The sequence below is a fragment of the Aquarana catesbeiana genome, linkage group LG06 (assembly GCF_042186555.1).
Source record: "Aquarana catesbeiana isolate 2022-GZ linkage group LG06, ASM4218655v1, whole genome shotgun sequence".
Lineage (NCBI taxonomy): Eukaryota > Metazoa > Chordata > Amphibia > Anura > Ranidae > Aquarana > Aquarana catesbeiana.
This window is the reverse complement of record NC_133329.1, coordinates 8,910,119-9,054,297: the sequence shown is the minus strand read 5'-3', so window position 1 is coordinate 9,054,297 and position 144,179 is coordinate 8,910,119. Positions and strand designations below refer to the sequence as shown.

At 42.5% G+C, this 144,179-nt stretch overlaps 1 protein-coding gene and 2 long non-coding RNA genes across 4 annotated transcripts; 1 reads left to right on the top strand and 2 right to left on the bottom strand.

The window, feature by feature from the left end:
- Window positions 1-26,714: 26,714 nt before the first annotated feature.
- Window positions 26,715-28,230, bottom strand: LOC141148152 (uncharacterized). 2 transcript variants are annotated; one of them, XR_012245172.1, is made up of 4 exons: window positions 28,034-28,230; window positions 27,772-27,928; window positions 27,490-27,610; window positions 26,715-26,986 (listed from the first exon to the last, which is right to left on the bottom strand). It is a non-coding gene; the product is annotated as an uncharacterized lncRNA (long non-coding RNA). The 2 variants fall into 2 exon arrangements; XR_012245171.1 differs by having other exon boundaries at window positions 27,490-27,928.
- Window positions 28,231-29,813: 1,583 nt separating this feature from the next.
- Window positions 29,814-31,006, top strand: LOC141148153 (uncharacterized). Its single transcript, XR_012245173.1, has 3 exons — window positions 29,814-29,840; window positions 29,946-30,102; window positions 30,820-31,006. It is a non-coding gene; the product is annotated as an uncharacterized lncRNA (long non-coding RNA).
- A 30,103-nt stretch (window positions 31,007-61,109) lies between these two features.
- On the bottom strand, window positions 61,110-141,512 carry LOC141147839 (uromodulin-like). The gene is made up of 19 exons (XM_073635004.1): window positions 141,428-141,512; window positions 133,969-133,998; window positions 131,649-131,792; window positions 127,860-128,125; window positions 127,668-127,781; window positions 117,914-118,091; window positions 115,174-115,344; window positions 112,249-112,263; window positions 109,512-110,333; window positions 109,263-109,394; window positions 105,780-105,982; window positions 100,887-101,041; window positions 99,569-99,817; window positions 97,658-97,820; window positions 94,425-94,503; window positions 88,932-88,952; window positions 86,094-86,114; window positions 62,403-62,519; window positions 61,110-61,198 (listed from the first exon to the last, which is right to left on the bottom strand). The coding sequence occupies exons 1-19, from the start codon at window positions 141,510-141,512 to the stop codon at window positions 61,110-61,112; spliced, it is 3,054 nt and encodes a 1,017-aa protein (XP_073491105.1).
- Window positions 141,513-144,179: the final 2,667 nt, after the last annotated feature.

The following is a 144,179-nucleotide window of genomic DNA, read 5'->3' as shown; positions in this document are numbered from 1 at the left end:
TAACCGGAATATCCATCTCTGCTCTTTCTGTAACAGAGACTTGTTCCAGTCGCCACCTCTGGTTGGAATATGCATTCTACAAAGGGCCACAAAAGTGACTCTTGGAACCCTGTAGTTGTGTGTGGAAATTATATGTCTCCCAATAGGGAGATACGGGTTCCCCACCTGTATGCTGTATACATGTTGGGAAATGCGTTTCCAAAATTCCTGTCTGGTCTTCCCCACGTAATAAGCACCACATTCGCATTCCATCAGATATACCACTCCACGTGTATGGCAGTTCACAAATTGTGTGGGTGTACATGTGCTTCCGTTAGGAAGGACAAAAGTTTTGTCCCTCCTAATGAATGAACAGTAGGAGCAGTGTCCGCAGGGGAAGGACCCCACTGTGGAACGATGTTTCAACCTCCTATTCTCATTGGTGTATTCGCTCTGGACGAGCTTTTCCCGTAGTGACGTGGCTCTTTTGTATGTTATAGTAGGTTGTTCTTGAACAAATGCGCGTAGTTTTGGATCGTCCGTCAGGATGCTCCAATGACGCTTTAAGATTTTTTTGATGGCTGTGTGTTGTCGAGAGTAGCGCATAATGATCCGGGTGAGATTACCCTCAGGACTCTTGGAGGGCTTAGATCTAAAAAGCAGCTGAAATCTAGATTGTCCTATAGCTTGATTATATGCTTTTTTCAGGCAAGATCGGCTATAGCCCCTGGCTAGCAGTCGGATCTGAAGTCCCTTGGCTTCTTTTTTAAAGAGAGCATCATTCGAACAATTGCGACGAAGGCGCAAATATTGTCCGTAGGGGATTGAGTTCTTGAGTTGTGTTGGATGAAAGCTACCCGAGAACCGTATTGCCAGCGGTTGTCTTTCGGAATAGAGTGCTGGATAAGTTTCTTTCAGCAGTGACGAAAATGGAGACATCTAGGAAGGTGACGCTGTGGAAATCATGGGTCATAGTGAATCTTAGGTTACGATCGTTTACATTGATCCGATTGAAAAATTCAATTAGTTTGATCTCGGGTCCCTCCCATACGACGAAAACGTCGTCAATATACCTCAGCCATTTTGTTATATGGCTGGTGTATACGACAAGGTCCTCGTCCTCGGAGAGAGACTTCTCCTACTCCCCCAGGTACAGGTTGGCATAGGAGGGGGCGCAACAGGTCCCCATAGCCACACCCTGTACCTGGAGGTAGTGGGAGTTATTAAAACAGAAATGATTGTGGTGCAGTATATAATGCAGACCGTTCAAGATAAAACTGATCAATGCTGGATCGTACTGAGAGTACTGTTGTAGGGCCCTTTGCACAGCAGCCAAACCCCGAAAATGGGGAATGCTGCTGTTCCCTGCTCAACCATGAATCCACGCTCTATTATAATTAAATTGCTTTTAAAAAGTCCCTTTGGGGGAACTAACTGATCCCTCGTTCTCAATTTTGTTTTCAGCATTACCGTTACCCCATTTTGGGTGTAGTGCATGCCATTCGCTGCCTGTGTGTTCCCCCCCCCCCCCGAGGGGGGTAATATATGCGTGACTCCTTGCAAGGCATACCTGGTCGATTGCCCGCTCTCCGGGGAGCTGGTCTGGCATTGGGGAGACGGATGGCATAGGAGGGATTGCATCACTGGGAACATTCTGAAACATTGGGAACTCTGTGACGGGTAACTATACAAGTCATGCATATATGCTGTGCTGTATGTACATGAGTTTGCCACTGTTGATCATTTACGCCATGCCTGACACATGCTTCCACTCCAACAGCTGACATTTATCCTCTGAAGATGACCCAGTGAGGGTCGAAACACGTCAGGATTCCATTTTCCATGATCTTGCTCTGTCTAATATACTGTACTGTACATTGTTCCCAATTACAGGCATTGTCCGCTGTGATTTTTATATTGTACTCCAGTTCGTGTGCTGACTCAAATGTCAGAACTCATCTGTTTTATACCATTTTCTGTATTAATAAAATTAACTTTTTGACTATCTATAGTCTTTTTCATTGGCTGCTTTAAAGCCCCGTTAGGGGGTTTCTCACAGTATTTTTTTATAGATTTTTTCAACCTTATTTTTACTGAGGACATGCTTGCATCAATTGTGGCCCAGTGCAACCTAAAACCCCAACAATTCATAGCAAGTAACCCAATGTCCTATTATGTCTATCCCTACGAGTGGAGAGCTCTAACAGTGGAGGAGTTTAAAAAAAATTTCGGCCTTACATTCTGTATGGGACTAACCAAAAAAATGTATTACGTTCATATTGGTCTACCCTCCCCATGAACCACATGCCCATCTTTTCCTCAGTAATGCCCAGACCTAGGTATCTCATGATTATGAGATTCCTACACTACAATGATAATACCCAGTGCCCTTCCAGATAATGACCCAAATTTTGACAAGTTTTATAAAATTCGGCCACTACTAAATTATTTTTCTGAAATTTTCCCCCAGTTGTTTACCCCAGACCAACACATATGTTTGGATGAGTCCCAAATTTTCTGGCAGGCTGGGCATAAAACAATTTATTCCCACCAAAAGGGCCCACTATGGGATGAAGCTTTATAAGTTGTGCGACCGAGCCACAGGGTATACCTATGCCTTCATGGTATACGAAGGGAAGGACACCCAGCTACATCCCCCTAATTGCCCAGACTACATCGGATCAAGCGGGAAAGTCATTTGGGAACTCATAAACCCACTCCTTGAGAAAGACTACCATTTTTATGTGGACAACTTTTATACTAGTTTGCCCCTGCTCAGCAACCTTCACAGAAAGAACACTCCAGCATGTGGCACCATAAGGAAGAACCGGAAGGGCTTTCCTCAAAACCTCGTCAACAAGAAGCTAAGAAGAGGGGAGATGGCGAGTTTACGGAATGAGGAAATTCTGGCTGTGAAGTGGAGGGACAGAAGAGATGTCTACATGCTTTCATCAATCCACAACAATACATTCATTGAGCTCACCAGGAGGAATGGCCCAATACAAAAACCAACATGTATCCACAAATACAATATGTTCACGGGGGGTGTTGACTTCAACGACCAAATGCTCGAACCCTACCTTGCCACAAGACGAACATACCAGTGGTATAAAAAAGTTTAAATTTATTTGTTTGATTTGGCCATATACAACAGCTGCGTTATATATCACAAATCCACTGAAAGCCCCATATCCTTCCTTGGCTACCAGGAGGAAATCACCACTGCCCTTGTATTCCCAAATGGCCCAACAGAAACCATTCGAACCGATGTGATTAGCAGACTCTCCGAACGCCACTTTCCCAAAAAAAAAAAACCCCAGACCAACAGGCCAAAAACGTCATAAAAAATGCTGGGTGTGCACCAGAGGAGGAGTTAGAAGAGACACCACTTTTTATTGTCCCCAATGTTCTTCCCAACCAGGCCTCTGCATAGTTGACTGTTTCTGCCGTTACCATACTTCAGTAAATTATTAGTGAAGTATGGTAAACATAACTCTCACTTCCTGCCATTTACCTTCATACCCCTTATGCCTCTATTTGCTCTGTAACTGACCCTGGCTTGTTATTCGACCACGCTTCTGCCTACCGATTCTGTTCATACCTCTGCCTGATCTGGAACTGACCCTGGCTTGTTATTCAACCATGCTTCTGCCTACTGATTCTGTACATACCTCTGCCTGATCTGTAACTGACCCTGGACTGTTTGACCATCCCTTTTGCCTGCCTCTTGGACTGATTTTGTACCCTGCCACTGGACTAGTGGGATTCATAACACAGGGGTCTCACATATGTGAGGGGCTCCAGAATTGTTTTTCTGGATAAAGAAAAATTTTTTTTTTGTTTTCTCATTCCTAGATTAGGGTCTGGAGACTCGGAGGCTTCAAAGAGATTTGGGTGGGAGAAGCCTCTACCCCTATCCCCATTCTGTCTTGAATGAGGCCCTACTTCTGCCTGCGGCCTGTAGGACTTAGGCCATCATGCTTCTGCCTGTCGCATGAACTGACCACACCACATGTTCCTGCCTACTACCAGGACCAATATTTTGGCACTGCTGACAATCTCTGCCTGCACTGAACCTGGACTGCATATGGACAGTATCCCTGCCTGCTGCCTGTACTGACTATGGACAGTATTCCTGCCTGTTGCCTGGACAATTGCGTTGGCTTTTGCTGACCAAGTTCCTGCCTGCTGCCTGGACCAGTGCTATTCTCCTGTGGACAACTGTGCTACTAAAACCACAGGTAATCTTTTGTTTACCCTTTGCTCAGCAGAATGTATTTTGTAATTCTTTGTATGTGTATTCTATGTGTCCCTGGAACACCAGACAGTGTTCCTTGTATGTGGCCAGGCTGTGTAAAAGTCTCACACATTTGTATCGCCATACTCAGGAGGAGTAGCAGAATGTATTTTGGGGTGTAATTTTTGCTATGTACATGCTATGTGTTGGAAAATTTCTTATAAATGGACAACTTTGTGTAAAAAAAATGCGTTTTCATTTTTTTTCCACATTTTCCAAAAACTTCTGGAAAAAAATGAACCATTCAAAAGACTCATTATGCTTCATAGGTTATACGTTGGGGTGTTACATTTCCAAAATGGGATAATTTTGTGGGCGTTTCCATTGTCCTGGTGCGCCAGGGCCTTCAAAAGTGTAATAGGTGGTTGAGAAATGAGATGTGCAATTTATGCTCCTAGAATGCCTGAAGGTGCTATTTCAATGTTGGGCCTCTGTATGTGGCCAGGCTGTGTAAAAGTCTCACACATGTGGCATCGCCATACTCAGGAGGAGTAGCAGAATGTATTTTGGGGTGTAATTTTTTGCTATGTACATGCTATGTGTTGAAAATATCTTATAAATGGACATCTTTGTGTAAAAAAAATGCATTTTCATTTTTTTCTACATTTTCCAAAAACTTCTGAAACAAAATGAACCATTCAAAAGACTCATTATGCCTCATAGATTATACGTTGGGGTGTTAGCTTTCCAAAATGGGGGTGTTTCCATTGTTCTGGTGCTCCAGGGCCTTCAAAAGTGTAATAGGTAGTCGACAAGTTAGATGTGTTATTTATGCTCCTAGAACACCTGATGGTGCTCCCTGCATGTTGGGCCTCTTTATGTGGTTAGGCTGTGAAAAAGTCCCACACATGTGGTATCGCCAAACTTAGGAGGAGTAGCAGAATGTATTTTGGGGCGTCATTTGTGGTATACACATGCCATGTGAGAGAAATAACCTATTACAATGACAATTATGTGAGAAAAAAAATCTTCATTTTGCAAAGAATTGTGGGAAAAAATAACAACACCAAAAACTTCACCATGCATCTTCTAAATAACTTGTAATGTCTACTTTTAAAAAAAGGGGTCATTTGGGGGGTATTTGTACTTTCCTGGCGTGTTCGGGTCACAAGAAATGGGATAGGCCACCAGTACATCAGGTGTGATCATTTTTTTATGATTTGCACCACAACTTGTAGACTCTATAACTTTCACACAAACCAAATAATATCCACTAATTTGGGTTATTTTTACCAAAGATATGTAGCAGTATAAATTGTGGCCAAAATTTATGAAGAAAAATTAATAATTTGCAAAATTTTATCACAGAAACTAAGAAAAATTAGTTTTTTTTCAAAATGTTCGGTCTTTTTTCATTTATAACGCAAAAAATAAAAAACCCAGAGGTGATCAAATCCCACCAAAAGAAAGCTCTATTTGTATGAAAAAAGGGCAAAATATGCATTAATTCATTTGGGTACAGTATTACATGACTGAGCAATTGTCATTCAAAGTGTTAAAGCACTGAAAGCTGAAAATTGGTCTGTCACGAGGGGGGGTTTTAAGTGCGAAGTTGTCAAGTGGTTAAAGTAATTGTAAAGTCAGAAGGTGCATTCTATGCATTAAGGTAACAAGCCTTCTATGTGCAGCAGCCCCCCTCAGTCCCCCTCATACTTACCTGAGCCCCATCTCGGTCCAACGATGTCCACAAGTCACTCGGCCATCTGGGGCTCTCCCTCCTGATTGGCTGAGACACAGCAGTGGCGCCATTGGCTCCCGCTGCTGTCAATCAAAGTCAGTTAGCCTATCAGGATAGAGAGGGGGTGGGGCTGAACCACAGCTCTGTGTCTGAATGGACACACAGATACCAGCTCAGCTCGGGTGCCCCCATAGCAATCTGCTTGCTGAGGGGGCACCCAACAGGAGGGAGGGGCCAGGAGCAGAAAAGAGGGGCCTGAGAAGAGGAGGATCGGGGCTGCCCTGTGCAAATCCATTGAACAGAGCAGGTAAGTTTAACATGTTTGGTATTTATGAGACTTTTCAATCAGTTTAAGTAAAGACTCATTTGGTTTACTGTGTCCATGAACTATATCTACTACTATGGAAATGTCTGAACCCAGGGTGTCAGGTGTCAGGAAACTTGCAAAGGTCAGGGCAACCATTGGGGTACAGCATCTTTAAGCGGCCCTCACGGGGGTAGTGATATACAGTATACAGTGTTTATACAGTATATTGGTATTGAAATAATTCCTCATTCTTTTAAACATTTTATTACTCAAATCCTTTTAGCAGCTACTATAGACTCATTATTGTGAGGCATTGAAAAACTGCTGAGATAAAACTGCTGAGAAAACTACTGATATACCTCTGTGTTCAGAAGTGATCACAATAGGGAAAACTGATCGTATCTATGAACGTATTTTAGCCTCCAGCAGGAGGAAACCTCTCTGTATTACCTGCTTGGCTGCATTGAATTACTTGCTATGAAAACATATTTGGTTCAGTGAGCTCAGCCGGCCCTCATGAATTTCATGAATGTTACATACATATCTTTATCTCTTTATCTGTATTATTCGAAAGTAAAAGTATTTTTTCTATCTGCCTGCTTTCCATACTTTAAGCGCAATGTACAGTGCCTTGAAAAAGTATTCATACCCAAAGTGGCACATAATTGTGAAGTGGAAGGAAAATGATAAATTATACAGATAAATATGTGAAAAGTGTGGGGGCATTTGTATAGCGCCCCCCCCAAGTCAATACTTTGTAGAATCTCCTTTCTCTACAATTACTAGATAGTCCTTAAGACACAGTAAATGTCTCTTGGTGGTTTATCTTCAGGTGGCTTGGGATGGAGAGCTCTATGGATCCTGTCACACAAGAAAGCACAAGCAAAAAACCCAGGGAAAGGGGAAGAAAGGTTGGAGAGAAAACCCAAAAGGGTTTAAAAAGGATTCTTCCAAGAGGAACAACCGGATAATAAAAGGATTGAATAGAATTCTTTATTGAAAAAACAATTCCACCCACAATAAATACAGATAAATACCACAATACCTCCACCACACAATCTAAAATAATGATAACGTTATCATAGAACAGATGCTCACCACGAACAGCATCCCTCATTCATTCATACATTCTCCCACTAGTGATTGGCTGACAATTGAAACCTATAGGAAAATTAAACAAGTAATTGGCTACTATAAAAATAAGCACGCTAAAAAGTTAGTCTTCAGTAATTGAAAGCAGCCTCAATTTATGAACCAGTTGGTTCAAACCTGCCTTGATACAGTGGGGGGGAGCAGACGAAAAAACACACAGAAGACTTGAAGGGCAGTCCTGAATAGTGAAAGAAATTTCCTGATAATAGTAGGAATGTGAAAACCAAAATAGCACACTGCATCAACACTGTTGAATAAGTCAGCTTTATAGAGGCAAACAGATGAATTGAGGAGTAAATTCCCTTCTCTTACCCAAGACCGTGTGAGTAGGCATTGGTGGAAGCTTACTTCATTTGATGGCTTCTACACACACTCCTTTGTACATGGGTGAGTAGTGTAACTATTATCCATAGAATGGAATCACATTGAGGATAATTCCATTGCTGTATCAAAGCAATATCAGCATTAGAGACTTATTGATCCATCCAATGGTAGTCACAATCTTCACCGGAACTGGACCGCTCAGCTCACAGTACAGAGGCACACACGCCAGCCGGTCAGCGCTGAAATCAAAGCCCATGTAATTGGGCTCCAGGCGGAAGCTTAGTTCACATCAGCGGTACGCCAACAACCAGCTGTGTGAGGGCTTAGTAGTCCTATTCAAGTTTCTAAGTCTCTATAAAGATAGCTGATTAGAAAACAAGTTCATTACCAGGGGCTGAGAATCAACTCATCCATAGGGAGTGCTGACAGTTTAGCTGCAGTCGTTAGTATAGATCCATACAGCCATCCGTGTTCACATGAAATCATCTGTTCCCGGGGCAGGAGTAGTGGGAGGGGGGGATGACAGCTCCATGGTGGGATCACTAGTGGGAGAATGTATGAGTGAATGAGGGATGCTGTTCGTGGTGAGCATCTGTTCTATGATAACGTTATCATTATTTTAGATTGTGTGGTGGAGGTATTGTGGTATTTATCTATATTTATTGTGGGTGGAATTGTTTTTTTCAATAAAGAATTCTATTTAATCCTTTCATTACCTGGGTGTTCCTCTTTGAAGAATCCTTTTTAAACCCTTTTGGGTTTTCTTTCCAACCTTTCTTCCCCCTTTCCCGGGTTTTTTTCATATATTTACATTGATTCAGAGGAACCTGCCTTAACTGCCATACTATTTTATTTTTGGTTACAGGCATTGGGTTTACTGTCCCTGGATGGTTGTAGTTTTAATATATTACTTTTGTTAGATATTGTTTCACTCCCCCCCACTGTGACAACTTCATTAGACTGTGTCCCCCTGACTACAAATCCGTTTTTTCTATATCACCAGTGATTCCTGCCTCAGGGACTAAAACGGTCTTTGTACCGTTGGGAGTACATCAGTAACTGACTCAGTCTCACTCTCAGGTTATTGCGTCTGTTTCTGTTATCTAAATCTTCCAAGTGGGCCTGGAGCTGAGATACAGAATCTGTGAGGGACTCATGGTCCCTGCGGAGATCAATGTATGCCAGCTGAAGCTCATAGTGTTTCTTTTCCAGGAGATCTGTTCTGCCCCCTAAAGCTGCCAGCTGCTGCAAAGTGCTGGTGGATTTAAAAAGTTCTGTCTGGAACCTATCTGCTAGTTTGGAGTACATAGCCACTAAGATATCTTCTAAGTCAGCTTCTGTGAGCTGGACCGGGTACTTACTTTCACCTGATGTGTGTACAGGAGAGGCTGCAGGGCTGTGCGCTATGGCCTGTGCATGCGGTGACCTGGTCTGCTCCCGGACCCGGAGAAGTTAGTTGGTTAAGGACCTTTGTGCTGATTTCCTGCAACAGGACCTGGATGTCGGCATGCACCAGTCATTCCCCAAGGTGTGCGGGTGTCAGAAAGAACAAAATCATGGCTTAATAGCCCCAGGGAAGGTGTGGAAGTCCCCACTGTGCTCGGAGCTCTGAACACTAGTGACCGTCTGGCTTTGCGCCACGCATGCGCCCCCCACATACCCTTTTATGGCCTATAACTTGCATATAAGCATTCAAAATGGGGACTTTTGAGTAATCAAGTTTGGGTCCCATAGACTTCAATGAGGTTTGCCATTCGGGTTAGAACTTTCCCACTGTTTGGGAGTTCTGCTGCGAACCGAATAGGGGGTGTCAGGCCAATCTCTACTATAGACCTTAATTGATTCATACTTGCTGCCCTATTGTTCTACAGAGGACTAAATTAACAGTTTACTTATTCTTCAATAAAGAGAGAATAACCATAGCCTTCATCTTCATTAAAATGATTTTCTGTTAATGCTAATAACTGCCAAACCTTAAAGTGATTGTAAAGTCAGAAGGTGCATTCTATGCATTAAGATAAAAAGCCTTCTGTGTGCAGCAGCCCCCCTCAGCCCCCCTAATACTTAACTGAGCCCCATCTCGGTCCAGCGATGTCCACAAGTCACTCGGCCATCTCTCCTTCCTGATTGGCTGAGACACAGCAGCGGCGCCATTGGCTCCCGCTGCTGTCAATCAAAGTCAGTTAGCCAATCAGGAGAGAGAGGGGGTGGGGCTGAACCACAGCTCTGTGTCTGAATGGACACACGGATACCAGCTCAGCTCGGGTGCCCCCATAGCAAGCTGCTTCCTGAGGGGGCACTCAACAGGAGGGAGGGGCCAGGAGCAGAAAAGAGGGGCCTGAGAAGAGGAGGATCAGGGCTGCCCTGTACAAATCCACTGAACAGAGAAGGTAAGTATAACATGTCTGGTATTTATGAGACTTTTCAATCAGTTTAAGGAAATCATTTGGCTTACTGTGTCCTAGTCTGTGTCCATGGACTATATCTACTACTTCTGAAATGTCTGAACCCAAAGTGTCAGAGGTGTCAGGAAACTTGCAAAGGTCAGGGCAACCATTGGGGTACAGCATCTTTAAGCGGCCCTCATGGGGTAGTGATATACAGTATACAGTATTTATACAGTATATTGGTATTGAAATCATTCCTCATTCTTTCAATCATTTTATTACTCACATTCTTTTAGCAGCTACTATAGACTCATTATTGTGAGGCATTGAAAAACTGCTGAGATAAAACTGCTGAGAAAACTACTGATATACCTCTGTGTTCAGAAGTGATCACAATAGGGAAAACTGATTGTATCTATGAACGTATTTTAGCCTCCAGCGGAAGGAAACTTCTCTCTGTATTACCTGCTTGGCTTCATTGAATTACTTGCTATGAAAACATATTTGGTTCAGTGAGCTCAGCCAGCCCTCATGAATGTCATGAATGTTACATACATATCTTTATCTGTTTATCTGTATTATTCGAAAGTAAAATAGTTTTTTCTATCTGCCTGCTTTCCATACCTTAAGTGCAATGTACAGCACCTTGAAAAAGAAAGTATTTATACCCCCCCCCCTCCCCCCGAAATGTTACACATTTTGTTATGTTAGAATGTAAAATGTAAATGTATTTAATTGGGATTTTATGTGATAGACCAACACAAAGTAGCACATAATTGTGAAGTGGAAGGAAAATGATAAATGATACAAATAAATATGTGAAAAGTGTGTGGGGGGGGCATTTGTAGAATACAATACTTTGTAGAACCTCCTTTCTCTGCATTACAGCTGCAAGTCTTTTTGGAGGTGTCTCTACCAGCTTTGCACATCTAGAGAGGACATTTCTGCCCATCTTTGTAAAATATCTCAAGCTCTGTCAGATTGGATGGAGAGCGTCTGTGAACAGCAATTTTCAAGTCTTGCCACAGATTCTCAATGTGATTTAGGTCTGGACTGTGACTGGGTCATTCTAACACATGAATATGCTTTGATCTAAACCATTCCATTGTAGCTCTGGCTGTATGTTTCGGGTCGTTGTCCTGCTGAAAGGTGAACCTCCGCCCCAGTCTCAAGTCTTTTGTAGACTCTAACAGGTTTTCTCCTAAGATTGTCCTGTATTTGGCTCCATCCATCTTCCCATCAACTCTGACCAGCTTCTCTGTCCCTGCTGAAAAAAAGCATCCCCCCCCACATGATGCTGCCACCACCATGTTTCACGGTGGGGATGGTGTGTTCAGGGGGATGTGCAGTGTTAGTTTTCCGCCACACATAGCGTTTTGCTTTTAGGCCAAAAAGTTATGTTTTGGTCTCATCTGACCATAGCACCTTCTTCCACAGGTTTGCTGTGTCCCCCACATGGCTTCTCACAAACTTCAAACGGGACTTCTTATGGATTTCTTTCAACAATGGCTTTCTTCTTGCCACTCTTCCATAAAAGCCAGATTTGTGGAGTGCACAACTAAAATTCTGGCCATTACTAAGGTTCCATTACTGATATCATGAGGAGAAAAAAAAAAAGCCGATCACTGGCGGCTGTCAGAGGGACATCGGTCCTGATCAAGGAGAACAGCCACGGAGTCATCTGTGCCTATCATTGCCACCTGCCAGTGCCACCTACCAGTACACAACAGTGCCACCTACCAGTGCCCACCAGCCCCACCTACCAGTGCCCACAGTGTCACCTATCACTGCTCCCAGTACACCTATCAGTGCCTCATTGCCAGTGCTGCCTATCAGTGCCACCTACCAGTGCCCATCAGTGCTACCTATCAGTGACACCTATCAGTGCACTTCAGTGCCCATCAGAGCCACCCATCAGTGCCACCCATGAGGGCCCATCAGTGCCACCTTATCTGTGTCTATCAGTGCAGCCCATCAGTGCCCAACAGTGCAGCCTATCAGTGCCTATCAGTGCCCATCAGTACAGCCACATCAGCGCATATCAATGAAGGAGAAAAATTACCTGTTTGCAAAATTTTATAACAAACTATGAAACATTTTTTTTCTGTCTTATTTTGTTTGTTTAGCAAAAAATAAACAAAAACCTAGTGGTTATTACATACCACCAAAAGAAAACTTTATTTGTGTAAAAAAAAATGATAAAAATGTCATATGTGTACAATGTTGCATGACCGCACAATTGTCATTGAAAGTGTGACAGCGCTGAAAGCTGAAAATTGGTCTGGGCAGGAAAGGGGTGAAAGGGCCCAGGTAAGCAAGTGGTTATATATACTGTATATACCCAAATGTTTTGCCTTTCATTTCTATTTTAAACTGAATGGGTTGTTTTACAAGGTGATCATTTACAATCACTTTAATGAATGTAGAATTGTCTTGAAGAAAATTATAAATAAGATAAATACCTCATACTTATAGAATTGCCATGCTCATCTATGGATAGTTTTCTGTAAATGAGAATTATGAAGGTGGCAATGCATTATCTGAAAATATCTACCGTATTCTTGATCGGGAATTTATATTCTCCTTACAAAGTAGCGAATGACTTAAAGAGGTTATGGGAATATAAATCAGCCAAATATCTGACTCCCTTTGCAAGCCAGATTTGAAGATTGATATCTGGAATAACAATTTAATAAATGGTGAAGGGTATTGGAGGAGAAGTTGGGTGGATCCCCTTGTTGAAAGTGTTGAAAAGCTTCAATCAAAGCAGATATCATAGGGGAGAGAAGGAAGACTTTAGGACTTTCCCTATTTTATGCTAAGTAACCCATTATATAAAGCTCCACCTGGGACTTGTAGTGATTCTATTTACCCTATAAATATTGAGGCGACTAAGGAAACCAAGCTTTAAGCTGCACTAATAATGTGTCATAGTAGTAGTCCGTTATGTGTACATAACCTACGCCTCTAAAACCTAAGAAATTTAAGGATTACTCATTTTAACATAACCTACTCCACCTACCAATCTGTGTCTGATCAGCTTAATATGCATAGTTAGTTAGTTAATTCGTAAAGTTGAAAAAGACACACGTCCATCTAGTTCAACCAAAAAAAGTAATAAATACAATCCCATATACACAATCCTTCCCCCACAGTTGATCCAGAGAAAAGTGAAAAACTCCAGCAAAGTATGATCCAATTTGCTACAACAGGGGAAAAATTCCTTCCTGATCCCCCCGAGAGGCAATCGGATTTTCCCTGGATCAACTTTTCCTATAAATGTCGGTACCCAGTTATATTCTGTACATTTAGGAAAGAATCCAGGCATTTTTTAAAGCAATCTACTGAACTGGCCAGAACCACCTCTGGAGTCTATTCCACAATTTTTACAGCTCTTACTGTGAAGAAACCTATTTGGAGATGAAATCTTTTTTTCCTCTAGGCGTAAAGCGTGTCCCCTTGTCCTCTGTGATGACCTTAAAGTGAATAACTCAACACCAAGACTCCTCAATTTCAATCATTTCAATTTCAAAAACTCAACACCCAAACTCCTCAATTTCCAGCCCTGCCACACATAGTGTCCTAGTATTGATTGCAAGGTTTTGAAATATGAGGAAGATACTGGGATAGGTAATGATTCCAATAAGTAAAACAGTTGAGGTAGCTTAAGCATTTTAAATGTAGCTAGTCTTCCCGACCAAGAGAGCATAATTCCTCATAAACGCCTAAAATCATTGTGTAAGGGAATATAATTTACCCGAAACAAGGTAGTCACAGATTGGGTCAGTTTTACTCCTAAATATGTTATGGCTTTCTCAGCCCAAACATAAGAGTAATGTGCCTGTAAAATATGTTTGGTAGAGAGGGGCAGTCCCAAATCGGAGGTATATGATTTTGTCTTGTTTACTTCATAGTATGGTACATGTTGTATGAGTAAAACCTGGATAGTGTTCGTTGTACCACAGCCAGGGTAAAATCGGGGCATATTACAGTTTTTCTCCATTGTTTTGGCTCATTTCTTGAAACAGAAATGACATTCTCAAAACAACATGGACAAATCTCCAAACCACTTGGCAATTGTTCACAACTTAATTGAATTTCTCATTCATTTCATCAAAATTGCAAATGGCTCAGTGCATGTCTCAATGTCTCAGTACATCTTTCAAATGATTAAGTACAAGTAGCCTACATTTAGCACAATTTCCAAGTGAATAGATTTTGTTGATCTAAACTGATTGTCAATTCTCAGTCTAATGGTTGTTCTCTCCAAAACGTGTCAGCGTCATTTCATTGTTTAAGTCATCACATGCACAATAGTCTGTTCAATTGTCAAAATTATTCAGGAACATAATACCATGAATACCATATATGAATCTCTTGGAACATTTGATAAAATGATTACAGCAATTGACAGTCAGGTGCAACTAGAACTTGACTAACAAAGGAGGAGTCGGAGTTGGTCTCAGATGACCAATCAAACAGTATGTTTAGTTACCTGATAGGTGTTGTCTATGATTGTAAATGCTGCCAAACATGTATATATAGAGCTTGACCATGCAGGACCAGTACAATTTCTGAACATGGAGGCACCTGGCCAAGTAAATAAACAAGGGAAACTGCCTGCTCGAGGAAGAAGAAGAGGAAGAAGAGTAAGGGTAAGTGGTGGTGGAATAGGGGGAAGAGGCAGAGGAGCACAAAGACACTATGCTGTCCCTGATGAAATTCGGGCCACAATTATAGATCATGTCATCAACCAAGGACACACAATGGCGGAGGCAGGTCGCCGAGTGCAGTCTAATGTGCCTAGCTCTACAGTCTTCTCTATCATCCAAACCTTTCGCAGTGAAAACAGGTATCTAGTCAGTCAATAATGGAATTATGGAATTATATAATGTATAGGACAGGACACTGTGCATATAGCAACAAATATGTTTATTTACATATTCATTTAGTGTGTGTGTGTGTGTGTGTGATAGGCCTACAGTATTACAGTATCTTACCTCAGTGGGATGTTACGTATGATACTAACAATGACAAGAAAAATATTGTAGAAAATAAACTATGGAACAGTATGGAATAGTTCATTTTTTACAATATTGATGATACAGTTTACATTAGTATTCCAGTCACTGTGCAGTGATGCATTGGAATTGTGGTAAAGTTACTGTAAGTAAAACAACAATACGATTACATTGGTAACTCATTCTGTACGGAATACATAGGTTTAAATTACGAATGGAGTGTTGTCCTTTGAATTCTATGTCTAGGATTGGACAACAACCTGGCACGGGTGGCCGAGGAAAACTTCTCAATGAACAACAAGAACAAGAGATCTGTAACATGGTGTTGGCAAATAATGCCATCACATTGAGACAAATCCGCACTGCAAGACAATGCCATATTCCAAAATGTCATCTCTATAAGCATCTCCACAATAGCCCGCATATTGAAGAAGCATCAGATGACAATGAAGTAAATTTACAGGGTACCATTTGAGAGGAAGTCTGACAGAGTGAAAGAGCTGCGGTACCAGTATGTACATGTACAGTAAGTCAGTCACTGGTTGTCCATCAAGATAAGCAGTGGTTTCCAAAATGTATTGGTTTCAGTACCCACTTTACCTGATTTCTGAATCTAGGTAATCCAGGTATGAAAGTATTTGATTTACATATCTGATTTATAAACATTTTGTCTAAAAACTGCAGCTTACTGTATGATGCAATTATCATTATAATCCTTATTTTGAAGAATATAACATACAATACAGTAAGAAAAAGGGTCAAAGAGCTGCAATTACAGTAGTGCCTCCCATGTAAATCTATCTAATACTGTGGGTTTTACTGTAACAGTTCAGTAAGTCTACTCATTGATAATTTTTCCCCTCCCCTTTCTGTCAAATACTCCCTGTAGTACCTCTGCATAGGGTACATGTACCCCAGGTTTGGAACCACTGGAATACTGGCCAGTAATATATTGAACTTGTGTAGAACATTCCTATGTAACTGTCTGTAACTGTAGTGTATGACTCTTCTGTATGACTGATTTGATGTTTTCTTTTTTTTACTCTGTTGTAGAGAATGTTGGCATTGGAAGGAAATGAGACCTCTCACATACTCGTGTATGTGGATGAGGCTGCCTTCAACCTGGCCAAGGGCCGAAGACGTGGCCGAAATTTTATTGGCCACAGGGCCACGGTGGATGTCCCAGGCCAGCGGGGGGGCAATATAACTATGTGTGCTGCCATTTCTGAGAATGGTGTGGCCACTAGGGATGAGCTTCGAGTTCGAGTCGAACTCATGTTCGACTCGAACATTAGCTGTTCGCAAGTTCGCCGAACACCGAACAATTTGGGGTGTTCGCGGCAAATTCGAATGCCGCGGAACACCCTTTAGAAGTCTATGGGAGAAATCAAAAGTGCTAATTTTAAAGGCTTATATGCAAGTTATTGTCATAAAAAGTGTTTGGGGACCCGGGTCCTGCCCCAGGGGACATGTATCAATGCAAAAAAAAGTTTTAAAAACGGCTGTTTTTTCAGGAGCAGTGATTTTAATAATGCTTAAAGTCAAACAATAAAAGTGTAATATCCCTTTAAATTTCGTACCTGGGGGGTGTCTATAGTATGCCTGTAAAGGGGCGCATGTTTCCCGTGTTTAGAACAGTCTGACAGCAAAATGACATTTGGAAGGAAAAAACACATTTAAAACTACCCGCGGCTATTGCATTGCTGACAATACACATAGAAGTTCATTGATAAAAACGGCATGGGAATTCCCCAAAGGGAAACCCCGAACCAAAATTAAAAAAAAAAAATGACGTGGGGGGGTCCCCCTAAATTCCATACCAGGCCCTTCAGGTCTGGTATGGATATTAAGGGGAACCCCGGCCAAAATTAAAAAAAAAAAATTACGTGGGGTTCCCCCTAAATTCCATACCAGACCCTTCAGGTCTGGTATGGATTTAAGGGGAACCCCGCGCCAAAAAAAAAAAAAAAAAACGGCGTGGGGTTCCCCCAAAAATCCATACCTGACCCTTATCCGAGCACGCAACCTGGCAGGCCGCAGGAAAAGAGGGGGGGACGAGAGTGCGCCCCCCCCGCCTCCTGAACCGTACCAGGCCACATGCCCTCAACATTGGGAGGGTGCTTTGGGGTAGCCCCCAAAACACCTTGTCCCCATGTTGATGAGGACAAGGGCCTCATCCCCACAACCGTGGCCGGTGGTTGTGGGGGTCTGCGGGCGGGGGGCTTATCGGAATCTGGAAGCCCCCTTTAACAAGGGGACCCCCAGATCCCGGCCCCCCCCCTGTGTGAAATGGTAAGGGGGTACTTACCCCTACCATTTCACTAAAAAACTGTCAAAATAGTTAAAAATGACAAGAGACAGTTTTTGACAATTCCTTTATTTAAATGCTTCTTCTATCTTCCTTCATCTTCTTCTTCTTCTGGTTCTTCTGGCTCTTCTGGTTCTTCCTCCGGCGTTCTCGTCCAGCATCTTCTCCGCGGCGTCTTCTATCTTCTTCTCCTCGGGCCGCTCCGCACCCATGGCATGAGGGGAGGCTCCCGCTCTTCTCTTCATCTTCTTCTTCATCCTCTTCATCTTCTCTTCTTTTCTTCTGCGGGCCGCTCCGCATCCATGCATGGAGGGAGGCTCCCGCTGTGTGACGGCGTCTCCTCGTCTGACGGTTCTTAAATAATGGGGGGCGGGGCCACCCGGTGACCCCGCCCCCTCTGACGCACGGGACATGACGGGACTTCCCTGTGGCATTCCCCGTGACGTCACAGGGAAGTCCCGTCAAGTCACCGTGCGTCAGAGGGGGTGGGGTCACCGGGTGGCCCCGCCCCCCGTTATTTAAGAACCGTCAGACGAGGAGACGCCGTCACACAGCGGGAGCCTCCCTTCATGCATGGATGCGGAGCAGCCCGGAGAAGAAAAGAAGAGAAGATGAAGATGAAGAAGATGAAGAAGATGAAGAAGAGAAGAGGATGAAGAAGAAGATGAAGAGAAGAGCGGGAGCCTCCCCTCATGCCATGGGTGCGGAGCGGCCCGAGGAGAAGAAGATAGAAGACGCCGCGGAGAAGATGCTGGACGAGAACGCCGGAGGAAGAACCAGAAGAGTCAGAAGAACCAGAAGAAGAAGAAGATGAAGGAAGATAGAAGAAGCATTTACAGTTTTTCTCCATTGTTTTGGCTCATTTCTTGAAACAGAAATGACATTCTCAAAACAAAATGGACAAATCTCCAAACCACTTGGCAATTGTTCACAACTGAATTGAATTTCTCATTCATTTCATCAAAATTGCAAATGTCTCAGTACATGTCTCAATGTCTCAGTACATGTCTCAATGTCTCAGTACATCTTTCAAATGATTAAGTACAAGTAGCCTACATTTAGCACAATTTCCAAGTGAATAGATCTTGTTGATCTAAACTGATTGTCAATTCTCAGTCTAATGGATGTTCTTTCCAAAACATGTCAGCATCATTTCATTGTTTAAGTCATCACATGCACAATAGTCTGTTCAATTGTCAAAATTATTCAGGAACATAATACCATGAATACCATATTTGAATCTCTTGGAACATTTGATAAAATGATTACAGCAATTGACAGTCGGGTGCAACTAGAACTTGACTAACGAAGGATGAGTTGTAGTTAGTCTCAGATGACCAATCAAACAGTATGTTTAGTTACCTGACAGGTGCTGTCCATGATTGTGAATGCTGCCAAACATGTATATATAGAGCTTGACCATGCAGGACCAGTACAATTTCTGAACATGGAGGCACCTGGCCAAGTAAATGAACAAGGGAAACTGCCTGCTCGAGGAAGAGGAAGAAGAAGAGGAAGAGGAGTAAGGGTGAGTGGCGGTGGAATAGGGGGAAGAGGAAGAGGAGCACGAAGACACCATGCTGTCCCTGATGAAATTCGGGCCACAATTATAGACCATGTCATCAACCATGGCCTCACAATGGCGGAGGCAGGTCGCCGAGTGCAGCCTAATGTGCCTCGCTCTACAGTCTCCTCTATCATCCAAACCTTTCGCAGGGAAAACAGGTATGTAGTCAGTCAATGATGGAATTATATAATGTATAGGACAGGACACTGTGCATAGAGCAACAAATATGTTTATTTACTCATTTACGTATTCATTTAGTGTGTGTGTGTGTGTGTGTGATAGGCCTACAGTATTACAGTATATTACCTCAGTGGGATGTTACGTATGATACTAACAATGACAAGAAAAATATTGTAGAAAATAAACTATGGAATAGTATGGAATAGTTTATTTTCTACAATATTGATGATACAGTTTACAGTAGTATTCCAGTCACTGTGCAGTGATGCATTAGAATTGTGGTAAAGTTACTGTAAGTAAAACAACAATACGATTACATTGGTAACTCATTCTGTATGGAATACATAAGGTATAAATTACGAATGAAGTGTTGTCCTTTGAATTCTATGTCTAGGATTGGACGACAACCTGGCACGGGTGGCCAAAGAAAACTTCTCAATGAACAACAAGAACAAGAGATCTGTAACATGGTGCTTGCAAATAATGCCATCATATTGAGACAGATCCGCACTGAAATCCTACAAGACAATTCCATATTCCAAAATGTCAACTCTCCACAATAGCCCGCATATTGAAGAAGCATCAGATGGCAATGAAGCAAATTTACAGGGTACCGTTTGAGAGGAACTCTGACAGAGTATAAGAGGTGCGGTACCAGTATGTACATGTAAGTCAGTCACTGGTTGTCCATCAAGATAACCTTTTTACAATTACCGTAAGCAGTGGTTCCCGAAATGTATTGGTTTCAGTACCCACTTTACCTGATTTCTGAATCTAGGTAATCCAGGTATGAAAGTATTTGATTTACGTATCTGATTTATAAACATTTTGCCTAAAAACTGCAGCTTACTGTATGATGCAATTATCATTATAATCCTTATTTTGAAGAATATAACATACAATACAGTAAGAAAAAGGGTCAAAGAGCTGCAATTACAGTAGTGCCTCCCATGCAAATCTATCTAATACTGTGGGTTTTACTGTGACATTTCAGTAAGTCTACTCTTTGATAATTTTTACCCTCCCCTTTCTGTTAATGTAAATACCCCCTGTAGTACCTCTTCTTAGGGTACATGTACCCCAGGTTTGGAACCACTGGAATACTGGCCAGTAGTATATTGAACTTGTGTAGAACATAGAACATTCCTATTAGGGTTGTCCTGATACCACTCTTTTAGGACCGAGTACAAGTACCGATACTTTTTTTCAAGTACTCGCCGATACCGATACTTTTTTTTTTATTCTTTATTGCAATATGTGTTTTTTTTATTTTATTTTTTTTATCAGCCCTGTTGGGGGGCTTTGGTGAGATATCATGGGTCTTACGTAACAGACCTCTGATATCTCCCCCTTGAGACAGAGAAAGAGACCAAGGATAGAGATTCCCCAGTCCCTTTCTCTGCAGCCTCAGCTGCACTGAGAATGAATGGAGAGAAGACAGCGGCTCCTCTCCATTCATAAACTGACACATCGTAATCACAGGAGATTACAATGTTTCATCTATGTGAATGGACAGAGTCAGCTGACTCTGTCCATTCACAAAGGAAGGAGGAGGGGGACGGCGGAACGGAGGGGGACAACGGAGGGGGACAGAGAAGGAGAGGGGAACGGAGGGGACAGCGGAGAGGCACAGCAGAACAGAGGGGACAGCGGAGGGGGACAGAGAAGGAGAGGGGAACGGCGGAATGGAGGGGGACAGCAGAGAGGCACAGCAGAACGGAGGGGACAGAGAAGGAGAGGGGGATAGCAGAACGGAGGGGACAGCGGAGGGGGACAGAGAAGGAGAGGGGAAAGGCGGAATGGAGGGGGACAGCCAGGGGCGTATGGAGGGGGTGGCTAGGGGGGGCTGAAGCCCCGAACGTGACCCCAAAAAGCCAGAGTCTATGGAATGCTGCATTCCATTGTCAGCCCCAAGCGCCGGCGCCGGGACCGATCTGATTGTGAGTGCGGGCCGAAAGTGGCCGAAAGTAGCCGAGTCCCTGAGTGCCATAGCGGCCGAAAGTAGCCGAGTAAGTCCCCGAGTGCCATAGCGGCCGAGTGCGGCCGAAAGTGGCAGAGTGCCGCAGCTCCCGCCTTCTGGAGCGGGACGTGTGACGTGACGTCCATCTTAGCCTGCAGGCTCCAGAAGGCAGGAACGCTACATTCCCGCTCGGGCAGGAGGCTTTCCTCTCCTCCTCGGCTCCTCTCTGACGGTGACAAGTGACTGACTGCCTGCTGTGACCGCACACCACGGCTGAGGTAGGTCAGACACGCAATGTGTGTATAGTGGTCAGTGTATATAGGTCAGGCAGGTCAGTGTATACAGGTCAGGCAGGTCAGTGTATGTAGGTCAGAGTATACAGGTCAGTGTATACAGGTCAGTGTATACAGGTCAGTGTATATAGGTCTGTGTATATAGGTCAGGCAGGTCAGTGTATGTAGGTCAGTGTATGTAGGTCAGTGTCAGGCAGGTGTGTTTACTGGTCAGCATTGATAGGCACTGGTAAGTCACACAACCCCACCACGCAGCCCAAAAAAAAGCCGCGCCCCCCCCCCCGGTTTTTGGACTTCGGGCTGAAGCCCCTGGTCTTTTTGCCACCTAGCAATGCCCCTGGGGACAGCGGAGGGGGACAGAGGAACGGAGGGGACATGGAGGAGGATGCAGTGACAGAGGTGACCGATCACCGCTGTATGTCACTAAAGCCGCTGAAAGCCGCTGGGGGAGAATCTTGTAACTCCCCCACGCGCCGATCACAGCTGACTTCCAGGTATCGGCGGAAGCATCGGGAGCATTTGCCCGTGTACAAGTACTTGTACTAGTATCGGGACAACCCTAATTCCTATGTAACTGTCTGTAACTGTAGTATACGACTCTTCTGTATGACTGATTTGATGTTTTCTTTTTTTACTCTATTGTAGAGAATAATGGCATTGGAAGGAAACGAGACCTCTCACATACTCGTATATGTGGATGAGGCTGGCTTCAACCTGGCCAAGGGCCGAAGACGTGGCCGTAATTTTATTGGCCACCGGGCCACGGTGGATGTCCCAGGCCAGCGAGGGGGCAATATAACTATGTGTGCTGCCATTTCTGAGAATGGTGTGGCCACTCACATCCCCAGTCTTGGCCCATACAATACACAGAAGCTCCTCATCTTCTTGGACCGCCTTCATTTGGATTTGATCCCTGAAAATGAGAGAGGTCTCATAGGGCCTCACCTACCACAATATATAATTGTATGGGACAATGTGAATTTCCACAGTGGCCTGCTTATCAGGGCCTGGTTCACTGCTCATCCAAGGATGGATATGGTGTTCCTACCACCTTACTCTCCTTTCCTCAATCCTATTGAGGAGTTTTTCTCTGCTTGGAGGTGGAGAGTGTATGAGCATCGGGCTCAAAATCAGAGGTCTCTGCTCCATGCAATGGATGCTGCCTGTGAGGATATTACAGGAGATCAGTGTAGGGGATGGTTGCGACATGCACGCCATTTCTTCCCTCGTTGCATCGCAAGGGAGGATATACGCTGCGATGTTGACGAGAATCTGTGGCCAGACAGACAGCAGCGTGTGGATGGGCAGGAGGGTGAGGACGGTGGCCAGTGAAGAGATGTTACGGTAGTTGTGAAACTCCAGCTTTATTTACAGCATTGTAGGCTAAATGTAATTTTCCTTGTTTTTTGTTTGTGTTTATATTTTTGTATATTACTGTATAATAAATTTTCTTTTTACTCTAATGTATGGACTTACTGTAACTTTGTGTGTAAATGATAATGGTTACAATACTGTAAAGTGATTTTTCCTTGGCAGTATGAGTGCAATCTGTGATGTCAAACCTTGGAGGCTACTCTTACCCTAAAATCTTTTCTTTTTTTTCAGTTTTATACACAATTGTATTCAGTTAGCTAGACAAAAACTGTAATCATTGTCAATGAAGGACTGGGCTAAGACTGAAAGGTGGACATGAGGAATATTGAGGGATATTGAGGGATGAGGGATATTTCAATGGTCCTCTGCCTTAGGCTAGGTTCACACTGCTGCGGTGCGGGAACGCAGCAAATTTACTGCGGGTTCCCGCATCGCACCAACTCGCATGGCAGTTTACACTGCCATATGCGAACTGCTGGGGAGTGTCATACAATGTTAACGACACCCCAGGTTCAGCTCGCATATCGCACTGCGAACTGACAATTCGGACATGTATCGGATCGCATAGGTGTGAACACCCATGCGATCCGATTCTGGTCCGAACAAAAAAAAGGGTCCTGTGCGAGTTTGGACCGAATGCGGTGCGATATCAGCCATACTATCTGTATGGCTGATATCGCACAGCACAGACATCGCATGTGATGTGAACAGCAGTGCACTGCAAATCACATACGATGTCTGCCACCGCAGCAGTGTGAACCCAGCCTTAGAGACAAAACATCTAAACATTTTGACTTGCAGTGCTTACACAATGCCAAAGGGACGAAGCATTTTGGGGGCACTGACTATTTGAATGAGAAAGAAATTTATTTTTGACACATGAGTGAACTGTTTTGGGAAAGATATGAGCTTTTGAAGGTGAACCATGGTGTTGTGCTGAACCATCCAGGTTATTTTGGCAAAAGCACCAAGAGAGTGGAGAACGTCTGGTCTGTTTCAAGAAATGAGCCAAAGCAATTGAGAAGAATCTTTGCCATTTTGGTAGCACTGACTCTTTATATGGGAAAGGAATATGGTTTTGAAACATGAGTGAACAGTTTTGGGAGAGATATGAGCTTTTGCACGTGAGTTAAAGTGTTGTGCTGAACTGTAAGACTGTTTTGCCAAATGAACTTAGAGTTTTGAGAATGTCATTTCTGTTTCAAGAAATGAGCCAAAACAATGGAGAAAAACTGTAAATAAAGGAATTGTCAAAAACTGTCTCTTGTCATTTTTAACTATTTTGACAGTTTTTTAGTGAAATGGTAGGGGTAAGTACCCCCTTACCATTTCACACAGGGGAGGGGCCGGGATCTGGGGGTCCCCTTGTTAAAGGGGGCTTCCAGATTCCGATAAGCCCCCCGCCCGCAGACCCCCTCAACCACCGGCCACGGTTGTGGGGATGAGGCCCTTGTCCTCATCAACATGGGGACAAGGTGTTTTGGGGGGCTACCCCAAAGCACCCTCCCAATGTTGAGGGCATGTGGCCTGGTACGGTTCAGGAGGGGGGGGGGCGCACTCTCGTCCCCCCCTCTTTTCCTGCGGCCTGCCAGGTTGCGTGCTCGGATAAGGGTCTGGTATGGATTTTTGGGGGAACCCCACGCCGTTTTTTTTTTTTTTTGGCGCGGGGTTCCCCTTAAAATCCATACCAGACCTGAAGGGTCTGGTATGGAATTTAGGGGGAACCCCACCTCATTTTTTTTTTTAATTTTGGCCGGGGTTCCCCTTAATATCCATACCAGACCTGAAGGGCCTGGTATGGAATTTAGGGGGACCCCCCCACGTCATTTTTTTTTTTTTTAATTTTGGTTCGGGGTTTCCCTAGGGGGAATTCCCATGCCGTTTTTATCAATGAACTTCTATGTGTATTGTCGGCAATGCAATAGCCGCGGGTAGTTTTAAATGTGTTTTTTCCTTCCAAATGTAATTTTGCTGTCAGACTGTTCTAAACACAGGAAACATGCGCCCCTTTACAGGCATACTATAGACACCCCCCAGGTACGAAATTTAAAGGGATATTACACTTTTATTGTTTGACTTTAAGCATTATTAAAATCACTGCTCCTGAAAAAACGGCCGTTTTTAAAACTTTTTTTTGCATTGATCCATGTCCCCTGGGGCAGGACCCAGGTCCCCAAACACTTTTTATGACAATAACTTGCATATAAGCCTTTAAAATTAGCACTTTTGATTATTCATGTTCGTGTCCCATAGACTTTAACGGTGTTCGCGTGTTCGAGCAAACTTTTTTCCTGTTCGCATGTTCTGGTGCGAACCGAACAGGGGGGTGTTCGGCTCATCCCTAGTGGCCACTCACATCCCCAGTCTTGGCCCATACAATACACAGAAGCTCCTCATCTTCTTGGACCGCCTTCATTTGGATTTGATCCCTGAAAATAAGAGAGGTCTCATAGGGCCTCACCTACCACAATATATAATTGTATGGGACTATGTGAATTTCCACAGTGGCCTGCTTATCAGGGCCTGGTTCACTGCTCATCCAAGGATGGATATGGTGCTCCTACCACCTTACTCTCCTTTCCTCAACCCTATTGAGGAGTTTTTCTCCGCTTGGAGGTGGAGTGTGTATGAGCATCGGGCTCAAGATCAGAGGTCTCTGCTCCATGCAATGGATGCTGCCTGTGAGGATATTACAGGAGATCAGTGTAGGGGATGGTTGCGACATGCATGCCGTTTCTTCCCTCGTTGCATCGCAAGGGAGGATATACGCTGCGATGTTGATGAGAATCTGTGGCCAGACAGACAGCAGCGTGTGGATGGGCAGGAGGGTGAGGACGGTGGCCAGTGAAGAGATGTTACAGTAGTTGTGAAACTTCAGCTTTATTTACAGCATTGTAGGCTAAATGTAATTTTCCTTGTTTTATGTTTGTGTGTTTATATTTCCGTATATTATGCTGTATACATTTTCTTTTTACTCTGATGTATGGAAGTTACTTTGTGTGTGAATGATAATGGTTACAATACTGTAAAGTAATTTTTCCTTGGCGGTATGAGTGCAATGTGTGATGTCAAACCTTGGAGGCTACTCTTACCCTAAAGTCTTTTCTTTTTTTTCAGTTTTATACACAATTGTATTCGGTTAGCTAGACAAAAACTGTACAGTAACCATTGTCAATGAAGGACTGGGCTAAGACTGAAGGGTGGACATGAGGGATATTTCAATGTTCCTCTGCCTTAGAGACAAAACATCTAAACATTTTGACTTGCAGTGCTTACACAATGCCAAAGGGACGAAGCATTTTGGGGGCACTGACTATATGAATGAGAAAGAAATTTATTTTTGACACATGAGTGAACTGTTTTGGGAAAGATATGAGCTTTTGAAGGTGAACCATGGTGTTGTGCTGAACCATCCAGGTTATTTTGGCAAAAGCACCAAGAGAGTTGAGAACGTCTGGTCTGTTTCAAGAAATGAGCCAAAGCAATTGAGAAGAATCTTTGCCATTTTGGTAGCACTGACTCTTTATATGGGAAAGGAATATGGTTTTGAAACATGAGTGAACAGTTTTGGGAGAGATGTGAGCTTTTGCACATGAGTTATAGTGTTGTGCTGAACTGTAAGACTGTTTTGCCAAATGAACTTAGAGTTTTGAGAATGTCATTTCTGTTTCAAGAAATGAGCCAAAACAATGGAGAAAAACTGTAAGGTACAACCATTATAACGAAAGATTGAAGGGTTATTAGATCTCATCACAGGATGGTCTGTGGAGGTCTCATATGTAGAGCAGTGCCAACATCCTATTTTAAGTCTTAGAAAAAAGGGGGAAGGGGGGGGGGGGGGTTTAATTACCCAGGAGAACGAAACAGATGGACTTTGTAGGCACCAATCATAAAAATCAATGTAAACTTTTATTTATACACAAATTTAAAAAGAATCACAAAAACGTAAACATCTTTTTAAAAAACGCAGTACATTGCGGAAATTGGTATTAAATGTCACTACATAAATGTATGAGAACGGATCGGGGAATAGCCCCTATACCAGAGGGAGGGATAAACCCCTTCCGTTCCCATTGAATAACCTCAAACTGATATAGCTCGGTATGGCTCTACATGTTTCGCAAATTTGAATGCTTCTTCAGGAGCTTGTTTGGGTTACCTGTAATGGGAAATAGAAAAGGACATACACCAAAAAACAAAAACATACAGTAGCATATTAATATTATTTTTGCATAAAGACTTTTCAAAAGTGCGTCTCAATCAGAACCACTAAGTACCGTGAGGAAGCGATCCCAAAAGGCCCAAGATTCAACACGCATATGGTGACCTGTGATAACATACGGGGACGTGTCTGGTAAAGAGATTTATGTCACCAGTAGACTCAAGGGGGGTAGTGAGCTAGAGAATCCCAACTGTCCAAAAAAAGGGGGGGGGGTAAAAATAACCAATGTACATCTGTGGTAAAACCAGAACATTCATATGTAGAGGAGAGCATAAGGCACAGCTAGATGGGGGGTGGGGGTCAGGGAGGGAGAGAAAGAGAGAGGGACAAGGGGGGGGGGGGGAGGGGAAGAAAAAAGGGGGGGGGGGGGGGGAGAGAGAAAGGAGAAACCAAACAGGGGGGGAATAGACAGAGGAACTGGGATATAGAAAGTAATGTACCAGCCAGAGTAACTGAATCCGTCTTCAGATCAGGTAGAGGTTATGGATAATTGAGAAGCCATGCATTCAGAGACACAGCCTCCAATAACCAAGGTGCATAAGGTAATCCAGAGACTGTAATCTAAAGATGTAGATAATATCTAATTAGCCAATATTGAGACCAGCTCCTTATAGTGTGCCGTTATACCAATAAATCAAATGGCATAAACAGATCCTCATATACATGCTGAGTACAGGTATGCCTATAGGGTTAAATAATTGCACATGAAGGGCTGCTCCTACCTTGTAGGGTAAGACAGGTGAGCAGGTCTTGTAAACAGCATCAATCAGCTACTTGCTTGTAAACCTGGCACAAAATAGATCTTGACTGACATGGCTGCAATAGAGCTCTGATCCTATCCCAGCAAGGAGCTATCTAATAAGCTCCCAGGACTGCCATCTAAATTAGGGAGTGAGAGAAACATCAGGTTTCATCTAGTTGCACAAACAGAGTACAGCTACAGAGCATTTAGTTTAGATTTGTATAAATCCAGCATACTCTTACCAGACAGCTTGTGTTGTTAAACAGGTAGCATCCAGGCATCAGAGCGCCCTGGAGGGTAGTGGCGTGGTATGAGGCTGTTGCTGACAGCCTTAAATACACGTCCCAATCAGGTGTGTAAGACAAGCATCACCTGATTCGGCCAAAAGGAGCTGCACACTCTCACATCCCATCGCACATGCTCAGTGGTCAGATAGGCCTCTGTCATGGACAACGATGTGAGGAGGAAGAGCAGTCCTATAGGTAATAGATCTATAAGCTCCCCCTAGTGGTTCCTCCTAGATACAGCGTATGGAGCGCTGTAAAGGCTGGGACCAACAGATGGAAAGTCTGGAGATATCAATGCACACATCATGGAGTGTGCATTGTAAATCCAGGGGGAGAGGAGTAGATCTACACCAAACGTCACAGACACCATCCCCCAAAGAGTAAGGGGAGGGCAGAATGCGGCTTACCGGCCGCACATGAGATCCAGACACCGGCAAGTTGATAGGGACCGGGGTCAGCTTACCTCAGTACTTGTAACTGGCCTGAGACGCAAGGCCAGTATACATGGTTAAAATGTTCGTTACCATGAAGGGAATTACTCCATTCATGGTGGTACAACTTACAAATGCATACTAATAGTTAATGCTGATAGAAGAATTACAATACGCATATACATTTTGCAAATAACAGTGTGATTACAAGTTTGCGATTTCCTGCGATTAAACAGTATTTAAACTCGGTAAAACCACTAATATCCATACACAACACTAGCAAGGACTATAGTAGACTGTGTTTAGCTGCAGGCATTAGTGGCCAGGCATTAACGAAGTACAATCCTATAAATCCTTCCTTGGATAAAAATTTAAGGTTGACCTATATGACAACCAACTAAGGCCGAATGATTCATAGCAATTAGGTAACACGTAGTTTACCATAGTCTATAGTCCCTAGAAATTTGCACTATCAATCCACTGGCCCCTCCCTCTTCAGGACAGGAGATCCCCCTGTCCACTGCTCCGCCCATCACGGGCACTTCTGCAGCTAAACACAGTCTACTATAGTCCTTGCTAGTGTTGTGTATGGATATTAGTGGTTTTACCGAGTTTAAATACTGTTTAATCGCAGGAAATCGCAAACTTGTAATCACACTGTTATTTGCAAAATGTATATGCGTATTGTAAATTCTTCTATCAGCATTAACTATTAGTATGCATTTGTAAGTTGTACCACCATGAATGGAGTAATTCCCTTCATGGTAACGAACATTTTAACCATGTATACTGGCCTTGCGTCTCAGGCCAGTTACAAGTACTGAGGTAAGCTGACCCCGGTCCCTATCAACTTGCCGGTGTCTGGATCTCATGTGCGGCCGGTAAGCCGCATTCTGCCCTCCCTTACTCTTTGGGGGATGGTGTCTGCGGCGTTTGGTGTAGATCTACTCCTCTCCCCCTGGATTTACAATGCACACTCCATGATGTGTGCATTGATATCTCCAGACTTTCCATCTGTTGGTCCCAGCCTTTACAGCGCTCCATACGCTGTATCTAGGAGGAACCACTAGGGGGAGCTTATAGATCTATTACCTATAGGACTGCTCTTCCTCCTCACATCGTTGTCCATGACAGAGGCCTATCTGACCACTGAGCATGTGCGATGGGATGTGAGAGTGTGCAGCTCCTTTTGGCCGAATCAGGTGATGCTTGTCTTACACACCTGATTGGGACGTGTATTTAGGCTGTCAGCAACAGCCTCATACCACGCCACTACCCTCCAGGGCGCTCTGATGCCTGGATGCTACCTGTTTAACAACACAAGCTGTCTGGTAAGAGTATGCTGGATTTATACAAATCTAAACTAAATGCTCTGTAGCTGTACTCTGTTTGTGCAACTAGATGAAACCTGATGTTTCTCTCACTCCCTAATTTAGATGGCAGTCCTGGGAGCTTATTAGATAGCTCCTTGCTGGGATAGGATCAGAGCTCTATTGCAGCCATGTCAGTCAAGATCTATTTTGTGCCAGGTTTACAAGCAAGTAGCTGATTGATGCTGTTTACAAGACCTGCTCACCTGTCTTACCCTACAAGGTAGGAGCAGCCCTTCATGTGCAAATTATTTAACCCTATAGGCATACCTGTACTCAGCATGTATATGAGGATCTGTTTATGCCATTTGATTATTGGTATAACGGCACACTATAAGGAGCTGGTCTCAATATTGGCTAATTAGATATTATCTACATCTTTAGATTACAGTCTCTGATTTCCTTATGCACCTTGGTTATTGGAGGCTGTGTCTCTGAATGCATGGCTTCTCAATATCCATAACCTCTACCTGATCTGAAGACGGATTCAGTTACTCTGGCTGGTACATTACTTTCTATATCCCAGTTCCTCTGTCTATTCCCCCGGTTTGGTTTCTCCTTTCTCTCTCCCCCCCCAGACCCCCCATCTAGCTGTGCCTTATGCTCTCCTCTACATATGAATGTTCTGGTTTTACCACAGATGTACATTGGTTATTTTTACCCCCCCCCCTCCTTTTTTTTGGACAGTTGGGATTCTCTAGCTCACTACCCCCCTTGAGTCTACTGGTGACATAAATCTCTTTACCAGACACGTCCCCGCATGTTATCACAGGTCACCATATGCGTGTTGAATCTTGGGCCTTTTGGGATCGCTTCCTCACGGTACTTAGTGGTTCTGATTGAGACGCACTTTTGAAAAGTCTTTATGCAAAAATAATATTAATATGCTACTGTATGTTTTTGTTTTTTGGTGTATGTCCTTTTCTATTTCCCATTACAGGTAACCCAAACAAGCTCCTGAAGAAGCATTCAAATTTGCGAAACATGTAGAGCCATACCGAGCTATATCAGTTTGAGGTTATTCAATGGGAACGGAAGGGGTTTATCCCTCCCTCTGGTATAGGGGCTATTCCCCGATCCGTTCTCATACATTTATGTAGTGACATTTAATACCAATTTCCGCAATGTACTGCGTTTTTTAAAAAGATGTTTACGTTTTTGATTCTTTTTAAATTTGTGTATAAATAAAAGTTTACATTGATTTTTATGATTGGTGCCTACAAAGTCCATCTGTTTCGTTCTCCTGGGTAATTAAACCCCCCCCCTTCCCCCTTTTTTCTAAAACCATTATAACGAAACCAAGCTTTTTTTTTTTTTTTTTTTTTTTTTTTTTTTTTTAAATTTGTTTGTGCATTTTTTTTGCTCTTTAAAGGATATATAAAGCTTTGTTTTTTTGTTTTTTTTTTTAAACATAAACATGTTATACTTACCACCTCTGTGCAGTTGGTTTTGCAAAGAGTGAGCTCGATCCTCTGCTTCTGGGGTCCCTCAGCGGTGCTCCTGGCTCCTCCTCTTCTCGAGTGCCCCATTGGAGAGCTGCTCTCCTCGGGCCACTCGTGCAGGCGTGCTCCCATGTCCTGCTGCTGCGTCCATTGACACGGACAGCAGGACTCAGCTCTACCCCCTGGCTCCCACATCATTGGATTTGATTGACAGCAGCGGGAGCCAATGGCTGCTCTGATATCAATCTATTCAATCAGGACCTAAGACACCGGCTGGAGCTGGTGTGCTCGTCCCTGTCGCTGGAAACACTGAGTTCACGTAAATAAAAGGGGGGGGGTGCATGCCTTTGTTATTTTTTTCTTTACATTTTTCAAGTTGCTATTTGGACTTCCTGCTCCCTAAAATAAGATCAACACAATAAACCACAAAAAACAAGAAAAAAAATGGGAAGGACATAATGTTTCAAATTAATTTGTCTTTAATTCAACTTAATGCATGGGCTGCATGTCTGTTCACAAAACTCGTTCTAGCACTTACCGGTAAGGGAGAACGTTGGTGTCAGAATTGGATCTTTGGACCTACTGGAATTTTACCAATGGGCTTCCACAGATGAACAGAGCCCATTGAATAGACTCAGAAGTGGTTAAGTAGGACATTCTTTTACAATGTTCTCACTCGATAGTGAGCACTAGAATGAGTTTTGATTACAAATAACAAAATCCATTAATCACTAGACATGTGCATTCGTTTTCGTCCAAATGCATTTTTGTCCGAATTTAGGGTATTTTCGTTATCGTTTTAACAAACAATAACGAACGTGCAGAATCCGAAAACTGAAAGATCCGACATAAAAAAAGCTTTATTTTAGTTTTCATTGCGACAACAGTTCAATATAGATAGGAGATTCGACATGACGCCGACAATAGCAATCCGTGTCCATCGAACCTGTGGTCAAATGTGCCTAACCTTAGCTCTATTAGTCCGGGATTATTCTACATAGAGAGAAAAGATTCGACATTATAGAGACAATAGCAAAAAAGGTCGAATGTGGCTAACCTAACTCTATTAGTCCAAGCTTATTCGACATAGAGAGAAAAGATTCAACATGAAGATTCAACGAAGCAGTCGCCGCGAGTGGACATTTATGGTAAAATGCTCCGCCCATAGGCTATAGAAGAATTCTAATGTTGGTTGACTAGTAATAATAATTAATAAATATAATTATTACTAGTGTCATGCAACATTAGAATTCTACTATAGCTTGTAGGCGGAACATTCGACTGGAAATGTACGATTGCGGAGTCGTACAGTTTAGCTACTCTGTTGAATCTTCTTAGAACATTCGACAGACACCATAAGCCTTCAATGACAGATTTGACCTTGATTATTTCGGATTTTCAGACAAATGCATTTTTTAACGAAACAAAATAAATTAAAACAAATTTCTGGAGTAACTAAATTTTATTTTTCGGACGAAAACAAAATTCCCAAACTAAATATTGTCTGATAGTGAGTACTACAATGAGTTTTGATTACAAATAACAAAATCCATTAATTACAGCAAAGCCAGCAACAAGAGTGAGAGGGCTGTGTCAACTTAACCCGGCAATTTTACTGATAAACAAAGGGTTGGAAATGGCAGTGGAAACATTGCAAAGATATTGTCTTCAAGTGACAGGAAGTATAGGACCTTATCTACATTATAAGGCCAGTGCACAGAGCAATCGGCTGTTTTTTTTTTTTTTTTTAAAGTTAGTTACTTGTTACAGGTAGTCACTTGTCTTAGCTTCTAGTGTAGTAAGTAGAAACTAAAAAAGCATTTGTCCAACCACTAATTGTGCTAAAAAATCAATTTAATTGACATTTTGAGCTTATTCCTTAGCCGCACTGCCCATAAAGATGTGGGAAATTCCTGGTTCAAACTCAGCTTCCATATTCTGAGTAGGACTTGGGTCTTTTTGTATTGTTCATGTTTAAACAAGCCCTGCTAGGCTAATGGGTTATTATATGCTTTTACATATAAAAATAACAGACCACATATGTGGTGTTTTGAAGCTACATATTTTAAATTCTAAGGATATTTTCATTAAACAACTAAAAAATGGGTGGATAACAACTAAAAAAATAACATGAGCAGATCAGGATAACTTTTGCATAAAAGAAAGTACTCATGGATGGAAATTACTGAGGTTTTTAGCTTAATTTTTAAGGAAAATATTCTAATCCTTGTCTGATGATAACACTTTTAGATGCCCCAAGAAGAATGACCCAACACTCTCTGTGGCAGAAAATGGAGTGTCCCTTAGAGGTCGCTTTTCCCTTCAAGTGTTTAAATTTCTGGGAGGATTCAATCAGATTTATTTACACTGTCAAGTCGGCTTGTGTGACACCTCCAGCAATGTGTGCTCAACTGTGAGTATTGATTGTTAACAAATACTGTATTTTTTTTTTTTTATTTCAAAATAGAAATTTTAGTAAAATGTCTAAATGCAGTGTTGGAACTGGTGCATGTGAACTGTTTCTCTTGAAAAAAAAAGATATTGTTAATCTTGCAGGCGGCACAGTGGTGTAGTGGGTAGCACTCTCACCTAGCGGTATAAAGGGTCACTGATTGGAATCTCAACTATGACACTACCTGCCTGGAGTTTGCATGTTCTCCCTGTGCCTGTGTGGGTTTCCTCCGGGTACTCCGGTTTCCTCCCACACTCCAAAGACATGCTGGTAGGTTAATTGGCTTCTGTCCAAAATTGGCCCTAGTATATGAATGTGAGTTGGGGACCTTGGATTGGGGGCTCCTTGAGAGTAGGGACCAATGTGAGTGTGCGATGTATGTGTGGAGCACTGTGTAAATTGATGGTGCTATATGGGTACCTTAAACAAATAATATATAATAGAGTAGCATCTTAATGAGACACAAGGGGTAGGGACAACTGTATGCACGCACCCACACTCTCTCAGTTTGGACTGGTGTCTTTATTCAACCTTACTAACTAACTAATCTTTTCAGAAAATCTTGTGGTTTAAAAATCCCTGCCAGACTGCACAGCCAGAAATATAACTCCACTGTTACCTGATTCAGCAATACAACCTCCTTTGTCACCAACCTAAAATTTGGACAATGAGTTATCATAGTGATGATGATGGTTAATTATCTAATGAGCAGGCTAGAGATAGAGATGGGACACAGGAGCCTGGAAATCTGAACCAAAAAGTAGGACTGGCGCCCTGTAGATATGTAGTGTGGAAGAAGGGTTGGAATCACAAGGCAGATCAGGATTAATTAAAACATTTTGGTAACAATTCTCTATTTTTATACCAGTAGGCTAATTGGGCTCCACTTATGTTGTCAGTATTTCGTGTTTATTTGTGGTGGGGATACTAAACTGTAAGCTCCTCTGATGCAGATACGTGGACTTAAATGGATGATATTTCAAACTGATAGCTCCAATTAGGGATGAGCTTCGGGTTCGACTCGAACATCGGCTGTTCGATCGTTCGCCGAATTGCGAACGTTATGGGCCGTTCGCGCTAAATTCGTGTGGCGCGTCACGGCCCATAATTCACTGCGGCATCGCAGTGCATTGCTGGCTGATGATTGGCCAAGCATGCACTATGACCCGCATGCTTGGCCAATCACAGCGCTGTCAGTAGAGAGAGCTGTAATTGGCCAAAGCCAGGGTGGCTTTGGCCAATTATGGCTCAGGGGATTTAGTACACACCCCACACTATATAAGGCCGCCTGCACGGCGGCCCTGTGTAGTGTGTGTTCCGGTGTGCTGAGAGAGAGAGAGAGGGAGAGACAGTGTCATTTGATTTGAGTTAGATAGATTAGGCAGAACAGTCAGTCAGTTAGCTGCACTTACAGTGTATTGTGTATATATATGCATCCCAGGTGTTGCATATATATATATATATATATATATATATATATATATATATATATATATATATATATATATATATATATATATATATACTGTATTCAGTTTAGCTAGATCCGTTCCTGTTATCTTCTATCTAGACTATTTACATTTAATGCAGTGCGTCCTGCTCACAGTGTTCAGCTAGATCCGTTCCTGCTATTTACATTTAGTGCAGTGCGTCCTGCTCACAGTGTTCAGCTAGATCCGTTCCTGTTATCTTCTAGACTATTTACATTTAGTGCAGTGCGTCCTGCTCACAGTGTTCAGCTAGATCGGTTCCTGCTATTTACATTTAGTGCAGTGCGTCCTGCTCACAGTGTTCAGCTAGATCCGTTCCTGTTATCTTCTAGACTATTTACATTTAGTGCAGTGCGTCCTGCTCAGTGTTCAGCTAGATCCGTTCCTGCAATTTACATTTAGTGCAGTGCGTCCTGCTCACAGTGTTCAGCTAGATCCGTTCCTGCTATTTACATTTAGTGCAGTGCGTCCTGCTCACAGTGTTCAGCTAGATCCGTTCCTGCTATTTACATTTAGTGCAGTGCGTCCTGCTCACAGTGTTCAGCTAGATCCGTTCCTGCTATTTACATTTAGTGCAGTGCGTCCTGCTCACAGTGTTCAGCTAGATCCGTTCCTGCTATTTACATTTAGTGCAGTGCGTCCTGCTCAGTGTTCAGCTAGATCCGTTCCTGCTATTTACATTTAGTGCAGTGCGTCCTGCGCACAGTGTTCAGCTAGAGCCGTTCCTGCTATTTACATTTAGTGCAGTGCGTCCTGCTCAGTGTTCAGCTAGATCCGTTCCTGCTATTTACATTTAGTGCAGTGCGTCCTGCTCACAGTGTTCAGCTAGATCCGTTCCTGCTATTTACATTTAGTGCAGTGCGTCCTGCTCAGTGTTCAGCTAGATCCGTTCCTGCTATTTACATTTAGTGCAGTGCGTCCTGCGCACAGTGTTCAGCTAGAGCCGTTCCTGCTATTTACATTTAGTGCAGTGCGTCCTGCTCACAGTGTTCAGCTAGATCCGTTCCTGTTATCTTCTAGACTATTTACATTTAGTGCAGTGCGTCCTGCTCACAGTGTTCAGCTAGATCCGTTCCTGTTATCTTCTAGACTATTTACATTTAGTGCAGTGCGTCCTGCTCACAGTGTTCAGCTAGATCCGTTCCTGCTATTTACATTTAGTGCAGTGCGTCCTGCTCACAGTGTTCAGCTAGATCCGTTCCTGTTAAATTCCTACTGACCGGCAGGCTTGTCTGGTTACAGTATATAAAGCTACCTGAAGAAAATTACAGGTGTTCTATTTGATCCTATTAGTACCACGGTCAGGCAGCTAGACTATTTACATTTAGTACAGTGCGTCCTGCTCACAGTGTTCAGCTAGATCCGTTCCTGTTATCTTCCTACTGACAGGCAGGCTTGTCTGGTTACAGTATATAAAGCTACCTGAAGAAAATTACAGGTGTTCTATTTGATCCTATTAGTACCACGGTCAGGCAGCTAGACTATTTACATTTATTACAGTGCGTCCTGCTCACAGTGTTCAGCTAGATCCGTTCCTGTTATCTTCCTACTGACAGGCAGGCTTGTCTGGTTACAGTATATAAAGCTACTTGAAGAAAATTACAGGTGTTCTATCCCAGCTTAGTGCAGCTACAGGCCATTAGTATGTCTGGAAGGCCAAGAAGGAGAGGCAGACAGTCACAAGCCAATAAGAGAGGGCAAGCAGGCTCTGTGTCTAGTGCTGGTCGTGGAGACGGTGCATCCTCATCAGCACGTGGCCATGGGACACGCTTGGCCTTTTTTTCGGCAGCTGGCCATGTTGAGCCGCAACATGCGGAAGACTTGGTCGAGTGGATGACCAAGCCGTCCTCATCCTCCTCATCCTCTCTCACCCATGCCCAGGGTGCTTTGTCTGGCAAAGCAGCGGCCTCTTCCCTCAGCTCAATGTCATCAGTGACTCCTTCCCTAGCTCCACCATGTCCTCATGAGGATTCCCTCGAACTGTTTGACCACAGTGTTGGGTACATGCTCCAGGAGGATGCCCAGCGTTTGGAAGGCTCTGATGACGATACTGAGCTCGATGAAGGCAGTAACATGAGCGCGGACAGAGGGGGTGCCCAATAAGGACAGCAATCTGGCAGTCATGCTCCCCCTGCTGCAGCATACTGCCAGGTTTGCTCCAGTGATGAGGAGGGAGGGGATGATGAGGTCACTGACTCAACGTGGGTGCCTGATAGGAGAGAGGAGGAGGAGGAGGAGGAGGAGGAGGCGGCGGCAGCACATCACCAACGAGGCAGGATGCCCTCCAGGGGCCAGCCTAAGGGCAGCACATTGACTGCATCACACCCCAAAGCTCCACATGTGCAGGGCGCTGCAGTCTCTGCGCGTTATTCAAAAAGTTCTTTGGTGTGGGCCTTTTTTGAGACGAGTGCATCAGATCGCACCGCTGCTATTTGCAACATATGTCTCAAGCGTATCTCGCGTGGCCAAAATATCTCCCGCTTGGGTACCACATGCTTGACCAGACATATGTTGACCTGCCATGCAGTTCGTTGGCAAGCGTATCTAAAAGACCCACACCAAAGAACAAAGAGGATCTCTCCTTGCTCCTCATCAGCTGAGATTTCCAACCCCACTAGACCTTCAGTCCTCTCTGAGACCTGCAGTGAGAGGAATGAAGGTGTAGAATTAGGTGTGTCACAGCCAAGTACTTGTGGGCAATCTGCTTTTGGTACACCGACGTCAGATTGTACCAGGCAAATTTCCCTGCCCCAGCTGCTGCACCGCCGAAAGAAGTTTGCTCCCAGCCATCCACATGCCCAGCGGTTGAATGCTAGCTTGGCAAAATTGCTAGCACTTCAACTGCTGCCTTTTCAGTTGGTAGACTCTGCCCCCTTCCGTGAGTTTGTGGAATGTGCGGTTCCTCAGTGGCAGGTACCCAAACGCCACTTTTTCTCACGGAAGGCGATTCCGGCTCTCTACCGGCATGTGGAAGGCAATGTCCATGCCTCGCTGGACAGGGCGGTCAGCGGTAAGGTGCATATTACCGCTGACTCATGGTCCAGCAGGCATGGACAGGGACGTTACCTAAGTTTCACGGCGCATTGGGTGACTCTGCTGGCAGCTGGGAAGGATGCAGGACAAGGTGCAGTAGTGTTGGAGGTTGTTCCGCCACCACGCCTCCAAAATGCTGATTGTGACACACCTCTCTCCTCCACCCCCTCCTCTTCTTCTTCCTCCATGGCCTCTTCCTCGGAACCAGCGGTGCTCCGTAGGCGTTCAAGGGGCTACGCAAGTACGCAGGCCAAAAGATGCCATGCGGTGCTTGAGCTGGTGTGCTTGGGGGACAGGAGCCACACTGGGGCAGAGGTTCTGTCAGCTCTGCAGGGGCAGGTTCAGAGGTGGTTGATGCCACGCCAACTTAAGGCAGGAATGGTGGTTTGCGACAATGGCACCAACCTCCTCTCTGCCCTCCGACAGGGACAAATGACCCATGTGCCCTGTTTGGCTCACGTCCTTAACTTGGTGGTGCAGCGGTTCTTGGGCAGGTACCCGGGCTTACAGGATGTCCTGAGGCAGGCCAGGAAAGTCTGTGTGCATTTCCGCCGGTCATATAATGCCAGTGCTCGGCTGACGGACCTCCAAAAGGAGTTTAACCTGCCCAAGAACCGCCTAATCTGTGACATGCCCACCAGGTGGAACTCAACGTTGGCCATGCTGCAGCGGCTGCACACGCAGCAGAGGGCCATCAATGAGTACCTGTGCGACTATGGCACCAGGACAGGGTCAGGGGAGCTTGTTTTTTTTTCCCCACGCCAGTGGGCCATGATCAGGGATGCATGCACTGTCCTGTCACCATTCGAGGAGGCCACGAGGATGGTGAGCAGTGACAGTGCATGCATCAGTGACACTGTCCCCCTTGTCCACCTGTTGGAGCACACGCTGCGTGGAATAATGGACAGGGCACTTGAGGCAGAACAGAGGCAGGAAGAGGAGGACTTCCTTAGCTCTCAAGGCCCCCTTTATCCAGACAGTGTTCCTGCGTGCCCGCCGATCACACAGGAAGAGGACGAGGAGGAAGATTGTGTCAGTATGGAGGTGGAGCCTGGCACTCAGCATCAGCAGCAGTCTTTAAGGGATCAGTCCCAAGAAACACATGGACTTGTACGTGGCTGGGAGGAGGTGGCTGCGGACCATGTCGTTCTTAGTGACCCAGAGGACTCCGGACCGAATGCCTCAGCAAACCTACGCTGCATGGCCTCCCTGATCCTGCAAAGCCTGCGTAAGGATCCTCGTATTCGTGGTATCAAGGAGAAGGACCAATACTGGCTGGCAACCCTCCTTGATCCACGTTACAAGGGTAAGGTTGCGGACCTTATCTTGCCATCGCAGAGGGAGCAGAGGATGAAACATCTTCGGGAGGCCTTGCAGAAAGGTCTGTGCAACGCGTTCCCAGAGACTGGGAGGTTACAAACTCCTGTTTCTGGACAACGTGTTGCTGAGGCTTCGGTCAGTCAAAGGAGCGGTGGAGAAGGTGGCCGTCTGACCGATGCGTTCAGACAATTTTTTGGTCCGCAGCCCCAAGGTATGATCGGTTCCAGCAACCATCGCCAGCGTCTGTTTTACATGGTGCAGGAATACCTAGGGGCAAGATCAGACTTGGACACCTTTCCCACCGAAAATCCTCTGGGTTACTGGGTCTTGAGGATGGATCACTGGCCAGAGCTTGCACAGTATGCAATTGAGCTACTGGCCTGTCCTGCATCCAGCGTTCTTTCGGAACGCACATTCAGTGCTGCTGGAGGCGTGGTAACCGATCACAGGGTGCGTCTGTCCACCGACTCGGTCGATCGGCTGACCTTCATAAAAATGAATGAGTCTTGGATCACCACCAGCTACCAAGCACCTGATGCTGATGTAACCGAATAATTTTTTTTGAAATCTCAGATCCCTTCAAAGACTGCCTATGCTGATGCTGAGTGACTATCCCTGAGTAATTATCCTCTTCCTCCTCAATCATCACGCTGATAGCTTGTAAGAACATTTTTGGTTCTGGGCGCCACCACCAGTGCCTAAGGCACAATTTTTCTGCCCCTGTCTAACAGGGGCGTGTAATTACAATTTTTGAAGCAATAATTTGCAGCAGGGCTCGTTCCTGCGTTCCAACTAGAGTGTCTGTGAGGGGTTGCAGTGTTGTGGCACCAGTGCCTAAGGCCTAATTTTTCAGCTCCTGTTCAACAGGGGCATGTAATTACAATTCTTGATCTAATATTTCACAGCAGGGCCCTGTGAGGGCTTACAGTGTTGTGGCCACAGCAACACCTAAGGCCCAAATTTCTGCTGAGTATATAGGGCAGGACCCTACTTTCAAACATCTAACTTACAAACGACTCCTACTTGTAAACGGAAGGAGACAACAGGAAGTGAGATGAAATCTACCCCTAGGAAGGGAAATTCTCTCCTGTAAGAGTTAATATGGGAAAACAAGTTCTCCTTTCCACTGATGCTTTCCAATCCTTGTTCCACAAAAAAACCCAAATTTTCAAAAAACATTTTTCATTGGGACAAAAAAGTGAGGTGAAATCTTCTGAAGAGGAGGAAAGACAGCAAAACAAATGTCACAGGGGTGATAACCCTTCCCTATGTTTTCCAAAAAGCTTAGAAAAGATTTTTTGGCTGGAGCTAAACACGTTAAAAATGTTCAAAATTACAAACAGATTCTACTTAACAACAAACCTACAGTCCCTGTCTTGTTTGCACCGCCTGTATACTGCTGTTCAGAGTATATAGGGCCTGGTGGCCCCACACCTTTCCTTATTTTAATTTGGGTGCGGGGTTCCCCTTAATATCCATACAAGACCCAAAGGGCCTGGTAATGGACTGGGGGGTACCCATGCCGTTTGTCTCACTGATTTTCATCCATATTGCCATGACCCGACATGACATTAAACCCGCAAGCAGTTTTAAATGAGATTTTTTCCTTTAAAAATGACATTTGGTGCAGGGACTGTTCTAAACATGGGAAACACGCGTCACTTTACAGGCATACTATAGACACCCCCCAGGTACGATATTTAAAGGAATATTTCACTTTTTTTTTTTTACTTTAAGCATCATTAAAATCACTGCTCCCGAAAAAACGGCCGTTTTTAAAAGTTTTTTTTGCATTGATACATGTCCCCTGGGGTAGGACCCGGGTCCCCAAACCCTTTTTAGGACAATACCATGCAAATTAGCCTTTAAAATGAGCACTTTTGATTTCGAACGTTCGAGTCCCATAGACGTCAATGGGGTTCTAACGTTCGTGCGAACTTTCGGTCCGTTCGCGGGTTCTGGTGCGAACCGAACCGGGGGGTGTTCGGCTCATCCCTAGCTCCAATGAATTGAGGAGCTTTATATTTACTGTGAAAATGTTTTATATGGAAAAAAAAGTGCACTCTCAACAGTACATCTCTGGATATATTGTCTAGGAGGTAGGATGGTTTGGGCAAGCGATGTATTCTATCGATAATTAGTTCAGAGTCAGGCACTGCTGGCAAAAAAGCTTTTCATGAAGTCATGGGAGTATTGCTGGAGTTGCGCCAGTTGTATGGCCTCAGGCACTCCTTATTTTCACGTTATTTCTGCATGACATTTCTTCTGCTATAAATCTGCTATTTTGACTTTAAGCCAGGTCACTTTGTCAGGTTGGTCATTATGTTGTGGGAAGAGGAAAATTACCCCATCTTTTGTTCAATGTGACCTACTCTGCCACTCAACTCACCCACCTTATTCTTGAAGTTCCTCATCCACTACATAATGTCTGGATGCAGTGAACTACAGGGGGGGCAAGCATGACTTTCAGAGTGGTGTCAGAGGAGCTGGTTGGCAGTGGGGAATGCATTGCGTGTGTCTGCTAACTCCCTTGTATCCTCCAAAGAGTCCTGCCCAGTGCTCACCTTTTTGCTGAGGTTACCAGTCTCCAAGCGGGGTTTGGATTTCGCTGGGCTGCAAGATAAGGGTGTGGAGGCATCTGGTGAGTGTTGTGTGGAGCTCTCCTGCGTAGAGGAGAGAGAGCCATCTGAGGAGGCCCGAGACTGGCCGCCGGAGCCATCTTTGGAAGGGCTCACTGGAGAAAATAAATGCTGGAGATTCTTTAGCTGCATGGATTCTTTTCATTTCTGAGTCATCTCGGGGGATCAAGTGTCACTTTAGCCAGGTGTTGGGGAGTTCAAAGCTTGGTTAGAGCACCTCAATTGAGCTGAAGTCCCGTCACTGGAGCAAAGCTGCAGATCTAAGCATCCACGCCCCCCCACTGAGAGAATGTTTCTGATTGACATAACACCAAGGTTCTCTAGGAAGACAGGGTAATACATTATGTAATTTCTCTTATACCCGGGGTGTATAAACACTTGACCACTTATGTTTGGGTAGCTAAAAGAATATATTTGTTTCTTGCTTTATTACAGCCTCATGCAATTCAATAAACCATTTGTGTTCCAAGTACATTGCAATAATTTTTTTTTTTGTACAGTTGCATGCTCTGAATGGTGGAGGTGAATATCATGACATCATCCACCTGTTTCTCCATCTCAACCAACAAGAGTAAGCCTTGTATTCATTGATCAAAGTATAAGGTTTCTCTTGAATGGAGGAGGATCATTCAGGCTATCTCTCTTCTGTTCATTCAGGCTAACTCTAATTCTGTCAGCAGACAGGACGCCTGTACTGCTGCTGGAAGCTGCACAGCACCACTTACAATACAGGTGCATCTCATAAAATTAGAATACTATCAAAAAGTTAATTTATGTCAGTAATTCAATTCAAAAAGTGAAACATATATTTTATACAGATGTGTTACACACAGAGTGATATAGTTCAAGCATGTATTTCTTTTAATTTTGATGATTATGACTTACAGCTAGTGAAAACCCAAAATTTAGTATCTCAGGAAATTAGAATATTACATAAAGCCATTAAAAAAAGTTTTTAATACAGAAATATTGGCTTGCTGAAAAGTATGTCCATGTACAGTATAGTATGCACTCAATACTTGATCTGGGCTCCTTTTGCATGAATTACTATATCAATGTGGCGTGGCATGGAGGTGATCAGCCTGTGGCACTGCTGAGGTGTTATGGAAGCCCAGGTTGCTTTGATAGCGGCCTTCATCACATCGGCATTGTTGGGCCTGGTGTCTCTCATCTTCCTCCTGACAATACCCTACAGATTTGCTATGGGGTTTAGGTCAGGCAAGTTTGCTGGCCAATCAAGCACAGTGATACCATGATCATGTGACCAGGTATTGGTACTTTTGGCAGTGTGGGCAGGTGCCAAGTCCTGCTGGAAAATGAAATCAGCATCTCCATAAAGTTGGTCAGCAGAGGGAAGCTTGAAGTGCTCTAGAATTTCCTGCTAGAGGGTTGCGCTGAATTTAGACTTGATAAAACACAGTGGGCAAACACCAGCAGATGACATGGCTCCTCAAATCATCGCTGACTGTGGAAAATTCACACTGAACCTCATGCAACTTGGGTTCTCTTTCTCCAGACTCTTGGTTTCCAAATGAAATCCAACATGTGCCAGGTGGCTGCTCTGCTCCTGAAAGCAGGAGGTTACTTGCTCACTACAAGCACCATTCAGGGGACAGTTTGCATTTTTTTAATTGGATGAGGTGGCTATTGTGACCTCTTCATCTTGTCCAATCGTACAACACTTCATCATGCATTCATTAGGAAAGCATAACTTCAAACAGTCTTTTCTTCATTTTTTTGTGGAGTACCAGTACTGTACCAGCCTACAGTAAATTAAAATTTAAGGCTCTTTTTTTCCAAGAAGTTGGAACAATGATCGGTAATGTTATACTTATGATCATAAAATTGTAAACCCTTTACTATGAATAATATAGATTAATATTAAAATAAATAGACCAACAAACATCTCTATTATCTTTTCTATCTTGATGTCCTATTTTTTGATTGCAGTCGTGTTCTTCAAGGAGATCAGCTTCAATTAGCAATAATGATGTGAAAAATATGACCATTGGACCTATTTTTCAGAAAGGTAAGACCCATTCTAAATAAAATAATGTTTTTGGAAATATCTAATGTGTGCTATACAATTAACTGTGTATATCTGGTTCTATTTCTCCTTGAAATATTTTTATAACAATGCTTATGCATTTTCTCCTCTTGTCGTTACAAGACATTCAGATATTTTTCTCACTTTACAGCTCACATATTTATATTATTACATCTTTATTTTTTTTACATTAATACGATTTATTTATAGAAAGACAGGCAACAAGAACTAAAAATAAAAATGGCCTTAAGACCACAAAAAATTGTAAATAGTTGATGTACAGTAGAACTAATTGAATACTATTCTGTTTTTGCTTTTACGTCTCTTCATTTATGTGTAGCAAATTGGGCATATTACATATACTTTATATCAGTTGCTCGTGTAGTTTGATAAGTATTTGAGGCAAATAAAAAAGAAGCAGCGAAAAATATATTAGTATTAACATAATCAGCAGAGAAACAAAAATAAATGTAAAGTAATTTCAAAATTGCAATAAAGTTTGTAAATTTACAGAAAAAAACAAACACATTGTGTAAGATCATACCCAAACCCATACAGTAGCTCTGCTCAAGACTTGCCCTTCTCCTCATACATGGACCATCCGGGTGCTGGCTACCACAGCCCGTCTCCACTAAAGATATGAGAAAATGTCAGCCACACTCCAAACTTAGCTCCTCTTAAGTGACTGCATGCAACATGTCACCACCCCAAAACCAACCTTCCTTGATGCATTTCACCACTCCTGGCCTGCTCAGAAGAATAGAGAACTTCTCCTATCTTGCCAATTATAACATCTAGTGAAGATGAAATGCGTTGGATGGGGCAACAGACTATGACATCATCTCCACCTACATCATTTTGAAGACATGGAGCATGGAGGATGTTGTAGGAAGTTAGGAAAGTAGGAGCAATCTTTAATCACACTGTTGGAGGAGAAAATTGTCTTGCAGTAACTCAACTGGGTGGTGTAAAGAAGTGACCTGGAAGGCTTCCTGGAAATATAGCATTGAATAAGGCTGTATTGGACTCGCTTATTAACTTAAGCGGTCAACGAGTTCTGGTGAATATAATTTGGTGCGGGTACTCAGAAGCACCAAACGTATTTGGAGGAGGTGTTTTATAGTCTCACAGCACATGTTGATGGAAAGAGCACTTACAGTATAAGAACATGGGAATTTAAAAGACTTTATTAAATAGACCCTGTTTGAGGAATGACTTTAATGATTGATTTATCACCAGTTTCTTAGTATCGAAGAACTGAATATGTTTATGGTCACAAAGTTTTATATTATTCACTTTGATTGTTAAAGTGCCTTGAAAAAGTATTCATACCGCTTGACATCTTCCACATTTTGTCATGTTACAACCAAAAACATAATTGTATTTTATTGGGATTTTATGTGATAGACCAACACAAAGTGGCACATAATTGTGAAGTAGAAGGAAAATGATAAATGGTTTTCAAAATGTTTTACAAATAAATATGTGAAATGGCAATACTTTGTAGAACCGCCTTTCACTGCAATTACAGCTGCAAGTCTTTTTGGGGATGTCTCTACCAGCTTTGCACATCTAGAGAGGACATTTTTGCTCATTCTTCTCTGCAAAATATCTCAAGCTCTGTCAGATTGGATGGAGAGCGTCTGTGAACAGCAATCTTCAAGTCTTGCCACAGATTCTCAATGGGATTTAGGTCTGGACTGTGACTGGGCCATTCTAACACATAACTATGCTTTGATCTAAACCATTCCATTGTAGCTCTGGCTGTATTGACTCAGGGGGGTACCATACGAATGCCCCCCACACTTTTCACATATTTATTTGTAAAAATTTGGAAAACCATTTATCATTTTCCATCTACTTCACAATTATGTGCCACTTTGTGTTGGTCTACCACATGAAATCCCAATAAAATACATTTACGTTTTTTGTTGTAACAAAATGTGAAACATATCAAGGGTATATGAATACTTTTTCAAGGCACTTGTATAAACTATTTATGATTTAAAATTGTGGAATATGTTTAATAGGGAGCATATATCTAGGTTTTGAATATTGGTTTATGAATTAGGTGTTTAGTGCAGCACCTATTATTTGATTTATGTTCCAATACACTGATGACCCTATAGGTAAGATGAGGTACACAGTTTTGATGTAAGCAGTCCTATCACTTTAATCTATAAATTAGAATCTTTTAAATGTATTATTATTATTTTATATCATTAAATATATATTAATTAGGATATATAAGTTTTTCATTAGAAAGATAAAGGGGTTGATGTACTAAAGGAAAATAGACAGTGCACTCTGCAAGAGCAGTTGCTCCAGAGATTAGTAAATGAGCAGAAGCTCTGCTGACTTCCATCATCCAATCATGTGCAAGCAAAAAATGCCTTTTTTTTTTTTTTTTTTTTTATTTTCCTTGCATGTGATTGGGTATTCTTTGCAAAGTGAAGCTTCACCTCAATTACTAAGCTTTGGAGCAACTGCACTTTGTAAAGTAGACATGTGCAATTCGTTTCATAACGAATTGAAATTCGGCCGAAATAAATTATAGCGAATATAACAAATGAATTTGACATGATTCAGTAATTCGTTAAAGATCTAATGAAACAAAAGGTCAACTCAATCTTACAGTCCAATCAGCTGATTCATTTTGTGCTGGAGGTCGGATTTCTGTCAAAGTGCATTCCTGAGAACTGAATGAGAAGGGTGTTGTGTTGTATTTGAGCAGAGGAGAAGAGATACTGTCATTGTGTGTGTTAATAGATTCAATAAACAAACGACTTTCCAAACTACGAATCATTATCACAAATATATACATAAATATCGAATTTAAACTAATACAAAATAAATTATAGTGGCTATAACGAATTAATTCGACATTCAGTATAACGAACATCGATGCTCTACAGAAATAACAAATCATTCGAAAACGAATTAACGGAACATAACGAAAAAAACAGAACGAAATTATGTATTTTACGAATGAAAACAAAACGAAACAAAATTTTCCATTGTGCAAGTCTATTGTAAAGTGAAAAGTCTATCTGCCTTTAGTGAATCAACCCCCATAGTGTAACAAATGATCTCTAGGGTCAACACAACCTATATGTATATGTTCGAGATGTGTGCAGACAGGTATCAGATCCTCAGCTTTATGGTAAAATAAACAGACACAGCATCAGCAAAAGCCAAAGTCATGAGCTGTTGCTGCTTGAACATGATCGTTTTTTAAGAGTGAATCTTGAAACAAATCTAAGAGCCGCCCCCCTAATCCATGCATCCGGCCCCTAATCTACATGCAGGTTGGCGGATGCATGGATTTCAATATTTTTAAAATTTTTTTTTGGAAGCCCATACTTAGAGCCTGAGGCTCTAATTGGCTTTAAAAAGGGTGGGCTCGGAGTGCAGAGCCCTGCGCCTCAAGCCCACCCAGTTGTGTGACAATAGCAAATTAATATTTGCTAATGTCTTCCTGTTTCTCCTCCTGGCCAATCAGGAAGCGGATCCTGAGACCCAATTGCTTGAGTCCTAGGACCCGATTGTCCATGAGTCCTAAGTCCTGATTGGCTGGGAGAAGAAGCGACTGCCGGGATTCAGGAGGAGATGTAGGGGGAAGCCGCCAAAGCGTGTGTCAGTTCCGCTTTCAGCTGTCGGGCGGTGGAACGCACGCCTCACCACGCTGCCCCGCGGCTGTTAGCCGGCTATCTGCATAACCTTGTTTTTTAGTTCCAGTTTATGGATTGTATTCTTATTCTTATTTTTATGGATTTTCAATAAAACACCTACCTTTTCATGGATTCACACTATGAAGTGTTTTTTGTTTTCACTTCACACGGATACCTGTCATTGGGATTGATTTCACGCCGGAGCAGGATACAGCACCTTTGAGCGGAGGATCACTTTTCCGGTGTTGCCATCGCAGGACTGTCTGCATATGCCTTTTACCCCTGCAGGGGTTAGGCAGTCCGGTAAGTGTACACACACGAGTGGGGGTGCAGTAAAGGTCGGAACACCAACGGGTGAAAGCTGGGACTACTTTTCTCCTTCACTAGTGGGACACACGCCTAGAACTGTTTTTGCAATATATTTTTTTCCAAAGAATTCAAATATTGACTGTTTTTTAGTTTTTTAACTTTTTTAACTTATTTTTTATGGTGATACACCTTTGAAGAGTTTTGCATTTATTGCTCTCACTGGACTTTGTTTGCACATTTACAGAGGTTCTTCCATACCTTTTATATTTTTTAACCTTTTCAGGTTTCACTTTATGTGTTTTGATCATTGTCTATGCGGATCATCTAATATATTCCACCTACACTAATTTCATTGGATTTGGTTCCCCAAGCACTTGTTTTATATATAGAGATACCTTTAAGATATAGATATCTATGATATATATATTTTTTGTATATGCGATTTTATATGCACTTTAGAACGCTCTGCACTTTCTCTCCATTTCACCTCACAGGTGACTCACTCAGTTTAGTAATTTTTGCACAGTTTTTATTGATACTTATTGTACTAGTATTATACTGTCCCATCAGTGTAAATTGGGGTCAGATTTGTAGATCAGTGTAACTGTTAAAATTGGGGAAGGGGTCTAGCTATCATCAAAGCAAATTTTCTAAAACAGAATGCACAGTATGATCGTCTACTGCCACCAAAATCTCAGCATGATGGTAAATATCAGCAAAGCAACTACAGTCAGAGTTCTCTGTATAACAATAAAATCTTGTATGGCTTAAAACAAGAGCATTTTATTAATATTAAAACGTGAGCCTCTTATTATGTTAACCAATTCCCATCTGGACCAATTCTGGCCCTTTTTGCTACATGTAAAAATTATCATTTTTTTTTTCTAGAAAATTAATCAGAACCCCAAACATTATATATGTTTTTTTAGCAGAGACCCTAGGGAAAAAAATGGCAGTTGTTTCAACTTTTTATGTCACACGGTATTTGTGCAGCAAATTTTTTAAACCCGTTGAAAAAAACAAGTTTCATGAATTAAAAAAAAACCAACAGTAAAGTTATCCCAATTTTTTTGTATAATGTGAAAGATGATGTTATGTCGAGTAAATAGATACCTAACATGTCATGGTTTAAAATTGCGCACACTCGTTGAATGGCATCAAAATGTGGTATTTAAACATCTCCATAGGAGACGTTTTATTTTTTTTACTGGTTACTTGTTTCGAGTTACAGAGGAGATCTTAGGCTGTAAATTGTTGCTTTTAGTTTTCCGCACCCAGCGATACCTCACATTTGAACACCGTTTACATATGTTGTTGTGAATTACATATGTGTTTGCTTCTGTGTGCAAGCATGCAGGGAGGGGGGCGCTTGAATTTTTAATTTTTTTTATTCTTTATTTTACTTTTATTTTTTTTTACTTTTACACTTTCTCTTTAAATTCTTTTTTTTTAATCACTTTTATTTTTACTAAACATCCCTTGTAATATGAATAGTGTGTGACAGGTCCTCTTTATGGAGAGATGTGGGGTCAATAAGACCCCACATCTCTCCTCCAGGTTGGAAAGGCTGAGATCAAAAAAATAAACTCTCTCGGCCTTTCCAGTAGCGTCCTCGGTTTTGTTTACCTCCACCTCTGAGGGTCATAGAAATTACCTGAGGACCATCTGGTCACCAGAAATCTCTATGGTAAATGTCCGGCAGTGACCAATTCATTCTTCGGCTCGCCGATCACAGGGGCGAGCCCGGAGAAGCATCGAAGGGCGGCAGAAGGTGGGGGGACGTCCCCTCCCACCGCCTATAAGAACAATCAAGCCACTGAACAGCCGCTATGATTGTTCTTGCAGTGAAGAGAATTGCTGGCTGCAAAAGATGATATCTGGATGATGTCTGTAGCTGCGCGCATCATACAGATATCCCAACTCAAAGTCCATGACATCATATGACGTACCTTGGGTGAAAAGCGGTTAAAGACTTTTAATGGTATATTTAAAATTTTCACTACGGAGCTGTTATTTTGGCCAACACTTTGACATTACATATAATGTTTTTAGGTGAGGAATAGGATTTGGATTGGCAATATTGTGCTGCAAATAAATGTGTTTTTTTTGTGGAATCTATAGAAAAAAAAACATAAAAAAATGTTTGTCTAAAAATTTCTATAAAAAAAGAAATGTACCTGTAAATAAAAAATATACATTTTGTTCTATAATTTGCCTCATTTAAGTTGACAATAAAATTATGTTTCTGTAAAGCATGACAACATTATTTGCAAACAAATAAAAGGCTTTTTTTTTCACATTTCTTGTTATGAGAAACTGAGAAAAGTAACAAACAAAAAAATGAAAATTAAAAATAGATATTTTTAGTAAAAAAAAAAGAGAGGGGGGTGGAGGGGGGGTTTAATTAGTGCTGATTAGTTTTAACTAAGGGTTAATATGAGGTTGAATCTGAATATTTTTTTACAAATAGAAAAATTAACTTGTAAGAGTTCTTTAAATTAGGTTAAGTCATAGTCTTCTTCAGGGGGACTATGCTTATCTCCAATAGATGGGAGACATCATTGAAACCAGAAACTTTCAAACCATTATTTGATCCATATTGCTCTTTAGATCATTCTAGCCTCCAAATAGCAGAGTCTAATGTGACTGGCTTACAAGGAACCACACTAGCAGCATTCAAAGCGGAAAGGAGAGTTGAAACACTAATGGTGGCCACTACAATAGTGCCACAGTGAGTAGGAGGATTGATCCCTGAAGAAGACTACAACTTTGGTCAAAACGTGTAGGGGTGCATGAATAGAGAAGGAACACCTTATCACAATTCTTGCTTCGAGTATACCTGCCTATTAGGGATGAGCTTCGAGTTCGAGTCGAACTCGTGTTCGACTCGAACATTGGCTGTTCGCAAGTTCACCGAACAGCGAACAATTTGGGGTGTTCGCGGCAAACTCGAATGCCGCGGAACACCCTTTAAAAGTCTATGGGAGAAATCAAAAGTGCTAATTTTAAAGGCTAATATGCAAGTTATTGTCATAAAAAGTGTTTGGGGACCTGGGTCCTGCCCCAGGGGACATGGATCAATGCAAAAAAAAGTTTTAAAAACGGCCGTTTTTTCAGGAGCAGTGATTTTAATAATGCTTAAAGTGAAACAATAAAAGTGTAATATCCCTTTAAATTTCGTACCTGGGGGGTGTCTATAGTATGCCTGTAAAGGGGCGCATGTTTCCCGTGTTTAGAACAGTCTGACAGCAAAATGACATTTCGAAGGGAAAAACCCATTTAAAACTACCCGCGGCTATTGCATTGCCGACAATACACATAGAAGTTCATTGATAAAAACGGCATGGGAATTCCCCACAGGGAAACCCCGAACCAAAATTTAAAAAAAAATGACGTGGGAGTCCCCCCTAAATTCCATACCAGACCCTTCAGGTCTGGTATGGATATTAAGGGGAACCCCGCACCAAAAAAAAAAAAAAACGGTGTGGGGTCCCCCCAAAAATCCATACCAGACCCTTATCCGAGCACGCAACCTGGCAGGCCGCAGGAAAAGAGGGGGGGGCGAAAGTGCGCCCTCCCCCTCCTGAACCGTATCAGGCCACATGCCCTCAACATTGGGAGGGTGCTTTGGGGTAGCCCCCCAAAACACCTTGTCCCCATGTTGATGAGGACAAGGGCCTCATCTCCACAACCCTGGCCGGTGGTTGTGGGGGTCTGCGGGCAGGGGCTTATCGGAATCTGGAAGCCCCCTTTAACAAGGGGACCCCCAGATCCCGGCCCCCCTTGTGTGAAATGGTAAGAGGGTACTATCAGGTCCCACACTTACCAGACAGGTGAGTCCGCTTGGGCAGAGGGTAGGCTCCCTTACGTATCCGATTCGGGGCCCCTGATAGAGTAGACAGGAGGCCACGAATGCGGAGTGGTATGAGGGCCTGTAGTAGGATCCTGGAGCACAATGGTCTGGCAAGCAACCGGTAGGTCTTCAGACTGGGTAGAGCAGATGCTGGGCAGGAACTGATCAGGCTGGTCACACACAGGCAGAGGTCGGCAACGGGCTGGCAGCAGCGGTACAAGAGGGTGAGGCAAAAACAAGGTCAGACAAGCCGGGGTCGGGTTCAGGCAGCAATCAAGGATAGTCCAAGGGGTAGCCGGGTCACAACGGATAAGCACAACAGGGAAACAGGAACTCAGGATGATCACGGACAAGGTACAGAGCTGTTTGATCAGGCAGCACTGGGTCAGCATAGAGGCAAGCCTTAAATAGGCCGATTGGCGCCAAAACGCCGCGCACGTGCGCGCGCCGATTCGCCAAAGCGCGCCGCGCCCCCGCACGCGCCCGAGCGCGCCCCCGACACCGGCGTGCACGCCCACCGAACCGGGTCGCGTCACAAGCAGCGCCCACAGGCGGACGCGCGCTAACGCGAACGCGCGCACGCACGAACGTCCGGACGCCACCCCGCACGCCACGGTCGGCCAGCCCAGACACACCGGTGCCCACAGGGACACGTGCCCCAGCACGGACAGGAACGCGAGCGCCAACACGCCCCGGCGCGCCCCGGCGCCCAACCAGGTAACCTCTCTGACAGTGCCCCCTCCTCAAGGGCAGACTCCGGATGCCCAGCTGGGCCATCTTTGCGGGATGAGAGGTTTTGAAGGATTGAAGGAGATCGTTAGCGTGCAAATTGTTTTCTGGTTCCCACGAATTGTCTTCGGGACCGTAGCCCCTCCACTTCACCAGATATTGTACCTGATTGCGCCTTCTTCTGCAATCAAGAATTGCTTCCACTTCAAACTCCTCTTCGCCATCAACCTTGATCGGTTTGGGTGGACCAATGCAACGACCAGGAAAGAAATTAGGCGTGACCGGTTTTAGGAGAGAAACGTGGAATACTGGATGAATTTTCAGGGAATTGGGGAGGTCCAATTCAAATGCCACATTGTTGATCTTCCTTTTGATCAAGAAAGGACCCAGGTATTTGGGACCCAGTTTCCTGGATGGACAAGCTAGCTTGAGGTTTGCGGTGGACAGCCAGACAGAATTGCCAGGTTCTAGCATAAGTTCTCCTCGCCTCTTTCTGTCGAAGATCCTCTTATAGTCTTCCTGAGCCTTGGTCATGGTTTCCTGTAGCAATTTATTGTTATTGGCGAAAAAATTCAAGGTCTCGGAAACTGCAGGAACAGGGCATTCAGAAAATGCTCCAGGTAAGAAGGATGGGTGGAAACCGTAGTTGGCATAGAACGGAGACTGATTAGTCGCTGAATGTAAAGAGTTATTATAAGAAAACTCTGCGATGGGAAGCAGGGAGGCCCAGTCATCTTGGGAAAAAGCTGAAAAACAGCGGATGTATTGCTCCAAGGTTTGGTTCGTCCTCTCAGTTTGTCCATTGGACTGAGGGTGGTAGGCCGAGGAAAAGGACAACTCGATCTCAAGGGCACCACAAAGGGATCTCCAGAATCTGGAGGTGAACTGGACGCCTCTGTCCGAGACTATATTGATCGGGACTCCATGTAGTCTGACGATCTCTTTGATGAAGATAGCGGCGGTCTCCATGGCTGAGGGGGTGCCCTTCATGGGGAGGAAATGGGCCATTTTAGACAACCTGTCCACTACAACAAAAATGGATGAAAAACCCTCTGATGGTGGAAGCTCCACGATGAAATCCATAGAGATCATGGCCCAAGGTCTCTCTGGAACTGGTAATGGCTTCAGTAGGCCCCATGCTCTTGACCGGCTAGTCTTATTTCTGGCACACGTATCACAGGACTCCACATATGCCTTACAATCCCTGGTAAGATGAGGCCACCAGAAGGAGCGTTGGACAAGGTCAATTGTTTTCCGTGTGCCGAAGTGACCCGCAAGTTTGTGGTCATGGCACAAGCTTAGTACCCGTGCTTTCAGCTCCTCAGGAACCACAATCCTATTCTTGAACCAGAGCAGTCCATCCTTGGCACAGGCTTCAGCAAGTGGGGGCATTCTCGAGGAAGCTCGCCTGATTTGAGAAATTATGTCTTCCTGTAGAACGAGAAAATTTCCAGAAGGAAGAATGGTGTCTGGGGACAGGGTTCTTTCAGAGTCAAGGAACATCCGGGAAAGGGCGTCGGATTTGACATTCTTGGATCCAGGTCTGTACGTGATGTGGAAAATAAATCGCGAAAAAAAAAGTGCCCATCTGGCCTGCCGGGGTTTTAATCTCTTGGCCGTTCTTAGGTACTCTAAGTTCTTATGGTCTGTGTAGACCAAGATGGGATGTGCTGCACCTTCCAGGAGATAACGCCATTCTTCCAGAGCTGCTTTAATGGCCAGAAGTTCCCGATCACCCACATCATAGTTCTTCTCGGACGGAGAGAGCTTACGTGAGAAGAATCCCACTGGATACAGGAGTGCTTTGGCACCCTGTCTCTGAGACAGTACAGCTCCGACTGCAACTTCGGAGGCATCCACCTCCAGGACGAAAGGCAAGGCAGGATTGGGATGTTTAAGAATAGTGGCTAAGGTAAACAACGCTTTGAGTTTTCCAAAGGCCTCTTGTGCTTTAGGGGTCCAGTGGAACCGGCACCCTTGTTTAATAAGTTCCGTAATGGGAGCTATGATTGAAGAAAATCCCCTGATGAACTTTCTGTAGAAATTGGCGAAGCCAATAAAACGTTGTACCCCTTTCTTGTCAGTCGGTGCAGGCCACTCCAGAATGGCGGATACTTTCTGAGGATCCATTTTAATGCCATCAGGAGAGATGATTAAACCCAAGAATTGGATGGATTGGAGCTCAAATTCGCACTTCTCAAGTTTGGCGTAGAGCCCATGCTGTCTTAGCCGGGAGAGTACAGTTCGTACATGTCTGCGGTGCTCCATCAGAGAGGCGGAGAAGACCAGGATATCATCTAGATAAACGATGACGTATAAATCCAGTAAATCATGAAAGACATCATTAACAAAGTGCTGAAATGTTGCCGGTGCGTTGCACAGACCAAAAGGCATGACAAGGTACTCATAATGACCAAATCGGGTACGAAAAGCTGTCTTCCACTCGTCTCCTTCTCTTATACGGATCAGGTTATAGGCTCCACGGAGGTCTAGTTTAGTAAACACGGTAGCAGATCCTAACCTCTGAAACAGCTCAGGAACCAAAGGTAGCGGGTATCTGTTTTTTATGGTAATTTTGTTAAGCTCCCGGTAGTCAATGCAGGGACGTAGGGAATGATCTTTTTTTTCTACGAAGAAGATGCCTGCCCCAGCTGGAGACGTAGAAGGACGAATGAACCCTTTCTTCAGGTTTTCGTCAATGTAAGTCTTCAAGGTGCCCAGCTCCTGCTCAGTTAAGGGAAAGATCCTACCAAAGGGGACTTCGGTACCCGGTAGAAGTTCTATTGGGCAGTCATAGGGTCTATGTGCTGGAAGGGTTTCTGCCCCCTTCTTACTGAACACGTCTAGGAAATCCCGGTAGGGTTCAGGAAGATCTTGGTAGAGTTTAGTTTCAGAGTCCATGCACAGACATTGGGAAGAGGTTGGTGGGGTTCCCCGTAAGCAGTTTTGTCTACAATATTCGGAGGAAAACTGAACCTTGCCCGTAGCCCAGTTGATGCTAGGATTGTGGGCCTGTAGCCAAGGTATCCCTAGGATAATTGGAAAGAGAGGAGAGGAGATGACATCTAGGCGTAATAGTTCCTGATGTTCCGGGCCAATGGTGGCCAAAAGAGGAACCGTTTCTTGGGTGACGGGTCCGGAACGGAGGGTGGAACCGTCTGCTAGAAAGACTGCCAGTCCTTGGGCTTTAGTTTGAGTGGGGATATGGTGAGTTTCAACAAAGGTCCGGTCAATGAATCCACTGCATGCTCCTGAATCAACGATGACCGGTACTGGGATGCTCCTTCCAGGTAACTGCAAGACAATGGAGAGAGTTAAATGGCTACCGGTACTAGGTAGGACAGGTGCACACAATGAGGAAGACGGTAGACACTTACGCCTCTTATTGGGGCATGCTCTTGCAAAATGACCGGGCTCTCCACAGTACAAGCACAGGTTGAGTGTGCGTCTTCGAGTCTTCTCTTCTGGGGTCAGAGAGGGACGGAGCAGTCCCAACTGCATAGGCTCCGAGCCTTCCTGGGCGGAAGCGAATGAGACCAATGGAGCTTGGTGCGGGGCACTAGGGGCCCTGGGCAACATCCAGGTAAGACGTGGATGACCAACTGATCTTTCAGAGCGTCTTTCCCTGAGGCGACGGTCAATTTGGATAGATAAATTGATGAGTTCCTCTAGTGTCTGGGGAACCCCCACTCGTGCCAGCTCGTCCTTTAGAGGGTCAGATAATCCCAGCCGATATTGGTGACGCAAGGCAGCGTCATTCCACTCCGTGTCGGCACTCCAACGCCTAAACTCCACGGCGTAATCTTCAGCCGCTCTGCGACCTTGTTGGAGGGAGTGCAAAGTGGCTTCAGCCGTTGCCGTTAGCTGAGGGTCCTCGTACAGTTGGGACATGGCTAGGAAGAAGTCACTCACGGAATCAAGGGATTGAGCCTTTTGTTTCAGCAGATTGTGGGCCCAGGTTTGAGGTTCACCAGTCAGCAAGGATATGATGAACCCCACTTTAGTAACTTCCAGGGAGAATGTACGGGGTTGCAGGGCAAAATACAGTTCGCAAGCGTTGCGGAACGCTTGGAACTTACTGCGATCTCCTGAAAACTTCTCGGGTGGAGGTACTCTGGGCTCTGGTGGAAGCATCACTACAGAGGGTGCCGAAGCCGAATTGGACGCTGCTCCTGAAGGAGAGGCTGAGAGGGCCTGGACCTGCCCTTCCAATCTAGTGTAGCCTTCTTGCAGACTTTTAACGGCTTGAGTGAGGCCCGCTAGGTGCCTGCACAGTTCATCCATGGGGGAGGCCCCCTGCCCGGACTCAGTCATGGCTGCCTGATACTATCAGGTCCCACACTTACCAGACAGGTGAGTCCGCTTGGGCAGAGGGTAGGCTCCCTTACGTATCCGATTCGGGGCCCCTGATAGAGTAGACAGGAGGCCACGAATGCGGAGTGGTATGAGGGCCTGTAGTAGGATCCTGGAGCACAATGGTCTGGCAAGCAACCGGTAGGTCTTCAGACTGGGTAGAGCAGATGCTGGGCAGGAACTGATCAGGCTGGTCACACACAGGCAGAGGTCGGCAACGGGCTGGCAGCAGCGGTACAAGAGGGTGAGGCAAAAACAAGGTCAGACAAGCCGGGGTCGGGTTCAGGCAGCAATCAAGGATAGTCCAAGGGGTAGCCGGGTCACAACGGATAAGCACAACAGGGAAACAGGAACTCAGGATGATCACGGACAAGGTACAGAGCTGTTTGATCAGGCAGCACTGGGTCAGCATAGAGGCAAGCCTTAAATAGGCCGATTGGCGCCAAAACGCCGCGCACGTGCGCGCGCCGATTCGCCAAAGCGCGCCGCACCCCCGCACGCGCCCGAGCGCGCCCCCGACACCGGCGTGCACGCCCACCGAACCGGGTCGCGTCACAAGCAGCGCCCACAGGCGGACGCGCGCTAACGCGAACGCGCGCACGCACGAACGCCCGGACGCCACCCCGCACGCCACGGTCGGCCAGCCCAGACACACCGGTGCCCACAGGGACACGCGCCCCAGCACGGACAGGAACGCGAGCGCCAACACGCCCCGGCGCCCAACCAGGTAACCTCTCTGACAGGTACTTACCCCTACCATTTCACTAAAAACTGTCAAAAATGTTAAAAATGACGAGACAGTTTTTGACAATTCCTTTATTTAAATGCTTCTTCTTTCTTCCTTCATCTTCTTCTGGTTCTTCTGGATCTTCCTCCGGCGTTCTCATCCAGCATCTCCTCCGCGGCGTCTTCTATCTTCTTCTCCTCGGGCCGCTCCGCACCCATGGCATGGGGGAGGCTCCTGCTCTTCTCTTTATCATCTTCTTCTCTTCTTCATTTTCTTTTTCGGGCCGCTCCGCACCCATGCTGGCATGGAGGGAGGCTCCCGCTGTGTGACAGCGTCTCCTCGTCTGACGGTTATTAAATAATGGGGGGCGGGGCCACCTGGTGACCCTGCCCCCCTCTGACGCACGGTGACCTGACGGGCTTCCCTGTGATGTCACGGGGAATGCCACAGGGAAGTCCCGTCATGTCCTGTGCGTCAGAGGGGGCGGGGTCTCCGGGTGGCCCCGCCCCCCATTATTTAAGAACCGTCAGACGAGGAGAGGCCCTTGTCTTCATCAACATGGGGACAAGGTGTTTTGGGGGGCTACCCCAAAGCACCCTCCCAATGTTGAGGGCATGTGGTCTGGTACGTTTCAGGAGGGGGGGCGCTTTCTCGTCCCCCCCTCTTTTCCTGCGGCCTGCCAGGTTGCGTGCTCGGATAAGGGTCTGGTATGGATTTTTGGGGGGACCCCACGCCGTTTTTTTTTCTTGGCGCGGGGTTCCCCTTAAAATCCATACCAGACCTGAAGGGTCTGGTATGGAATTTAGGGGGAACGCCACCTCATTTTTTTTTTTTTTTAATTTTGGCCGGGGTTCCCCTTAATATCCATACCAGACCTGAAGGGTCTGGTATGGAATTTAGGGGGGACTCCCACGTCATTTTTTTTTAAATTTTGGTTCGGGGTTTCCCTGTGGGGAATTCCCATGCCGTTTTTATCAATGAACTTCTATGTGTATTGTCGCCAATGCAATAGCCGCGGGTAGTTTTAAATGGGTTTTTTCCTTCGAAATGTCATTTTGCTGTCAGACTATTCTAAACACGGGAAACATGCACCCCTTTACAGGTACACTATAGACACCCCCCAGCTATGAAATTTAAAGGGATATTAAACTTTTATTGTTTGACTTTAAGCATTATTAAAATCACCGCTCCTGAAAAAACGGCCGTTTTTAAAACTTTTTTTTGCATTGATCCATGTCCCCTGGGGCAGGACCCAGGTCCCCAAACACTTTTTATGACAATAACTTGCATATAAGCCTTTAAAATTAGCACTTTTGATTTCTCCCATAGACTTTTAAAGGGTGTTCTGCGGCATTCGAATTTGCCGCGAACACCCCAAATTGTTCGCTGTTTGGCGAACTTGCGAACAGCCAATGTTCGAGTCGAACATGAGTTCGACTCGAACTCGAAGCTCATCCTTACTCCTGAACAATGTCAATCTAGGCACAAAAAGGTGGGGGAAGCCCCAAAGGCGTTCTAGAGGGAGGAAGGAAATAAGGCGACCACAGTCTCACCCTCAGTAATAAACTTTAATCAATGAAAATGTCACAAAAATCACACAAATATATAAAAAGCACAGACTACACAGAAAAAAAAAATCTAAGAGACAACGTTGTCGCTTAAAAGCACACACTCCTTACATGCTTACCACTATCTGAAACAGAGGTTTAGGACAGATAAATGTACAGAAAAAAGCCAGGCAGGGTGGAATAGCAGGAAACCACAATGGTGTCAGCCTGGATCAGGCTTTACACAATCAGTCACTGCTCACACCATGGGCCTCTGGCTTGGTAGGTATCTGCTGATGACTCTAAATGATAAGTGACAGACTCCTCTGTCCACAAAAGGCCAGCAGCATCAATGGTGACCAGTTATCCAGATGTAATATGGGTATCACCATGTACCCCTAATGTGAAAGGTACAGTAAGAGGACAGGCAAGGTTATAAAGGCAGGAAACCACAATGGTGTCCGCCTATCACAAGCGATACACAGCAGTGTAGACCTTATGCCTAGAACCTTACCTGTGATTGCTGGTGGGCCATTCACACTGATGTGAGTAAGCTTTACTGGTAGAAAGCAGGCTGGCAGTCTCAGTAATAAACAAGGCACGGTAATGGGCCAGTAGTCACACAGTGTGTTGATAGGGTTAGTCCTCTCAAACAGGGATGACCCTGGTGAGTGGTGAAGTACAGTAACTCCCTGTGGGGGATATCAAACAGCCGTATTTACTCACAGTTCATCTCAGGGGAGCAAGGAAGGTATAGAATCAGTTCCTCTGTGATCTGTGAAAAGTTTTAAAAACTGAATTTTTTTCAGGAGCAGTGATTTTAATAATGCCTAAAGTGTAAACAATAAAAATGAAATATTCCTTTAAATATATAGTGCCTGGGGGGTGTCTATAGTATGCCTGTAAAGTAGCGAATATTTCTCGTGGATAGAACAATACCACAGATTAAAATCACTGCTCCTGAAAAAAATTCAGTTTTTAAAACTTTTTTTTGCATTGATACATGTCCCCTGGGGCAGGACCCGGGTCCCCAAAATTACTTTTTCTCCTTTAGAAATGTCATTTTGCTGTGGTATTGCTCTAAACATGAGAAAAATGCACTACTTTACAGGCATTCTATAGACACCCCCCAGGCACGATATTTAAAGGAATATTTAATTTTTATTATTTCACTTTAAGCATTAAAAAAATCCCTGCTCCGGAAAAAACACGTCCATTTTTAAAACTTTTTTTTGCATGAATACATGTCCCCTGGGGAAGGACCCGGGTCCCCAAACACTTTTTATGGCGATAACTTGCATATAAGCCTTTAAAATTAGCACTTTTGGTTCTTCATGTTAGTGTCCCATAGACTTTAACGGTGTTCCGCGGCTTTCGAATTTGCCGCAAACACTGCATAATGTTCACTGTTAAGCGAACAGGCGAACACCCGATGTTCGAGTCGAACGTAAGTCGGGTTCATCTCTAGTGGCTGCCATCGGCATTCCAGAATTTGAGCGGTCGCAGAGTGTGGGGGAAGTCCACCTGGAAAGGGGAAAGAGTGAAAAGAGGCCAGGCAATATGCCTGGTGCACAACAAGTATGCGGAATGCAGTCTGGAAGGCAGAGTGGGTTGAGTTTCACAGATGGCTGACAGCAGACAGCACCAGAGATGTGGTCACCTCAAGCACTGCGGTGGACTTCTTCAGAGAGAAGAAGTCCACACCACCTAGTGGACAAAATGCATAAATGCATCCTGCCTGCACACACTCCCAGCTCACCACCATACTTGTGATTTCCTCTTCCCCCCTCATCTCTTTTAAGCGACAATGTTGTCTCTTAGATTTTTTATTTTCTGCGTAGTCTGTGTTTTTCATTTATTTGTGTGATTTTTGTGACATTTTCATTGATTAAAGTTTATTACTAAGGGTGAGACTGCGGTTGCCTTATTCCCTTCCTCCCTCTAGAACACTTTGGGGCTTTCCCTACCTTTTTTTGCCTTGTAAAATACCCCCCAAACCATATATTTTCTGAAAGCACATGACCGGTAGAATAAAAAGAAGGTGCTACTGATTTTTAAGGTCCCACAATATTTGCGCAAATGATTATCAAAACAATATTTTTGCTAAAAATCCACTAAAATCTTGATTAGCGGATAAATACACAGCAAATTTTACAAAAGTCCTACTAAATATAAAATCTTAACCTGTATTGAGTTAATAAATAACAAATATTTGTAATTTTTAAATTGTGCCTTTTTGCGAAATGGTGAAAATTGAGCTTTCTCGTACAGCTTTAAGAATTTGTAAAAGAACCCCCAAGCCATATATTTTTTTTGAAAGCACATGACCTGTAGAATAAAATGAAGGTGCTACTGATTTTTTAGGCCCTGCGATTTTTATGCAAATGTTTATCAATCAATATATTCATAAAAAATACACTAAAACCATCATTAGCAGATAAAAACACAGTTAATTTTACAAAATTCCTGCCAAATATGAAAAGTTAACGTGTCTGGAGTTAATAAATAACAAACATTTTAATTTTTTACATTGCACCTTTTTGCAAAATGGTGAAACTCGAACGTACGCAAAAATGTAAATATCCAAAGCTCTCTAAAAATCTGAAGCTTTTATTGTTTCCCTTACAGATTTCAAAATTTGTGAAAAAAACCTAAAACCATATATTTTCTGAAAGCATATGACCTCTAGAATAAAAAGAAGGTGCTACTGATTTTTTTAGACCCCGCTGTATTTGCGCAAATGTTTATTAAAACATTATATTCGGGGGTGTGGTCTCGGCATGGAAGAGTGAGCACACATCTTCCCTGGGCTCCCGGTTAGCGGCCCTTTTTACGGCTTATTCACGCAGAATTACCCTATATTTCTGCTTCTCTGAACTGCTCACACACCCGAGGAAGGGACCCTACAGACCTGTGGTCTCCGGCGCCTGCATGGAGAGGTTTCTAGTGCCGATACAGCCGCCAGCCTCCACGCCGGATCCAGCCAAGATGGTGCCGGCTTCAGCCGCGAGATCAGAACCCAGCTCGCCTGCAGGGGGAGAGGATGGACACGAGCGAGGTAATGACATGCCGCTGTTCTCCCCACCTAGCGACCTCTCTCCCTGCCTTCCCCGCTCACTGTCACTGGCATCACTTGGCAGCCCTGAGGGGGAACACAGCGGCTCCATGCGATGGGCTCCACAGTGCACTCAGTCCTCCCAGCACTCCATGTTGAGCGTACCTCTGCCCCCCACACAGCGGTCATAAGCCACAATGTTTGCCGCTCCACTGGCTCTGCCTCCACATGAACCCTCCACTGTGCTCTGTACAGATCAGGCATTATGGGCTCTCTTGCAAAAGCTACCTACCAGAGATAATTTGGACTTAGTAGCTACCAGAATGGAAATGGTCACTAAAATTTTCTTTCAGCCAAGGTCCAAAACTCTAGTTTGTGCTATGACCTAGAATGTTTGTAGTCACTGTATGTCTATCAAAAATGGAGAAATGTACACTTTCCATAGCATTTTAACAATATTTTTGTCAAGTTTCAGTTACTACATTCTTACATTAGTTGTGCCCATCAGAGTCCCCCTTTCCATCATATGTGCTTATAGCGTGCCCCTTTGCATCATATTTCCCACCAGAGTGCCCCTTTAAAACAGTTCCCCATCAGAATATCCATTTCCATCATTTGTGCCCATCAGAATGCCCCATTACACCATAGGTGCCCACCAAAGTGCCCCATTACACCATAGGTGCCCACCAAAGTGCCCCTTTTCATCATATGTGCTCCTCAGAGTGCCCCTTGACATCATATTTCCCCATCAGAGTGCCCCATTACATCAGGTGTCCCCATGAAAGTGCCCCTTTACATCATATGTGCTTAGCAGAGTGCCCCTTTACACCATATGTGCCCACCAGAATGCGTCTCTACACCATATGTGCCCACCAGAATGCCCCTTTACACCACATGTGCCTACCAGAATGCCCCTTTTCACCATATGTTCCCACCAGAATGCCTCCTTATATCATATGTGCCCATCAGATTACACCATATGTGCTTATCAGAGTGCACCTAAAAACTCCATCCAAGTGAACAGCATACCTGCAAATGTCAAGTAACTAGGCAGGCACAGTACATGGGAGAAGGGAGGAGCTGCAGGTCGCAGTAGCTGGGTGGAGCAACTTGCTACAGGGGGTGGGGTGCACATGTGACATCACTGGTTGCTGGGACACTGGCGATCCCAGCAACTAATGACTGCTGAGCAGCCGGGATCACGTGCTGCAGACTGGTATATATATTTTACATTGTGTCACCTCAAGACCTGCCCTTTGCACCCACATTATTACATTTTAAATATAAATGCACCATTTGATTGTGTTACTTTTCTGCCCTAAAAATATTCTCCCCCTGACCTTGCACCCCATGTAACAGTAAAAGCTACAGCTTATACTTAAGTATTCTCCATGCATCAGTGTCTTAAAGCACAGCCTGAGTTGCTTGCATCAACTGGTTTTGACATATATATATATATATATATATATATATATATATATATATATGTATGTATGTATGTATGTGTGTGTGTATGTATATATATATATATATATATATATATATATATATATATATATATATATATATATATATATATATATATATTTATGGTAGGAGCCCTAAGTCCGATATGGACATAGATAACATTTGTAGTTAACATAAAACTTACCATCGTAAATAGACCTGGAAGTGTGGACTCACCATATGAAATGGACCTGAAAGTGTGCCTTGGTCTGCTGGTCGGTATGCCAAAATAAGGGGGCATACCCTAGTTTAAGAAATGATTATTCTGTAGAGAGAAATTAATGAATGAAATGAATGCCTTGAAATGGGGATGGGAGGGTGGGTATCGCGCACAGGAAACCGACAAGCATCATAGGTGAGCGGGCTGCTTAAATACCCCCCGGGCTCCTCCCATAAATTCAGGCCACCATACTAGCCTTCCTACTTATGGTAGGAGCCCTATGTCCGATATGGACATAGATAACATTTGTAGTTAACATAAAACTTACCATCGGAAATAGACCTGGAAGTGTGGACTTACCATATGAAATGGACCTGAAAGTGTGCCTTGGTCTGCTGGTCGGTATGCCAAAATAAGGGGGCAAAAACATTCAGGTAGGGGTGTAGTTTTATTAGTTTTGGATTTATTTATTTGAGTGAGTTTGGTGAATGCTGGAACGAACATGCAGTGGACATTAAACTGGTGTTGCCAAGATAATTACACCAGCCTGCGCAGGAAGGACATAACAGTGCGATGTGGACCTGGCTTCATTAAGAGGCTCGCCTCGGACCGGATGTCGGTGGCAAAGCCACGGCCTGTCCTGTCCAGATAAGACCCTAGAGTTAAGCGGCTGCCATGACCGGGTGTAGTTTGAAGAGGGAGGTAGTCCGGGTAAACCCGGGGTTTAGGAGTGTCTCTGGGGGCCATGTACTTGTAAACCGATGATGGCCAAAAATTGCCGCGATGCCTGTGGTGGCTGTGGTATCTGTCGCTACTTGGGGTGACAAGGGCGACGTAGGTGGTATAATCATTGATACACCGATTCACATAGTATGGGACCTTCCAACATTGATAGGTCCGCATTCTCAGGAAAGACTGCAGCTACTTCTTAGTACACACCCGTGTATGGGTGGAGTCTTGGGGAACTAACCTGATACGGGTCAGCTTGTCAAGGGGAAGGCTGGCCTGCATGGTGTTCATTAATTCGGCGGAGGTTATTGTAGACCTCGGTTCCGGATTGTTGAGTTTTAGAGACTACAAGCTGAAGGACATAATGGTATTACCAGAGAGTCAAGTGGTGTCTACATAGTACCTGGCTGCCTGTGCCAGAAAAGTGAATTAGTTAGGCCGTAGAAAACCACAGAGGGCCAGGTAGATGGCTGCTTGTATGACTAGACTGGGGAATGTCTGAGGTTTGGACATGTCCCTGAAGATGGCAGTTGTGATGGGCACGCGTTTGCCGTTAGCTATGGGCTGATGCTTCTGGACGCAACGTAGAAAGGATCCTACTGTATGAGCCGTCAACACGGATGACTCTCTGGGGTCCTGTGAGGGCAAGAAATGCTGGATGCTGGCTAGGTATAGCCTGATGGTGTTATGAGGAGCCAGCTGTGTGTGGCAATACGATACCTGGTGCGGGGTGGAACCTGAACTCAACTGACCTAAGCGAGAAATGATACAGAAATTGATGAGTGGCTCGTATGAAGATGCCACTGGAGACAACTGGCCGATTGAGTGTCACTGAAGATTGATGTGTGACTGATTGTGTGCCACTGGAAATGTGTTTGTACTGATTGCAAGAAGTCATGCTAAAATGTGAGCCCTGCAATGATTGCAAGAGTTGTGCTTAAATATGTGCTTGCAACAACTGCCAGGGAGTTGTGTCAATGGAGATGTGTTTGCCGTGACTGCGAGAAGTCCGTATTACTGCATGTGCTTGCACGGACTGCAAGGAGTTATACTTGGATGCGTGTTTGCAACGATTACAAAAGTTGTGTTTGGATGCGTGCTTGCCCTGATTGCAGGAAGTTATGCTTGGGTGTGTCCCTGCAACATTTGCAAGAAGTTGTGACTGGATGCGTGTTTGCAATGATTAGTTATGCTTTGATGCATGCTTGCAACGTTTTGCAAGAAGTTATGCTAAGATGCGTGTCTTGTAATGATTGTAAGATTTGTGCTTGAATGTGTGCTTGCAACAATTGCAAGGGAGTTCCTTTCGCTGGAGATGTGTTTGTAGTGACTGTGAAAAGTTTGTATTGCTGCATATGCTTGCAAGACTGCAAGAGTTAAGCTGGGATGTGTGCTTGCAGTGATTGCAAGAAGTTGTAATTGGATGCATACTTGCAACGATTGCAAGAAGTTATGCTTGAATGCATGCCTGCAATGTTTGCAAGAAGTTTATGATTGGATGCGTGTTTTGCAATGATTGCAAGAAATTGTGCTTGGATGTGTGCTTGCAACGATTGCAAGAAGTTCTGTTTGGATGCATAGTCATGATGGGATGTGTGCTTGCAACAATTGCAAGGAGTTATGTTTCGATGTGTGCTTGCAACGCAATGCAAGAAGTTGTGTTTGGATGCGTATTTGCAACAATTGCAAGAAGTTATACTTGGATGTGCTGTGACTATGAGGGGGTATGGTAGTGAGGCGAAGGTTTCAACAAATTAATCGGGACCATGACTGAGCTTCGAAGGAAGAGGGGGTGTGTCCCCCCCTTTTTTTTTTTTTTTTTTTTTTGACTGACCTAGAGGAAATGACAGATGACAACCGGTGGAGGGTTTGACTACCTGGCTTGAAAGGTAATTTGTAACATGTTTAAGCGACAGGTGCATGGCATTAAATAAATGAGTGAAATGTTTGTGCCATGACAGAGGCACGAATCGGTGTGCCATGACTGCACCAATGAGGCCAAGCCAACTGGGGCTTGCCGGGATGAATCGATGCCTGACGGATGCCCTAAACTTGAATCGGGGCGCGGCATGCGACAACAAAATGAATGAAAAGTTTGCCTTAGGGTGAAATGAATGAAAACGCGACCCAGACTCTGGAGCATGTACTGAAATGAGGCAAAAGAAAATGCTGGTGCATGCCGGAATACATTGGTGCATCACGGATGTGACTGGATTTGAATTGGAGTGCCGTATGTAATAGTGAAATGTTTGCCCTGGCAAAGGCACGAATTGGCTATGCCGCGACTGATAGCTAACCAAGTTCTGATGCAGGTGTTGACTGAGGCCGAAACGTTTTATTTATTTATTTATACTATTTTATTTATATATTATTTTTTTTGTATATATTGTTTGTTTTTTTTGACTGCGACAAATGACGAGTCGGACTATGGAGTACGAATGAAATGAGGCCAAGACAACTGGGGCGCGCCGGGACGAATCGGTGCATCTCGGATGCTACTGGATTCGAATCGGGGCGCGGTTCGTGACAGTGAAATTAGTGAAATGATGAAATGAATGAAGTGATTTGTCATGGTAGAGGCACGTGCCATGACAGAGGCATGAGTCGATCATGTCGCGACTGCAACTGACAACGAACCGGACTCTGGAGCATGTACTGAAATGTGGCCAAAAATACCTGGGGCACGCCGGAACGAATTGTTGAGTCATGGATGTGACTGAATTCGAATCGGATCATGATACATGACAGTGAAATAATTTCCCATGACAGAGGCAGGAATCGGTGAGCCGCAAACTGCGACTGACAACAAACCGGACTCTGGAGCATGTCCAGAAATGAGGCCGGGCCCTGGGGCACGCCGTAACGAATCGCTGCATCGAAGATGCGACTGGATTCGAACCGGAGTGCGGTAAGTGCAGGTGTAACCTTTTGTTTCCATGACAGAGGCGCAAATCGATCATGCCGCTGTAGCGACTGACTGCGAATCGGACTCTGGAGCATGTACTGAAATGTGGCCAATACCTGGGGCACGCCAAGACGAATCGGTGCCTTTCCATGCGACTGAATTCGTAACGGAGCGTGATACGTGGCATGATAACGTGGCATGATGATGACAGAGGTACGAATTGGTGGGTCGAAAGCGTCCGATAATGACTTGACTCTGGAGCATGTACTGAAATGAGGCCGTAACTACTGGGGCACGCCGGAGCGAATCGGTGCATCTTTAGATGCGACTGGATTCAAATCAGAGCGCGGTTTGTGACTGAAATGAAAGTAATGATTCGAAGTGGTTTGAAATGTTAGAAATGTATTTAGAAATGTTCAAAAATGAGAAATGATTGGTATTGAACTGACATGGTTCGATAAGAAATTGCGAATTGTGAATCGCTACGGCTGTTTGCTGACGCCTGGTAATAATTTAGACATGCCTGAAATGAAGCGACGTCTATGTCGCGGTGGTTTTTTCAGATAACGAGAAATGGTAACATAACGATCGTGGGAGTGGTATGCATTGCGGTTACGTTTGTGAAACTGCGAGTGACTCGTAAGTTTGATATCACGGTATAGTGACATGATATCTAACAATGCGACGGGACCCTACCTGCGACAGCCAAGCCAGACGCGCGGTACGAACTACGAATCGGTAACATGGACTTCGAAATTCTCGAGCACGGAAACTTGCGAAAACGAGAACTTGCGAGACAAGAACTAGGAAACCGACATGCACCACAGGTGAGCGGGCTGCTTAAATACCCCCCGGGCTCCTCCCATAAATTCAGGCCACCACACTGGCCTTCCTACATATATATATCACATACATTTGTAGAAAGTGAACTTGAATTGTAGAATTTCCACAGTCTGGCCTAGCATTTAAAATTCCCTTACAGTTTACCTTTTAGTGAAAAGACTAGTTAAAGTCAGAACAAATAGGTTCCCAGTTAGGGATGGGTCATCTGTTTGAGTTGAACATGAGTTTGACTCGAACATTGGCTGTTCGCCCGAACAGCGAACAATTTGGGGTGTTTGCGGCAAATTCGAAAAGCCACAGAACACCCTTTAAAATCCTATGGGAGAAATCTAAAATGCTAATTTTAAAGGTTAATATGCAAGTTATTGTCATAAAAAGTGTTTGGGGACCTGGGTAAAACAAGTTTTAAAAATTCAGTGATTTTAATAATGCCTAAAGTGAAACAATAAAAGTTAAATATTCCTTTAAATTTCGTACCTGGGGGGTGTCTATAGTATGCCTGTAAAGTAGCGCATGTTTCAAATGTTTATAACAGTCTGAGAGCAAAATTACATTTCTAAAGGAAAAAAAAGTCATTTAAAAGTACTATCGCTAGTGACGGCTGTTAATTAACTGTCGGTCCCGACAATACACATAAAAGTAATTGAAAATCATTGAAAAAGTTTTAAAAAATGCATGGGGGTCCCTCAAAATTTCATTACCAGTCCCTTCAGGTCTGGTATGGATATTAAGGGGAACTCCGCACCAAAATAAAAAAATGGCGGGGGATCCCCCCAAAAATCCATACCAGGCCCTTTCTGGTATGGATTTTAAGGGGAACTCCGTGCCAAAATGTAAAAAAAAATGGCGTGGGGTTCCCTCAAAAATCCACACCAGACCCTTATCCGAGCACGCAACCTGGCAGGCCACAGGAAAAGAGGGGGGGGACGAGAGATGGGGAGGATGTCCCCATGTTGATGGGGACAAGGGCCTCTTCCTCACAACCCTTGCCCGGTCGTTGTGGGGGTCTGCGGGCGGGGGGCTTATCAGAATCTGGAAGCCCCCTTTAACAAAGGAGACACCCAGATCCTGCCCCCCATGTGAATTTGTAAGAAAGTGTCAAAATGTTAAAAAACCACAGGAGATGGCTAGGGACAAGTCCTTTATTAAAAATAAAAAAATAAAAAAGAGATTCCAGCGATGTAATCCAATAAATCCATGCTCCTACTCCAGAGATGTAATCCAATTCTCGATCTCCAGCGATGGATCATCTCCAGCGATGGATCATCTCCAGCGACTCCAGCGAGGAACACGCACAAAATCCTGCCTCCTCCGGAGGCACCCATGATGCGGCACTAGCTTGACAGCTCTTATGTAGCTGAGGGCGGGGCCACCCATCACGTGACCCTGTACCTCTCTGACAAGGGGAAACGCCGGGGTTCCCCAGTGACGTGTACAGGTGACCCCGTCCCCCTCTGATGCAATGGGAATAATAATATATATATATATATATATATATATATATATATATATATATATATATATATATATATATATATATATATATATATATATATATATATATGAATAATGATAAGCACCTGAAGGGTCTGGTATGAATTTTGAGGGAGACCCCTACGTCATTTAAAAAAAAAAAATGGAACAGGGTTCTCCCTAATATCCATACCAGACCTGAAGGACCTGGTATGGAATTTGGGGGGACCCCCACGCAGTTTTTTTTTTTTTAATTTGGTTCAGGGTTTCCCTTAAAATTCATACCAGACCAAAGGGCCTGGTAATGGACTGTGGGGGATCCCATGCTGTTTTTTTCAATTACTTTTATCTGTATTTCCAGGAACCGACAATTCATTATAGCCACTAGTAGTTTTAAAAGACTTTTTTCCTTTAGAAATTTCATTTTGCTGTCAGACTGTTCTAAACACGGGAAAAAATGAGCCACTTTACAGGCATACTATAGACGACCCCAGGTACGAAATTTAAAGGAATATTTTACTTTTATTGTTTCACTTTAAGCATTAGTAAAATCACTGCTCCCAAAAAAATGGCATTTTTTTTAAACTTTTATTTGCATTGATACATGGGGCAGGACCCGGGTCCCCAAACACTTTTTATGACAATAACTTGCATACAAGCCTTTAAAATTAGCACTTTTGATTATTCATGTTCCATAGACTTTAACGGTGTTCGTGTGTTCTGCCAAATTTTTTGCCTGCCTGAACCCTCCCTCGGTGTAAGCCCTCCCCCTGGAGCGTACCCGGAAGCTGGAAGCCGCTGGACGACCCGTGATGTCACTCACATCCTTCGTGCGCTCCACGCCGGCCCCAGCTTCTCCCTGATGGCCACAGGAAGAACCACTTGCTGAACAGCTTCCATCTGCAGCCCTACACCGCTGGTACACCTTCCGGACTGGAGCTCGAGGAATCCACAAGGACTGCCCATTTACAGATGAGCCTTTTTATTCATGTTTATCTTGTAAGTGTTACTTTATTATGTGTCAATAAACATTCCCACTAATACTGCACTCAGGTGGCGCTTCCTTTCTTCACCCCCTCTTGCCTACCACAGAGCCAGCTCACAGTTAAAAAAAAAGAGCATATATCCAGAAGCATGGAGGCACGTGTGGAGGAGCGATTTGCTCCTAACATTAGGGGCAGATTGCCCCCATGCTTCGGCATATATTTTTAGGCTCAGATCGTGTTAAAAAATGTTTTATTTTGACTATGTTTTATTGTATTTTCTTTGCAGGTATGGTAAGTCTTACTGTTATACTGTAATGTTACTTTGTTTTATTGTTAACCATCATTTGCTTAGCAGGTACGCCATTCAGCTGCAGCACTGATTTATTTATCTTGACAGCAACAGCGTTTCCTCCCACGATACATAAAGCCGTGACTCCAGCGCTGTAGGAGGTGATTTCACCACTAAGTTAAAAGAAAATGGTGCATGTATGCCCATCATTAGAAGTGGGTAGATGAAGGGAGGTATTCTAATAGTGGGCATACTCACCCACCGATCAATCTATTTTTTTCGTTCAGCCCACATGCTGCATGAAAAAAAGAACATTACAATATATGCCAAACAAGGACCAGCAACGTACTGGTATGTTACTGGACTTTGAGTAGTTATATCAGGATGGTCAGCTTGATATCATTCTTTACAGCCAGCAGTCAGCTTTCATGTAAAAGCAATCCTAGCAGCTAATTAGGCTCTAGACTGCTTTTTCAAGCAGTGGGAGGGAATGTCCCCCTTCCCACCATCTTCCATGGTTTTCTCGGGCTCTTCTGTCCCAATAGGGAACCTGAAAATGAAGCCGATGGTTTCGCCAGCTGACCATAGAGTTGATCAGAGACCAGAACGTCTCCAATCATCTCTATGGCCTAAGAAACCGGAAGCTACAAGTATTTCATGACTTAGGTTTCCTTGGATATAAACAGCGCCATTGGGAAATCGGGAAAGCATTTAATCACACTGATCTTGGTGTGGTCAGATGCTTTGAGGGCAGAGGAGAGATCTAGGGTCTAATAGACCCCAATTTTTTTCAAAAAAGAGTACCTGTCACTACCATTGCTATCATAGGGGATATTTACATCCCCTGAGATAACAATAAAAATAATCAATACGGCCTACAGTACAAAAGATATTTAAAGAATTACAAGTACCATCATCCCCAAATATCATAAACACAGGAATAAGGGGGTGGAGCCGTGGTTGCAGTTGCTGCTATTGTCAACCCCGGTCTCGACCCCCCAAAAAGAGGGAGAGGTGGGACTATTGCGGTACTCGATGCATTGATGAATGTGAAAATGAATTAAGATTGTAGTATAAAAAAATCACTTTTAATAGAAAAATATTTTTTTTTAAAAACATAAGTATACAAAACAATTATGGTTGCAATTACAGACAACAGCACTACATATAAAAATAAAACAAGGAAATACCACCCAATCTAAACAAGTGGATTCCGCAAGGTTGAAGGTGAAAATTGTATGTACAGCTTAATTCTCGACCGGTTTCGCGGTTAACACCGCTTCTTCAGGGGAACCATATCTATAACATGATATGAGATAGCTTTAACATATATAGGTATATGCATAGGGTTATTGCAGCAAGTCATTTGACAAACATATCAAAATATTTCATACAATTCAGATAAAAGTAAAGACAAGCTCACCCACTCAGGCGACTTCCGTGGGCATGCAGGACCCGAAAAGATCCCCCTGCGGCGGACACAGGGGATGACAGGCAGCCTCTGATGAATAGATATTGAATTGAGTGATAATGAATATCACAATGCTGTGATATCGTGAAGAAAAGTGCAGTTTCTATGCGATTTACGACAGACCCAAGGTGATGGTGAGGGGGGGGAAGATGGAGGGGAAAAAAGGGGGGAAAAATGGGAAGGAGACTAGGGAGGAATTGGGGTGGTGAGGAGAGGGGGGAAGGAGGAAAGAGAAGGGGGGGGGAAAGTGGTTCAAGTGGTTAGAAGAGTGGGTGATGTGTGACATAAGCTTCTAAATGTGACAACTTTGTGCAAAAAAAAAAAAAATTTTTCGTTTTCCTGCAACTTGTGGCAAAATATAAAATATTCCATGGACTCAACATGCCTCTCAGCAAATAGCTTGAAGTGTCTACTTTCCAAAATAGGGTCATTTAGGGGGGTTGTGCTATCTTGGCATTTTATGGCCTTCTAAATTGTGATAGGTAGTGAGGAGTGAAATCAGAAATGTACGTCCTTAAAAATCCTGAAGGCGGTGATTGGTTTTCAAGGTCCTGTACACGGCTAGGCTCCATGTGGTATCCCCATACTCAGGAGAAACAGAAAAATTTATTTTGGGGTGTAATTCCACATATAACCATGCCATGTGTGAGAAATATATCATTTAGTGACAACTTTGTGTACATTTTTTTTTTTTTGTCATTTTTCAATCTCAAAAAAATAAAATATTCAGTGGGCTCAACATGTCTCTCAGCAATTTCCTTGGTGTCTCTATTTTTCAAAATGGGGTCATTTGGGGGGAGGGTTGTACTGCCCTGCCATTTTAGCACCTCAAGAAATGAGATAGGCAGTCATAAACTAAAAGCTGCGTAAATTCCAGAAAATGTCCCTTAGTTTGTAGACGCTATAACTTTTGCGCAAACCAATAAATATACGCTTATTGACATTTTTTTTACCAAAGACATGTGGCCAAATACATTTTGGACTGGAAGGTGGTCAGGAAGGTGGCAAATTCTTCCGGGGCTGAAGTGGTTAAACATTAGGGAGTATCTCGCCAAAGAATAATTCCTGTTGCAGAGGATGCCTGAAATTTGACTTGTGGGAAAATTAGAGAGCCAATCACACAACCAGGAAAATACATTGGTGGGGGGTGTTCTATGCACCAACAATATACAGAATGCCTCCAGGTAGCCATTTTACATTGAATTTTACAGAAAATGACAGCGGCTGCAGATTTAAAAGGAAAGGTAATTTTTGATAACATTGATCTACAATATGACGTGTGCAGCGATTGTATATGATATATTATATTTTTTTATTTGGCATATTTTTTGGACACAAAAGTGACCTAAATTTGAAAATTCGTAAATTTGAAAATTCGGATAATTCAGAAATTCGAAAATCCGAAAACCCTAAAATTTGAAAATATGAAATAATAACTAACTAATAATAACAACGTAACTATTACTAACTATTAAATTATAGGTAACACATTAATAATAATAAATAACAATAATTTAAAAAAAAACGTATTATTATTATTATTAATAATATTTATTATTAATTTGTTCCATTCCATTCGTTTAGATGCAGCATTTGTTATTTCAGAAAACTTAACTTGTAACTTCGGATAAATTTGGATTCGTTATGTTCACTAACAGCCAAATTTGAAAGGAAATTCCAATACCTATAATTTATTAGTTAGTATCCTTAACCACTTGTATACATATGTATGTTTGTAAACGGCATGGTAGATAAGTGGTTAAATTAAGCTCACAGCTGCTGCTCCATCTGTAATCTTGGTACCGACTTTAAGAACCCGCAAAGGGATTTTCCCATCAAAGTGACCTGGTGGCTCTAGAGCTGCCCAATCACTTTTTCGGTGCTCTCAAGGGGAACCTATAGTGGTTAGACATGTGCAATTCATTTCATTCCAAATTTGTTTTATAAACAGTTTTGAAATATCTAAATTAACGAAAACCCATTTATCAAATATTTCGTAAGTTTGAATATTTGTAAATTTGAAAATTCGCAAATTCGAATATTCATATATTCGTAAATTCATAAATTTGTCAATTCGGAAATATAAAAATTTGTAAATTTGAAAATTCGAAAATCCGAAAACCCCAATATTTAAAAATCTGAAATAATAACTAACTAATAGTAACAACTTTATTATTACTAACTATTAAATTATAGGTAACAAATGAATAATAAGTAATAATAATAATAATAGAGTTTTATTATTATTATTAATAATTATTCATTTGTTCCATTCCATTTGTTTATATGCGTCATTCGTTATAATTCGTAAGGATAAATTTGTATTCATTACGTTCACTAACAGCCAAATTTGAAAGGAAATAAGGAAATTCCAATACCTATAATTTAATAGTTAGTTACTATTAGTTAGTTATTCTTTCTTATTTTCACATTTTTGAATTTTCAAATTTACTAATTTTTGAATTTACGTATTTACAAATTGTGATCATAAGGAATGACTGGAAAAAAAAAATTGACCCGAAAAATGAAAATAAAAAAACCCAAATGACCAGAAAAACAATAAAGAAAAAAAAAAAAAAAAAATATATATATATATATATATATATATATATATATATATATATATATATATATATATATATATAACAGTGCACATGTCTAGTAGTGGTTCCCAGGGCTCTCCTCTGGGAAAAAAGCTTCACCAATGAAAGCAGGAGGAGCTCAGAGAACATTTGTTCCTGATCTCTCCTGCAACTAATGACCTTGGAAGCAATGCGTATTATATCACTTCTGGGGTCAAAACTGTCAATCCTCGGTTATTGTAGCCAGGAACGCAACTATTAAAACATCATCTGCATTTGAATAGCTGCAATGATGGCAGGGGAGACAGCATCTCACGACCGCACAATTGTCAGGTAAAGTAACGCAGTGCCGTATCGCAAAAAGAATGGCCTGGTCATGAAGGGGGGTAAATCTTCCGCAGGTCTAGTTATTAATGTAACATTCCGTTTGTTCTGCTTGGTTGTTGTCTGGTTACCATAGTGATGTATACTCAGCTATATAACGTCACTCAGATGTTCAAAGCTCTGCCTACTGAGGAAGCCTATCACATGGCGACACGCGTTTAGGGGAGGAATAGAGTTCAGTGACGTGTATCGGAGTTTCGCCTAGTGTGGGTGGTGAGCCAAATTGTGTTACTGTATATTTTACTGTTACTGTTATTTCCTTTTATTCTTGTAAGTGTTACTGTATAGCGGGATTTTGTAATAAATTATCTGTACACAGCACACTATGTTTGTCCTTTCCACTTTACATAGTAGGTGAGGTTGAAAAAAGACACAAGTCTATCAAGTCCAACCTATGTGTGTGATTATGTGTCAGTATTACATTGTATATCCCTGCATGTCGTGGTCATTCAGGTGCTTATCTAATGGCGCGTACACACGATCGGAATTTCGTCCGCAAAAGACCGATTAGAGTTTTTTGTCGGAAAATGCGACCGCGTGTGTGTATGCTCCATCAGACTTTTGCTGGCCAGCAAAAGATTGAGAGCAGGTTCTGAATTTTTCGGTCGAAAAAAGTTCCTATAAATGTGCTCGTCTATAGCAATTCCGATGTGCAAAATTCCTACGCATGCTCGGAAACATTGAACTTCATTTTCTCGGCTCGTTGTAGTGTTGTACGTCACCGCGTTCTTGGCGGTCGTAAGTTCAGAGAACTTTTGTGTGACCGTGTGTATGCAAAGCAAGCTTGAGCGGAATCCCGTCGGAAAAGCCGTCATATCTTTTTCCGACGAGAAGTCCGATCGTGTGTATGCGGCATCATAATTTCTTGAAGCTATCGATGCTCCCCCGCTGAGACCACCACCTGTGGATGGGAACTCCACATCCTTACCGCTCTTAGAGTAAAGAACCCTCTACGTACCGTGCAATTGTCAGTTAAAGTAACGCAGTGCCGTATCGCAAAAAAAAAAAATACATGGTCATGAAGCGGAGTAAATCTTCCAGAGGTCAAGTTATTAATTTATTAATGTAAAGTGTTTATTTATGTAGCATGTATTTAATGGAAACCTGATTGATATAAGGCTTTGCATAGATGTGAGGCATCGGTCGTTACGCGTAGACAATGCCCAGCAGTAATACAGTAGCAGTAATAAAAACCACTAAGAAGCATGTAAAAGGTTTTACTGTTGCTTATATTCTATATATTTATCGCAGATATGAAAATAATGTGATTTACATCTTCTGGAAACTTTACTTAAACTCTTTTTGCTTCGGGCGTGTTTTTGTTTTGTATGACTATAAATAGTGAGTATAATGAAGTGTATATGAAATGTGCTGTGCCATGTGACCAGATACATGTTATGCTCTTCAGTTTTTGTCATGGGACATTATAAAAGGGAGGCATAAAATCTGACTTATGATATCAGAGAACAGAATGTGTTGGGAGCAGTTTGTATAAGTGACACGGAAAGTAGGACTCCATAATGCGAGGACAAAGGTCCCTACCCTTCTTCTTGGCCCTTCTATATACCTCCAATGGATGGACACGTAAGTATTTTTTGGAATATTTAACTAACAACATTTTCCTCTTAACAATTTCTTTATGCATAAATCATGTGTGGGGAAGGGGGTGGGGGGTGAGGATGGGGATGGGGTTGGTACACTCCTTAAAGAAGCAATAACTCCTCATCAGATATTAGGATTTAAAGCAAGGGTCTCCAAACTTTTCAAACAAAGGGCCAGTCTATTGTCCTTCAGACTTTAGGAGGGCCGGATTGTGACTGGTGGAGGTAGAAAAAGTCCCGGACCCAGCATTGGTGAGAATAAATATGGCCTCAGGGATGGTGGTCAGCAGAAGGTGTAGTGCCCCATTATTGGTATTAGGAGGAGTAGTGTCCTATTACTGGTATTAGGAGGAGGAGTGCCCGTTATTGGTATTAGGAGGATTAGTGCCCCATTATTGTTAGTAGGAATAGTGCCCTATTATTGGTATTAGGAGGAGTAGTGCCCCATTATTGGTATTAGGAGGAGTAGTGCCCCATTATAGTTCTTAGTAGGAGTAGTGCCCCATTATTGTTAGTAGGAGTAGTGCTCCATTATTGGTATTAGTAGGAGGAGTATTCCATCATTGGTATCAGTGGAAGAAATGGTGCCCCATTGCTGGTGTCAGTGGGAGGAAAAGTTCCTCATATCATTGGGAGGAATAGTACCCCAAGGGCCGGATAAAGGCTAGAAAAGGGCCACATCTGCTGCTGGTTGGAGGCCCCCTGATCTAGTAAGAATGTAAGTAAGATGTCTTCATAGGGGGCTCCTAACTGTCGATGGTTCTTAGAAAACCACGTCCTGTGTACAGGAGAAGGTGGAAGCCATGAATAGATATGGTGCTGGACTTATTGTGGGACCTTCAGCCTGGCAGCTCTGTGTGGCACTTATAAAGGATGACTGGGGGGATAAAGTGATTTATTCTAACTAGTCTTCATACAATGGAAATGTGAAGTAATTCTCTTCACCAACATTAACAATACATTACCGATACACAGGGCTTTTTTTCTCGGGAAATAGGTGCAGAAACTCATTCATGCCCCCCCACCCCCTTCACACACCATCCAAACCCCATCAAATAGTGGGTGTGGTCAAATTTCACTAATAGTGGGGGGTCTTGACTGGGCCATTAAATACCAGAAGTGTATTATATACAGAGTGTAGAGTTCGGAGGGGTTACACACAGACTGCAGAGTTCGGAGGGGTTACACACAGACTGCAGAGTTCCGAGGGGTCACACACAGACTGCAGAGTTCGGAGGGGTTACACACAGACTGCAGAGTTCGGAGGAGTTACACACAGACTGCAGAGTTCAGAGGAGTTACACACAGACTGCAGAGTTCGGAGGGGTTACACACAGACTGCAGAGTTCGGAGGAGTTACACACAGACTGCAGAGTTCGGAGGAGTTACACACAGACTGCAGAGTTCAGAGGAGTTACACACAGACTGCAGAGTTCGGAGGGGTTACACACAGACTGCAGAGTTTGGAGGGGTTACACACAGACTGCAGAGTTCCAAGGGTTACACACAGACTGCAGAGTTCAGAGGGGTAATACACAGAGTGTAGAGTTCGGAGGGGTTACACACAGACTGCAGAGTTCGGAGGGGTTACACATAGACTGCCGAGTTCGGAGGGGTTACACACAGACTGCAGAGTTCCAAGGGTTACACACAGACTGCAGAGTTCAGAGGGGTAATACACAGAGTGTAGAGTTCGGAGGGGTTACACACAGACTGCAGAGTTCGGAGGGGTTACACACAGACTGCAGAGTTCGGAGGGGTTACACATAGACTGCCGAGTTCGGAGGGGTTACACACAGACTTCAGAGACTTCAGAGTTTGGAGGGGTTATACACAGACTGCAGAGTTCGGAGGGGTTACACACAGACTGCAGAGTTCGGAGGGGTTACACACAGACTGCAGAGTTCCGAGGGGTTACACACAGACTGCAGAGTTCCGAGGGGTTACACACAGACTGCAGAGTTCGGAGGGGTTACACACAGACTGCAGAGTTCGGAGGAGTTACACACAGACTGCAGAGTTCGGAGGAGTTACACACAGACTGCAGAGTTTGGAGGGGTTACACACAGACTGCAGAGTTCCGAGGGGTCACACGCAGACTGCAGGGTTCGGAGGGGTTACACACAGACTGCAGAGTTTGGAGGGGTTACACACAGACTTCAGAGTTCGGGGTTTGCTACCTAAATAGTGCAGAGTTTAGGGGTGCGCTGCATACAGAGTGCAGGTTTCAGCATTCTTCCACAGCTACTTACCTCTGCATCCCCCATCCACATCTCACTTTCACCCCTCTTCAGCTCTTACCTCTGCATGCAACCCCCCTGGACTGCCCCATCTTCTCTCCATCTCCACCATCTTCCACATGTCTTATTTTTGTTGCTGTATTAAGCTGAAGCACCCAGTCAGCTCTAGTACCTCCCCACATACTGTAGTTGGCTCCGCCTCTCTCACTTATGAGGAGATCATCCAATGGTGATGTTGGCATTTGCACTTCACCCTGGGCACCTGCATCTCCCTTGTCCCCATTCCACTTAGTGGGAGGCAATCGGGAGATCTGATCTGTGGCAGCTGTTGGGGAACAAGCTGTAAGCATAGAAGATGGACAGGCATTTGCTGTAGGGGTAATATATTAAAGCGGAGTTCCACCCAAAAATGGAACTTCCGCTGATCGCATTTCCCCCCCCTCCGGTGTCACATTTGGCACCTTTCAGGGGGGAGGGAGAAGCATATACCTGTATAATCCAGGTATTTGCTCCCACTTCTGGGTGTAGATCACCGCAGGCACTGCGGTGATCTACACCATGTCCGGCCCCTCCTCCGTCCCTCCCGCTGTCTTCTGGGAGGCACACAGGTCTCAGAAGACAGCAGGGACCAGTGAGGATGCGCAGCGCGACTTACGCATGTGCAGTAGGGAACCAGGCTGTGAAGCTGCAAGGCTTCACTTCCTGATTCCCTTACCGAAGCTGGCGGCGCCTCCACCCGAGAGCCGAGGGACAGATCGGCTTCGGGTGAGGACATCGCAGACGCCCTGGACAGGCAAGTGTCCATATTTTAAAAGTCAGCAGCTGCAGTATTTGTCTGTCTATTACACAAATAGCGCTTTCTTTTGCTGGTATGTAATCACTGCTAGGTTTTTTTATTTTTTACAAAAAAAAAACAAAAATTTTGAAAAAAAAATAGTTTTTTTTACTTTTTTCTGTCGGTAAATGTTGTAACTAAGTAATTTTTCACCTTCACTGATGTGCGCTGATGAGGCAGCACTGATGGGCACTGATAGGCTGAACTGGTGGGCATTGATGAGGTGGCACTTATGGGCACTGATGAGGTGGCACTGATGAGGTGGCACTAATATGCCACACTTATGGGCACTGATAGGTGGCACTGATATGTGGCATTGATGAGCACTGATAGGCGGCACTAATGGGCACTGTTCGGTGGCACTGATGGGCACTAATAGGCGGCACTGGTGGGCACTGATAGGCGGCAGTGGCGGGTACTGAGAGGCGGCACTGGTGGGCACAGATAGGCGGCATTGATAGGCGGTACAGATGGGCACTGATGGGCATTGATGGGTGGCACTGATGGGCATTGATGGACAGCAGTGATGGGCAATGATGGGCAGCACTGATAGGTGGCACTAATTGCCAGAATTCACTGGCATGGCTAATGGGCACTGATTTGTGGCACTTGTGGGCAGTGTGGCCACTGATTGCTGCCACTGGTGGGCTCTGATCACTGGCATTGGTGGGCACTGTATGCTGGCATGGGGGGGCATAGGTATTTTATTTAGTTAAGGCGCTTTATTTATATATTGTAATCAGGGCACTGATGATCAGTGCCCTGATTACTTCCCTAGCTGTCCCCCTGTCAGGAGATGCCACTGATTGGCTCTCCTCTCCTCGCACTCTATCAGTGTGAGGCGAGGAGAGCCGATTACCGGCATCTCCGTGTTTACATGTGACTGGCTGTGATTGGACACAGCCGACCACATGGTTAAAGAGCCGCGGATTGGTGTCGCACCGTGTCCTAGCAACATGGTGCAGCCACGATCGCCGCAGTGCACGCCCCCACGGCCGCGCAAGAGTGGCCGTTCTGTGCCGCCGTCATAGAACAAGAGCTGCACCGCCCCATTGTCATATGACAGGGGGCAGGCGGCTACTGGTTAATGTGAGATCTGGGGTCAAAAAGACCTCAGATGTCACATTTACACTTAAATGCAATTTTTAAAAAAAATTTAAAAAGGGCCATTATTCCCTCACTCGACTTTACGCCTCAGAGGGGAAAGGATTTGATCATCTCCGCTGCTACTGATGGCTCCAGTAAGCGACAGAGATGACGGGAATGCAGAGGGAAAGGGGTGGGCACCTCTCCCGCCGCTTATAAAATTGATCTTGTGGGTGAAATCCGCCACAGAGACCACTTTTATTGGAAATGGGACCGCCTGCCATTTTTAAATATACCAGGATTATGGCAGCTATCTGTTGCCATAACAACGGTATTCAACTTCAAATTACAGACGTATAACAGTGGCGGGTGGTCCGGAAGTGGTTATTTAGGAGTTAACTCCCTGTGCACACTATAAACATTCCTCTGTCAGCTGCAGCTCTATCATTCACAGATCCATCTGACAGGGAATGCAGGAGATAAGATAGCTACTGTATTACTTGTTTGTTGTTGTTTTGGCTTAGAATGTTACACCGAATGCTCACTGTGATTGGCTGTCAAAGTGATCATTCATAGAGGAAGGCTTCTGACTGGCTCCCAGTCGTAGGATCATCTTTCTACAGACACCAGGTCTCACGCTGTGCACAGGAGCGAGCAGGGGAGATAAGAAACTGCAGGACGTACAGGAGACGCCCTGTGTACAGAGGAGGGGGTTTTATGGATGTTTGTAAGACACCAAAGGTAGGCAACTGGGTAAGTAATGACAAAATGATCCCCGAATAAACATGCTCATAACAGAAATGTGAAAATTGCTCTGGTCCATAAGGGGTAAGCAGGTGTGAGAGACGAAGTGGTTATACATCAGTTATATGAAAGGATCCCATGGTATACCATTGTCAAAAAAAAGGTCAACCAATCACAAATCTATTTAGATGTCATTTATTATATCAGTATCATATTTACTGAAAAGCATTTCTACAATATTTGTTTTTATTCCAAGATAATAATGTTTAGCAATAGTTATGAAATTCACCTAAACAAAAATAATCACATAAAATTACCATCTATATACAGTTCTGAATCATAAGATTCCCCTTAGCCATATACAATCTATCTCCTATTGATCGCACCTATAATTCATACATTGGAGAAACGTCCTACTTTTGGGCAAGTTTTTAGTCTTATAGATGTTTCCAAATTTTTGACCTGCCTTTGTCTTTTTTCCCTTCTTCTGGCTATGCTGGTCAGCAAAATCCTCACACGTTTATCAATGTGTTTGTGTTGAATTTAATCGGTATACCAGGATCTGAGACTGTAGAAATTCTCCCAATATTAACCATCTCGCCAAGACTTTGTCTGCAGTAGAGGACCACGCTTTGCTTTGATTATTTATAGACGCCCTTCCCCAAAATGTACAGTTACACCGATCTATAAATCTGATACCAATTCACACTGATGGGTCAGTATAATATTAGTACAATAGTAACAGGAATACAATGGTAGAGATGAAAAGCTTTGCAGTTGGTACAGCAGTGCCTGAAAGACAAAAAACAAAAATCATAATTTAAAAAAATCCATAAACATTAGATGACAGTCACCCAATCTGTACCCTATTTTCCCAGTAAGACAGTATCAGAGAATGCTGTAGTGAAGCCAGTGGCGGCTGGAGTTTTTTTTTGGGGGGGGGGGCGGCAAACAGTCACCCCCCAGTTGAGTGGCACACAACTACCCCCCCGAGCAGCACACAACAACCCCCCCGAGCGGAACACACCTACCCCCTGAGTGGCGAACAACTACCCCCCCTTCCTGCCATCCATTGTGGTGGATGGCAGGAAGTGCGTAGCGGCTCGGCTCGGCTCTGAGTCTTGTCCTCCATGGTGGCTACCAGCTTCTCCCCTCCTCCTCCTAGGCATCCAATAGGATTGCCTGTCCTTTTAGCCAATCGGGTGACCGGTGTTAAAGCCCACTTCCTGATTGGCTGGGAGGAGGATCAGTGTTACAACAGCGAATATTCATTCGCTGTTGTAACGCACCTGGGTGGGCTCAGAGTGCACTCTCTGTGACCCAAGCCCATCAAGTGCTTCAAAAAAATGACCCCTCCACATTTGAATCCATGCTCCGGTGTCCTGAAAGGGGCTGGACACATGGATAGGGGAGGCGGCCATGCAGCTTGCCCTCTATGCTCCCTCCACCAGTCTGTGATCATACTGCCATTATACGTCCCCTCCTTCTTCACCTCCCACATTCTGCACTACTGCCGGCACCTCTCTCTGAGTTCACAGGAGCTGGAACCCTGAGATTCCACTGAACCACCGGGTTGAGAAACCCTGCCTTAGGATGCTCTTGAGTTAGATTCATTGTAAGAAATATTCTATATACGATCCTTGGGAAGGGGTTTCCTCAGATAAGATATTAGTTTGTCTCATCGGATGAGTAACACTGATCCCTCTATACAGAGGTAGACCTTCATATTTCTGAAATTCCACCTAATTTGTCAGAGTGTTTGTCAGGAGCATGTAGTGCTCCTGCTCCATCACAGCTGCAGGTCTCTTTCCAGCATCCTTGTTTTGGGCTGTGATGCATTCTCTTTGTCAGCTTTTTCACCTGCAAGGTGTTTGATGTAGCTGGTCCCTGGGTGGAGACCAAACCTGATTTAAGCCAGCCAAGCCTGCAGTATCATACTTGTGATATTGTATTTAACACCTGCTCTAAGCTCCCTGTATGTCTGCTAGTTTGGATACCCTTGTTGACAGCCTCGGAATGGATATTGAATATGCTTGGAATTCTGCCTGCCTTTTAACTATGGATTGACCCTGACAAGCCTTAGTGCTCACTTTGATGGTTAAGGTGTTCCTAGCGATGCTGCTCTCCTTTAGAGGGAAAACTCAAAAACACTACAAAGAAAAAAAGAAGGGTGCAAACACCTAGTGCATTACCTTCAACATCAATGAAATTTATTAAATCCACCAATTATATACTCACAGACATGAGAGGATAAAATGCATGTATAACACAAAACTCCAGTGGCAGGGATGTCACACTTCTATGGTGGGAAAGCTGACTCGTTTCAGGAGACAGACTCCCTTCCTCAGAGCTCTGAAGTGAGTTTGTCTCCCAAAACGCGTCAACTTTCCAACCATAGAGGTGTGATATCCCTGTCACTGGAGTTTTGTGTTCTACACACATTTTATCCTCTCATGTTTGTGATTATGACTTTGGCGGTTTTAATAAATTTAATTGGTGTTGAAGGTAATGCACTAGGCGTTTGCGCCCTTTTTTTTTCTTTGTAGTGTTATGGATTGACCCTGACTATTCTGAACCTTGCCTGCCATATACCTGGACTGTCATTGAACTACTCTGCCTGTCTGCCAACCACAAGTACCTGTTTGCCATGCTCAGTTTGCACATGCTCCGTCGTGGTGGCAAGGCATTATAGCATTGGGGCAAACAAATACCAATAGGCCTGCTTGCCTTATAGAAAAGGGGGCTGCTATAGGTGTAGAACACAGAAACTAGCTATAGTGCCTGTCAGTAACGTGCTGGTCATAACGCAGCTGATGCTCAAGGACAGATGCAAATGTGCATGCGCGTGCACAATCCTGCAAGTGCCCATCTTGCCAGGCACAGGCGCACAAATGTGCACATTCACACGCCTGTTCACCACTAATGCTGGCCCCAAGATGGCATACGTAAGTGCAGCAGTCACACTAGCACATTGCTGTCTGATCTGCAGCTGTACCTGTGTTCTTGAACCTGATCCTGCTTACTCCTGTATTAGAACCAGCTTGCCTCTGACTTTGTGTGAATCTCCTACCCTGACCCCGGCCTGTATCTGGACTTTGCCTCTGCCTTCTGCTTACCTGTCTGAACTCGTGTTGCTGATCTCTATCTGTACCTTGATAACTCCTTGTCTGCTGTCTATGCCTGCATCTGACCGTCTGTTACCAACCCTGCTTGTCTTACCATGTATCCTGTGTCTCTTCTGCTCTGCATGCTCCTGCCTGGCTCCTGCTGGAGCTTCTTCTATTGTGGGCCACCAGTCTTCCTGCACCCGCTTTTGCCACTTCCTACTGCTGCTCGCTGCCACCAGCCCTGGATTTGCTGTTTCTGCCAACACCCGCTGTCCAGCTATCCATTCCATCCTGGTGAAGCACCCGCTACACAAAAGACTGTACAGGCATCCATACATCACCGTGCTCTCATGGCCACTGTTACATCATCGGTGGTCTCTGAGCCGGGGCTGTACTATAGGCCTTCCCTCTGCCATCAGGTACATGACAGTGCCTGACCACCTACGTTAGGGAGTTAGCATGACAATGTCTACAAGGAACACACATGCCCCAGAATAGGGACACAGATTATGTATTTAGTCCTTTTTCTCCCAATGTGTTACTCCACCAGCCAGCCAAGTGTAATCCACTTTGAATAAAATAAAATTGGTTATAATATTTACTTACCTCCACCAGAAGAGAGAGCAGCTAGAAACAAAATGCAAAACAAATCAGATTTTCTTCATAGCAAAACTACATTACTCATTACATTTGTTCTATATAATATGAAAAAATTATATCTATATCTATATCTATCTATCTCTATCTATCTCTCTCGATAGATATAGATAGATATAGATAGATATATATATATATAGATATACTGTATATGCAGTGGAGCCTTATATGGCTCTCAAAGCTCCTGTGCTGGGAACTACTAATATCAAGACAAATTCAAATTCATTCTATGTTCTATGTTTCTAAAACTCCATCCACAACTCTGCCCCCAGCTACATCACTAACCTAGTCTCAAAATGCCAACCAAATCGTCTTCTTCATTCCTCCCAAGACCTCCTTTCTAGCTCCCTCATCACCTCCTCCCATACTCGACTCCAGGACTTCTCCCGAGCCTCTCCCATCCTTTGGAATTCCCTATCCCAATCTGTCTGACAATCTCCAATTCTATCCACTTTTAGACGATCCCTGAAAACCCTTCTCTTCAGAGAAGCCTATCCTGCCTCCAACTAAGAACTGTATTTTCCTTTTCTCCATCAGCTCATCCCCTACAGTTATTACCTTTTGTATCACTTGACCCTCCCTCTTAGATTGTAAGCTCTAAGGAGCAGGGCCCTCTGTTTCCCCTTGTATTGAATTGTATTGTAACTGTACTGTTTGCCCTAATGTTGTAAAGCGTTGCACAAACTGTTGGCACTATATATATCCTGTATAATAATAATAATAATAATAATATATAAAAATTAACTCCTTAAGTTATTTTCCCCACATAATTTTCACAGTAACCTGTGAGAAAACATCTACTTAATTTAATTGTATTTTTTTTTCTTTATGTGTGATGTACTATGATTAAATTACAGCTAATTATTACAAAAATTTCAAGCATAAAACTCTAAACGAACATGCTCATTTAGAATATATATTTGCAAAAGCTCAATTCTGGCACTCTAAATTTCTAACTATGGGTCACCCTTGGTGACAAAACCCCAATTGGACGATGAGGGTTTAAGCTGCCCTCATTCTTACTGCTCATTCTTCAAATTCACTCCTTGTGAACTCCTAGTGCTGCCCAACTTTGTTAACTGAACCTAAAACCTCATTTCACTAACCATCAAGCTCTTGTGATCTGGTAATAGTACCATGTGTCAGTACTCCCCACTGGACTATTCCTTTGCATGCACAGTCAAACCTTGGATTGAGAGTAACTTGGTCTGCAAGTGTTTTGCAAGACAAGCTAATTTTGTTTTTAATACATTTTGACTTGATATACAAGCGATGTCTTGATATATAAGTAGCGTCATGTCACAACAGAGCATAAAAAAGAAGAGAGGCGCCCGTACACACAGTTGGATTTTCCGACGGAAAATGTTCGATGGGAGCTTGTTGTCGGAAATTCAGAACGTGTGTGTGCTCCATCGGACATTTTCTATTTGAATTTTTGACACACAAAATTTGAGATCTGGATCTCAAATTTTCCGACAACAAAATCTGTTGTAGTAAATCGTGTGTACAAAATTCCGACGCACAAAGTTCCACACATGCTCAGAATCAAGCACAAGAGCCGCACTGGTTATTGAACTTCACTTTTCTCGGCTCGTCGTACGTGTTGTACGTCACCGTGTTCTAGACGTTTGGAATTTCTGAAAAGATTTGTGTGACCGTGTGTATGCAAGACAAGTTTGAGCCAACATCCGTCGGAAGAAAAAACATGGATTTTGTTGTCAGAAAATCCTATTGTGTGTACAGGGCATAATGTGCAGCAATATGGTTACATTTAATGAAGGAACATTTATTAACTCACATGGATGATAAATAAACCTGACACATCTAAGTATGCAGGCGTCTGGGGAAAGCTGTTCACATAGACCATCCTCTGCACCACCACCGCCACCATTGATGTCATCCCTTCCACACTGTGCTCCATGAGCGCTTGAAGCCTCACTTTCAGATCGCTCTACTGCAAGGTAGTCTTCCCGGTCACAATTGCAGACTGACAGCGGTGAGAGCCGGTGGTGCGGAGGACGGTCTATGTGGACAGCTATACCCGGTTGCCTGCATATTTAGATGTGCCAGATTTGTTTATGAACCATGTGAGTTACTAAATGTTGTATACTAAGATGTGCCTCTTTTAATCATCAACCATAGAGTTGCTACACTCTTCTCTTTTATACTCTGTAGCTCCTGCTGGATTTAGCTTCTAATCCCCTTGTGGAGGCTTCCATTTGTGGATGGACATTTTAGGGTTACACAACCGATCACATTGCTATAATCTTTTTTATATGGACTATAAACTGAAGGACTTATGAATAAATGGTTGTGGAACAAATCATTTGAGTTTCCATTATTTCTTATGGGGAAATTTGCTTTGATATACAAGTGCTTTGGATTACAAGCATGTTTCCGGAATTAATGATGCTCGCAATCCAAAGTTTTACTGTGCTCAGTAAAAATGTGGATTCTATGACTCATATTTGACCCACAGGGGCCCTCGGGCCTCCACTTCTCTCTGCTGTTCCATCTTCCTCATATCTGTTCTCTCTCTGTATTCCTCCCTCTATATCTCCCACGTTCCTCTTCTCATCCTTTCAGACTCTCCCTACAAAACTTGCATCCCTCGTTGTACCATGTATGCTTGCCTCGCATTAAGAGAACATGCAGATTTGTAGCCTCTTTTTGAGTTTCTGGGTACGTTTTACTTTGCAAGCGTATTGTTGGTTTCTACTGTTCTTTTTGTCTACGTATGCAAATTCTTTCAATGATGACCTAATGAACCGAAAATTTCAAGCTTACCTACAGTATACGACTCAGGAACTGAAAGTAAAATAAAGACACAATTATTATTATTATTTTTTTAAATTTTGCTTGTATTTTTATAAATTTAAAGATTTCTTGTAACTATAAAATATATATTTTTTCTTGTCAATTACTTTTAGTTTATCAGAATATACCGTACCAGCTACTAAAATTAAGCCTAGGCATTATGTCCAATTTTCTACAAACAAAGGAAGGGATATAAAAGGAAAAATAGAATAGCACGTCATTACTTCTGCATAAACTTTCAACAAGTTATTTTTTACCTTAGGTCATATTTTATTGACCGTCTTTCTATAAATATGCAGTTCATCACATTTAATGTAAAAATAGAGCAGTTTTCTGAGATAAAATAAGATTGTGGATAACTTGTGGATTAAAAAGGGGGAGAAAAAGGCCTGACTTTCCTGTAGAAGAGCTCCTCACAGGTCAAGGCTGCTAACTCACAGACCTTCCCTGCAGAGGTCATAGGAGCAGCACAGTGGCTAAGTGGTTAACACTTTTGCCTAGCAGCACTAGGGTCGTTGTGTGGAGTTTGCATGTTCTCCATGTGTCTGTGTGGGTTTCCTCTGAGTACTCTGGGTTCTTCCTACACTCCAAAGACATGCTGATAGGTTAATTGTCTCCTGTCTAAATTGGCCCCCATATGCATATGTATGAATGTGAGTTAGGGACCTTAACCACTTGCTGACCAGCCGCCGCAGTTTCACTGTGGCAGAATGGCACGGCTGGGCGAAACAACGTTATGTTACGTCGCTTCATCCTGTGGCTACTAGGGGCGCGCACGCGCTGCCGCTCTCCCCCTGGAGCCGATGCGAGTGCCCGGCGGGCGCGATGACCGCCGGGTTTCCAGCAATCGCTCGTGACACACCGAGAACCAGGATCCCGGTTCTCTGAGGGGAGAAGAGACTAATCGTATATTCTTACAAAGTATAAACAGCAATCTGTCATCTCCCCTAGACAGTCCCATCCCCCTTTCAGTTAGAACACAGAGAGGGAACACAGTTAACCCCTTGATCGCCCCCTAGTTTTAACCCCCTCCCTGCCAGTGACATTTTTACAGTAATCAGTGCATTTTTATAGCACTGATCTCTCTAAAAATGCCAAAGGTCCCGAAAATGTGTCAAAAGTGTCCGATGTGTCCGCCATAATGTCGCAGTCCCGATAAAAATCGCAGATCAAAGCCATTACTAGTAAAAAAAAAATAATAATAATAATAAAAATGTTATAAATCTATCCCCTATTTTGTAAACGCTATAACTTATGCGCAAACTAATCAATATATGCTTATTGCGATTTTTATTACCAAAAATATGTAGAAGAATACATATCAGCCTAAACTGTGAAAAAAATTAGCTTTTTTAAAAAAAAAATTGGGATATTTATTATAGCAAAAAGTACAAAATATTGTGTTTTTTTCAAAATTGTCGGTCTTTTTTTGTTTACAGCACAAAAAATAAAAACCGCAGAGGTGATCAAATACCACCAAAAGAAAGCTCTATTTGTGTGAAAAAAAGGACGTCAATTTTGTTTTGGTGCAACGTCGCACGACCGCGCAATTGTCAGTTAAATGGACGCAGTGCTGAATCGCAAAGAATGGCCTGGTCATTCAGCAGCCAAATATTCCGGGGCTGAAGTGGTTAAATGGTCCGCTCCTTGAAGGTTAGGGGCTTGTGGGAAAGTACAATATATATGTAAAGTGCTGCATAAATTGAGGTTGTTATAAGTACCTGTAATAAATAAATAAATAATAGTGACTATAATGGACACCTTGAGAATGAGGTCAGATCAGGGACTATCCCTAGCAGGTTCTAAGGGTAGCTACTAAAGGGCCAAAAAAGAACCCATGGAGAAACAGTGGAGGGGGGAGATGTGTGTGAGACAACCTGGACAAAAGTGTTACATAGTGAGTAAGACGCTAATGGCCTTTGGCAGGAGGAGTCCCATAAAGTATTTCTTAGTGGAAATTTCCTTGACTTGCACCAACCAAAATAGTATTTCCTGGTGACTGCGAATGTTCACCTGCCGTCTTTTCACGCTGGAGATGTGGATGGTATACAGGGCTGGAATATGCAGTTCTGCCCATGAGAGAATCAAGTTTGCCCTGGAGACCATGCTGAACTGACTGGATCAGTCACTGGTCATGGGTGGGTTGTTGTGATGGTAATGAAACCTCTTGGGGTTTGGGCTGCTGCCTTTTTGGCATGGCCTTATGGTCATTTCCACATGTAGACTTGGAAAAGTAGGAAGAGGGGAGCACCAGGTGTCCAAAAGAATGTGGATTTGAAAGTAGGTTAAAAGGTATTTAATTGTAAGATCAACAAGTACATCAAAGCCACGCTTTTAAAGGACTCCCCCTTCCTCAGGGTTATTGAACAAACATAAGAAAAATACTCAACAAAACAGACATACAATATGAAAGTGAGACATAAAAGCAAAAATTAAAAAATGCATTTACTGTATGTTATCACACTTATAGAGAACCCTAGAAATCATATGTTGAGAGTTAAAGGATCTTGCTGAAAAATAATAATAACCATCATAAAAATAATAATCATAATCATTATGAGTAATAATACTAGTAATTAATAAAACTCAAATTATAATACATATAAAAAAAAGATAAATAAAAAATGATAACAATGAAATTATCAAAGCACGTCAGATCTTAAGGTACATATATACTGTATATATATATATATATATATATATATATATCTACCTCTATATTTCTACCTCTATATTTCAATTAAAGGACTTTTCCCAATTATTCTTTTAGATGTCAACACTAAGAAATACAGTAACTCGCAAAAGTGAGTACACCCCTCACAATTTTGTAAATCTTTTCTTCTATCTTTACATGTGACAACACTGAAGAGATGACACTTTGCTACAATGTAAAGTAGTGAGTGTACAGCTTGTATAACAGTGTAAATTTGCTGTCCCCTCAAAATAACTCAACACACAGCCATTAATGTCTAAACTGCTGGCAACAAAAGTCAGTACACCCCTAATTGAAAATGTCCAAATTGGGCCCAATTAGTAATTTTCCCTCCTTGGTGTCACGTGACACATTAGTGTTACATGGTCTCAGGTGTGAATGGGGAGCAGGTGTGTTAAATTTGGTGTTATCGCTCTCACTCTCTCATACTGGTCACTGGAAGTTCAACATGGCATCTCATGGCAAAGAACTCTCTGAGAATCTGAAAAAAAGAATTCTTGCTCTACATAAAGATGGCCTAGGCTATAAGAAGACTGCAGCACGGTGGTCAAGACCATACAGCTATATAACAGGACAGGTTCCACTCAGAACAGGCCTCGCCATGGTCCACCAAAGAAGTTGAGGTCAAGTGCTCAGCGTCATATCCAGAGGTTGTCTTTGGGAAATAGATGTATGAGTGCTGCCAGCATTGATGCAGAGGTTGTAGGGGTGGGGGGTCAGCCTGTCAGTGATTAGACCATACACCGCGCACTGCATCAAATTGGTCTGCATGGCTGTCATCCCAGAAGGAAGCCTCTTCTAAAGATGATGTACAAGAAAGTCCACAAACAGTTTGCTGAAGACAAGCAGATTAAGAACATGGATTACTGGAACCATGTCCTGTGGTCTGATGAGACCAAGATAAACTTATTTGGTTAAAACTTTGTGGGAACAGTTTGGGGACGGCCTTCTTCCTGTTCCAACATGACTGCGCACCAGTGCACAAAGCAAGGTCCATAAAGACATGGATGACCTACTTTGGGGTACAGGAACTTGACTAGCCTGCACAGAGTCCTGACCTCAACCCAATAGAACACCTTTGGGATGAATTAGAGTGGAGACTGCGAGCCAGGCCTTCTCATCCAACATCAGTTCCTGACCTCACAAATGCGCTTCTGGAAGAATGGTCAAACATTCCCATAGACACACTCCTAAACCTTGTGGACAGCCTTTCCAGAAGAGTTGAAGCTGTTATAGCTGCAGAGGGTGGGCCAACTCAATATTGAACCCTACGGAGTAGGACTGGGATGCCATTACAGTTCATGTGCGTGTAAAGGCAGGCGTTACAATACTTTTAGATACTAAACACATGCAGCGCTAAAAATATGCATTTACACCTAAAACATGTATAGGATCATAATATATCGTGAATAGGTGACCAAATGCTAAGTGCATAACTTATGCCAGTATAGGCAATGAGTGTAGTTAGTGGGCGTATTACAAATAAACAAATTTAGGAGAAAAGTCCATTGGTGTGTGATGAACCATATATTAGTCCACAGAAACTGGGGGTTCGTGGGCATATGTGGTGTCACATCTGCGCGTGGAGCGGAGGCTGGAGCAAATAATGTATAAGGAGGCACTTTACACACAGATCTTCTAAAATTCCAACTCAAAACTGCAAACGATGGGAGTGAATATCCTTACCAGAGGGGATGGACACAGTCACCGTACGGTGGAGTGTCATACAGGCTTGAGGGCTCCAACGATCCCAGGGATATCTGGCTGGGGAAATCCTGGCGGGGAGTCCCATCCGGGGTGGTCGTAGCTGTTCAATGATGTGTGAGTCCACGACCAATCTAGATATCTCTCTCAGATGTGCAGAGAAAAATGGCTAGGGCTCAACGGGGTCCTGGAGGACTCCCAGCAGTAGCAGCTGTCCCCGGCCGTGCACCCAGCACTCAGTGGGAATGGATGGAGGAGAGTCTCTGAGCTCCTCCCTCCTCACATTACACTCAGTGCTGGGAGTGGCCAGGACCCCGTTGAGCCCTAGCCATTTTTCTCTGCACATCTGAGAGAGATATCCAGATTGGTCGTGGACTCACACATCATTGAACAGCTACGATCACCCTGGATGGGACTCCCCGCCAGGATTTCTCCAGCCAGATATCCCTGGGATCGTTGGATCCCTCAAGCCTGTATGACACTCCACCGTACTGTGACTGTGTCCATCCCCTCTGGTAAGGATATTCACTCCCATTGTTTGCAGTTTTGAGTTGGAATTTTAGAAGATCTGAGTGTAAAGTGCCTCATTATACATTATTTGCTCCAGTCTCCGCTCCACGCGCAGATGTGACACCACATATGCCCACGAACCCCCAGTTTCTGTGGACTAATATATGGTTTATCACACACCAATGGACTTTTCTCCTAAATTTGTTTATTTGTAATACGCCCACTAACTACACTCATTGCCTATACTGGCATAAGTTATGCACTTAGCATTTGGTCACTTATTCACGATATATTATGATGCTATACATGTTTAAGATGTAAATGCATATTTTTAGCGCTGCATGTGTTTAGTATCTATTCATTCCTACACTGTCTACCACATTGTTACATGCTGGCAGCCATCACTCGCACTACTTCTTTGTAATAGCGCAATTATTTATTGGTTTTATTTGGTCACAATACTTTTGACAATATAGTGTTTGTATAGGATACATCAGATATTTCCAAAATTATTCTTTATTAGAAATAAGTCTTACCTTTCTGCTTTATAGGTCCAAGAGTCATATTTTTAACATCATTATTGCCCAGGGGAGAAGCTCTCATTGAAGGACAACTCTAAAAAATCAGAAAATGGGTCATCAAACTTTTACCCAAGAAACAATAATAGAGATGTATGTAATCCTAACCAGTTTCATATTATTATAGTGGGACCAGTGGGATGTCCATCATAGGCGCTGCAGGCTCCAGAAGGTGGTACCTGCTATGTCACTCGGCCGCGCTCCGAGTCAAATCGGTCCCCGCTCGGGCTCAGGGCTAATAATACATTTGTGAATGCCTGAGACCCAGGGCTTTTTGGGGGCCCAATCGGGACTCCAGCCCCCCTTAGCCCCCCTCCCGATGCCACTGCTGCAGTGAAAATAAAGTCACCTAAAGTTGTATGACTTTGTGTAAAAAGTGTTAACTGCAACTTATTTAGTTGGTCTGTTCAGCATCAAATATCTAATCTCATCCTCATCTAATGCCGCGTACACACGGTCGGACTTTTCGTCTACAAAAGTCCGACAGCCTGTCCGACATACTTCCGACGTACCTTTGGCGGACTTGCGGCAGACTTTCTTACGAACGGACTTGCCTACACACGACCACACAAAAGTCCGACGGATTCGTACGTGATGACGTACACCGGACTAAAATAAGGAAGTTCATAGCCAGTAGCCAATAGCTGCCCTAGCATGGGTTTTTGTCCGTCGGACTAGCACACAGACGAGCGGATTTCGGGGTCCGTCGTACTTACGACGTAAAGATTTGAAGCATGTTTCAAATCTAAAGTCCGTCGGATTTGAGGCTAAAAAAGTCCGTTGAAAGTCCGGAGAAGCCCACACACGATCGGATTACCAGCCAGCTTTAGTCCGTCAGCGTCCGTTGGACTTTTGTAGACGAAAAGTCCGACCGTGTGTACGCGGCATAACTCCAACTTTTCACCCAAACCCTAAAACTTAAAGAAACTGTATATTCTTTTCTCACAGATGTTCTGGATATCTATCCCTCATTTTAATCATTTGATGTCTAAAAATATGTGATAGTGTTAGATAATAATCTATATTACAGAGAAAAATCCTTTTAATGAACATTACATTCCTCCTGGGCATGAAATTCTACAACACTTTGTAAAAAAAAATGTAATATACTTGGCTCAATACCAAATATAATCCTTCAGTTATTCAAATATGAATGGTCACATTCTGAGGGTTTCTACATCCAAAGGTATGAGAGAAATTCTTAATGTATTTTTGAATCTTCAAAAAGATCATCGATGTTATGTAAATCAGAACATTTTTACAGTGCAATTAAAAGGTATAATTTTATTGGACATATCAGTTAGTTAGTAATGTATATTGTTCAAACCTCTTTTTTAGAGGAGTAAATTAATGCAATAAAAAGCAATATTACCAATTTACAGAATTTTACAAATAGTGAATAACTTACATTTTAAAAAATACATCATGGATCTATTTATTATGAAGGCATTAAATATTTTATAATACACCTAAGTAATAAACATTGCAATAAATTCTAAATTCATTGTAAATGTATTTGCCATTATTTTCTATACATATTTTAAAATGCACGTTTACATTTTTAATAATGTTTAATGTTTTTAGAATTTTATCTTTTGTTTTTGTAACAATTTTTCCATTAGTTTATCAAAGACAATGATTGTATTTGATACAAAAATAATAAACCGACAGAAGATCTTACTCTAACTATTCCTATTATTATTAATATTATTATTATTATTATTATTATTATTATTATTATTATTATTCTATAAAGCTGTTACACAAAATATAATGCTGCTTGAAAAACACTGAGCCAATCCTCTGCATCAGAGGAGCTTACACTTTAATATTCCCAGCACTAAAGTATACACAACACTGACAGTTTAAAGTGTTTGTTACCCTAAAAAAAAATCCTGTTCCTTTAAAGCTTGTTATACAGCACAGTGCTTGTGCTGTATAATTTGCCCCCCCCATATCACCTGAAATGCCTGGCTGATCCTGCCTGCTGCTGACCTCCCCCCTGTAAACTGACCACAGTTTATCATGGCTGCTGAGCCCTGACACCGTGGTCAGTTTACGTGTCTCCGTCATCTGCAACTCTCCTGTCCACCTCTGTCCTCTTTCCCCCTCCTTGCCTGTCAGCTCTGTGTCAGTGCCCCCCACTACTGCTGCTGAGGTAACATTAAAAGTTTTATACCATCCTCTGTGTTTAATAATTCTGTGTGCCCCAGTGTCTGTGTTTCATAAAAATAAGATGTTCTTTACTTATTTTCAGAGTGCCGCTCGGCACTCACGTGACCTGTCGCCTCTCTGCTCTCCCATTCTGACAGCTTCAGCTGGTGGGGCCAAGATTTCCCACTGATATAAGGCGGGAGGGGAGGAGAAGAGAAGAGAGAGGTGGACGGTCACGTGAGCGCGTGGCGCTCTGAAAATATGTTAAGAACATCTTATTTTTATGAAACACATTTTCAGAGCACCACTTGGCGCTCACGTGACCTGTCGCCTCTCTCTTCTCTCCTCCTCCCCTCCCGACTGACATCAGCTGGGGAATCTTGGCCCTGCCCGCCGCAGCTGTCAGACGGGGAGAGCAAAGAGACAAAAGGTCACGTGAACGCCGAGCAGCACTCTGAAAATAGATAAAGTATGGCTTGTTATTTTTATAAAACACAGACACTGGGGCACACAGGATTATTAAACACAGAGGATGGTATAAATTGCATATAGTGGCTTAACAACCACTTTAAGTGGAGCCCATTTAGACTACTGGTATGCACAGTTGGAATAATAAACAGTTTAACCTCCCCAAAAATGGGCAATTCTTTTCAGTCTGTCCTGTGATTTCCACCCTTCTACCACACTACATATCTAGAGGGTGCCGGTCCTACTTTTGAGATTCCCAGGCTCCCGTGTCCCATTTCTATCTCCAGCCAGCTCGTTAGATAATTACCATCAATATCACTATGACAACTCCTTGTCCAATCTGCAGCCAGGTGACAAAGGAGGTTGTATTGCTGAATCAGGTAACAGTGAAGTGATCTCTCTGGCTGTGCAGTGTGGCAGGGGTTTCTAAACCACAAGATTAGCCGAGCAGATTAACAAAATCACTTTTCGAGAGAAACAGTTCACATCGATCTGTTTCAACTTCTGTTGTTCTCCTGAAATCTCAACTTTAATTTACAGGTAAATGCGTTTTAACAATCAATACTCACAGTCGCGCACACTTTGTTGGCGGTGTCACACAAGCCGACCTGACAGTGTAAATAAATCTGATTGTATCCTCCCAGAAATTTGAACACTTGAAGTGAAAAGCGACCTTTAAGGGACACTCCATTTTCTAGCACAGAGATTGTTTGGTCATTCTTGTTGGGACATCTAAAAGTGATATCATCAGACAAGGATTAGAATATTTTCAACCATATCAAGATATAAATGTGATTCATTTCCATTGATTAATACAATATTTCCTCTAGCAGTTTTCCTGATCTACTTATGTCATTTTTGGATTGTTCACCATTGATTAAATTCTAACAAAAATGTTTTTACTTGACAGGCGAGTGCTTGATTGGGTTTGTTGTGCAAACTAGAGGTCCACTCATTACATAACACAATTCGAAGCAAAATATTTTGGACACGTCTTTGTTTTTTTTTAAATATATTTGAATGTTAAAAAAATTTAAAAACAAACAATAAAAGCAAGCAATTTAAAAGAAAATGGAAAAAAAAAGTGCTATTGCAAAAAACCTGTTTAATTTGCTATTTCCCATTGTCTCAAAAAAAATAAAAAAATAAAAAAACAATGAATGAACAATGAGAAAGGTTAAAAAAAAGCCACTTTGAAATCCAATTAAAGTCTTTAAATAGCCGTAAACCACAATAATTTTTTCCTATCCTCACTGACTCCAATGCCTTTCCCCTGTAGGCAAAATTCTGCCAAAAAATCAAAGTGGAAATTTTGGTGAAGTGAAATTGTGCAACTTTGCTTGTGTCTTGGAGGTAAGTATTACAATTTAATTTTCCTCTTCTAGTGTGAAATAACATAATTTTTTCTAAGTAATTAAAGTTTTAAAACAATCATTTTTTTTGGGAGCAGTGATTTTAATTATGCTTAAAGTGCAACAATAAAAATGAAAAATTCCTTTAAATATCGTGACTGGGGGTCTCCTTAATGTGCCTGTTAAGTGGTGCATCTGTAGCATGCATAAAACATGCACACACAGCCAATCACAGATCATGGTAAATGGCCAATCACAGTAAACGGCGAGTCCAATGAGAGATGATCTCAAATGTAAACATATGAGATCATCTCTCATTGATGCTCTCCTTCCTCCCACAGAGACTGTGTGAGGAGGAAGAGTGATATGTAAGTATTCTACAACCGGTTCAAGTGCTAATACATTTCCAAAACAGTGCCATCAGTGTCCATGGTGTCATCATTGTCCAAAGTGCCATCAGTGTCCACAGTGCCCACAGTGCCATCAGTGTCCACAGTGCCATTAGTGTTCACAGTGCCATCAGTGCCCATAGTTTCCACAGTGCCATCAGTGCCCACAGTGTCCACAATGCCATCAGTGTCCACAGAGTCATCAGTGTCAACAGTGCCATCAGTGCCCACAGTGCCATCAGTGTTCACAGTGCCATCAGTGCCCACAGTGTCCACAGTGCCATCAGTGTCCACAGTGTCATCAGTGCCCACAGTGCCATCAGTGCCCACAGTGCCATCAGTGCCCACAGTGCCCACAGTGTCCACAGTGCCATCAGTGTCCACAGTGTCATCAGTGTCCACAGTGCCATCGGTGTCCACAGTGTCATTGGATTTCCAAAGGTGTTGTCTTTTTTCATTTGTTTAACAAAAAAATAAAGGCAGCGGTGATTAAATGCCACCAAAAGAAAGCTATATTTGTGTGAGAAAAATGATAAAAATGTCATATGGGTACAGTGTAGCATGACCGCTCAATTGTCATTCAGTGGCACAAAAAAATAAGAAAATTTGTCTGGGCAGGAAGGGGGTATAAGTGTCCAGTAGGCAACCGGTTAATTGGTAACACAGGGATAATAATAAAATGACAAAGGTTATTATAGTTTAAGAAGAATAATAACAATAACATATGTAATGGACTTACTGGTTGGTTATGATGTTGTATCTGGGGCCGGAGGAGCCATCGGGTGTTGGGGTGGCGTAGCAGTTTTTCATGATGAGCACAAATGGAGATGAACCCGAAGGTCCGGTTACAACGACACCAACGTATAGCATGGAGGAGGAGTTCAGCCACACCTGGGAGGCAGTATATGGGGCGATGTATCTGGAATCTTCAAACAGGCCCATCGTTATTGTGAAATTTGCTCTTCCAGCTACATTGATAGTAGCCGAGCTGTAACAGAATATAGTCATTATTAAATATTAATTAGGAAAATTGTAAAGGCATGATAGGGTTTTAGATTTACTAAACCTGGAACACTCAAAATCTGGTGCAGCTGTTCATGGTAACCAATCAGCTCCTAACTTCAGCTTGTTCAATGAAGCTTTGACAACAAAACCTGGAAGCTGATTTGGTTTCTATGAAGAGCTGCACCAGATTTTGCACTCTCCAGGTTTAGTAAACCAACCATGATGTGTTCATTTTTTGGTCTAAGACAGAGATAGCTGGTTCTTTTGTTTTAGGATGCAAAAATATTTTATGTGCATAACCGCAATATTAGAAAAACACTATTTTGTTAAAGAATTAGCTCAAATCAGATCTCACTTTTACAAGATTTGTAACCAGCATCACTTTGTACTATAAAGAGAATGTATGGTATGAAGATACTGAGATAAGGGACTATTCCTAGTACAATATTTTGTGTATTTTTTGTATTCTATCTAGGGGGGGAAAGGGTTTGGGGTCATGACCAGAACAACCTATTGCTCATGTTACTCAAAGGACCATAAATATGCTGAGCATTATTGGAATTTGTAGAGCCCCTTCATTTCTCAGCTCATCCTTCACGTGGTTGTAGAGGTAAAGCCAGAAGGAATCGAATCTGGGACTTTGAATGAAAGCCATACAAAGTAGTAAAAGGGCAAACCATTCAGAGAGCTCACTGGTTCAAAAAAGCCCAAATGAATGTATTAGGGGTCAGAAAAAAACCTTCCCCTTCATCAGGGCTTCAATTAGAATAAGAGCCTTAAATGGACCTAAAAAAGAGCTTTCCTGTGTGAATCTGCATATGGAAGTATTGGTTTGGGAGCTTTACTGGTCGGCAGTATCTGCATGAGCAATCCAGATCTCGGATGCTCATGCAGATACTGCTGGCCAGGTTCTTATTGCTGAAGCCCTGAGGAAGGGGGTGCATTTCTACAGGACTGGACACCAACTGGACTGTCACAAGATCTGAGCACAATTTTATCTCATTCAGCACCACACCTGTATCTAGGAAAGGTACCAAGGAAAAAACACTCACACTACGTAGGTGCTGATAGCAGTTAGAAGGTTGATCTCCATGTTTAATGGATAAGAGCAATGAAAGTCAATGGGGTACTCGTCTCTTATAATCACTCCGTCAGATTGTGAGGCTAGGTATACAGTATTTGTATATGTGATCTCAGTTCCATCATTCTGAAAAATAACATTTAGAGCAAAAATTATTACAATTCGGGGCAAAAATATTTTCTTTTTTTTGTTTTCTTTTTGTTAAATAGAACAGTACACATGTTATAGTCATGTAGTTGTGTATCCAAATCCTTTTTTCTGCAGCCTCCCACTCAGTTTGAGATTCCATTTAATCAAAATGAGGCACCAAAATTACATTTGTCAGTATATCAATTAAATGACCAATGATTGATTTATTGATCCCTCTCTAATTGTCACTGTTGTATCCTCTACCACAGGGGCCTCCAAACTTTCTAAGCAAGGAGCCAATTCACTGCCCTCCCAACTTTCGGGGGCCAGGCTGTGGCCAGCAGGAATAGGAGTTTGTTTTAGGCATCAGTGGCAGCAAACAGTGTCCTATCTTTGGTATTAGCGGGATAAATAGTGGTCCATTGTTGGTGTCAGTGGCAAGAGTTACACCCCTTTGTTGGCGTCAGTGGGCAGAATAGTGTTTCCTATTAGTGAGATGAAAAGTGCTCCAAGGGCCAGATAGAGACAAGCAAAGGGCCACATTTGCCCCCCCGACCACAGTTTTGAGACCACTGCTCTACCATAGAGATCATTCAGCACCTAGACTGAGTCACCTTTTACTTCTCATTTTAGGTTTCCTGTTCTTCAAGGGAAAATCCAGGGATCAGTTACATTGTTACATCTGCTGACCTCAAAATCTGTTCTAAACATTTGTGATTTACAAATTATTGTATTCCTTCTTTTTGAGAAACTCGTGTTAGGGCATACTCAGCAGCAAGGCCATGACCAGGGGTGTGTCTCGTTTGGAGACTCACTGGATCCATGAGCTCCGCACACTCCACCCACTAGGCATGAACGTTGAAATTGATGTCAACACCTTTATCAACAAAGCCTGAGGTTGACATTATATTTGCCACTTCTACAGATGTTCTCTTTCCTCACTACAAATAATCCTCCACATTGTGGTATTAAGTTTCATTTATTCAATCCGCATACATATTCTTATGTATACTACATTCCTCTTCCCTTTTTGTTTTTTATTCATCTGATTCCAATCACAACACCTTGTATATATGTATGGTTATTTTAATTTTCTTATAAGAATACCATTCTGTTTTATGTTCGCTATACTTACAGATGATATTTTATATACTTGTGATAGTTATATGTCAATTTTATATGTAAACCAGCTCCATGAGTGTGCTATTTGATTGGTGGTCATAACACTCCCACCCCCTTTACAAATTATTTCTTTGTTTTTTCCTATGAAAATTCAGGTTTTTTTCATGTTATTTTATCCCATACCATTATGACATTTTTTGATCTGCACACTTTTTTATTTATTTATATATTTTTACAGCAACACTGGTTTGCACAAATCAAGATTTTCAGATGTCATTGTATCCATACACTGACATTTACTTATTACGTTCATTTCCCCCCACGCACTGATGGCGTTATGGCTTGTCATTTTTTCACATGGTTTTATTGTATATATAGTTCATACTCAGCAGCAAACCTTCTCACCACACATTCAGATCCATCAATTGAGGATTTTCACATTAATATTTAGAATGCAGCCTTTGAGCTGGACAGACAATAGGAAGAAAGGATGATGGTAGGTGAATATCCCAGGGTTTACTTACTTTATCTAAATATGCTATTAGTGGTTTTCTACTGATCACTAGAGGAAGTATGTTGTATATTTTAAACATATCAAGGGTACATACTGACATCACCATGCTTTTTCACTAGGAGGACGGGCTTCCGATTGTATCTGCCGGCCGGCACTGTTTTTACTATTCAAGTTTTCAACCTATTTTGATGTAAGTGCAATACTTCTTTTTTAATAAATTACTAGACTGTATTACGCTATGGTCAGTTTTTTCCTTCTGGGTCATTTGCTGTAAATACGGACACGGACTCTATAGACAGTCACAGGGGGAGATCCACAGCCATCCAGCCTGCCTGTCAGGGTTTCTGATCTGGTCATCAATTGCAAGCTCAAGGCCGTGACTGGGTTATAGCCAAACGCCCTTTGTGCTTGCCATCTGATAAGCAGGTCTTTATTATGGTGGTTGGGCACTCTTTTTTAGTTTGAAGTCACTGCGGTGCCATTAAGAAGAGGATTCATTTTCTTTGATATGGACTACTAATATGTTTTCATTTTTTTTTCGATTGGGAACTTGCAGCTTCTCTTTTTTCTTATTCTATTTATTGTGTTTATCCCACATCAAAAGCTGCTGCTTTCACAAATTTTTGTCATATCAAGAACATCCTTTATTTTAATTAAGGTCTGTCCTTGTTGTCTCTTGTGAATCGTTTACATTAACCACTTAACAACTGGCCCATAGCCAAATGAAGGCTACAGGGTTGTTGTTTAACTCTGGGAGGGCGTTCAGGGACGTCCTCCCAGAATTCCGCTCTTGCGCGGCCCCTGGGGCGCGAACCCGAGAGCATCCGTGACCGCCGGATCCAGAGGACCCGGCGCATCACGGATCTCGGTAAATGAGCGCTAATCGCGGCCGTTTACCATGTGATCACTCTGTCAAATGACGGAGTGATCACATGTAAACAAACCGGTGTCATGTCATGACGCCGGTTCCTCTCCTCCCCTCTCTGTACTGATCAGTACAGAGGGGGAGGGATCGGATGGTAGCAGCGCTGTGGGCTGCATCTGTAGTGCCCACAGTGCTGCACACTGACAACTGCCATCCATCCATCCATGCTCAGCCATTCCTCAATGCTCTGCAATACCCTGCACTACTCTGCAATACCCCACAATACTGTGCAATACTCTGCAATGCCCCACAATACTCTGCAATACCCCACAATACTTTGCAATACCCCACAATACTCTGCAATACTCTGCAATACCCCACAATACTCTGCAATACCCCACAATACTCTGCAATACTCTGCAATGCCCCACAATACTCTGCAATGCCCCACAATACTCTGCAATACCCCACAATACTCTGCAATACTCTGCAATACCCCACAATACTCTGCAATACTCTGCAATACCCCACAATACCCCACAATACTCTGCAATACCCTGCAATACTCTGCAATACCCCACAATACTCTGCCATACCCCGCAATATCCAGCCATACTCTGCAATACTCAGTGATATCCAGCCATCTTCTGCCATACCCAGCCATGCTCAGCCATACTCAGAATTACCCTGCCATACTCTGCCATACTCTGCAATACCCCACAAAACTCTGCAATACTCTGCCATAACCCGCAATACTCTGCCATACCCAGCCATATTCTGCAATACCCCACAATACCCAGCCATACTCTGCAATACTCTGCAATACCCAGCCATACTCTGCAATACTCGGTGATACCCAGCCATACTCTGCCTTTTAATAGGAATAAAAGTGATCAATATGAAAATGTATGTGTTTGTAATATGAAAACATATGAAAACGGTGTTCAAACCACACATGTGAGGTATTGCTGCGATCGGAAGAGCGAGAGCAATAATTTTAACCCTAGACCTCCTCTGTAACTCAAAACATGTAACCAGTAAAAAATTTTAAAGCGTCGCCTATGGGGATTTTTAAGTAGCGAAGTTTGGCACCATTCCACAAGCGTGTGCAATTTTGAAAGATGACATGTTAGGTATATATTTACTCGGTGTAACGTCATCTTTCATATTATGCAAAAACATTGGGCTAACCTTACTGTTTTGTTTTTTTTAAAGCACGAAACTGTTTTTTTTCCAAAAAAAACACGTTTGAAAACACGTTTGAACGCCTGAAGGTGCTCCGTGCATGTTGGGCCTCTGTACGTGGCCACGCTGTGTAAAAGTCTCACACATGTATTTTTGCCATACTCGGGAGTAATAGCAGAATGTGTTTTGGGGTGTAATTTGTTGTATGCATATGCTGTGTGTGAGAAATAACCTGCTAATATGACAATTTTGTAAACAAAAAAAGAAAAAAAAACAACTTGATTTTGCAAAGAATTGTGGGAAAAAATGACAACTTCAAAAAACTCACCATGCATCTTTCTAAATACCTTGGAATGTCTTCTTTCAAAAAAGGGGTCACTTGGGGGGTATTTGTACTTTTCTGGCATGTTAGGGTCTCAAGAAATGAGATAGGCCGTCAGTAATTCAGGTGTGATCAATGTTAAGATATTGGCACCGTAGCTTTTGGACTCTATAACTTTCACAAAGACCAAATAATATCCACCGATTTGCGTTATTTTTACCAAAGATATGTAGCGGTATAAATTTTGGCCAAAATATATGAAGAAAAATTACTAATTTGCAAAATTTTATAACAGAAACGAAGAAAAATGCTTTTTTTTTTACTTACAGATTTTTCGGTCTTTTTTCTTTCATAGCGCAAAAAATAAAGAACCCAGCGGTGATTAAATACCACCAAAAGAAAGCTCTATTTGTGTGACAACAAGGACAAAAATTTCATATAGATGCAGTGTTGCATGACTGAGTAATTGTCATTCAAAATGTGAGAGCACCAAAAGCTGAAAATTGGTCTGGTTATTACGGGGGTTTAAGTGCCCAGTGGTCAAGTGGTTAATATGTGTTTGCATAGCCAAAATATAAAAATTGTGTATTTACTGTACATTATTGTTCTAGTATTTGTCATTTTAGAATCATAAAGCTGTTAAAAAAGTAACATAAAAGTATCTAGTCTCTGTAGCAGGTCAACTATGATATGAAATCAAATAAAGATGTAGTGGTCATCTACGTACCTCAATGGATCCCCCACAACTACCATTTGCTGGCCGTGTGATGAAAGTGATGTAACTTTGATCACTTCTTTCAGTGATTCCTCGGCAGGAATAATCTCTCATATGAAAGGCTGAGGTGCTATATTCCAGCTTCTCCATGAGACATTTGCTGAACCTCACTTCTATATTCCCCAGGCCACAGATGACTTGTGGTATAAGGTCACCTACGAGTAGAAAAGAAGACCATATTGACACTTACATTTCATCATCTTCACACACAAAGAATTGCCTACATTTCTTGACCTCATTTTAATAAATGAGTTTAATGGGGGGTTGGGTTTGTATTAGTTGAAAAATACCCATTGTCTCTACACTGAAGAGGGAGTTAAAATTTATAAGCTACCCTATTCCAGTAGAAAAGTGAGAAATGTAGAATGCCTCTTCAATTCCCATATGTATTTAATGGGAGGGTCATTTTGTATGGAGATTTCCATTAGAAGAACTTGCTTAGAGCCGAAGAACATGCAGGTGGTGCCACTCAGCCATGAGCATAGTAACCAGTAGCTTTGTCGAAAGAAGGGCATTCACATTCCTTATCTTTTACTCTTAACATTATCAATTTGAAATGGGAAAAAAACAAGCTTTCAGACTAAACTGAACTGACTGTGAACTAAGGTATGACTGCTGCTGAGGTGCAGGCATTAGATGTCAAGTACCATTGGTATAGTTGAGCAAGTGGTGTGGCATAGAATTACGAGGGGTTGGATTTTGGTCAAATACTCCATAAATCCAGGGGTTTGAGACCAGTTTGAAGAATACCAACTTCCAACTGGACTCAAACCCCTGGATTTATGGAGTATTTGACCAAAATCCAACCCCTCGTAATTCTATGCCACACAATTTGCTCAACTATAAAATGCCAGTCACTAAGGATTTGACATTTATCAGAAAAATGACTGTGGGTGTGGCTTAGAACAAAGAGTGGGCATGAATTAGTGCTGATTTGGATCGAAAGCAATGTTCTCAGTACAGCCTAAACTTGACATCTAAAGCTGACCATAGACAGTTTGAATCTCAGGCACCAGCTAAGATTGAAATCATCTATGGGCTTTATTGTATCCAAGTTGATCCATAGATAAACTTTGGTAAAAGCATCATGTTGGATTTTTACATGCAATTATTGCCAGCAGGTGTAGCTGCTAGCAATAATAATTATGCTCTCCTAGCCAGGATTGGCTCCCCACCCCCAAGCCTGGAGAAGACAATAGAAAAGCTCCATTGGAGGGATTCTCCCATCAACACTGACTGTGTTGTGACTGTATATCAAGAAGATGAAAAAAACAAGCTAACATAGTGAAGCCATTTAACTCTCCATCTTTATTTAAAAGCAATAAAAAGTACCAGCAAAGAGCGTGCGTGACATCATCAACGTTGACGGTGACAGCATCACGCACCCTCTTTGCCGGTGTTCGTGGCTTTGTTCCTGCACGAGCTGTCAGCTTGCTGGATCTTTGTTATATTGTGTGTACAAATCACCAGAAAGGTACTTTTTATTACAATTAAATACAAAAAGAAATGGATTAGTAATTAAACACAATCCAAAGTGCAGAAGTGATGACAGTTGAAGATTAAACAGAGACCAAGATGGCAGCTTCCTTGACTGAAAACGATACGAGGGTTTATTTCCACTTTTATAAACTCATATAGAATGCAACCAGTCCTTTAAAAATAAAACAACATTGAATATCCAGAAAGCGAGATATGCAATAAAGTTGACTGAAGACATCCACCACCAGGTATAGACACTCAGCGTACGCCTCTTACCAAATGTGTTGGATCGTAGATTATAATGGTCAAATGCGCATGTGATAGGAATTGGGGAGCCAGCATCAAATGGAAATGATTACCACTCAGCAGCGATACCAGATGTATATCAGGAAGATGAAAAAACAAGCTAACATAGTGAAGCCCATTTAATGAAGTAATAAAAAGTACCTTCAGGTGACTTGTAAACACAGCATAGGAAAGATGCAGAAAGCTGATGGCTCGTGCAGGGACAAAGCCACGAACACCGGCAAAGAGCTTGCGTGATGTCGTCACTGTCAGCGTTGATGGCGACAACAGCCCACACACTCTTTGCAGTTACATTTTATTACTTTTAAATAAAGGTGGAGATTTAAATGGGCTTCTCTATGTTAGCTTGTTTTTTCATCTTCCTGATATACATCTGGTATCTCTGCTGAGTGGTAATCGTTTCCATTTGATGCTGACTCCCCAATTCCTATCACATGCCATTTGTCTATTATAATCTATGATCGGTAAGAGGCGTACGCCGAGTGTCTATACCTGGTGGTGGATCTCTTCAGTCAACTTTATTGCACATCGCACTTTCTGGATATTCAATGTAGTTTTATTTTTAAAGGACTGGTTGCATTCTATATGAGTTTAATAAAGTGGACGTAAACCCCCCTATCGTTTTCAGTCTAGGAAGCTGCCATCTTGGCTAGACATGTGCAGAACGAAAAAAATTTGTTTGGTTTCGTTTAGTTTTGAACCGTTATTTGCATAAATTCCTTTAGTTAAATTTGTTTCATTCGTTTAATTCATTTTCAGGATTAGTTTTGTTTATTAGTTTTTCGAGTCGATTTGAAAAGTTTTCAAATCAATTTCGAATACGTTTCAAATTTGAAAGGTTTTCAAATCAATTTCGAATAGTTTTCGAACTCGAAAAGTTTTTGAATTCGAATAGTTTTCCAATTTCCAAAAAAGAATAAAATAGAATAGAAAATAAAGGAACAGAATAGAAAAAAAAATTATATTCTATTCCTTTATTTTCTATTCTATTTTATTCTCTTTGGAAATTGGAAAACTATTCAAATTCGAAAAGTTTTCAAATTTAAAATCTATTCGAAAACTATTCAAAAAGTGTTCGAAAACTATTTGAAAACTATGCAAATTCTAATTTTTAGAATTTAGTTATTTCCGAATAACGAAAATTCTTCCGAATTTTAATTCGGAACAAAACGAACTGCACATGTCTAATCTTGACCTCTGTTTAACCTTTAACCGCCATGATGCTGCACATGTGATCAGCTATGACAGCCGCTATTGGATGGTTTGACAGTTTGTTTGAGAGCTCAACCAATGTGACAGTTATGTGCATGTTGCAATGTAACTGTTTCTTGAAACTGTTTTATCGATGGATTTACTTCAACTTTCAATTGACATGGCATTGCTTGCTTTGCACTTTTGCACTTGGATGGTGTTTAATTACTATTCCATTTGTTTGTTATCTAAGGGATTGATTGCCTGTTTATGTAATTTTATTTTACTTGCAATTATTTGCATTTTTTGCACTTTATAGATGCACATTTTTTCACTTGATATTCAGTAGCACTGCATAATGTTCACTTATTTTATTTTAGAGCCGGTATCACAGTTGACTTAAGTGGCTGCTTGTTTTACATCTTTTTTGACTAGCGTGGATTTCAAGGATTTTATTACCTGCTTGATTTCCCGGTTGTATCCCATTAGTAGTAGATAATGATTTTTTACAGTAACAGCCAGGAACATTGTCCACAATTCTGCATTCCTCATCCGGAGCGCAGTCCACCCCTGAGCAGGTATGATTCGATTCTGGAAGTTGAAGGAACACAAAGAATGTTTTATGAACTAAAATAAAAACACATACAATTCTATAATGGATCATAAATGATTGCAGCTTACTGAATTATGCTTTGTGTCAGTACTGACCTGTACAATAGGCAATATAGCAGCCTGGCGTCTTCTTTAGATGATACACGTAAAATCCTTCTGAACACATTTTAACAGAAATATTGAAGGGATTCGTACAAAGGTCACCAACCAAGTTGTAACACATTGAACGTTTCACAATGCCATCACTGACTGTAGGGTGGGAGCCGTTCATCCAAATGGGGATAGCAGTCCCACAGCTGTATTTTGGTATGTCGTGCTCAGGGATTTGCTGGTCATATTCTCCTTTAAACCGATGCCAACCGGAGAGAGTATAGTCACAATGATACCAAAAATACCCGTAATCAGAATTGTATGTATTAGAAGTACTGCGCCAGGGGTCATTAAGTACGGTGTGGTTGGAGCAAGGGTCAATACAGGAATATGATCCAGTGGACTTAATGCAGTCTTCATTAGAGCCACACTGTGTTCCTTGTTGGCATTCATTGATCTCACAGTGTCTTCCATCTCCGTAATATCCATAGGGACAAGTACAGGTGTAAGATCCATAATAATTTGTACATATAGCTACTGGATCACAGTCATTGAGAGATTTGTCCGCACACTCATCAGTATCAATACAGCCAAATTCTTCTTTATATTCAAATCCGGTGTCACAACCACAGGTGTAAGATCCGACAGTGTTCACACAGGAACTAAAACCATTATAATAACATTTGTTGGTGTAAGAGCCTGCACATTCATTTATATCATTACAAGATGTTCCATCTCCAGCAAATCCCTCTTTACATGTGCACTCCCCGTATCCTCCAAATTCCGAACAAGTGGCATCTGGGTGGCAGTCAGAATCTGAACAATTCCCTAAAAAGAGAAGGAAAAAGATTTTTTTTTTTTTTTTTACAGGTAGTGGGTTTCTATGGTGTAAAAACATAAGAGGGGTTATTTACGCAAGGCAAATCCACTTTGCACTACAAGTGCACTTGGAAGTTCAGTCACTGTAAATCCGAGGGGGACATGCAAGGAATATAAAAAACAGCATTTTAGCTTGCACATGATTGGATGATAAGATCAGCAGAGCTTCCCCTGATTTCAGATCTACACCTCAGATTTACAGCGACTGAACTTCCAAGTGCACTTGTAGTGCAAAGTGGATTTGCCTTTCGTAAATAACCCCCAAGGTGTACTAATTTCCAGACAAACATATTTTAATGGGTTGAGTTTCATAACGGACTTTTTTTGGGCAGGTATAATGAAAGATGTTTCCCCTGACAATCCAAAGCACATTGTGTTCTGTGCGTTTATGCTCAATCGCACCAATCACTCATCAATTCTGTTGCATGGCTAGGCAATTCTAGGCAGAAGCAAATGAGGAAGATGTGAATTAGATATGAGGCAGATTTGAGAGTCATAAGCAACTTCATTCATACATTCCTCAAAAAAATGGCTCTGCATAACACCTGACCCTGACCACTTTCTGACCACTTCCTAACCACTTACAGACCGGAAGATTTCCCCGCTTAACGACCAGGCCATTTTTTGCGATACGGCACTGCATCGCTTTAACTGACAATTGCGTAGTCCTGTGACGCTGTACCCGAACAAAATTGAAGGTTTTTTTTTACAAATAGAGCTTTCTTTTGGTGGTATTTGATCACCTCTGAGGTTTATATCTTTTGCTCTATAAACAAAAAAAGAGCGACAATTTTGAAAAAAAAACTATATTTTTTACTTTTTGCTATAATAAATAAATAAAATAATAATAATAATAATTTATGTATTTTTCTACATATTTTTAGTAAAAAATTGCAATAAGTGTATTTTAAATGTATTGAATGGTTTGCGCAAAAGTTATAGTGTCTACAAAATAGGGGATAGATTTATGACATTTTTAGTATTTTTTTTATTACTATTAATGGCAGCAATCTGGGATTTTTGCGGCAGACGGTTTGGACACTTTTTTTGGGACCACTGACATTTATACAGTGATCAGTGTGATAAAAATGCACTGATTATTGTGTAAATGTCACTGGCAGAGAAGGGGTTAACACTAGGGGTTGATCAAGGGGTTAAACGTGTTCCCTGGGAGGTGTTTCTAACTGTGGGGGGGTGGGGCTGACTAGAGGAGGAGAGAGATCACTGTTCCTAATAACTAGGAACAGCAGATCTTTCTCTCCTCCCCTGTCAGAACGGGGATCTGTCTGTTTATACTGACAGATCCCCATTATGGCCCTATTTCCTGGGATCGCGGGTGGCTGGCGGACATCGTAGCCACCGGCCACGCGCATCGTGTCAACCCACTGTGCAGCAGGTGCGCGCTCCTGCTATGGCTTTGAAAGGAGCCGATGTACAGGTACGGCGATTCACGGGAATGAGCCGACCTGCCACGGTGTAATGACGATGGCTGGTCGGCAAGTGGTCAACTGTGCTTCTGTTTTTGATTAAAAACTTCTTTCAAAACAATTGACCTAAAAAAATTAATGAATCATTTGTACATTTTTGACAGGGTGCGCACATACAGATACAATGCTCCTCAATAAATTTCTCGCTCAATCAGGGTGTTAGGGAAACATCCAAAACCAAAATAGGTATCAACAAGATTTATGTTATTTGGAAGAAAACAAACTACATAGAAGTTGGGTTCTCTCTGGCTCTGGGGTGGTGACCATATGGAGTTTCGGCTATAGTTTGCTGAGGTCTACATGTAACAGAAAGATAATGGTGCTGTAATATATACAAAGGAGGAAATCACAATACTGTTATATGACAGCAGGCTTACCTGACTTGTCCAACCCTGAAAAACATGTAAAAAAAAAAAGAATTAGATTTTAAAAAGAATGTCCCACGTGAAGTGACTTTTTGTGACAAGTATGAGTATATGGTCCTCATTTACACTCTACACACAAAGCATTACTCACGTTCTTCTGTACATAATACTGTACCAGGTGTGGTTAGCATTGCAGCAAACATAGTAAACCATTGTGGGACGGTGTGGGTGCCAATTCACACCATTATTATATTAAGTGTAATAAATGTATTCATCTTCCATAAAACATTGTCACACTTTAAAATATTAGGGCTAGTACAGATGTGTACATCACATAAAAAAGATATATTATATCCCCTACATCTATTTTCCCTCCTATATTCAAACATATGATGTCGGCATATCCCCCCCCCCCCCCCAATTTTGGTATATCAGTAGTGGGGGAAAGAAACTGATTCCTGCTCAATGCGTTTCATGGACTGTATATGCCACTTCCTCCGGTACTGTATGTCTAATTTGCATTACAGCATCAAAATTACCCAGCCATGTTTAACCACTTCAGCCCTGGAAGGATTTAGCCCCCCTTCCTGACCAAGCCATTTTTTGCGATACGAAGAGCATTAATGTCCTGAATCTTCTGCTGAGAAGGAGTTATTTTGACACCATTATCTTACAGAATGAAAAAAAATGTGGATTTATTACTTGGGTTCTTTAATTCCACAGGACTTGAACAATGACGACGTCCGGTGATGAAACGCATGTAAGGCGGGGCTTGGTACACATCGACTCAAACGTCACTTCCGGTCATTTCCGGTTTGCTTCATACGGTCTGTGGAACGCACGCCGTCTAGGCCGCGGAACTGGCCATCTCACAACCCTCTCTTGCTGAGGGGGCAGATTGTTTTTAGCCCCGTTTCCTAAGCTATGATCTTTTTTATTAAATAAACACATCTTAAAAACGGATTTACGCTATGGATGGCCATTTGTGATTGCATGTGGATGCCGGTTTGCACATACTCTGATCGGCGCCAGGAAAATTCATTGTGCTCTGGGGACATCTGGATTGGCCAAGCACTTCATTACACTTCATTAGGGCTTCTGGTGAGTGTACATACTTGAGGGGGAGCACAAGAAGTCACTTCACTTGGATGCACTTGGTCACTTTATTCTATGCTCAAGAAGTCACTTTATTTCTGCACAAGAAGTCACTTTATTTTTGCACAGAAGAATACAAAAAGTCGTCTTTTTTGACATTAGCACAGCAGCACCTTTTATGGAAATATGCATATGGGACATTGAAAGTATTTCCTATATTGCAATATGGACTTGATTTTTTTATAGTGTCATTTATGTTTTATACCTAATTTTTTAAACAGTTTCTCACAGGTTTTGCATTCAATAATTTTACTGGACACTTCACATTGTAATTAAGACTTCACCTTGCTTTAAATCACTTGGAGAAAGGTCTTCTTACCCACCAGAAGCCTTTTTCACTGTGTAGTACATTGCACTTTATATGCATTTGGAATTCACTTCTTTAGTGCAATAGGGTTCCAACTACCCACCCTTGCCTGTTATTCCTTTTGGATTAGAGGGGTCACCATACCATTATTTTTGAGCAGCGCCATTTCCCCGTTCCTATTACGTCTAAAATAATTTTGGAACGAAATATTGTTGTTCTTTTTTGGGGAGGCTGCAGCTACACACATAGATATCCCAAGTGCGGAATTCTTGTTTTATTTATAGATATAAGATATAGTCTGAGTCACTGATTCCAAAATTATACTAAGCATGCTATGATATTGCTCAGCATTTGGAACTGGCAGGGGGGAGGAGCCTCGGAATGGATCAATAACAGCAGCAGTTGTCATAGATGCATACATAGTCATTCATTCCAAAAATTGTACCATATGAAAACTAGCATGCCAATAGACAATAACAGTGTAGAGTGACTGCCAATAGTCACAGGAGCGGGCTCACAAGATGCCTGTGCCTTTAAGAGAACACACTGAAAAAAATCTACTTTTTTAAAATAAATTAGAAAAGGAAACAATAAAATTACCCTTCATTTCCTTCAATGTAGCCAACTGCTGTAAATGACTAATCCTCTAGACCAGTGGTTCTCAACCTGGGGGTCAGGACCCCCTCAGGGGTCGAATGACGATTTGCCAGGGGTCACTGAATCCTGGGCTGTTCCTGAAGCCCGCACCGCTCTCCCAGCATTTTTGCAGCCGCCCAGCTGGGTTGTTCCTGGAGCCCGCGGCCGCCCACTCACCCTCTTCGCCACCCGTTCAGTTCACGGCATGGCTGGGGGGGCAGAGACTAGAGGTCAGCTGACTGGTGAGGAATGTGAAGTGGGAGGGGCTGCAGGAGACCCTATCTCCTGATTTCGGCATAGGTGTCACTGCTGCGAGACACCATAAAGTTGGAGACACAGTAAATAACACTACCTGTGACAAAGAGAAAGAGTGGTACATCCTAAAATGTACCATAAGGGGTTTTAATACTGTACGAGTGGAAGGGACTAAGGGAGCACTAAATATCCATGGGTTAGGGATGCAAATTACTTGTCTTGCCTTGGGTGCTGACAACCCACGCTACAAAAATAATTTTACTGTTAGGGGTCCCCACAACTTGGGAGATTTTATCAAGGGGTCACGGCACTAGAAATGTTGAGAACCACTGCTCTAGACTCTACTCTATCCCACCATTGCCAGCATCACTGGATTGGTCCTGTGGAGGTCACACGGCTCCCAGAAGATATTTGGCAATCTGACCTGTCAAAAAAATACTGAAATCCAGATTTGGATTTTGGCCATCTGAATCCGTGAAATCTGGTCGAAATATAAATCTCAGAAATGTATCTTTTAGACAAGTCATAGGAGAGGGCCTATCAGATTCAGAAGTATTCATATACACTGAGAAAATAGAACTTACCAGTAAATCCTAAAACGTGCACAGAAAGTGTGTGACACCCTCGAGCGTTCAGAATCCAGGATCCCACAGCAGGACTTTTTACCAAATGGGAACTTAGAATACTACTATCATAGGAGGAATAGTAGTAAGTATCACTAAAATATGGATTTTTTGCAAATGTAAATGTGTTTCCTAAAATAATAAAGGGCACATAAATAAATACAATTTCAATACATGTACACATTGATAAAAAGGCTACTAAACACATTTTGGCAAACAATTTTTAGTATAATATTCAAACAAGTTCATTTGCTTCTCTCTGCCAATCCTTTCACTGGCTATCCCTACCCCACTGTATAAAATTCTAAATACTGACCACAACATACAAGGCCATCCACAACATCACCCCCAGCTACATCACCAACCTCATCTGCAGATATTGCCCAAATCATCCTCTTCGCTACTCCCAAGACCTCCTGCTCTCTAGCTCCCTTGTAACCTCCTCCAATGCTCGCCTCCAGGACTTCTCCAGAGCCTCTCCCATCCTCTGGAACTCTCAGCCCCTACCCTGTCCACCATTAGGCGATCTCTGAAAACAAATTTATTCAGGGAGGCCTACCCCACCTCCACCTAAGAACCATACCTGAGCCACCTCAATCAGATCATGTCCTGCAGCTATTACCTTTGGTACCATCCACCCCTTTAGATTGTAAGCTCCATGAGCAGGGCCCTCCTGTTCCATGTAACTGTGCTGTCCCCACTCTACATTGTAAAGCACTGCACAAACTGTTGGCACAATATAAATCCTGTATAATAATAATAATTTGGTTTGGGGGGAGCTGTCCATGAGCATACAGATTCAATTGTTTCACTAGTTAAGGCATTTTAGTTAAAAGCTTCCAGAGATGATGAATATAAAAAAGGTCCAAAAAAAGGTCCAATCCCAACAAATTCTAGAGTTTGTGCAACCTGTATGAATTAATTTCATGCCATCCACAAAATATTACCTCCACAGTAACACCGTTATGGCTACATGCCTTACTTGTGATATTTTAACAATTATAATATGCAGGAGTTGTGATCTTTACATTGTTTGCTGTGTACTAGAAGGGTTTCCGCCAGTTAAGGCCTTTTAACAGAAATGAACATAGAAACTAAAATTATTAATCTGCAAGTAACTGTAGGATAGGATTCTACATATGAAGGTTTTTTATTTATTCTATTTTTTTTCTATTGGTTGACGTAGATGGAATTATGTCTTTTTTCAACCTGACTAATTACATTACATAGTTACATACCCAAGTAACTAAACACTAGCTAGGGCTCATTTTGGATTTCCCAACATTTTGCACCATTTTTGGACACAAGCTGAAAGTTCATCACTAAGACCCTTAGAATGAAGTGGACCCAGGGTCACTAATGCATTAAATTAGGGTTGCACTGATGATACTTTTTTAAGACCGAGTACAAGCACCAATAATTTTTTCAAGCACTCGCCAATACCGATTACCAATACTTTTTTAAAATGTCATGTGACAGTGGCACTAATATGCAGCATGGATGGGCACTGATAGGTGGCACCGATGGATACTGATGAGGTGTGGACTGTGTCAGTAGTTTTTTTTTTTTTACAATTTTATTTTTTACTATTTTTTTTTACAATGCTTTCTTGGGGGAGGAGTGGATGGTGTTAGTGTTTTTTTTGTTTTTGTTTTTTTTTTTAAATTTAACTTTTAAATGTTTATTACAATTCTTTCTTTTTTTATCAGCCCTGTTGGGGGGCTTTGGTGAGATATCAGGGGTCTAAACAGACCCCTGACATCTTCCCTTTGAGACAGAGAAAGGGACCGAGGACACAGATTCCTTAGTTCCTATCTCAGCAGCCTCAGCTGCACTGAATATGAGTGGAGAGGAGACAGAGGCTCCTCTCCATTTATAAACTGTAGCATCGTAAACACAGTTTGAAATGCTGAGTTATGAATGAACCGTCAGTGATTGGTGACTCTGCTCATTCAGAAAGGGAAGGAGCCGGTAAATTACGTATTTACTGGCTCCTTCCTCCACTTTCCATCCTGACAGGTCTGGGATAGGGGGGAGGGGGCGGAGGAGGACATGGAGGACCCGGGGAGCACAGAGGGGGACCCGGAAGAGGACACAGACGGGGACCGGAGGAGAACATGGAGGGGGACTGGAGGAGGACACAGAGAACATGGGGAGTCTGAGGAGGATACAGGGGACAGTCGGGGTGATCGATGAGGCAGTTGGGGCAGTTACAAGCACCTTTCTCCCTTTTATAGCTTTCAATAAAGCATTTGAAAGCTGCAGGGCGGGGGAGGAGAGGAGGAGAAGGGGCTGTCAGCTGCTTTATTGAAAGCCACACAGGGCGATCAGTGATTGTAACTCCCCCACCACCGTACCAATCACCTGAGAGGCTGCCCAGACATCAGATTGGGCTTCAGAGCATTTGCACGAGTACAAGTACTTGTGCAAATGCTCAATATCAGCACCGGTGTCGGTGCAACCCTACATTAAATGTGTTCACATCTCAGGTTTCTGGTGAACCAAGAAGAAAAAAATTCCCATGAACTAGATAGTGTATGAAACCTGCTGACTCACTTTATGTGACATGCTGCAGCAAGGGTGCTTTTTCGATTTCCTCGTAGAAATGGTGAACATCAGCTTTATATTCTTACATTTGCTGGAAGTTATATAAGATATACATTTCAAAATTCTTACTGTAAGTCTACAGTCATGAACGTACCATTTGGATCACTAAAATTAAGAGTGAATGTTTCATCTCCTGTAATCAATAAATATGTAACGGGATTTGTAACATTGAACACGTCAGTATATTTATCAGTGACCTTTGTGTTGACGGTCAGGATGCGCTCAGATGAATTTAGAGGTTTTGACAACAATAATTCCAATGAGTGGAAAAGCTGCCACAGATAAGAGAGAAAGAAAACATATTTAAAAGCAAACAGATAATATTTATAAAGAAATATCTATATGGGCACAAAGCCTTTGTTAACATCATTTATAGTATTTTCTACATACAAACAGACATTATAGTATACCTTAGTACATCAAGGTCTAAATATACAATTGCATTATGATAATTGGTGCCTTGTCCTACAAGAATTAGTCCAGTGGCCACTACTGAAATGTCTCTTGGCTATCCCAGACCTTAGTGTACCATATACTGACCTGGGGACCACCAAGGAGCCCTAAGTTGGGTGTTCCTGTAATATGGAAAGCTCTAAATCCCACAATGCATCATTATAAGACTCTTACAGAACTTCAAGGGATTGATCAAACACCAAACTTATATAGATAAAAGCATCAGTCCCAAGCCTTATCTGCTGTGGTTTAGAAGAAAAACATCAATACATTTATTGGTTATTGGTTAAGTGATAATTTATTCACAAATTTTCCACTGCTTTTGACAGTTCAGAGCTTTGCGCCATTAAAAAAAAATAAATAAACTTGATCGGCCACGTTCAACACAAGTAACGCCTTTGATTTAATCTCTGTTATATGTATGGAACAAATTTATCACAACATACAATGTATCTTAATGCCCAGGGCCACTGACTCCAATATTGGGTAACCCAGGTTTTCCACCAGGAATGCCAGAAGAAAAGTTTTCTATGCTGGCAACTACTACATCCTTCGCCTATTTGTCATTCATGTACGGATAGAGGCTTGAAAACCATGGGTGAGCTTAGTTCCCACTCTCAGCCGAAGGCAGGTGAATGGCTTCAATACTTTCAGCTACGTAATTCTATAAAGGGCTGAATAGTTTAAGTATCTGTAGGGACTTAACTCAGTTTGAGCAGATGTGCTTTTCTGACTCATGCATTATCTAAAATGTACAGTATTTTATTATTTCACACATTTTCAGATCGCCCTTTCTATGTCCAAGACTGGGACAAGAATTAAGTAAAAATCTGTCCCATGAAGCCTGGGACAAGGTGTTCTACTTCACCTTTAAAATAACTTTGTCATCTTATTCACAGGAACGTAAATATAAAATTATGACGACATGGTATCACTGTCCGGTCTTGCAAAAATAAAATGAATCCAGCTATGTCTGACCTATGCTGGAGATGCGGTGAATCGAGAGGCACATTATTACATCTATGGTGATCTTGTCCGAAAATAAAACCATATCGGTCGGCTATATTTAAACTCAGTCATGTGGTCACTGGTAAAAATTGTCAGGAGAATCCCCAGGTAGCGTTTCTCGCTTTAATTCCTGGGTCAATTAAATCAATTAAAAAGGGAATATTTCGATTTTGTTTGATGGCAGGTATAGCTTTAATTCCAAGACATTGGAAATCCCAAATAACACCAACAATACGGGAATGGGTAGTAGAGATGAAACATATAATGCAGATGGAAGAGCTGATGTACAGCAAATAACAACTTCTGGGAAGTCTGGGCCTCGTGGGTTAAGTTGCTGGAGTTTCCTCAGATGTTATCTTTTCTGTAACTGTTGTGATCCTGTCTATTAGATGCTATATTTACTTATTTATTTTTATGGGTTGTTTGTTGTTGTTGTTCGTTTTTTGTTTGGTGTTGTTTGTTTATGTCTTGTTTTTCCCCTCAGTAGGCCGTCAGACATCCATAGGAGACGCGATCGTCCGGTAAGCCGCAGAGATGACCGGAGCATGGCAGGAGCCCGCCACCGATATAAGTGATCTTGCGGTGAATCCGCCGCAGAGACTACTTTTATCTTAAAGAGAAATGCACTGCATTCCTGAAAATACTGGGGTTATAGCAGCGAGCTGCTGCATAACCCCGGCATTTAGCATCAAAATACCGACGTACGGGAACGTCATTTTGCGTGAAGTGGTTAAGCTTAATTATTCTCTTTTCTTTCCATTTTTTCTCTCTGTATTGTTGTTGTACAATGCAATTCTTTTCAATAAAAATATATTAAATACGAAAAAAAACATATTCTCCGTTCATATTTTGCCATTGGCACATGCAACGTGACGCACTGGCATGCCACAACGGCCATATTCAAACACAATTTAAACACATGGTGACAGAGCCAGCCACAATTTTGCCTCTGAATCAACCAGCCAGTGTCCACCAAAACTGGTCAGGCATATCTAGCATCTAACCTCTCTCTTTGTGCTCTGGTGATCCATTTTGGCATGAAATATGCAAACCCAGGAATAAATCTCCTCTTTATGACAACTATGGGCTTACATTCCTACAGACATCTGGATGGATAAGTATTATATGCATGCATGCACCCAATGGAACAACTTTTGACTACTTGGCTATTCAGGTTGTATCCAAGGCCTTGAGGAATTACTTCCAAGGTGGTGATGTAATAGGTGACCTGTAACATTTACCGGTGTGCGGGGCAGGTGTTGTTCATGTTCACATATACACTTTGGCTTATTGAATGGGAAATGCTACTATGTGCTTGTGAAACCAAATGACTTTGCTCAGTTAGTGAACATCTACCGTCCTTTGGACCACATTACCGGTCCAAAGGAGATTTTACTGGTATGAGTTAACCAAAGATGTACAGTATCTTTCACTTACCGGGTACCTTGGAGCATCTGGATTTTTAACCACTTCCTGATAAGGACATCATTATTGGATGGGTGTCATGGATTGATGTCTACATGCATAAGAACTTAGCCAAGTTTATTTCTTAGTTCCATCCATTACCTTTTGCCTGGGATTACCAACCCTTACCCCATTTATATATGTACATATATATGGTTGAGCTATTTTTGCATATAAATTGAAGGGGACTATATAATTTATGTTTACAGTGAGAGAGAGGTGGGTGCATGTTTTTAGGTGTGTATGGTGTGGTTTGGTACCATTCTATATAGTGGGGTCAGTACCATTCTATATAGTGGGGTCCCTCGCGCTATCACAGTGAATCTAATAAATCAATAAATAATTGCAGCTAAATCTAAAGTGTATATAGTACACTACAAGTGGGTATGGGTAAAAAATGATGATCAGTGCAACTACAATCATGAGGTATATATATATATATACAAAAGTGGCCGTGCAAATAGCAACTGTGCAATAATGTGCAAAAATGCAGTAATAAGTGTACAAAATAGACAAATAATGTCCTATGTAATACACCTGTATGTAACAATGTACAATATACAAAAGTAGCCCCCTGATGAAGACACATAGTGTGTCGTAATGCATAGGGATTGACCGGAAGTCTTGCTAACCGGAAGTAATGTAAGAGGCACCTGCAACGCCGTTAATATTACAGATCTGCTGTTTTTATTCTTGATTGTTGTAAGTGCCCATTTGGCTTTTTTATCAATTCAGTTTGTTCATACAATACTGCGCAATGGGAGATTCTTTTTTATCTCTCACATAAACCCGTGGTATGGGAACATCCGTACTATCTTACTGGAAGCCATCATTGAGAACACAGGACTAGGAGAGGCACCATTCACCACCTTTCGATCCCAGGAGCCATATTAATCCATACAAGCTTTACACCATCTATACTATAGGTAAGAGTTTAGAGAACACTAAGTGACATACACAAAGATTGCACATTTGGAGCATTTATACCTGTTGAAGATCCACCTGAAGCAGCATTTGTACTTTTGATTATTTGGGACTTTATTTATATTGATTTTGTCACTTTATTTATTTATTTATACACTTATTCATGGGATATATACAGTACACTGTTGCTTACAGGTGTAATACATAGGACATTATTTGTTCATTTTTTGTACACATTTATTGCAATTTTGCACATTGCACAGTTGCTATTTACATGGCTACTTTTGTATATATATATATATATATATATATATATATATATATATATATATATATATATATATATATATATATATATATATAACTCATGTTCGACTCGAACATCGGCTGTTCGCCAGTTCGCTGAACAGCGAACAATTTGGGGTGTTTGCGGCAAATTCAAAAGCCGTGGAACACCCTTCAAAAGTCTATAGGAGAAATCAAAAGTGCTAATTTTAAAGGCTTATATGCATGGTATTGTCATAAAAAGTGTTTTGGGACCTGGGTCTTGCCCCAGGGGACATGGATCAATGCAAAAAAAAGTTTTAAAAATGGCCATTTTTTCAGGAGCAGTGATTTTAATAATGCTTAAAGTACAACAGTAAAAGTGTAATATCCCTTTAAATTTCATACCTGGGGGGGTGTCTATAGTATGCCTGTAAAGGGGCGCATGTTTCCTGTGTTTAGAACAGTCTGACAGCAAAATGACATTTCAAAAAGTCATTTAAAACTAGTCGTGGCTATTAATAAATTGCCCGTCTGACAATACATATAAAAGTTCATTGATAAAAACGGCATGAGAATTCCCCACATGGGAACCCCGAACCAAAATTTAAAAAAAAATGATGTGGGGGTTCCCCCTAAACTCCATACCAGGCCCTTCAGGTCTGCTATGGATATTAAGGGGAACCCCGGCCAAAATTTTAAAAAAAAATGGCGTGGGGTCCCCCTCAAAATCTATACGCGACCCTTCAGGTCTGGTATGGATTTTAAGGGGAACCCCACGCCAATTAAAAAAAAAAAAATGGCGTGGGGTCTCCCCAAAAATCCATACCAGACCCTTATCCGAGCATGCAACCTGGCAGGCCACAGGAAAAGAGGGGGGATGAGAGAGTGCCCCCCCTCCTGAACCATACCAGGCCACATGCCCTCAACATTGGGAGGGTGCTTTGGGGTAGCCCCCCAAAACACCTTGTCCCCATGTTGATGGGGACAAGGGCCTCATCCCCACAACGCTTGCCCGGTGGTTGTGGGGGTCTGCGGGTGGGGGGGCTTATCAGAATCTGGAAGCCCCCTTTAACAAGGGGACCCCCAGATCCCAGCCCTCCCCCCTGTGTGAAATGGTAAGGGGGTACAAAAGTACCCCTACCATTTCACAAAAAAACTGTCAACAATGTTAAAAATGACAAGAGACAGTTTTTACAATTCCTTTATTTAAATGCTTCTTCTTTCTTCTATCTTCTATCTGCTTTCTTCTATCTTCTATCTTCCTTCAGTTTCTTCCTCCATCTTCTTCTTCTTCTGGTTCTTCTGGTTCTTCCTCCGGTGTTCTCCTCCGGCATCTTCCTCAGCGGCACCGGCGTCTTCTTCCCTTCATCTTCTGGGTTGATCCGCATTTGACTCTCTTTTCCTGCAGCCTGCCAGGTTGCGTGCTCGGATAAGGGTCTGGTATGGATTTTTGGGGGGACCCCACTCCATTTTTTTTTAAATTTTGGCGTGGGGTTTCCCTTAAAATCCATACCAGACCTGAAGGGTCTGGTATAGATTTTGAGGGGGACCCCACGCCATTTAAAAAAAAAAAATTGGCCGGGGTTCCCCTTAATATCCATACCAGACCTGAAGGGCCTGGTATGGAATTTAGGGGGAACCTCCACGTCATTTTTTTAAATTTTGGTTCGGGGTTCCCCTGTGGGGAATTCTCATGCCATTTTTATCAATGAACTTTTATGTGTATTGTCGGACCGGCAATTCATTAATAGCCGCAAGTAGTTTTAAATTACTTTTTTTCCTTTGAAATGTCATTTTGCTGTCAGACTGTTCTAAACACAGGAAACATGCGTCCCTTTACAGGCATACTATAGACACCCCCCAGGTATGAAATTTAAAGGAATATTACACTTTTATTGTTTCACTTTAAGCATTATTAAAATCCCTGCTCCCGAAAAAACGGCCGTTTTTAAAACTTTTTTTTGCATTGATCCATGTCCCCTGGGGCAGGACCCAGGTCCCCAAACACTTTTTATGACAATAACTTGCATATAAGCCTTTAAAATTAGCACTTTTGATTATTCATGTTCGTGTCCCATAGACTTTAAGGGTGTTCGCCTGTTCGAACACATTTTTTGCCTGTTCACATGTTCTGGTGCGAACTGAACAGGGGGGTGTTCGGCTCATCTCTACTCATGATTGTAGTTGCGCTGATCATTATTTTTTACCCATACTCACTTAGTATCATTCTAATTATACACATTTGGAGTTATCCATTTTGGTTTTTAAGTAAATAATAAAATGAGAATCTAACAATGATTTGTGGTACGTATTCTGTTTTCTCCTCTGGTGGTTAAATCAGGCTTTTAAACAGGTTGTAAACCTCCAAAACAAGATTTAAAAATTAAAAAAAAAGCCTATAAGACAAAGGCATAATGAGCTAGTATGCATCGCTTACTAGCTCCTTATGAAATACTTACCTTGGAATGATTCTCTGCAGTGCCGTCTGCACACTGCGCTAACACAGCCAAATCTTTCCCGGAGTTACTTCCAAGTTTGCGGGCTCCGGCAAATTGGCAGGAGCTGCAATAATGTCACTCCCGCACATATGCATGGGTGCCACCGGTCACGGCATGGGTCCTGAAGTAACGTCATATTTAGGAACAAGTTTAGGAGATATTTACAGTACCTACAGGTAAGCCTTACTATAGGTTTACCTGCAGGTCCAATTAAAGAGGAAGACTTTACTTTTACTCCATTTTTGCCTAAATATTATTGAACATCAGGATCACTCCCTGTAAGACGCCAGCCTCTGTAAGACTTTCTGAATGTATTATATGACTGGTGTTACATTTGTTGGAACCTTTTACTTTGAGAAAGTCAATGTTTTCAAAGGACAAATCTCAGATTTTTTGTAACTGAATCAGCACCTTCTGTCTGACACCTCACATTTATCAGAATTACCGTCTTGATTTTCACCTACAATTCCTCATATGTTTAGATCATGGTTGCTCACCATACTCCTATGTACGTACAGGCCCCTTTAACTTCTCTTCCCACAATTCCCTGGGTTCCTGCACACACCCAATTGGGTTGCATGTATAAGAGTAGAGGTTTCTCTGGTTTCCTTCATTGGCAGCTCAGAGAGGCCACACCTGATGAAGCAGAAGTAAGCTTAGTTAAGCTCACTGAGTAAGTGAGCTGCAGCCAGGTGCAAGCCCCTCAGAATAGGTCTGAAGGCAGCAGGGGGGAAGTCTAATAGCTCATATCTTCTTTGGAGGACTCAGCTATTTTAGGAACCCCTTCTCCAATTATTATCAGAGAACTCCAGTTCCAGTGGGGTGCCCTTTGTTTGTGATCTATGGATCCCTCCAGCTGTTCACCTGTGTTACCAGAGCTTCCTTGGTCTTTATTGTAAGGGACGCTGTTTATGAAGATAAGGGCAAGTAGCTGTTTTCGTAAACTATTTTATTAAAGTAGAGATTCTCAGTTAGACTTTATGATTGTTTAGAATGGAGGGTAGGCAAACACTCATCCCCCCTTTCCTGGACAACCATGCCCAGAGTGCCTGGTGTGAATTTTTTTGAAAGACCTCATATTTGCTATTGTTTGCATCAAATCCCCCTTAATTTTTTTTTTTCTTGGGTAAGCCACCTATTTAAAATTTAGAGACTCAAAGGGTACAATGTTTAAAAAAGAAAATAAAATGTTTAAATTGCTTGTAAATTACATACCTTGCCAGTGTCTTAAAAGAAAGTGAATTGCAATACAGACTATTGTGTTTACATCTTGAAGTGCCCATCTTCACTAATGTATGTAGGCAAGATGATTGTCCCTTCAAATGACAGTTCCCACCCCCTTGTTTACCCTTTCCTCCCCCTTCCTATTCTCCCCTTACCCCCTCCATTTTAATCCTTCTCCCCCACCCCCCTTTTTTCTTTCCCTTTCTTTCCCTTCCCCTTTTCTCCTATTTCTTCTTATCACTCTGCTTTTCCTTTATTTTCTATGATCTCCTGCCAGAGGTTTCCTTTTTTCTGTTTTCTTTTTCTTTTTTCCCACTGTTTTGTGTTCTTTCCTTTTTAATTGAACTTTTATCTCTTTTATCTGGTTTTCTGTTAATGTTTCATTATATTTCTGCGATGATTTTCATTCATTTTTTGTATTTTTTAATTTAATTTTATTAATTATTATTTGTGTTTATTTACATTACTGGTTTTTTAATCTTTCCATTTTCATCCTGTGGCATTTGTTTTCTCCCCCCCCTTTTTTTTCTTTTTTCCCTCTTTTTCCCTTTCTTGTTTTTCTTCTCTCTTTTCCTTTGTTTTTCTTATTGTCTTTTTTCCTTCCTTTCATTTTTCGGGTTTTCTTTCTCTTTTTTTGTGTCTATTTTCCTTTTTTTCACATTTTGTCCCTTTTGTTACCCTGGTCTTAAATTATGTTTTATTTATTCCTCTTTTCCTTTTTTCTTTTTCTGAGTTTCAATGACTATGCATATAGACCTCTTTCTTCCCTTCCTCTCATCACCCTGTTTACTTTGCATTTTATATGTGCTCTCCACTGCTTTCATAGTCTGGTTCACCACCTCACTGTGCCATCCAATGTTGTCCTTTTTTCTTGTATAACTGGGGCTTGCACTGGCATCAGCTCACCACTAATCACTAAGGATAAGCTGAAAGTTTTGTCAGAACTCCCAAACTTTAGCCCATTCAGCCTCCTATTCGGTGGGAGCAAATCATTATGTATTAAAGTGGCATTTCTACCACTTTCTACCACTTCAATATATGACACTTTCAAGGAGTATGAATACTTTTTTAAGGCACTGTATATTGAATATAACTGTTATATTACCATGTCAAAGTTTCACACGAAGATTGAATTGGTACAACCATGTTGTAGGGACTTTTGAGTGCCCTGATTTTCTGGAATGAAACCAGAAAGGGAACAGGAGAAAGAGACCAACGAAATGGAAGACATGGAGAACAAGAAACAGCTCCACTTGCTTTTAGCTTTCCTTCTACTAACCTCAGAAATAATTGTCTTCACACTGTCATTTTTTTCCTAAGGAAGGTGTGGGTCCTTGCACCAATGGAATCCCCATCCTTTTTAGGCAAAGGGGCAGGGATAGTAGTGACATCACTACCAAAATATGGCCACTGGCCATACTGTATGTGGCCATATTTGGGCAATGACATTGATCAAATATGGTTGTAACCATAGTTAGTTAATAATGTCATCACTATCCCCTCCCCTTCTCCTAAATAGCTGATGGAAACTTGGGGAGCTAGTACTGTCTGGATTAATAGTGTGCACCCAATAGTTGGAAATAGTGCTTGATGATGCATATTCATTGAGGGATTTTACTGGATTTTTTAAAATAAAGGATTTGCCAATTTTTTGAAATTAGAATTTCTTAAAAAAAGTTCTACATTGGTACATGTTCCCCCAGAGCACTGCTCCCCATGCAAATTTTGATACCCACTTACCTAGTAGCCATGAAAATGGCCATTTTTTAACTTTGGATTTCATTGATTTTCAAGGGGTTTGGTTTAGCATCCAAGCATCTTTGAAGTTCATGAAACTCCTTTTGAACCAAGCCCAGGACAGTTTGGCTCATCACAAATTATAACCTCTAAAGCAATTTACAGACATATGTAGTAGAACTGAACTGGAATTCCATACATAATGTATCCACCACCAAAATGATTTGCTTCACTAATACTGTAAGTGTCTTGTGCTTCTAATATGATTCTTACCTTGTAATAATCTGTATTATCCATATTAAGGGATTCTCCATAACTAAGAGATGAAATGCTATTAAATACATCCTCCGGGATAGGACAACCCCATGAGCACCACATGAAATAAACCTGTAGAAAAAAATCAAATGTTTAGCAATGGATCAGAGATACGTAGATGATGTATAAATTTACATTAAAGACTCTTACTTGGGACTTCTTTTCCTCCATCAGTGTATAAACATCAGACATCAGCTGAGTGTCATTGTAATCCGCCATGGAGCCAAATGTATAAACCACAATGATGGACTCCGCAGGGGAAATCTCCAGAGCTCTCTTCAACCCATAGAGGAGGGACTGATTGCATTCCCATAGTGCGTACAAGTATTCATAAAAAGTAATATAATCATCCTCATAGTTTTTTGTTATGCTTTGCAAGAAGACATTCTTGTCATCGGTGATAGTTTCATTTGTAACTGAATTATTATTTTTTGTAGAAATTAATTACTCAGAATAAAGTTCCAAACATCAACAGTAGCATAAAAAATGGTAAGAAAACAAGACTACTCATCAAAGTCACACAAAAAGGAGCCAATCCTACCAAGTTTCAAGCTAGATCTCGTCTCTATGACTGTCAAATACCACTGTGTGATTTGATTGGCTCAAACAAGTATTTAAAGTGGAATTATGTATATTTCATACTCTTAACCACTGAACCCTGCATGCTATTCACAGTGTTGTTCAATTCCTGCTCCCTAATGCTGCACTCTGTATGCTGTGCATTATGTTGTATTCTGGCATACTCTATGCTGTATTTCAAATAGTCCTGATTGCTGCACCCTATAAGCTGTGCTGCTCATTACATGTTCCTGGCCACTGCACTATGTAAGCTGTGCTATACATTACATACTACTGAGAATAAGTGTCCATTGTTTCAACTGTTAATGCTTGCTTAGTACTCCTCAGCTATGTTAGGGCTTGTTCACATGGGCTTCGGTCTCTGAAGAGTAATGTGCATTCAGATTGCTCTTCAGAAGGCATTTGACAGGTGGTGAGGAGGTGTTGCACCATCTCCTTACCATCTCCTTTAACACCTTGGACCCTTCATGTATTGCACACAGTTGTGGGGCTCTTGGAGAGAAACCCCACCCACTAAAAGCTGAACTCCATCTTTTGACATACTTAAAGTGATACTAAAGTCTAGTTCTTTTCTACAAAAATAACAAATATTATAAACTTACCTGCTCTGTTCAGTGGTTTTGCACAGAGCAGCCCAGATCCTCCTCTTCTAGGGTCCCTCGCTGGTGCTCCTGGCCCTGGCTACATACAACAGACCACACTGTGTTCCAGATTTGAGCCGAGACTTCCAGTCTCATACCCAGAACACATTAGAATCTATAACAGCAGCGCTCAGTCATTCAGAGAAAGTAATGTATTCAATCAATGAATACAAAGTGTCCTCTGATTGGCTGGGTCAAAGGTTGTGACATCATCAGCCCACCTCTCTGACTCAGACATTCAGGGGAAGCTTTGTTCTCATTGATAGAATACATTGATCACTCTGATTGGCCGAGCAATGCTGTGATAGACTGGAACAAAGTGCGGTATGTTGTATCTAGCTGTTATAAAGCACATCCAGCGGCCTTACATGTTAGTGAGGGACATAGTTTGTTTGGTCCAAGCTGGCCTGAATAGACTATGTAATGTATGTCAAAAGATGGGGTCAAGCTTTAAAAGGGAGCAATTGGCAGACAGTAGTGCCTACCAAAAGTGGCAAGGGGTATAGTTACTACCATGAAGCAAAGCCTTGCAGCTGCAGACTCTGTGGATAAAGAGGGAGTGGGTGATGGGAGTTAAACAATGGCTAACACCCAAAACAATAGTAGACCATGAGAGCCTGATTCTTGGGAATAGGGAGACAAAGAGGGAAAGGGACTAGATTTGATTAGGGGAAAGTAGATTAAGTTCCCCTACACCTCCCTTTTCCTGGTGCAATACACCTCACGTCTCAATATTTCTAAAGCTGATCCTAATGCCGCGTACACACGATCAGACATTCCAACAACAAAATCCTGAATTTATTTCCAACGGATGTTGGCTTAAACTTGTCTTACATACACACGGTCACACAAATGTTGTCAGAAATTCCAAACGTCAAGAACGCGGTGACGTACAACAAGTACGATGAGCTGAGAAAAATGAAGTTTGATAGGCAGTGTGGCTCTTCTGCTTGATTACGAGCATGCGTGCAATTTTCTGCGTCGGAATTGTGTACACACGAACGATTGGAATTTCCGACAATGGATTTTGTTGGCGGGAACTTCAAGAACCAGCTCTCAAATTTTTGTTGTTGGAAATTCAAAATACAAAAAATGTCCGATGGAGCCTACACACGGTCGGACCTTCCGACAACAAGCTCCCATCGAACATTTGTTGTCGGAAATTCCAATTGTGTACGCGGCATAAGTCCTTGCGTGAACCCCCCAGGTAATCAACATACCACTTGGTGAGGTTCTAAATACCAACCGCTAGACCCTCTCCCCTTACCTTGCCATATTTGATTTGATTCCCCTTATTGCCCCCCCACCCCTTTCATCCCGCCTTCACAATCGAATGACCTATTTGGATACGGCAAACCCATGAAGTTATAGATCGCTGCATAGCTCCTTTCCCAAGTTGGGTTACAATACAACAATTCAATTGACTTTTGGTTACATCAATTAACCTGCTCTTGCTGCTCTTATTTTTTTCATACTTACTGAATTTGTTTTGTACTTCGACCTTATGTGTAATTCCTGAGACAATCTTCAGATCCTCAGTTTTTGCTGTTGTGATTTTCACTTTCTCATTGTCTGACTATTGTGAGTGTTTTTCCTTTATTTCAATACAATTTTTTTTGAAAAAAAAAAAATGGCTAACCCATGAGGTTTTACTGCCCCCCTCCCCCCTACACCGTTAGTGAACAACTCCTGAAGTTCTCCTTAGAAGATTATCCAAGTTCTCCAATATATTAAGATCCCATATAATATGGGAACTCCAAAAGCAGGTTGACATGTGTATTATGCTGATGTTTTGATACAGTATTATTAAAAGCTACGCCTTTCTCTTTGGATAGGCCATCTCTATCCGTGGTCAAGATATAGATATCCTGAGGAAGCTATCATTGTGAAACGTGTCAACCTCTTGAGCAGTAATAGAGTCACATAAGAGTAATAATTGACATGTTATCTATGTATTGAGCTAAGGGTTTTCTTTTAGAAAAAGTATGTTAAATTTTAACTTTTGTAATAAAGACAATATTTTATCCATTGGATTTTCATTGTCCTCTTCTGGTACCGCTAAAGTCCGTCAGCTGTTATTTTCCAAATTTTTAAGTTCTCCTTAATCAAAGGGCTAGAGTTTCATTATTTACAAAATCACAGGCTGTTTTGAGTTTTTCTCTCAGGGTCTCAGCAAATCCCTAAAAAAGCAATTACATTGGTGGTTCAGTGGAACATCTACGGTATGTCCCTCTGTAGACAGTCACCATACCTCCATATAAGTATGGGAAGTGGTGTTACTACCTAATCCCCTCTTACCAGCACATCATAGGCTGAGTGAGATAGCAGGCAAAGAAGGACTTAGACATCCCTCTGATCATTGTGTATAGAGGAGGAATTCACATCAGCTCAGAAGAGGAGTCTGAAGAAATGTGCATTAATTGATGGGTGGAGAATATAAAAAAAGTGACCTTCAGTTTAGAAACATAAAGTGAAAATAAGAGCATAGGAGCAGGAATGGAGGGTGGAATTGTGCACTTTGGTTGAGGTGCAGGGTATGAAGAAGCAAGTGCCAGTTTTGAGGTAGAATGGAAGGAAGTGGATTGGCACTGTGAAGTGCATCTAGATTGTCAGTTTGACTGCTCCCACAGATACCATTGAAATAATTTCTACAACATAAAACCTTGCACAGAAATTAAAAAGATACAATGAAACAAAAAGTACTTTTTTTTTAATTTACCTGCAATGTCCAGGATTACTGAGGTATATTGCCGTGTGACACAGGGGAATCTGGCTGATAAGGAATTCAGAACTCTGTCCATGTAGAATGATAAATCCATATACATCATAAATACTTCCATCACTACAGTAAAGGAGGTCCCCTCTGTAGCACAAATCGATCAGAAAAAAAATCAATATTTTATAAAACACATTCAGGATCATCACTGGTAATATTGTAACAAAAAGTTTATTTTAATGATGAATTTGGAAAATGTTGGGGCTGAAAGATGAGTAAAGATGTCGGTGACATGTTCTCTTTTTTTCTGTTTAGACAGTTCAGCAGTAGAGAAGTTGATAAGATCTGCCAATTTCTGTATTAAATGGTTTTCCCATTGGTTGAGTGTATGTCAAGCCTGAATCGGTGAATCAAACATTTCCATTTTCAAGACTAATAGGCAAGCAGTTGGCAAAAAAAGCTTGCCTATTAGTAATATGTACCTATGAAAAAAATATTCTGCTCCAGTTATTGTGAGGGGCATCATGGGTGGCTAATTGGAATCTGGAAGCGCAATTTACAGTACGATGGGGGCCTTTGATTTCCACTCACCTACATGGCTATATAAGGGGTATATAGTAAATGTACAATAGTTGCTAATCTATCATCAACCGCTTTGTCCAGCATTGCAGATCTTCTCCAATAACAATAAACTACACCCACCATTCACCAAAAGAAATAACATGCTGATCCTGAGAGCACAGTGAATGAAAAGCAGCACATAGATAGCCTTATCTCTCTGTCACTCTTCTCACTCCTCCTATTAGCATGCTCCCTGCACTGCAGCACACCCGATTGCTGCCATATGCTGTTTCTCCATCTCCCAATTTTTTCCCCTTTTTTCCTTTTTTTTCCTATTTTTTTCGGGCTGTAGAAATTAAAGATTAATTCCTCGATTAATCGTTAATTTTTTTGATCGATCAAACTTCTTTTGATCGGTACTCACCTCTCCGCCGGCTTCTGGGTCTTCAGGGAGTTCCGTCACAGGACTCCTCCCCCTTGCCCAAGTGCCTCCATCTGCTAACAAAGGGAAGGGGGGAGGAGTCCGGTGACGTCGATGTCAGTGACATCACCGGACAGCCTGGACAGTGATGGTAAATATGGATGTGGTTAACTGGGATCATTCAGTGAGCTAAGTGTAGGTAAATTTGATAACCAAATTTGACAGTCAATATACTAGATAAGTTTTATAATTAAACTTAAACTAACTTTCTACGTTTTTCTTAAAGTTTAATAAAAAAAAATGACTTACGTCAGTGCTACAGTTTGAATTTAAAACGTATTTGTGTAAACTGTGAAGTTAAGTCATGGATTGTGGAAACTAACTAGTGTCGGGTCATTGTATACAGTGTATACCACATTTGCCACTGACTAATGCAGAGTTGCAATGCAAGGAGATCAGCTAAAAGTAGTTGGATCTGTATGTGCGTTGTAATTAATCGAAATTAATCGAATAATCAATTAAAAAGAAATCAATTAATCGAACACGAAAATTTTAATCAATAACAGCCCTATTTTTTTATATACTGTCATCAGAGTAGTTCAGTGTCACCCTAGTGGCACTGTACTACTCTAGGAGGTGATCATGCTTTTTTTTTTTCTTTTGCTTATAGCAGTGATGATTACTGTTATAAGCAATAGTTTTAACTGTCATGCATTGCTTTCACTCGTGACAGCTCCCTTACTATTGTGATGCTGTGATTGGCTACAACTAATAACATTGTACAGGGTGCTAGGTACCATGTGATAGCTGCAGGCCAATCACAGCATCACAACAGTGGACAAGCTGTTAATGAATAGAAAGCTATTCATGACAGTTTTGCAAGAATGCAATCATGCACTCACTATAATTGGTCCTAGTACTTACATGATACCCCGGCCGCTCACAGAGGACCGCGCTCTATGCTGAGCGATCATGGGATTGCACCGCTGCACTCCCCAGAGGGCTTGCCGGTGCACATATATTGATGTACTAGTATGTCGCTTAGCATGCAGCTGCCGCCCACCCGCATTAATTGCACTGTGGGCTCACAGCAAGCGGATAAAAAATGAACCCCAGTGATAGGTTCTCATGAGATCACATAAGACTTAAGAAGGTCAATTCCTGATCCAGGTGTGTGTATAGCTCTATTGGTTTTATTCATGTAGTTCAAATCCATATGTAGAGTTATTTGTTGTAATTTATTTCAGTCAAAATAAATTAAATAGTGTAAGATATAGCGATGATCTTTTTTTCTTGCTTGTCTGAGTTCTTGTATCAGAGATCCCTCACTTGGTGACTTACCTCTCTGTGTACAGTCGTAGGCTTGAGCACCTGAAGAAAAAGAAAAAAAATATTATATGAGATCCCTGCAAAGCACTCTACAAAAATTAATAAATGTTAATAACTATTCTGTCTGATTAAAGTCATTTACTCACTCCCACATCAAAATAAGTACATTATAATGAATAAAATCATATATATATAGCCAGTTCACTAATGAGTTAGCTGTGTTCTGGGCTTTAAGTAGTCACCAGACCAAGGCTCTAGGCTTCCAGTTGGAGACGACTCCACCCTGCAGACAGGAGGTCTGGGCATGGGAGTCAGTAGGGCTTCAACTAGGAGACAGAGGTGGAGCCAGTGTAGCACGAGGCTATTTGCTGTACGCACGGAGGTGCTGAGCGTCCGGTCTGTGGGAGACAGACCAAGGCCCTAAAGTGTAAGGCCTGAGCTGGAGAGCTGTGTGTACAAGCCAGGAGGGCTGAAAATCGTTTACTTTGGTAGCAGGACTGAAGTACTGAATACCCCTGGGAGGGAATCTTCTGTGTTTGTTTTGAACTTTCTTTTGAATAAAAGTAGGCAAAACCAGCCCTGAAATGGATAAAAATGAGTAGTGGTGTCCTTAAAGCGCTACACCCTGACAATATATATATATATGATATAGCTGTCAAATTTAAATTCTTCAAAACACCCAGCGGACTTCCAAACACTAATACAAAAACGAAAGGGATGGAGCACAGATCACAAGTCCACAAATGATCAGACATGAAAAACGAACACTCTATATACACAGTATATATTGTGCACCCACTCCGGAAGAAGAAAACAAATCCCCACCACAGTGGATAATTACATAAAAATGACATAGATATAGATATAGCGCCCCAAATCATCACTGACTGTGGAAAATGTTGCATTGTGGTTCCAGAGTATGGAGGAAGCGTGGAGAGGCACAAAATACAAGTTGCATGAGGTCCAGTGTGAAGTTTTCACAGTCAGTGATGATTTGGAGAGCCGTGTCATCTGCTAATGTTAGTCCATTGTGTTTTATCAAGTCCAAAGTCAGCACAGCCCTCTAGCAAGAAATTCTAGAGCTCTTCAAGCTTCCCTCTGCTGACCAGCTTTATGGAGATTCTGATTTCATTTTTCAGCAGGACTTGGCACCTGCTCACACTGCCAAAAGTACCAATACCTGGTCACATGATCATAGTATCACTGTGCTTAATTGGCCAGCAAACTTGCCTGACCTAAACCCCATAGAGAATCTGTGAGGTATTGTCAAGAGGAAGATGAGAGACACCAGACCCAACAATGCCAATGAGCTGAAGACCGCTAACAAAGCAACCTGGGCTTCCATAACACCTCAGCAGTGCCACAGGCTGATCACCACCATGCCACGCCGCATTGATGCCAAAATTCATGCAAAAGTAGCCCCGACCAAGTATTGAATTCATACTATACTGTACATGGACATACGTTTCACTAAGCCAACATTTATGTATTAAAAATCCTTTTTTTTATTGGTCTTCTGTAATATTCTAATTTTCTTAAATAGTGAATTTTGGGTTTTCACTAGCTGTAAGTAGGGATGGACCGATCGGACCCCTGTTCGGTACGCACCAGAACTTTTGAACATCGCGGAAGTTTGGACTCAAATAACGAACCCCATTAAAGTTAATGGGACCAGAATGTCAAAAATCAAAAGTGCCCATTTTGAAGGCTTATATGCAAGTAATTAGGCATACAATGGTTATAGGGGTCTGGGTCCTGCCCTGGGGGACATGTATTAATAAAAAAGTTTGTGAAAAACTTAATTTTTAAATGAGCAGTGATTTTTTGATTTTTAAAGTGAAAGCCTAAAAATAAAAAAAATGCTTCCAATTTAGTGTCCTGGGGGATCCCCTTACTCTACCTGTAAAGTGGCAGATCTGTACCATGTCTAGAATCTGCTGCAGCAATAATTGCATTTGTAAAGCCCAAAAAAAAAAAAATCCTGCAAGCTGCCTTTATTTTGCTCAGCAACAGCTGGGGAGCCAGTGTGTATGATGAGGCCACAATGCAGTGAACTGGGAACAAGATTAGAGATTTTTTTTGGATACATTCTGGTGTCACTTTGACTTTGGATAGAAGTAACAGGTGCATAAAAATTGGTGGCTCGATGCCTTTTTCCATTCATTTCAGTGGGGTGGTGCAGTTTTTGGTGTGTTTTTTTTTTTTTTTTACCGCACCAAACGAGCACCAAAAATGCAACGAGTAGGACCCACAACTGAAAAACCCAACAAACCCACAACTGACCAATCTGAAGAGTTTCATATTTCCAGAGTTCCATAGGATTTAATGGTCATGCATTTTTCTTCCACTTAATGACTTTCAGCTGAAAAAGGGTCACAGGAGTGCCGAACAAACTGCACTCCTGTGATTCCAGGAGAATTATAGCCAAAATAGCTTTGAATAAAGTTCTCCATTAATTCTCTGCATTAAGCTAAAAAACACTCTGTGCAGAGGATTCCGCCCCCTCTTATTATACTTACCTAATCCTGATATCGATCCAGCACTGTGCCCGAGAGCAGTGGCTTTCCTGACTCTGTCTCTCCTCCTTGAGTCTTTGGCTCTGGCTGTTGTCAACCAAATTCTGTGTCGGGACAGGGCCATGCCACATTTTCTTTATTTATAGTTGCAAGCCATAGACGTGTGCACAGGGGGTGCTTGGTGTGCCTGGGCACACCCTAATTACCTCATAGGGTGCTGATTCCTCCTGCTTCCCATCCCCCCTGAGTGCTGCCAGCTTCCCTCCTCTCTTCTCAGGAGCAGGAAATGGGCTGCTAAATATTTCATTAACTGGTCTTTCTTTGCTGAATGAACACAGTGAGTGATCTGTGCCGATTGCTCTTGTTTTCATTTCATTCTTAACTGAACTTAACCCCTTCATGCCTGAGCCTTTTTCTGGAACTTGTTGCTTAAAAGTAAAAATCTGTATTTTTTGCTAGAAAAATACTTAGAACCTCCAAACATTATATATATTTTTTAGCATAGACCCTAGAGAATAAAATGGCGATCACTGTTATATTTAATGTCACACGGTATTTGCGCAGCGATCTTTCAAATGCAATTTTTTTTGGAAGAAATACACTTTCATGAATTAAAAAAAGCAGTAAAGTTAGCCCAATTTTTTGTATAAGATGATGTTACGCCGAGTAAATAGTTCCCGAACATGCTTTAAAATTGTGCACACTCGTGGAATGGTACTTAAAAATCTCCATAGGTGACACTTTAAAATTTTATACAGGTTACCAGTTTACAGTTACAGAGGAGGTCTTGCACTAGAATTATTGCTCTCGCTCTAATGAATGAGGCAATAACTCACATGTGTGGTTTGAACACGGTTTACATTTGTGGGCGCGACTTACGTATGCGTTCGCTTCTGCGCGCGAGCATGGAGCGATGTTTTTACACTGTCCTTTTCATTTATTTATTTTTCTGATCACTTTTTATTGCTGTCACAAGGAATATAAACATCCCTTATGACGGTAATAAGCAGTGACAGGTCTTTATGGAGAGATCTGGGATCTATAAGACCCCAAATCCCTCCTTTGCACTTAAAAGCATTCAAAACACCAAGTTTGGTAGTTTTTAATGCTCAATTATTATTTATTTTTTGGCGCCTTTAAGTCTTTAGTAAACCAGAAGTGATGTCATGACATCGCTTCCAAGTTACTAGATCCAAGACCTGATCTAAGCCAATTCTGACTTAAAGTGAAGTTCCACCCATTTAAAAGTCAGTAGCTACATAAAGTGTAGCTGCTGACTTTTAATAATCAGACACTCACCTGTCCCACGGTCCAGCGATGCGGGCGTACAAAGTCCCGTTCCTCTCCCCCTCCTCTCTGCGGCATCGGCATTCTAACTGCGGGTCCCCGGCTGTGGCTTCACAGCCGGGCACGCACTTAGCATGCCCGAGCCACGCTGTGAATGGCCGGGCATTCTTCTGGGACCTGTGACGTGTCCCAGAAGATTGCAGGAAGGGAGGGGGGAGAGGTGAACTTCCTTCCGGTGCCACGGCGCCAGGGGAGGAAGTGGGAGCTGGATCCCTCTAAAAACAGGGTACCTGCTCCCCCCCCAAAAGAATGACATGCCAAAGGTGACATGTCAGAGGGTCACCAGCTCTTAAAGCATAAGTTCCATTTTTGGGATTTAATTCAGGTCTCCGGCCAGTCACTCGGGCCTCCCAGTGGGACGGGAGAGCCTGGGCGAGCCGTGGAAGGTGGCAGGAGGGGGTGATGCCCCCTCCTTCTGTTTGGGATAACAGCGAGCGGCTGCTTAACTTATCAAGACAGCCGACTGTTGCCTCTAAAAAACAGTGCCGGGGTGGTGCGTGCAGCTGCAGGCGTCCCACCGGTACAACCCCTTCAAGCCAAAGGCTGCATATTTGCGTTATGTCAGCGTGAAGGGGTTAAAGCGGAGGTCTACCCTAAAAAAAAAATTACATTAACAGGCTCCTTAAGATCTGTTAAAAAACATTTGAAAAAAAAAATTACTTACCAGAAATGCCTGTTGCTAAGCAATCTTCCTAATGTTCCACTTCCTAGTCCACAGAGCTGTTCGTTCTGGTCCTCCCTCTCATTGTCTCCTGGGAAATGGGGCCCGCTGTCTTCTGGGAGCTGGGTGTGTCCCAGACAGCCGGCCATTCACAAAAAAGCGCCACACGACTCACACATACGCAGTAGGAAACAAGCAGTGAAGCCGCAAGGCTCCACTGCCTGTTTCCCTTAGTTAGAATGGAGGCGCTGGCACCCGATCCGATGGACAGATCGGCCTCAGAGGGCCGACATCACGGGCTCACTGGACAGGTAAGTGTTCTTATTAAAAGTCAGCAGCTACAGTGTGTGTAGCTCCTGACTTTTTATAAAAAAACATTTGGGCTGGAACACCGCTTTAAATTATGTTTACTGCAGGCTGTAGAGAAAGGGACCGTGGAATCTCTGTCCTCAGTTTCTTTCTCTGTCTCAAACGTGAGACATCAGGGGTCTGTTTAGACCCTTGATATGTCACCAAAGCCCCATAACGGGGCTCCTATTTTTTTTTTTAATTAAAAAATTATATTGTAAAAAATCATTTAAAAATAATAAAAATAAAAAAAACTACTGACACTGTCCACTGCCCTACTGACACCAAGCTTTGCTCTACTGACACCGTCCACTGCTCTGCTGATATACACAAATGCATTGTGCTCTGGGGTGCACACCCTAATGCAATAGACTGCACACACACCAATGATGCAGGTAACACAGCTCAGGATTGAGCCCACACAAGGAAGGAGCTTTCTATGGGGACACTCACAGAGCCAGGAGCGCCAGCGAGGGACCCCAAAATAGAAGGATCTGGGCTGCTCCGTGCAAAACCATTACAGAGTACAGAAAAAAGTATAATGCCCCGTACACACGGTCGGACTTTGTTCAGACATTCCGATAACAAAATCCTAGGATTTTTTCCGACGGATGTTGGCTCAAACTTGTCTTGCATACACACGGTCACACAAAGTTATCGGAAAATCCAATCATTCTGAATGCGGTGACGTAAAACACGTACGTCGGGACTATAAACGGGGCAGTGGCCAATAGCTTTCATCTCTTTATTTATTCTGAGCATACGATAGAAAATGTGTGATGGAGTCTACACACGGTCGGAATTTCCGACAACAAGGTCCTATCACACATTTTCCGTCGGAAAATCCGACCGTGTGTACGGGGCATAAGATGTTTATTATTAAACAAAAAGGTTTACAATCACTTTAACCACTTCAGCCCCGGAAGGCTTCACCCCCTTAATGACCAGGCCATTTTTTGTGATACGGCACGTTACTTTAACTGACAATTGCGCAGTTGTGCTGCCCTGTACACAAAAAAATCTATGTACTTTTCTTCCCACAAACAGAGCTTTCTTTTGGTGGTACTTGATTATCTCTGCAGTTTGTATTTTTTGCGATATATACAAAAAAGAGCGACAACTTTGAAAAACAACAAACTAAATTTTTAACTTTCTGCTATAAAACATATCCAATAAAAAAAAATCAAAAAATCAAATTTCTTCATCAATTTAGGCCAATATGTATTCTGCTTCATATTTTTGGTGAAAAAATCCCAATAAGCGTATATTAATTTGTTTGCGCAAAAGTTACCGCGTCTACAAACTATGGGATATTTTTATGGCATTTTTATTTTTACTTTTCCTAGTAATGGCAGTGATCAGTGATCTTTAGCGGGACTGTTGTGGACAAATCGGACACTTATGCCGCGTACACACGAATGGACATTCTGAAAACAAAATCTATGTTTTTTTTCTGGCGGATGTTGGCTCAAACTTGTCTTACATACACACGGTCACACAAATCTTGTCAGAAATTACGAGCGTCAAGAATGCTGTGATGTACAACACGTATGACAAGCTGAGAAAAATGAAGTACAATAGCCAGTGCGGCTCTTCTGCTTGATTTCGAGCATGCGTGGAACTTTGTGCGTTGGAATTGTGTACACACGCTCGGAATTTACGACAACGGATTTTGTTGTTGGAAAATTTGAGATCCAGATCTCAAATTTTGTTTGTCAGAAATTCTGAAGGAAAATGTCCGATGGAGCCTACACACGGTCAGAATTTCTGACAACAAGCTCTCATCGAACATTTTCCGTCGGAAAATCCGACCGTGTGTACGCGGCATAAGTGACACTTTTTGTGGACCAGTGACACCAATACAGTGATCAGTGCTAAAAACAATGTACTGTCACTGTACTAATGACACTGGCAGGAAAGGGGTTAACATCAGGGACGATCAAATGGTTAAGTGTGCTCCTAGGGAGTGATTTTTAACTGTGCAGGGGATGGCTTAACTGGGGGAAAACTTGCTTAGCAGAAACACAAGATCTGGTCTGCCTCTCCTGTGAACGATTGGCGGGTCCCGGTGGCCATTGCAGCCACCAGACCAGCTTATTGGCTCATGCTGTGTCCAATCACAGCGGGAGCAGGGTCTGCCTTGTTTACATAGGCAGACCGCCGTTCTGCCTCTCCTGTGAATTATTGGCAGGTCCCGGTGGCCATCGCGGCCTGATTGTCTCCCACTGTGATTGGACACAGCGGGAGCGGGTCGCCTGCGGCGCACATGCACGCCCCAGACCCCAGAGAGGAAACAATGTACAGGTACAATGCTTCGTGCAGCCGAGCCGCCCTGCTGCAGTAAATGTGCGGTGGGTGGTCCTGAAACGGTTAAATGTGTTTTTTTCTCTATCTATTCTATTCTCTATCGATCAACATGACAGTCAATAAGTAGCACTCTTGGAAGGTGTCCGACAATGACAGACCTGATATCTCTGTGATTGTTTTAAATGTATTTTTATCATATCCACAGCACATTTTATTACAAAAACAAACTCTCCAGCCTGACAGTATCATCATTTCTGTCACAAAAAAACCCGGAAATGGAATTATAACTTACTGAGGCTCGTAGGGGTGGTGAACTCTGAAACAAGAAAACAGAGATTAAGAGATAATAAATTAGAGAAAATGAACATAAAATACATTGTATTATGGGATCTGCCACACCTTATATTACATAAGATGGAGCATTACAATGTATCCATTCATTCAGTATATTTACAAGCCTGCATGGATACATTTCTGATGTCTTACAATATACAGAAACATTTTTCAGAAAACCTCCACCTTTTATCATTAAAAAGCCATCCTTGAGATGCAGACAGTGACTTTGGCTGAGATGATATCATCAATCTGCTGCATGCAGGAGGAAGCATTTTCTCAGTTTCCCCTCCACAAGTGACTTTGTAGCAAATCATAGAGAGAGAGACTGCAGCAGATCAGACATGAATGTACACAGCTAAGAAATTCACAGGCACCAGGATTTAGAAGGTTGTGTCATTGTGTCATCTCTGAGCTAACATCTCATTCCAGGAAGTAAATGGCGACCCTGGACAATGGCCAAACAAAGATGGTGCCATCCTTCTGGAGAGAAAAGAAGATAATGGTGTTGTTGGGGGGGGTATGGTGATCTCTGAGAGAGGAAATAATGAGGTAATAATGACCTGGAAGAATTACAATGACACATTACTGACACATAACTGGGCATGTAACAATATATAAGATCCAAGATCTGCTTTATAGCTCCTTTCCTGACATTATTCGTATTGTATTAATGAGAGAGAAAAATACCTTTAAGACATCTACAAGCCCTTATTACTTACAAGGAAAAAAGTTAAATAGAGCCCCCTACTACTGTTAATGTTTTTTTCCTAGATACTGCTAATACTAAATTAGACTTTTAATCCCAAACTCGATTCCATTCATAAATAGGTTCAAAACTAAGGGTCCCAATGCTGAGCCTTGGGGTACACCACTAATAACACTGAACCTTGGGGTACACCACCAACACTAAACCTTGAGGTACATCACTAATCAATCTGAACCTTGATGTACACCACTAATAACACAGAACCTTGTCATACACCACTAATAACATTGAACCTTGGGGTACGTCACTAATCACACTGAACCTCCGAGTACACCACTAATAACACTGAACCTTGGGGTACACCACTAATAACACTGAACCTTGGGGTACACCACTAATAACACTGAACCTTGGAGTACACCACTAATAACACTGAACCTTGGAGTACACCACTAATAAAACTGAAACTTGGGGCACATCACTAATAACACTGAATCTTGGGTTACACCACTCATACTGAACCTTTGGGTACATCCACTAATAACACTGAACCTTGGGGTACACCACTAATAACACTGAAACTTGGGGCACATCACTAATAACACTGAATCTTGGGTTACACCACTCATACTGAACCTTGGGGTACATCCACTAATAACACTGAACCTTGGGGTACATCCACTAATAACACTGAACCTTGGGGTACCCCACTAATAACATTGAACCTTGGGGTACACCACTAATAACACTGAACCTTGGGGCACACCACTAACACTGAACCTTGGGATATGCCACTAATAACACTGAACCTTGGAGTACATCACTAACACTGAACCTTGGGGTACACCACTAACACTGAACCTTTGGATACACTATTAACACTGAACCTTGGGGTACACCACTAATAACACTGAACCTTGGGCTACACCAATAATAAAACCAAAACTTGGGGTACATCCTTAATAACACTGAATCTTGGGTTACACCACTCATACTGAATGTTGGGGTACATCCACTAATAACACTGAACCTTGGAGTACATCACTAACACTGAACCTTGGGGTACACCACTAACACTGAACCTTTGGATACACTATTAACACTGAACCTTGGGGTGCACTATTAACACTGAACCTTGGGGTACTCCACTAATAATACTAAACTTTTGGTACACCACTAACACTGAACGTAGGTTACACCACTAATAACACTGAACCTTAGGGTATGCCACTAAAAAAAAAAACATTGAACATTGGGGTACACCACTCACACTGAACCTTGGGGTACATCACTAATAACACTGAACCTCCGGGTACACAACTAACACTGAACCTTGGGGTACACCACTAATAACACTAAACATTGGGGTACACCACCAGCACTGAACCTTGGGGAACATCATCAACAGTGTGATTTGCTGTACATCAATAATAACACTGAACCTTGGGGTACATCACTAGCATTGAACCTTGGGGTACACCACTAACATTGAACCTTGGGGTACACCACTAAACCTTGGGGTATACCACTAACACTGAACCTTTGGGTACACTATTAACACTGAACCTTGGGGTACACTATTAACACTGAACCTTGGGTTACACCACTAATAACACTAAACTTTTGGTACACCACTAACACTGAACGTAGGTTACACCACTAATAACACTGAACCTTAAGGTATGCCACTAAAAAAAAAAAAAAAACACTGAACATTGGGGTACACCACTCTCACTGAACCTTGGAGTACATCACTAATAACATTGAACCTCCGGGTACACAACTAACACTGAACCTTGGGGTACACCACTAATAACACTAAACATTGGGGTACACCACCAGCACTGAACCTTGGGGAACATCATCAACACTGTGATTTACTGTACATCACTAATAACACTGAACCTTGGGGTACACCAACACAGAACCTTGGGGTACGCCCCTGAGGATGCACACTCGTGATGAAATGTCGGGCAAATGAGGACAAGTGACGCACTGTGTA

Coding starts and splice junctions, on each gene's coding strand:
- LOC141147839 (XM_073635004.1), bottom strand. CDS start 141,512: ATGTATTTTATGTTCATTTTCTCTAATTTATTATCTCTTAATCTCTGT. Junction 131,793..133,968: donor CTACGACTGTACACAGAGAG/GTAAGTCACCAA, acceptor TTTGTGCTACAG/AGGGGACCTCCTTTACTGTA. Junction 62,520..86,093: donor TGCTCTCTCTTCTGGTGGAG/GTAAGTAAATAT, acceptor CTCCCCCTGCAG/GCGAGCTGGGTTCTGATCTC.